At 54.4% G+C, this 140,949-nt stretch overlaps 2 protein-coding genes and 1 pseudogene across 4 annotated transcripts; 1 reads left to right on the top strand and 2 right to left on the bottom strand.

Annotated features, from left to right (window-relative positions):
• Positions 1–10,869: 10,869 nt before the first annotated feature.
• Positions 10,870–70,318, top strand: CRISPLD2 (cysteine rich secretory protein LCCL domain containing 2). Its single transcript, XM_075536878.1, has 15 exons — positions 10,870–10,972; positions 30,093–30,379; positions 31,516–31,634; positions 34,343–34,475; positions 35,456–35,571; positions 38,397–38,497; positions 41,033–41,170; positions 41,774–41,834; positions 42,737–42,803; positions 43,255–43,385; positions 45,523–45,566; positions 46,634–46,706; positions 51,043–51,118; positions 55,557–55,690; positions 69,992–70,318. The coding sequence occupies exons 2-15, from the start codon at positions 30,140–30,142 to the stop codon at positions 70,044–70,046; spliced, it is 1,488 nt and encodes a 495-aa protein (XP_075392993.1). The 5' UTR covers positions 10,870–10,972; positions 30,093–30,139; the 3' UTR covers positions 70,047–70,318.
• Positions 70,319–101,433: 31,115 nt separating this feature from the next.
• On the bottom strand, positions 101,434–101,585 carry LOC142431798 (mitochondrial import receptor subunit TOM5 homolog; annotated as a pseudogene).
• Positions 101,586–110,219: 8,634 nt separating this feature from the next.
• ZDHHC7 (zDHHC palmitoyltransferase 7) lies at positions 110,220–134,048 on the bottom strand. 3 transcript variants are annotated; one of them, XM_075536422.1, is made up of 9 exons: positions 133,830–134,048; positions 131,648–131,767; positions 121,701–121,786; positions 119,482–119,816; positions 116,155–116,279; positions 113,791–113,887; positions 113,353–113,434; positions 112,378–112,508; positions 110,220–111,870 (listed from the first exon to the last, which is right to left on the bottom strand). In XM_075536422.1, the coding sequence occupies exons 4-9, from the start codon at positions 119,797–119,799 to the stop codon at positions 111,694–111,696; spliced, it is 930 nt and encodes a 309-aa protein (XP_075392537.1). In that variant the 5' UTR covers positions 119,800–119,816; positions 121,701–121,786; positions 131,648–131,767; positions 133,830–134,048; the 3' UTR covers positions 110,220–111,693. The 3 variants fall into 3 exon arrangements, with proteins under 3 accessions (XP_075392537.1, XP_075392535.1, XP_075392536.1); XM_075536420.1 differs by lacking the exon at positions 131,648–131,767; XM_075536421.1 differs by lacking the exons at positions 131,648–131,767; positions 133,830–134,048 and adding an exon at positions 133,440–133,678.
• Between the last annotated feature and the right edge of the window lie 6,901 nt (positions 134,049–140,949).

The raw sequence follows: 140,949 nt of genomic DNA on the forward strand, positions 1-140,949 counted from the left end.
CCCGGGCCCTTTCTCACTGGCACTGACTCCGCAGGCTTTTATGTTCCGACCCGGAAGGTGAGTCATCTTCTGTGAGGTCTACCGCTCTGCTGCCCCACCCTGCACCCCAGGCACCAACCTTGTTCTCCAGGGCTTGGGGGGTGGGGGTGGGATAGTGCCGCTACTCTGAGGTCCAGCCCTTCAGTTCCATGCTTCAGGTCCCCTCCCCGAGAACACCTCCCTAGCATCTCAGTCGGTCCCCATGCAGTGAGGCTTTCTGTGCCACTCTGGGCAGCAGGCACCGGTACCCTTGCCCGGGTCCCCAGGTCAGAACACCCGTTGGGACTTGCTCTCTCAGGAACTGGCCCTCCTGACTCACCCAGCCTCCCACCCAGCAGGAGAGTGAGCCAGCCAACATCGGCCCACACCCTGTTACCACCTATCGCCCAGTAACGATGCCGTTATTCCTTCCTCCACCAATCATGCAGCTGCTGTTCACCTGGGCAATAAGGGACCTTGGTTTCGGTCCTAATGGAGGTGGGGCTTCCTACATGTTCAAGCCCTTAGATTTCATTGACCCAGTGTTTCCTTCAAAACGCTGCCCCCAAACTACCTTAAACTGATTTGGTGGGGCAGGGACAATGCGAAGAGTCCTGGTGGGTATATGTACATTGGGCTACTCACCGCAAGGTCTCCAGTTCAAAACCATCATACAGTGGGAAGAAGACAACGCTTTCTACTGCGGTAAAGAGTGCCAGTCTCGGACCCCCTCAGGGGCATATCTACCTGTCCTGCAGGGTTTCTGTGCATCAGTCACGGTGGATTTGGGGCAGTGAGTTTTGGTTTTTTTGAGATTACCCCTCTGACAATGGTTGGCCGTGACAGCCCTTCCAGAGGACAGGAGTGAGGCCGACCAGGAGAGGAGAGTGGGAGAAGAGCCCTTTTGAATACAATGTTTTCCAGGGGCCCCGTCACCACAGAGAAATCAGGCTGCTTGAGCCTGGAAGGCCGAGGGCCAGGACTTCATCCCAGTCAGCATGGGTGGGAGGCCTCCTCCCAGCAGAGGGCAGGGGTCTGCTGAGTCCCTGCTGATGGCTGAAGGGTGGGCTGTAGGAGGGGTCCAGGCCCATGAACTCGGAGGCCAAGGATACTCCTTCCCCCCACAGAGGAACCACAGCACCCAGGCTGGCACAGTGAGGGAGCGTCCAGAATCCCACATCCTTTCCTGGTTGTCCTCGGGGAAGGAGTACAGCCAGCCACCAGGCAGCACTTCCCTTTGGAATTTCCACGGGTGCTGGGCACGGTCTGACTCCCGTGAATATATCTGGATGCCGGCTGATGAGGGCGCAGACCCTGGTGTGCCTCAGGTCCAGGGCTGGACTACCGTGGGGCTGCTGATTACCACACGGCAACAGCCAGGGGTCGGCACCACAATCGTGAAACCAGCCTTTCCGACTTCTGTGCAGATGCCACCCTTCCTCTCCCAGGCCGTTCCCTTCCAAGGAGTGGGTGCCAGCTGGCGGCCTCCCAGGAGGAAAACTCAGGACCGGTCCTACTTTACAGATGCTCTCGTTCTGGCATCGCTCGTGGCCATCCTACAGGAGAGGGCGGAACAAGCCCCTGTGGGTTTCTGAGAAAGTGAAAAATCACTTAAAAACACAGGAGTGGAAGGCCTCATCTTTCTCCCACAGAAAGGCTGGTGGTTTTGAACTTGGTGCTAAGCTTCTGGTTAGTGGGCCACATGCGTAACCACTACTCAAGACTGTTGACTAAGAATTCTCAAGTTTACCAGAACTAGATGGTGCCCGGCCACCACTGTGGGACACTCTGAAAGGGATCTCAGTTAGATGTCCTAGACAGATGCTGTGGGCGGGAGGGGGGTGATGTGAACACACCAAGAGCAGGCTGACTAGTCTGATAGAATTGGTGGAACCTTTGAGACTGTGGCCCTTAGTCAGGCTTCAGGCCTGTAAGTGAGCTCATCCCTGTGTGCTCATCAGCAGACAGGCCAATTCCGTGAACAGTAACGCCAGGGAAGCACGTACGCCCTGCAGACAGCCAGCATGCACTCAGAAGGCCAGGATGACAAGTGCCCAGGGGTGCAGCGGAGAAGGACAGGCCGGAAGGAGCAGGAAAGAAGAACTAAAGGGAATCATAGGAAACGTGAGAGAAGAGGGCCCGGTGCTGTGCCACGTGGGGACGGCAGTCCGTGTGCTCTCTGAGCCTTCATCCACAGTGCAGGGAAAACACACATGCATGCACACCCACCACACACATATACACACCCACCACACATGCACACACAATACACATAACACATGCATGCACACACAGATACCGATACACATACATATATACCATACACATGCACACACGCACATACAAATACATGTACACACACAGCATGCACACACATATGCACAATATACACACACAACACACACATATGCATACACACAACAAACATACATACACACAATGCACATGCACACATACCTACAATAAATGCATACACACGACCGTATTGTTACAAAATCATGAGCACCTTCACTCAGCAGAAACATCAGAACATGTCGCAATGTGCCCTCCCCTAGGGGGTGTCATGACAGTGGGATTTCTTCCTCGAACCCTCCTCCCAAGAACCCCCTGCCCTTTGATGGGTACCGAGTGATCTTGAATGTACAAATGCACATACACAAGTCTAACATGACCAGTGAGGTAGGCTGCATATGGACTATCATAGTAGGGGGAGGACATCGTGAAGGACTAGAGGATGGTTCTGTGGTCCATAAGTGCCCCACTGCACCCATGAGGCCCTGTGAAGAGGGACTGTCCAGTTGGCCCTCGGGTCTCCACTGCATCCAGTCCAATTCCCTGCATATCAGTTTGGATGTGTGCCAGCCAGACATTCTGTCGCTGAGAGTGTGGATAACTTGACCACTGAGTCCTGTCTAATAAATGTCCCCTTGGCTGCCAAGGAAGGCCTGGCGAGGGCGCCCTTGGCTCAAGACCAGAAGAAAAAATATTTCGTCCCCAATCTTATAAGGAAGACTCCCTGAATATTCCAGGAATTTTTCACCAAAGAATCTAATAGGATGCCACCCACCTGCTCCTTCGGGTCCCCTGGTCACTCCACAGGTATCCCTCAGGGAAGCCCCCAATCACTGCTCTGTACTGACTCCATTCCAGAAGAGAGAGATCCGCAAGACCCCTTAACACCAAAAGGACCCATCACACTGCTGTTCGCCCCCCAGGGAGGCCTGGCTGCACAGCTCCTGGATGGGTCATCGGGGCAAGTTGCTGAAGGCGCCTCATTTTCTTCTCATTCAAACGGGGGCCCTTCGGGGGTGACATAGAGGGTCCTTGCATGGTGCAATTGATGGAGTACCTGGTTTCTGCCCTCCTCATGTGACTGCAGCCAGCAGGGGGTGTGCTGGAAGTACACGCTGGCCTGCACCCTCCGGTCAGCTCCTCCTGCTGGGTGCTTCTGACCCGGGTGTGAGGGATGGGAGCCCCGAGGTTTTCCAAACAGGCAGCCTCTTTGCTCAGTGCAAGGCCCAGAGGAAGGAGATGGATGAGGGAAGCCGAGAGCACAGGAAGCAGATCAGGGGTGTCTTATGAAGCCAGCGTCTGTGAGCCACTGTAGGTTCCCACTGGGACCCGGTGCAGAGATGATACCCCAGGATCATCCCAGCCAAGGATAGTGATCCCCAGCTCTGCCAGTCATTAGTCAGGGCTGTCCCAGAGGTCATTCGAGCCTGGGCCTTTGGGACCACATGCTCTGGGGGGGACAGTTAAGTAACCACTCTCACAAAGATCTCAGGGCCTCTCACTGCCCCCCAAGAGCTGCCAGTCAGCAGATGGTGTGAAGCCCACCCTAGTGCTTAGCCAATCTCAACAAGGCCAGGGAGAATCCAACAAGGGACCCCTGTCCATGCAGAGGGGTGACGGTCTTGTCTGTGTGCCCTTCCTACCCCAGTTCCTCCTCTGAAGCCAGGCATGTAACCAAGTGGTGGCCAGCGGTTCCTGGACGTGGGCCTTTCCTGGTTCTCATGTGAACTGAGGGCCCAGGATGCCCTGCCACCGCCGCCACTGCTTCTGGGCGGTGAGGTGGGGCGAAGCTGAAACTCCATGACTGTGGTGTTGATGTCCGGCTCCAGATTTCAGTGAAAATACCGATGGACAAAAAGGGATGAGAAGACCAAAGCTGTTTTCCTTTGGCACCCACGTAAGATACTCTCTGCCACAGAGTCCAGCCTTCCTGCAGGACAGGGTAGAGCTGCTCCTGGGGCTTCACAAGGCTGTGGCTCTTTTTTTTTAAATTATTGGGAGCTCTTACATCTCTCTCTCTCTCTTTTATTCTGTTCACATTTAAATATTACAAGTTATCTAAATGTGTTTTTAAAATCATTTTATTGGGGGCACATACAGCTCTTATCACAATCCATACATACATCCGTTATGTCGAGCACATTCGTACATTTGTTGTCGTCATATCATCATTCTCAAAACATTTGCTCTCTTCTTGAGCCCTTGATATCAGCTCCTCATTATCCCTCCCTCCCCACCCCTCTCCTCATGAACCCTTGATAACTCATAAATTATTATTATTTTGTCATGTCTTACACTGTCCGATGTCTCCCTTCACCCACTTTTCTGTTGTCCACCCCCAGGGAAGGGGTTATATGTAGATCCTTGTAATCAGTTCCCCTTTTCTCCCCCCTTTCCCTCCACCCTCCAGGTATCTCCACTCTCAGCACTGGTCCTGAGGGGTTTATCTGTCCCAGATTCCCTGTGTTTCCAGTTCCTATCTGTACCAGTGTACATACTGTGGTCTAACCGGATTTGTAAGGTAGAATTGGGATCATGATAGTGGGGGGTGGGTTGGGAGAAAGCATTGAAGAACCAGAGGAAAGTTGCATGTTTCATCGTTGCTACACTGCACCCTGACTGGCTCATCTCCTTCCCACGACCCTTCTGTAACGGGATGTCTAGTTGCCTACAGATGGGCTTTAGGTCCCCAATATGCACCCCCCCATTCACAATGATACGATTTTTTTGTTCTTTGATGCCTGATCCCTTTGACACCTTGTAATCATACAGGCTGGTGTGCTTCTTCCATGTGGGCTTTGTTGCTTCTGAGCTAGATTGCTGCTTGTTTACCTTCAAGCCTTTAAGAACCCAGACACTATATCTTTTGATAGCTGGGTACCATCAGCTTTCTTCACCACATTTACTTATGCACCCATTTGTCTTCAGTGATCGTGCCGGGAAGGTGAGCATCATGGAATGCCAGGTTAATAGAACAAAGTGTTTTTGCATTGAGGAAGTATTTAAGTGGAGGCCCAATGTCCATCTGCTACCTTAATACTAAACCTATAAATATATGTATGTAGTTCTATTTCCCCATCCTCATATATAAATATATTTACATATGTACATGCCTGTATTTAGACCTCTATAAATGCCCTTTGCCTCCTAGTTCTTTCCTCTATTTCCTTTTTCTTTCCTCATGCTCAGTCTTCATTTGGGTTTCAGTAATTCCTCTCAGTTACATTGCCCTCAATCAAGCCCTACCAGGCTCTTACACCCTCCTCACCACTGATTTTAGATCACTTGTTCCCTTGTCCCTGGGTTGGTTAACACCACTTCCTTTCCTCCCCCGCCCCTCTCCCATGTCCCCTTGGAACCGTTGGCCCTGTTGTTTTCTCCTCCAGATTGTTTATCCAGCCTATATTATCTAGATAAACCTGCAGACATAATAATATGCACAAAAACAAGACAGAGAAAATAAAAGCAACCAAAGAAAACAGCAACAACAAAACCAAGGACAAAAAACCAAAAGCCTGTAAATAGTTCAAGGTCTGTTTGTTGACCTTTAGCAGTGTTTTCCAGTTGAGTCTGATGGGGTGCCACGCCCTGGCCCCAAAGTCTATTTTGGTATTCCCTCCGGACTTCCTTGCTGTGCTCCCCTTGCTGTTCTGCTGCACGCCCTTAGTATTTTGCCTCGGTGTGGTGGGGTCAGATCGGGCGCAATTCCTACACTGTGTCTCCAGTGTTGTCCCCGTACAGCTATGGGTCAGTGAGGGATGTCGTGTCTTGTAGTGGAGCCGGCCATATGGTCCTCTCTGTGCATTGGCTGCTCTGAGTAGGAATATCATCCTCCAGGTCTGATGGGCCAGGATGTGCTCCATTCTCTCTCTCTCCCTTTTCATTTGCTCCTGTGTGCTCTGATCAAACATGCCCCTTTCCCTGAGCTGTAGCTTCAGTGCTGTTCCTCTGAAGTGAATTCTTCTGCGATGAGGGTGGCTGTCCACATTGTTGGGATTGGGGTTGGCCCCTCAGACATCTCTACTAGTTCCCTGCTTCATGCTGGTATGTTGCAGTCACATCTTGGAGCACCGGGGACTGTGGCTCTTTACAGGAGTAGAAAGCCTCATCTTTCTCCCAAGAAGCGACTGGTGGTTTGGAACTGCCGGCCTTGAGGTTTGCAGCCCAGCGTATTAAAGACCAACCTTGGGCTTTGCACAGAACTCAACACCTAGAGCCACTGGGTCCCTTCCCGCCCCTGTGTAGACCCAAGAGTGACCCTCCTGTCAACCCACTTTGACTTCCAGCCTGGGAGGGCCGAGGCTGGAGCTTTTGCAATGGTCTCATGTGGCCTGCAGATCCTTTTTTCCCAGGCTGGCATTCCTTATGGCAGGATTTTCCCTTTGTCTCAGACACTCCATGTCTTAACCCCCTGCCTGAGTCTCAACCTTCACTGGGTCTTCCAAGAGCATCATGTCAGCATCATGTGAGACACTCTCTACCAGGAGTCTGTTCTGACTCACAGCGTCCCTGCAGGACAGGGTAGAGCTGCCCCTGTGGGTTTCTGAGGCTGTCACTCTTTCAGGGAGTAAAAAGCCCCCTCTTTCTCCCTCAGAGGGGCTGGTGGTTTTGAACCGCCGACCTTGTGGTGAGCAGCCCAGCCCATAACCACTTTCTGTGTTAGCTTCTTTAGTGCTCTCAGCAGTTCCCAGTGTCATGATCCTGGCCCCTTGGAAGCTGAAGACAGAGGCATCGAGCAACTTGTTCATAGAGCCAGGAGCTTAGAAAGGGAGGAGCTGGGATTTGAATGCTGACTGGCTCCAGACAAGGGCACCGGCCAGTGAACTGAGGGCTCTGCCTGCCTATCAGGGGGTCCAGCCTGGGGGAATCGTCATTGCTCAGAGAGGTGGAGTGACATGACATGATCAAGGAAGCACGGCTGGGGCAGGCAGCTGGCAGTCAGGATTCAGGTTGCACAAAAGGCCCCGCCTGGCCCCTATGGAGGAGGAGGGACTGCTTTTCCTGAGCGTTTGCTCAGATCCAGGCACTATTTTTACTTCTCTTATCTCCTGTGGGGGTGTGGGGGTGTAGGGGTGTTGGGTGTGGGGGTGTTGGGGGGGGGGGAGGGGTTCCCAACCTACCCACAGGGCCTGAGTCTTTTCTCCCTGAGGCCTGGGTGGGCTCAGACATGGGCTCACACTGGGGCAGGGCCTTGGAGTGTGTCTCTCCCTTGGTTGTACATCAGGTCCCTGTGCGTCAGAATGGCCTCGAGAGCATCTCTCAACACAGAGATGATGTTCAGATTAGTGGAGTCTTGACCACTCCCTAATGGCTGCAGAAGGAAGGGCCGGGAGGACGGAGGGGGAGGAAGCGGGAGAGAGGTAGACGCTGGAGCCTCCACAGTTCTGGAAGAACCAGGAAGATATCCATGGGACAACCAGATTCTGAGTGGTCCCCCTTTTTAGGGTGTGGGGGACCCAGCTGATTCCTACCCCCTCACCCCTGTGCAATGACAGCTGTGGACTCTCAATTTCTCCCCTTAGGAGCTGTGTGGCTTTGGGTAAAATGCGTGTGTTCTCTGCGCCCAGCTTCTCAGTTGAAACACGGGGGACCAAGGACAGCGGCACCAGCCTCAGAGGTGCTCAGCAAGACCCGCTGCTCACAGTGAGCCTATGGGACAGAGGCACCCCCCCCACACACACACACACACCACCCCTTGCTTCTGATGCTGCCAAGCCTTACAGAGGCCTAAGGCCAAGTCTGTCTCCCTCAGCACGGCTGGTAGCTTGAACTGCCAACCTTTTGGGTGAGATCCCATCCCCCAACTCACTGTGCCACCAGGGCGCCTTAGTCCCTAAGAGGTGATTTAATACAGGCCCTTCCTCCCTGTTGTTCCAGAATATTCTCTCAACCACCTTGGGTCCCCAGATACTCCTCCTAGATGCTGGTCTTCTCAGCTGATACCTCAAAGAATAAATGAATGATTAGAAGTGTGTGTGTGGGTAGGGGGCAGGTGGAAGAAGATGCCCAAGGGGTCTGCATTATTGCTGACCTGTGTTTGAGCTGCCCCAAGCCCTAAGCAAGGGCTTGAATCAATGTCACACATGCTTGGCAGGTCAGGGAGCTGCTCTTCTGTGGTGGCCCGTCCCCTGCCATCCTTGTTTCCCAAGCACCCCACCCCACACTCCCTGCACCACCACCACTTGGCTACCCCAGACTGAGATCCCCAGGTGAGGGTGGGGTCATTTTTGTTCCCAGCCTCCAAGGCCCAGCACAGAGACTAGTGAAGAGGACTCACAGGGTCTGGTGGAGGGACAAGGTAGAATGACTCACTTTTGGTTGTCTGAACATAGTAGGCCTACGTTGGTGAGTGATTTGGGAGTGTGGGGAGCCCCTATGTTTCTCTAACCCCTGTCTCCCCAACTATCAACAAAGAAGACCAGGGTTTCAAGATTTAGAGGTGGTTTCTTCTGGCTTCCAGCAGCTCTACCTGGGGGACCCACAGAGGTGTGGAGTTGATGAGTAACAGCAGGAAACCTTGCCCCGCCCGTTCTGTGCTAGCCTCACAACAGTTTGAGGTTTGAGGCCATTCTTGTAGCTATCGTGTCAGTCCAGCTCTTCAAGGGTCCCCCTGGGCTTCTTAACAACCTCGAGGTCAACCTTCCAGCCACTGGTCTTTGCAATGGATGGACATGTCGAAAGTCAGCAGGAGCAAGCGTTAGCATCCTTGCTTCTAAGGGGCAAGCATCCTGGTTGTAATTCTTCTAAGTGGCCTGGCTCCTTCCTCTGACCATCCTACTGTTCAAGTGTATCGGTTCTTCTCCTGCCTTCTTAATTCACTGTCCAGTTTTCACCCGGGAGAAAGATGAGGCCGTCTGGTCCTGTAGAGTGACCGTCTGGGAAACCCACCGGGGCAGTTCTCCCCTGTCCCGTAGGGTCACTGTGAGTTGGCATCAACCCCATGGCAGTGAGTTTTTATATGAATATATGCAAGGAGACATCAGAAAACTTGTGTGGGGGGGGAGGGAAATGGAATTAGGAGATAATGGGTTTTTGTCTGTGGAGTTTCTGAAGGCCTTCTTATACACACACACAAACAAATATTTACTGTCCAAGGGAACTTAAGAAAGATTGTGAACAATGGAAAGTAAACATAATGGAATATTTCCACGATATTTTTGAAGCCCCTCATGTAATCATATTGGTGATGTGTGTATTTATAGCAGGATCCCTGGTGCACCAGTGGTTAATCAGCTTGGGCTGCTCACCACAACGTCAGCCGTTTGAAACCACCCCCTGATATAAGGGAGAAAGACGAGGCTGTCTGCTCCCAAAAAGAGTGGCAGCCTTGGAGTCCCCCGGGGCAGTTCTACCCTGTGCCATAGGGCCCCTATTGGTCAGGATGGTCTCTGTGGTAGTGAGTTTGGGTTTTTTAGATTTTAGCCGTCACACGCACATGAGGTAATTAAAGGATTGTGACATCAATTTGAGGACTTGGTCCTCAAAGTGACATGTTCTGTTGTAGTCGAGTGGCCCAGGGCAATACACAGTTGTTTGATTAGTTACTTGATTCCGTGACGCTGCTTCCTGGGTGTTGATTGTGGATCCAAGTGGAATGAGATCACTGACAGCTGTAGTCTCCCTGACCCCAGCCCCACCCCCCTACCCCTAGCCCTCAAGCATACCCAAGTTGCATCTGGGCACCTTCACAAGTTTTTAAAAAATAAATGTTATTATTATTTCTTCCCACTCAAGTCCCAGAGAAAGCTGTGGTCTTTGACCTTCACCAGCAAGTGCCTCCATTCCTCTTCATTTGGGGGCAAGTGAGACAGTGACGCATAAGAGGTTGTCAAGGTTCCCTGCCAGTCCTGAGGGGCGACTGGCAAATAGGTCCCCTACTTGGAGACCTATTTGTACAGTATACCAAAACCCAAAACAAACTCACTGCCACAGGGTTGATGCCGACTTCTAGGGACCCTACAGAACAGGGTCGAACTGCTCCTGTGGGTTTCTGAGCCCTGTAAGTCTTCGGGAGTAGAACGCCTCATTTTTCTCTCACAGAGAGCCTGCTGTGTTCGAAATGATGACCTTGCGTTTCGTGACCCAACGGGTAATCACTGTGCCACCAAAGCTCCTGTTCAGAGCTCAGACGGCAAAAATAGTGTGTGCGAGCTTGCAAGAGCGTGTGGGTGTCCGAAAGACCCCGAGAGTGGCGGGTCCTGCCCAGGTGCAGGGGGTGAGAGTGACTTTAGTAGGTGGGTTACCCCCTATTCCCGGTCCCGCCCTTCTCGAGCTTCTTGGTAGCCTCCCAGGGAGTCACCTCCCCTTTCCAGTTGGGACGCAGAGCGCTGGGGTTTCAAGAGTTTGCAAACCTTCCATGGATAGCGCTTGGCCCCGCTGAGTGACCACTGCGCTGTCGGGGTCACCGCAGGCAACCGAGCGCGCTCCTGGCGCGCCCACAGCCGGGGGCGGGGCCTGGGCAGGGCAGCGCCGGTGCGGGCCTATCAGCGCCGTCGGCCGTTCGGGGGTGTGGTCAGCGGGCCCCGCCAGTGCAGCCTACAAAAAGCAGCGCGCTGCGCGCCCCAGCCACTCGCATCGAGGGCGTCCCTGTCCCGCCGTCGCTCGGCTCGTTGTGCCTGTCGCTGCGCTGGTGCGAGGTGGTGAGCGGAGCTCCGCGGCGGAGGTAAGTACGACCTCGCTCCCTTCTCTGGACCAGCCGTGACCCTGTAACCCTTTGCGGAGCCTCTGGGGGTATGCAGGCGAGATGCCAGCTCCGAGCGTCTCTGAGTGAGGAGGGCTTTCTTTACCTGCAACGCCGGACCACAGGAGCCCTTTTACCGATGAGGAAACCGAGGCTCAGAGAGGATCCATCATTTGCACCTGACCCCACAGCAGGGCAGCAGAGGACCCGGCGAGCACAGCCTTGCTCCATGCGGCTGTACCTCTTGGCCGCCTCGTGCACGGTGGGCTTCGGGGCGGGGAGACGCCAAGGGAGAGGAGGTGCCAGGCTTTACGATGGATGCTTCCTAACCACGTGCAAGCGGCTCACCTGTGCGCCAGGCCACACCCCTTCACGGTCTCCTGTGCCACCGACCTGGCAAGGTGGTCTTCCTCTTCTCCTATTTCAGACAAATGAACGAATGAACCGAGGTTCAGGGCGGAGCGCAGCTCTGGATAGAAGTGTCCCGGCACAGAGGCAAGCCCGCGGGCTGAGGAAGCCAGGCTCCCCGGACTGCAGGCTGGGAGCCTAGGAGAAGGGTCTGCCCCAGGTGGAGGGATCGGGCCCAGCCTCCTTTACCAGGGGCTGGGTCGGTGGGCCAGCCAGGAAGGGCTGGGCTGGTGTCTGAGCACAAATGGCAGTGGGTCCTCTCGATCCAAAGAGGAGACCCTTGGGCACCCTCGCCCTGGTGGGACAGCCGAGCCTGCCAACTGGAGCTGGGCAGCGGCAGCCAGGAATGGGTGTCTGCCAGTGGGAGGGAGGCCAGGGTGTGCAGAGCAAGGCGAGGGGCATGTATGTGGGCAGGTGGGTGGAGAGGGGACGCACCTCCTGCATCTGACATGCTTCTCCCCTGACCCTGACCTCTCTGCCTCCACACGGGAGGCAGTGCCAGTCATATCCCTGCCCTGGCAGGTTAATATCATGATCAGTGGTCACGTACTTCACCTGCACTGTCATCCCTTCTGTACACCTGGGCAGTAGGGCTCTAACCACGCCCCCCTCCTTTCCCAGGTGAGGCTCAGAGAGGTGAAGTGATGTCTCAGGGTCACACAGCAGTTAAACCCCACCCTACACCTGCCCCAGCCCTGCCTCCTGTAAGATATCCCCTGTCTACTGCCAGCTCCGCCCCAGAGCCTCTCACTAGGCATTTTTAACCCAAAGGGCCAGTATGGGTAAAGGAGACTCAGGGGAGTGGAGTCAGGTTTGATCCTGGCAGAGGTTGGGGAACTGTGGGAGCAGGTGCAGGCACAATAGCATTGATAACCAGCCAGAGTGCCCATGTGCCCACACTCAACCAGTCGGTTGGGGAAAGCTCAGGGTTCCAATTGCCGATCTTCCCATTGGCAGCCCGGTGCCTCACCCACGGTGCCGCCACGGTGCCTTGGGTGTTGTGTGCACACAGTCCTTGATTCTCTGTGGGGTGGGTCAGATGGGCCAGGGCACTGCCCTCTGATTAGCAAGGAGTAGGCTGAGGTCCCTGTGGCCAGGCAGTATGCTCCAGACAACAGCCAGAGTAGCAGAGCTGCCCACCAGGCAGGGCCTGCCCAGACTCTGGACAGAGGTGGCCAGCTGGTGACTGCCCACAGGCCTGTCTCAGCCGAACTGGTGACTGGCCAAGCTCCCCACGAGCGGTGTTGGCAAGAGTCTCCAGGACTACTTGGAGAGTTAGCACTGAGATGGAGCTTGGGCTCAGCTCCAGCCACAGGCACCCAGCCGCCAAGTCCACTGGGTCAGCCCTGACTCCCCTGGGAACCCTGCCCAAGCCTGGGGAGCATAGGTGGCCAGGGCGGGCCCAGAGCCGCTAGAGGGGAGAATGTGAGATCTTTGAAACAGCACCCCTCAGAGACCCCAGTTTGAACATCTGGCCCTGCTAAGCATTTGGGGAGGGGGGCAGATCCCAGTGCTGAGTTCTCTGGCCCCTGGGAGCTGGACGAGCCCTTGCTCGGTCACCAGTGTAATTTGCTGTGTACTTGAGGTGCCTCTCTGTCTGCCTGCTCCCCGCCAGGAGACTTGCTGCTTTCTTTCTCTCTTTTTCTTTTTTGTGAACACACTGGACTTTGATCAGTCCCAGATGTGATGGCTCCTCAGGAGAGACTACCACTCACTCCACCATCATGGGCGCCTTTTCATTCCACCCCGCCCCGTTCGCTGAGCAAGACAGATGCTCACACCTAGTGGGGCAGGAGTGGAGGAGCACTCTGTGAAGGCCTGAGAGAGCAGGCAGGGGGTGCAGACTGGGTCGGGGGCCAGAGGGCCCCCACCCCCACTATGTCCTCTTTTCTTGATTTTTTCTCTGGGGATGGGGGCAAGAGTTTATGTCAGTGAACTATCCAGAAACCTAAAGTTAACCATGCACCCATTCTGAAGAGAAAATGTCAGTGGGCTCTTTAACATTCACAGTAGTGTGAAATCCACAGCACAGCTGAATCCCAGGTTTCCATCAGCCCAAACGCTCAGACCCACTGCCATCAAGTCGATTTCCACTCACCATGACCCCACAGGACAGAGGGCACTGCCCCGAGGGTTTCTGGGGCTGTCATCTTGATGAGGACAGGCAGCCTTATCTTTCCTCCCATGGAGCGGCTGGTGGGTCCAAGCTGCTGACCCTGTGCAGTCCAATGCATAACCCAGCACGGCCTCCTATTCCTTTTCCTGCCCTTTCCACCACCCCAAGCCTCTGCCAGCCACTCATCTACCCGCCGCCTCTATGGGTTTGGCTATTCTTGGCATTTTGTAAAGGAAATTGAACACTGGGAGGCCTTTTCAGCCTGGCCTCTTTCATTCTGGGGCATGATTTTTGAGGTCCGTCCATGCTCCAGCATGTGATTAGGACTCCAATAATTTTTTATGGCTGTGTAATATTCCTATGTAGGGCCGACCTACCACCTTTAAAAAAAAACCAAAAGACTTTTCATTGTGAATTAGGTGGAGTTTATATTTCAGATAATCATTTTTGTATTCAGCAATTTAAATAAGTTGTCAACCCCTCGAATAGCCTTCCCTCCCTCCCCCACCCTTTTCTCTCTTCTCCCTCAAATAGACTACCATCCCCCTGCATCACCTAATTTAACACCTGGCTACCCTCTAACCTGCTGCTCCACTTCACCCCTTCCCCTTCAACCTCTGGTCACCATTCAAGTTTGTTTCTTTTCTTTCTGGTATGAAAATCATTATTTTGATTTCTTTTTCACTTACAACAGTGGTCTCATATAAGATTTGTCCTTTTGTAATGGGATCACTTCACTCAACAACATGTCCTCCAACTCCATCCAGGTAATGAAGTGGCCCTCGGTTTTACCATGATGTGTTACTCTTTAGAAAATAAGAGGTCTGTTTATTTCCAGCCCTCTTTGCCAGGACACACTGCACACATCGCCCCCATGCCCACCCTGTCCAGTAGCTCAGCCTCATCATTACATAACGATGTGTGGAATCCCGCTGCTTGTATGTGCCAGTTTGCCTCTCCATTCTTCCATGGAATGAGATTTCACTTCTTTCCATTTTCTTGGTGTTCTGAATGGGCTGGGATGAACTTGGGCAGCATCTACCTGCTCATGCTCTCCCACCTGTTTCCGTGGGGTATGTACGGGGGTCGGGGTGGCTGGGGCTTTTGCTATTTCTAGCCGTCTGAGACAGCGCCATGCTGCCTCCCACCATGAACCACTGGTTCCACAACTCCAGGCCCACACTTTGCTTGCTCAACCCTCCATTGATGGTGTTTGGATGGTGTCTGCCCTCTGCCTGCCGTGCGTGGTGAGGCTGTGACCATCTGGGTCAGGTTGCTGTCTCACACCTGTTGTCATGTGTCCTGGGCATACAGATCGAGGTGTGGGTTTACTGGGACATTTACCAACTGAAGGACACAGCTTGTCTTTTCTTGACCTCCTTTTTGAAGAAGCAGCCAAAGGAGTCAAGGTCCCTCTCCTTGAGCACAGGACCGTGCAGGCAACTGGGTCAGTCCCAGCAGTTCCTGGCAGGTGTTTCTGCCGGGACTCTGCCCTGGGGAAGGTCTGCATGTGTCCCAAGATGTACAGTTTGTTCTAGTCTCACTCCGGTATGCAACCCCCCTCCGATCCCCTCCCACCCCCCCACCACACACACGCTCAGAAAGCAAAGAGGCTGCTGGGACAGGCAGTGCCTCGTGGTCCAACCCAAGGGATATTTATTTATCTTCTTTGATTGTCCCATCAGCTGCGACCCAAACCACAGATCCGGGGTGGGGCATTCTGGGAGGGTTGTGCAACTTTGGGACCATCTTTAGGAAAGAAAAGTATTATGAATGATGAAATCTCACATGCTCAGTTCCCCTTTCTGGAACGTCTCCTCACGGCCTGCTGATGGCCCCGCCCCAGAAGGAAGAGGCAGGCCAAGGACCAGGCTGCTCCATCTTGCCTGCACCCCCCTCCCCCCAGTGGCCCTGGATCTGCCCCGACCCAGACCCGAATTTGGAAAATGTCCATTCAAGTTCTTTGTGGTGGCGTGGTGTCATCCTCAGGGACTGGCATGCGAAGACTTTAGGAACTTTCTGGAAGGAAGGGTGACTGAGTGGGTGGGGCTTGCCAAGGGAGGGGCCATATACTCAAGTAAGAAGAGGCCTACAGGTGGGAAGGGCCAGGGACCCTTGTGGAAGTTTGGGGTGAAGGACCCCGAGGGTCTGGGAGGGACAGGGGTGAGTTGAACTGAGTTGCAGTGCTTCTCACTAAGACCACCAGGCTGTTGCCGAGACAGGACAGTGTAGGGTAACGCAAACCTGCACGGCCATCGAGGTGATGCCAATCACGGTGACCCGACAGGACAGGGTAGAGCTGCCCCTGTGGGTTTCTGAGACAGTCACTCTTTCTGGGAGCAGACAGCCCCCACTGGTTTTCTCCCTTGGAGCCGCTGGTGCTTTCCAGCAGACCTTGTGGACCCCAGTCCCATGTGTAACCACTAGGCCACCGGGGCTCCCTGTGGGGCAAGCCCAGGTGCCCGCAGCAGGACTGAGCATAGACTGGCAGCAAAGTCCTCTTCGAGGCTGGTCCCGAATTTGGTCCTGATTCCTTTTAAAATTCCATTAACCCGTTGGTTCCTGAACTCACATAGCCTACTGCCTCCTTTTCATAAAAATAAAAAAAAATAATAGTAAAAAGGCTTAATGCCCTTCTCTGGCAAAGGTAATTATATTCTCAGCCCATCACCCCGGAAACAGTACCGGACCTGTTTTGGCAGTCCGACACGTGCCCCCCACCCCTCCCCCCTGTCCCGGATCATTCTAGCAGCTCCCCTCAGGGGGCACTGTTGTCCACCTTGGGAAGCACTGCTTTAAATAGAAAAAAAGAAGCTGGCTGGCCTGCTTAAATGACAGCAGGGGCGTGGCTCGCCCAGGTACATGTGGACAGGTACGCAGGTAGGGAGGCACTGGAGAAGGGTGGGGGCGGGGTCAAGGGGTTGAGGTGTAGCAAACTGTCTGAGACAGTGGGGAGATTTGAGAGGTGGTTCTCAAAGTGGGGTCCCCTGCCCAGAAGCAGCAGCCATGTGGCCCCTGTGCCCCCACCCCGCAAGCCCATTAGGAATGATGGTTCTCAGGTCCCAGGCCCCAGCCTTAGGAGTTGGGGTCCTGCAGTTTGTTCTCACTCTCACCCTAGAGGTGAGACCCTCTTCAATAGAGGGCCGAGGAAGGCTTACTGCCCCTGCTGGACACATAGCCTCATGGGGGGGGCAAAGGGGGGAGGGATGTCATGTGACCAGAGAAGTCAGCTGGCAGAGAGAGTGGGAGACGGCTAGGAGCTGCAGTGACCCCCTCCCCGCCAACCAAAAGGCTGCTGAGAGCGAGTCTTTTGCATGAGTCCTTTGACGGATGCTCTGCTTGCTGGCTAGCGTTGACCGCACTCAGCAGCTGGGGGCACATGTCCAGAAGGTTCTGGCACCTTCCATCAGTATGTGCCCAAGAGCCTGCTGGGGCAGCTGGGGCAGGTGTCTGGCATCTCCCCTCAGCGTGTGCTCAGGAACCTTCTAGGATTCTAGGTGCAGCGACTTAGAGCCCCCGTGAGCCCCTCTCAAAGAATGGATTGTTTCCTGAACTGCAATTAAAAATACGAGTGTATGTCACCTCCAGCCGTCTCCTCCCTCCCGCCCAAACGGGCGCTCCCAACACAGCCCATCTGTTCTCCCCCGTGAGGAAGCCTCTGCTGCTGAAAACACTGTTTATTCCGGGCTCCCCAAGGTTGGGCTTCCCCAGGACGGAGGTGGTATTTTCGGATGGTCCCGGGCCTTGCTGCACAAAGTGTTCTCTCAGCTGTGGATGAACTGATCCCTGTCTGAGGACCACAGAGGGAAGACGGGGTCCAGGAGGGGGGTGCAGCTGCTGGCACAGCCCAGTCTGCGCTCCAACAGGCTCCACTTCCAGGCCCCTTTGAAGAGTACCCGAGCCCAGGCCGGACTGGCTTAGCTTCCAGACTCCTGAGGAAGCTCCCCTGGGCTTCCATCTCGGGAATTGGCATTTCCATTTGCATCCATTCTGCCCTTCAAGCAGAAGTTGGTGCAATTCCAAACTTGTTATTCACTTTTTCATGGAAACGGAGTGTGCTAGGAAAAAGTGCACCCCATTAGTGGCTGGGAGAGGAGTTCCCCCAGAAGACACACATATCTTCCAGAGTCCCCTCTCCCGGTGGCCCCCACCCCAGCCAAAGATACCCTTCCCAGACTTCTAAGGCCCGTGTGGGCTTTGCCTGGTTTCGAGCCACGTAAGTGCAATGTCAGCGGAATGTGGAATGTGTCATCGTTGTAGCCTGGCTCCTCGTGCTCAGTATTGTGTCAGGGATGCTGATCTGGGCTGCCGGGAGCCACAGGATGGTCCACATCACCTGCTTCCAGCATCCTCCTCAGGTCCTTTGCTACACCTTCTAGGCCCCAGCCACCTGGCCTTGCCTCCCTCTGTGACTGCCTGGGTCAGCCAAAGACCAAGCATCTCTGAGCCATCCTCATTGCTGTTCCTACTGTGTGCAGTCCTTCTTTGTGGACTCAGCGGGACCTTTCATGTCCTACCCTAGCCGGAGCGGTTCCCCCCCCCCCCCCTTCCCGTCCCTGGCCTGTTTTCTGAGACACATCCCTGGTGGTTAAGTCAGCCTGGCAGCAGTATCTGCTATGTCTTGATAGTTCCCTGGGGTGGACTGCTTGCCTTGTCCCCTGGGGGTCCTTATGACTCTGTGACCCCCCCCACCCCAGGTCTGACCCTGGGGTGTTCACTGGGGTCAGACTGGAAGTTCTGTAGCTCAGAGCTGCCTTGAATACTGGACTGTGAGTCTTTGCTGAGTTGTGAGTCTCTGCTGGACCCTGTGTCTTTGTTCTTGCTTCAAAAGCTGTGGCCACGTGACTCAGCCTTGCCAACGCTACCACAGGCAATGAGTCACCCGCTTCAGGCAGGGAGGCCACTTGGGTCAGGTATGTGTGGCAGCCCCGAGGGCTTGGATAGAAGTGACCTACGACATCCTGAATGGGCTAAGAGGGAAAGAGAGGGGACATTCTGCAGACTCAAGTCCCCAGGACTGTGCCCAGCCCTTTGTAAATAGTCCAGTAGTCTTCACAAACTAGAGCTGTGCCCCCGCCATCCCTGCCCTGGCACAGCCTGGCTGACCCAGCATTTCCAAGGGTGTCGTCCTGACTGAAGCGACTGCCACATCTTGTTCCTGGCAGAGTGGCTTGGGGCTTGGGGGTGGGGTCGAACCTCTAACCAAAGCCTCCTGCTCCCAGGCTCCTGCTCCCAGCCAGGCAGAAACCCAGGCTCTTGCCCTCATCGTTGTACAGATGCGAGCATTCTATAGGATGGCAGTGGGTTTCAAACCCAGACCCGGCCCCCAGTCCAAGACACTTCCCCTCCACAGTCTCCTGGCCATTGGCCATTTTTCATCCCTTGAGACTGATGCGCCTGATATGTATCTCATGCTTAATGGGCCACCGCTTCCAGGACACATCCCAACATCTGCAAGCAGGGAGTGGCCCCAGGAGCACAGGGCCGGGCGTCCTCAGAACAGAGTCATTTGTCGTCCCATCTCGTGAGAGGGCCTTTGCGCATCCATTGTCATGGCCTGCAATGGCGGCATCTCGTGGTCAGTTCATTTCCGCAACCCCCCCTCCCCCCGCACCAAGTCACTGCTTTCTACTGAGTCCATGCTGACTCGTAGTGACCCTGAAGAGCAGGGTAGAGCTGCCGCTGTGGACTCCTGAGACGGTGAGTCTCTGAGAGAGTAGAAAGCCTTGTCCTTCACCCTTGCAGTCAGTGGTTTCAAACTGCCCATCTTGTGGTTAGCAGCCCAACACGTAAAACCACCACCAGGACGCCAGGACGCCTCTCTTTTGCCCAAGGTAAATGAGTGTTCGTCGGCCAGGCTTCCTTCTCTTTTTGTCCCTATGGAATACACGCGATGGCCTGGACAGGCAGGTCTCTGGAAAAGCATCCAGCAGTATTGGCTCCATCCGTCCGTCCGTCCATCCATCCATCCCTTAAGAAGGCACATTTTATCGAGAGGACCGATGGGAAGAAGGTGGCATGGGGGCCGGTGGTTCTGGCAAGCTTAGTGGACCCGGAGCCCAGGCTGGGGCAGAGCCAGAAGCCAGGCGCCCGCCTGGGTCCTCCCATGTCTTGGCCCTAATCCTGTTTAGGAGAAGTGAGTAGGCCTTTGCGGGAGGGGCGGTGGGCCCCCCCGCTGTCTGGGGTTTACCAGATGGTCTGAGCGGGAGGCTCTGCTGGCTGCTCCTCCCCCAGCCATGGCCTCATTCCTGGAATTCTGGGTGGTTTGTGGTTCGACTCTGGTCAGTGCCTGGGCTCTCACTCAATTTCTGAGTTCCCGATTGTACTTCTGAGCAAGGGGAGGGGCTGGGGAAGCCTCCGGCCCTTTGTGGGGAGCTTTGATGACGTGGGTGGTGAACCTTGGTGGATCAGGCTGGGCCCGTGGAGCCTCAGCAGGGCAATGCTCACTCCGTGGAGGGCATGCCAGAGGAGGTGAGGGCGTGCAGCAGGCAGTCCTGGTGGTGCTGTGTATGAGTGCCCAGCTGCTGCTCGGAAACTTGGCAATTGGAACCCACTGTAGCTGCTCCATGGGACAGAGCTGTGGCAGTCTGCTCGCGTGAAAATCCACAGCCTTGGAAGTCCTCTGCTCTGTCCTGTCCTGTAGGAAGGCTATGAGTCAGAATTGCCCTGACCATAGTGAGGGTGTGTGTGTGTGTGTGTGTGTGTGTGTGTTCTCAAACCCACCTGCCCACCCCTTCACGCATCAAGCGTGGCTAGGTTGTCTGTTCCCTGGGCTGAGTGGGACGTGAGGCCAGCCTGTGGGTGGCAGCTGATGGTTAAGTGATCAGCAATGATGCGAGCTGGCTAAACATTCCCTCGTCACACACAGTACCAAAGGTGATGAAACAAGTTGAACTAGAAGTAAAGGTTATACTCCAAACAGACAGGTCACCCCACCTCATGTCCGTGCCCCGTGTGTCAGAAGGGACTGTGTTCTGTAGGGTGTGGGGGCCGGGACTTTTTTCTGAGACACCTCTGGGTGGGCTAGAACCTCCAGGCTTTCCTTTAGCAGCAAGCAGGTTCCTCATCTCTCCCACGCAGGTGTCCACTCAGAACTTTACAGCTCCAGATGAGCCCACACAACCCTCATGGGGTCACCTCAGTGACAAGGTCAGCAGTTCAAATCTACAAAGCTGTTCCTTGGGAGAAAGGCGGGGCTTTCTGCTCCTGTCACTTGTGCCATCTTGGAAACTCGAGGGTCTGCTTCACCCTGTCCTATCAGTCTCTACCACGCATCGGCATCACCTCGATGGCAGGGAGGTTTTGAACATGATTTCAGTGACGGATCCCTGGTGGCATTGCGGGCTGTGAGCTGGGCTATTAACCACAAAGTCAGTGGTTCGGACCCACCAGCTGCTCCGTGGGAGAAAGATGAGGCTGTCTACTCTGGTCAAGCTCCTAAGTCTCAGACACCCCCTGGGGCAGTTTCTGCCCTGTCCGATGGGCTGCTTAGAGCCGACCTCCACTCCATGGCAGGGAGAGTGAGCTCTGTAAGCTATGTCAGTATCGTTTACCAGCCTCTCTGCTCCGAATCCGTCTACTATCTCCATTTGCCGGTAACACGTGATAAGAAGTGTGCTGCCGGGAGCCCTGGTGGCATGGTAGGCTGTGCTTGGCACTGCTAACTGCAGGGTCAGCAGTTCCAAGCCACCAGTTGCTCTGCTGGGAAGAGAGGAGGCTTTCCGCTCCCGTGAAGAGTGGAGACCACTGGGGAAGTTCCCCTCTGACTTTTAGGGCTGTTATGGGTCACAATTGACCAGATGGCACTGGTGGAGACGCTGGATCTCGTCTCAGAAGCCCCATGTTCCAAGGGTCTTGTGTTGGCAGCTTGACACTGACCTCAATGGGGGCATTTACATCACAAAGAGTGGCAGCCTCCACAGGCAGAGGCTGGGGCTCTCTGTGGCTGCCTTGTTTGTTGGCTGTCAGACGGTGACCAGCACGCTGCAGCCCTCGAGACGTGGATGGCCCAGCAGGAGAGAGAGCAGGAGCTGACAGAGGCCGGTTGACGAGCTCTGGGCCTGAAGAGCCCCAATACAGCTGTTCTTACTGATCACACTCAGCCCTGGGACCGGGGTATTGGGAAGGGACACAGAGCTTCAGGACAGAAACAGCCTCGGAACTCGGTGATGGTCAATCAATAGAAGCGAATTGCCAAACGCATCCATGTGGGTGTCTCCTGGTCTGACGGGTGGCAGGCACGAGCCTTCCAGGCCTTATTAGTGACATCCTGATATGACTTCAGAAGCTGCAGAGACAGCTAGGGTTGAGGGATGGCGGGGAAGAGGGGCAGGGAACACCCGGTCCAGATCACAAGATCAAGGCACAGACTGAGTTCACGTGTGTCTCAAAGTTGGTAGAGGAATTCCCCCTTCTCCCCCCGCTACCACATAACAGACACTCAAATGTTATCTTGTTTTTGTTGGATTTTGTCTCAAGGCGGAGGTGGGGCTTTGAAATCACGCAACCAAGAGGCAACCGGCTTGTCACTTAAGTACCCAAGCTGCATCTCAGCCCCTAAAGTTCTATCACACACTGTGTTTGTGTACAAGGCTCCTCCAGCACCCCAAGAGCTAGCACTGGGTTGCCATCTTGTCTGTCCCTCCCTGTCGCAGGTCCTGGGGTCCCCCTCTACCCCACAGGTGTGGGAATGGGGGCTCAGAGGAGCTCAGGGCTGTGCCCAGGGCCACTTGGGCTGGTGAGGGACAGAGTCAGAAATCAAACCCTTCCCCCTCCTCCCACACTCCCTCACCCCCCAGAGCCTTCACCAGTGAGGAGAAGCTGATCTAAGACTCAGTCCTTAGAAGGAAAGGAGCCAGACACTCATGCCCTGCTCATCTGCCTGAGAAGACAAGTCAGCGGCTGGCCGGTCCGGCCCGCAACACCTTCAGGTCTGCAGGCATGGTTCAGCTCAGGGAGGCTTCCAGGAAGTGGTGCATCTGCCTGCCCTGAGCCGGGAGGGGTGGGAGCGGAGCAGGGTCAGGGATGAGCTGTGAGAACAGCATGTACAGAAACCGGCACTTGGCTCGGGCTGAGGCTCGGGCTCGGGCTGAGCTCTGGGATTCATCTTTCTGGCAGATCTTCCTAAACACAGGCAGATGCAGCACGGGCAAGATGGCGCAGCATGCTTAAAACTGGATGTGCATTTGATGGCAGCCTGACCTGAGTTCGCCAACCAGGACCCCCGAATGTCCACAGAGCCCCGGCCGGGCAGTAGGGCCGGTAGGTAGAGTACTGAGATGGCAGCAGGAGAACGTTGAACAATCTGTACTCAATTCTTAATGAGTGTGTACCCGCATCTTAAAATGGCATGCAGATAAAATTCTAAATTCCAGGGACTTCCCAGATTTACATTTGGAGGCTCTTTTTAAAAAGAGCTTATCAAGTACCATAATCTTCAAATGTTGAGAAGCTGTTACGTCACAATTTAGTGTCGCACACACAGCACATCCAAAAGCTCAGCCCTTCACAGCACAGCACAAAGGGATCGGGGAAACTGGACTGTCACGACCACAGGTGTGTCGGAACACATGCAGTTCTGACAAGAGAGCCATGCGGCAGAATGGTTTTCAGACACCATTCTATTAAAACCAAGTGATGTGGAAACAAGATTTTAAATATTTAAGTCACACAAATGCACGGCAAGTTGCTATTAAGTTTGTTTTGTATTAGGGGTACATAAACCCCATTCCCCCACCCCCATCCCATGGACTGTTATGTTGACACCAAAAACAGTCACACCATTCCACAATTCGACATCCCACTATGCACTGATTGTACCAAAAAATAAACAACCAGTACATGATTTCACATCTTAAAAAAAAAGCATCTACATTTTAAAAAATGGGATGAAGTGGGATCTCCTCCTACCAAAAAGCTTGCACGTACAAGATGGTTGATAAAATCCTTCCTATGGGTTATGTGAGGTGGAAGATAACAGCCTCTGATAAGACGCGGTACGCAAACGCTCGCCAGACTGGCTGTGTCTCCTCCTGCTTCAGCACGGGCCAGGGCTGGTCTCTCCCCGTCCCTGCAGCTCTGGCAGGGGAACATTCCTGAGTTTCATGGTGAGCGGCATCTGCCTGTTTTCCCTCTGCTCTCCTGTTCCCTCTCTCTTGCACCTTTTTGTCCGAAGATGTCCTTCCTGCTGCTTTTTTTGGCCCCAGCTCCACTTTCACAGGCACAGGTTTTGCCAACAACCGTGCCCATCTCCTCTTGGGCTCCTCTTTCGCTGCCCCTTGGCCGAGCTGACCTTCCTTTCGGTCATCTTGGCTGGGGGAGGGGGGGACTGTTGCCAGATGCCTGCAGACCACGGGGCACCAAGAGCTTTCTCGAAGCTGGGTTTCCTGGCTGTTGTCGTCTTTGGGTGTTCTCCCTCCATCTTTACACCCAAGCCCATCCCTGTCAACCTCCCAGCCCACGGCTTCATCCTCCTTCCCAGGTCCTCCCTCCTTGGGACCTCCAGAGTCTGTTCCCCATGCGGCAGGCGCCTCTTTGTCTCGGTGTCTATCCTGATAGCTGTGGTTTCCGACAAGGCTTGTCCTTTTGTGATTGGCTGACTTCCCTCAGCATCATGGTCCCTAGGTCCGCCCGTGTTGCCAGGGGCTTCGTGGTCTCCTCATTTTTCAGTGATGCGTGTTATTCCATTGTGTCTGCGGACCAACGGTCCTTCATTCAGTCTCCACTGACGGCCATGTGAGCCCTCTCCACCTCTTTGCCACGGTGAACAGCGCTGTGTGAACGTGGGCCTGTGTGTATCTGCTCGTGTGGCAGCTCTTACTCCTTGAGGGCACATGCCCGGTGTGGGGAGCGTGGGCCCAGATGGAACGTCTGTTCCCAGGTGTTGGAGGGAGCACTACCATGGTTGGGTGGTCTCAGTTCCACTCTCTGTGAAATGGGGCTGCCAGCAGCTCCTCACAGGCCGAGTCTTAACACAGGAGAGTTCTGGAAGATGCAGCAGAAGTTTGACGCCCATGACTTGGGTTTGCCAGGCAGGGTGCTCTTGCCTATGACCTTGGGGCCAGCGAGCTTCATGCTTCCTCCCCTCCCCACTGGAGGCCAGGGTCTGGCACACCATTCTCATGAGACGTCGGGCTGTTATCTCATGAGAACTCAGGCAGTGGTCATGGGGGCTTAGGTTTGAAACGTCCCAGCAGCTGGGAAGCACTCTAACCCGAGCACCAGCAAACAGAGGCTGTCTGGGTGCCTGCTGATGACGTAAGCATGTTTGGTGGCATGTCCCCTGCTCCACAAGGGTGCCTGTGGTTTGTCAAGCCCATAGGGGACCCCACTCCTCTAAAAGGCAGGACTTTACAACTTCTGCTTCCTGGCCGGTGATTTTGGACAGGCTCCTGAAACTGTGCCTCAGTCTTCTCATCTGGGAAGTGGGAGGACTGAATTCCAAACCTCAGGGAACCAGGAGGTGACAAGAGAAGATGGAGGGCTGGGAGTTCCCCCCACAGTAGCCAGCACACTGTGGCTCTCCCTGGTGACACCCTTCTCACACACTGTCCCAGCCAGGGCATGCTTTGTACTGGCCAGTCCCGGGCAGCCTTGGACAGAGTATGGCACGTCTCAGTAGGGAAGAGCATGTCTGTCTTGTAAATGGAAAAGGGGAGGAGGTATCCCGGCCCTAGTTCTGAGTGCTTCAGTCCTGGGGACAGAGTGGTCAGCTAGGGCCATGCTACTGGGCTTGACCCAGGGCAGTGGACTTAGCCAGTTGGCTTGCCTGGTGATACAGTGTCAGTCTGTGTCCGGCTCCTCCTTATCCTCCTTCCCTGTGGTGCCTACTGCAAGACATCCGGGCTCACTGTCCTGTCCACCCATTTTCAGTCTGGCCTAAGCTGCCCCTGGGGACATGACCACCAGTGAGCCACTGTTTCTGGTCTTTTATTTCTGTAATAGTCTCCAAGCTCCAACTCAGAGCCACCGAGACCTGGGCCTCATCCCCTCCTCAGCTTCATGCCACCAGCGGCCATAGCCAAACTGTGCTGAGCCCCAGTGGTGCCCCGCACATGCCCTTCACACTAGGCATCTCCACCAAGGCAGGTCTGGGGTCCCTCTCCTCCATCCTGAGTCACATGTGGTGGCTGGTCTGTGTCTGCCTGGCCCAAAGTTCCACCGGTGACTCTGTGAATCCCTGCTGGGACCTTCTAAGAAGGACTGGGCTGTAAGCCAGGCCTGCAAGGGCCCTTGAGCATGCAGGATGAAGGCAGCTTGCCAAAACTTCAGGAAGGACATAATGCTCACTCGTTCCAGGGATGCGTTGGCGTGGGTTTGCATCCTTTCAGAGTTTGTCAGACTCTCCTTTCATGCTTCCCATTTTGTTTTGCTCATGCCGATGTGAGAGACAGGCACACAAGAGGATATCCGCCCACCACCTAAAGCCCAAAGCTGCTGGGCTCCCTTCCAGCAAGTCTGTTGTCAACCGGCTCTGACGGAGGTCCCATAATTCCTTTCTTTCTTCGGCGCGTGTGTGTGTGTGCGTGGGTGCGTGCGCCTCTCGGCGTCCACTGTGACTGCCTTTGCTGACCAGTGTCTTTATCACGACTTGTCTTTGGGGCTTGGGAGTGTCGTGTCTACACTTACACAGATGACCATGTCGGCAGAGTACGTGTCCCACGTGTGTAGCATGTTAACAGCCATACAGTGTAACAAGTCAAGCCAAAGCAGATCACTGAGAGTGCTGCTCCCTCCCATGACTCCAGCATGTCCTCAATTGGGGACGACTCATAGGAAGAGGAAGGCCCCTCAGAGCCCCTCCTCAGTCCCACCCCAGAGTCAGACTGCGCCATGAACTGGATCTATATTCCGTCCTGGTTCTCACAATCCGCTGCATACAGGACTTTAACTCGCTGCCATTCAGTCGCTGCTGACTCAGGGCGCCCCTGCGGGCTTCCAAGGCTCTCACTCTTTCACCCAAGGAGCACGTGGTGGTTTTGAAGAGGAACCCAAGGCAAAACCCACCCATCCCGAGGGCTCCTCACTGCACCCAAAGGAGCTCAGGCCGCCCACAGACAGAAATTGCCAGACGTGGGCTTTTCCCTCCGACTGTGCGTGTGTTACGGACTCTGGTGATGTCAGCCCCCATTATCAAACCTCAGCCAACGTCAGCGACTTTGGATGAGCTTCTCTGACTCGGCCTGTGCAGCTGCAAGATGCTCTTAAAAGGCGTTGCATGACAAACACAGAACAGGAATCGAGGGTCGGGTTCCCAGAAGGCCAGTGAGATACGAAAGGGCTCCTCACCGTCCCCAGGGCTCCTACCCCAGGGAACTAGCAGCGCAGGCTCACAGTGAGAGAGCCAGCTCCTACGCTCTTGCCCAGGCTATTTTAATCTCAAAGGCTATCCAGGTCAGGACCCTGGACAGTTGCCAGGGGGTGGGAATGGGAACCAGCTCCTTCCCAAAGCTTGCTGGCTCACCACTCTGTGTCCAGTGCCAGTTCTCCACTCCCTGCCTTCTGCCTCCTGGGATGCCCACCCTAAGGGCCAGTGTGCGAGTCTGGGTCGATTAGAGAAACAAATCCATAGATTCTCATGTGTGTGAGAGAGTTTTATATAAAGGGTAATTGTACATTAAGAAAGCATACTAGCCCAGTCCAGATCAAGTCCATAAGTCTGATATTAGCCCATATGTCATATACCAGTCTATAAAGTCCTCTTCAGACTCATGAAGCACATGCAATGACGCCGAATGCAGTAGGATCACAGGTCAGTGAGTGGGAAGTCTTGTGGATCCAGTGGCATTGTCAGCATCTCAGCGCTGTAAGCATCCAGCTCCAGAGGTCTGGTTACATCAGGGTAGGTCCATGTGGCTTCTCCAGCTCAGGACACTAGTGTAGTTCCATGTGTCTTGTCAGCTGCGATGTCTCCCAGGGAGTAAGCAGAGAGAGAAAATGCCTTCTGCCTCCAAGGAGGAAATACCAGGAATTCCCAGAATTCTCAGGAGAAGGCCACGCCCACACCAAGGCCTCATTGGCTAGGAACTAATTGACAGACTAGACTCCACCCTTTCAATCTTAATCCCCTCGAGTCCCAAATTGACACCAGATTATGTAACAACCACAGCCGGTCATGCCAGTCAGGGACTAGTTAATCCACCAGGCCCGTGATGTCAGCTCATTGTCACACTGTCAGAACAAAAACAAAACAAAGCAAGACCGAAACCCTGCCAGGCCCTGCACCGTCCTGAGCCCATTGTGAAAGTCACTGTGTCCATCCTTCCCGTTGGGGGCCGTCCTCTTTTCTGCTGCCACTCCACTTTACCAAGCGTAATGTCCTTCCCCAGGGAGGGGTCTCTCCTGACAACACGTTCAAAGTGTCCGAGACAGAGTCTCACCTCCCTCGAGCTCCTCAGGAGCATCTGCCTGAACTTCTTGCAAATAGATCCCTTTGTTCTTCTGACAGCCCAAGGTAAACTCCGTACTCCTCGCCATCAATCCTTCCGTCTTCTGTCTTCAGCATCCGAGCTTCACACGCTGAGCAGGGTGATTGTAAAGTCCATGACTTGGGTCAGGTGCACCTTAATACATTACCAAGACCTTCTTGTTGTTGTTGTTCCCTGGATCTTGACAATCAGGTGCCGTGTGTCCAATGAGGCGGGTCTCCAGCAGGTCTCGGGGGTGGGGTGGGGTGTTGCCTGAAGCTCCACCCCTCTGCTGTGATATTAAAGTTCTGTCCCACTGGCCCAGTTCATGTCCGCCCGGTGTGCGACACCCAAGACTTCTTTCTGCCCAGTACTGCTCACCCACCCACAGAGGCTGCTCAGCCCATGGCAGCAGGACAGGCACTCAGTCAGCATCCAGAGGACCATCCCCAAGTGTGGAGCCTGCAGCTTCCACCACAGAACCTGAGGCAAGCCCTGCCCCAAGGGTTCAGCCCTGGACATTGTCCTGCAAGGTCTGAATGTGCCCACTGCCATCTCATTGCTGCCCCTAGGCACTGCAGTCGGTTTCATCAACCAAAGGTGTTTGGCCATTCTCTGGTAGGTGGTGCGCTCGGCTTCTGGCTGCAAGGTTAGCGGTTTGAAACCACCAGCCGCTCCAGGGGAGAAAGACTAGGCTTTCTACTCCCATGAAATGCTACAGTCCTCGAAACTCACAGGGGGCAGTTCTGCCCTGTCCTACAGGGTCACTGCAAGCTGGAAGAGACTCGATGGCCAAGGGCGAGGTTTTGGGGTTTTTCCAGCAGGTGACCTAACACTTGCTGCCCACAGCCCACCTTGGGTCACCGCTGCTGAGATGGACACCAGCTCTCATGACCCTGATGGGCCACCAGTGGGTCACACCCAGCAGGGTGTAGTGGGCTTATGGCTGAGGGACAGAGGCTACGGGCTTGGGTGACTTGGGGGCTTGCCCAGCAGGGACAGCGGGTAAGAGGATAGACGAGCAGCCCTTGGTGTCCTGTCCCTTCTTCGGCTGTGAGTTTCACCATGGATCGAGCCTGTGAGCGCGAGCTCCCTGTGGGGTGCGTGGCTAAGCTCTGGACCGATGTTGTCCTGGCTGTTGTCTCTAGCGACTAGTGAGTCAGTCTGATTCATGGTAAGCCCGGGGACAACAGACGGCAATGCTGGCTGGAGCTGCACTCGCCCAGTGACAAGAATGCAGGTGGGATGTTTGACCGGGGCTTCCAGTGGCTGGTTCCATAAGTAGACTGCTGGGCTTTTCTTCCGACTCTGTCTCCATCCGATGTCTTCATCTGGAGCCTGTTTGACATCATAGGCACCTCCAGGTTCCCCGGACACACGGGAGGTACCTGTGCCTGAGGTTTGCTGGCCGGAAGAGAGCCAGGCTCGGGTCTCCTGTGTTGCTGTTTGTTAGCCGGTGCTGTTGAGTCGGTTTTGACTCCCAGCAACCTCTGCACCACAAGACAGAACACCGCCCGTCCTCACAGTGGCTGCTCTCTCTGAGCCCATGGTTGCAGCCACTTTGTTAATAATCCATCTTGTTGACGGTCTTCCGCTCTCATGCTGCCCCTCTACTTTACCAAGCACGCTGTCCTTCTCCAGGAACTAGCCTCTCCTGATAATGTGTTGCAGGTGTGACAAACCCACAGACAGTGCCGGCAGCGGGGTGGGACAGGAAGATGTGTGTCTGGCTCGATGGGCCAGGTGTCTGTGGGCGACCGTGCGTAAATGGAGTTTCCCTCGGCCGGGGCTGCACAGTCTGCTGCTAGCTGTGCTTCTGGGATGTGAAATGACTATGCGTGTCTTTACCGGGGCGTGACACATACCAGCACCCGGGCCCACTTCCCACCTGTGCCTGGAATAAGCAGGCCTGCTGGCCCAGAAGGGGCAGCATCAGACACAAGAGAAACTGGGGTCTGGGCCAGACTGGGCCTGTGTGTCCCTGTCCCACTTGGGGTCTGGCAGGCAGCTTGTCCTCTGGAATCCTGGGCCCCCCTTCATGCATGAAGATGTCACTTCTGGCAACCTCCAAGGCCACATCTTTCAGAGTGGGGAGACTCCTGCCCTCCACCCTTGTGGCCCCAGCCGACTCAGAAGCTCCATTCCTGCTGACACTCCCACCTCCTCTTTTCAGAGCCCCAAGGTGTACCCCTGTTGCTGTCGACAATTCTGCGTGCAGTCATGAGTCTTGCCCCGTGCCGTGTTATCCCGTGGGGGCTGGTGCTGCTGGTGTGTGGAGCCCAAGGCTTTCTGCTGCCTAATGCCACCCAGCTGGAGAGGCTGCTCAGCAGATACCAGCAGGACGGGCACTCGGCTCGCGTGCGGCGGTCCATCCCCAGGGCGGACAAGGAGGAGATCCTCATGCTGCACAACAAGTTCCGGGGGCAGGTTAGCCCTGAAGCCTCCAACATGGAGTACATGGTAAGCCCAAACTCAGCCTGGGCCCCACCAAGATCCCCTGCCAAGACCCGCCTTGGCCAACCCAAGGGCAGAGCCTTACAGTCCTCCTGTCTGGCCCCTCAGGCACAGCAGGGCTCTGGAGGGTTGAATTCGGGCCCTGCCTCTCTCTCTCTGTCGGGTTACCACCAGCTGAGCTTCGGGAAAAGAAGGGGCTGTGTGCTCCCATGAAGATTCACAGCCTGGGAACCCAAAGAGGCACCTCTGCTCTGCCTGACCTGTGGGGGCGCTCAGAGTCCAGGCCAGGGTCAGGGTTGACTCAGTGGCTGGCAGCAGGTGTGGGGTTTTGCCTGAGCCCACATGCAGTCCCAGGAGTTCCCAGGTGGTGTAGATGGTTAACAGAATCCAGTACTAACTGCACGGGCGGTGGTTCAGGCTCACAGGAGCGCTGCGGAAGAACAACCTGGTGCTCTTGTTTGGAAACATCAGCCATCAAAGACCCTGTGGAGCTTAGTTCTCTGACACACCAGGGATGGCCAGGAGTCAGAATGCTGACAGAGCAACGGGTTGTGTGTGTACATGTTTGCATATGTATATGCGTATTTGCATTTATTTTGTGTCTCTTATGTGCTCATATATACTTGTGTATGTCTATTTGTGTGTATGCATGTATTTGTGTGTTAATATATATAGATGCTTGTGCACATATGCGTATATGCATGTGTGCACGTGCACACGTGTAGCCATGTGTGTATGTGCATAGGCATGTGCATGCACGTGTGTATGTGCACACGTGAACATTCATGTGTGTATGTATGCATGTGTGCATATATGTGTATCTGTAGATGCATGTATGTGTGTGTGTGCATGTGTATGTGTGCAGGGCCAGATTGATGAACAAAGAGTCTGATCTGTGCACTGAGCCATGTGGGCTCTCAGGACTGGGAGGGGCGGATAATACCAGGCAGCCTAGTGAAGTGGGGAGAGAGCCAGGGACTGTGGGATGACCAGGCACCCTGCAGCCCACTGCCAAGTCCAGGGCTCCTGCAGTGAGTGCACAGGGATGCAGCATCTGGGAACTGGCCTGCAGGTACACCTGTGCTCTGTTCTCCCACCCTCTATCCCTGGCCCTGATCTGACTCTTTCTCTCCCCTCCGCAGAGCTGGGATGAGGACCTGGAGAGGTCGGCGGCAGCCTGGGCCCAGCAGTGCCTCTGGGAGCATGGGCCCACCAACCTGCTGGTGTCCATTGGCCAGAACCTGGCCATCCACTGGGGCAGGTAAGAGCTGAGGTTCCCCACTGAGCTCCTCTTCTGTGCCCGGCTGGATGCCCATATCTGACACCACATATCATCATCTGCGGGGGCTGTTGTGACAAAGGACCTCTGTTGGGAGGTGCCCAGGAGCAGAATAGATGGCCTCGCAGTCCTGGGTGTCTACCTGCCCTCACTGTGGGCTCTGTGGGAAGGACTTCCTGGTCTCAGGCAGCTCTGAGGACCTGGGCATGTCTCGGCCTTGGAGGCAGGCCCCCGCCTAGCTCCCCTTCTTTAGAAGACATCACCTCCTCTGACCAAAGGCAATCCTCCATCCCCCCCAAACCAGGGCACGGTCACCAGAACCCAGGCTGAGACAACATGTCATTCTGGGGGACACCATTTAGCTTGTAACTGCACCTACCCCATTGACACGTGGGGTGCCTCACAGGACTGGGGCCCGAGCCTGGCCACCTGCCTCCAGAAACAGCCACAGAGACCCTCGAAGGGGGTTTGCGAATCCCTGACTCCACTCCTGAGATCCAGTCCTCTTTTTGTTTTTATCCTCTGGGCTTCTTGGTGGTGTTTGGCTGTGGCCCCAGATGCTTTCACTTAGTTGTAACATCGTTGTCTGTCCACGGAGCCCTGAGGGTTACACGTAGGGCTGAGATCCAGAGGGTCAGCAGTTCAAAGCCACCAGCCGCTCCATTTTCTGCTCCCATAAAGAGTGACCGCCCTGGAATCCCATCAGGGCAGTTCTACCCTGCCTCGTGGAGTCACTGTGAGTCCATTGTTTGTTTTGGTAGTGCGGTGCTGCAGTGGTTATACGTCGGGCTGCTAACCGCAAGGTCAGCAGTGGGAAACCACCAGCTGGCTGCTTGTCGGGAGACAGTCGAGGCCGGCTACTCTTGAAAAGAGTTGGTCTGGACAGGGCAGTTCCACCCTTCCCACAGAGTCTCCGGAAGTTGGTGTTGACTCTGTAGTAGTGAGTTTAGTAATGCATCCATGGCAACCTCCACTTCCTCTCCCCATTATCAGTGTGTTACATAGTTGCCACAAAGCCCCATCGTCTGTGAAGGCTGATACAATGTAGCCACTGCCCCTACAGCCTGGCAGGTTCGTTCCTTGGCTGCAGAGTGAAGGGACCAGAGGGCACCAGGGTTTCCCTCCTCCTGACGTGTGCAGGACTCCTGGGTGTGCAGACAGTGGAAAGTCCCTTGGAAGAAAGGCCTGCCCTTTGACCTCTGACACATGGGCACATGGAACCCGCTCCCCCAGGCAGTTCTGCGTGGACACATGTAGGATCGGTTTCCCCCACCCCACGCATGCTTGCCGCCCACCATGGCACCTGCACTGAGGACGTCCAGCGTCCTTTTGTGGGGAAGCTCCGAGCCCTGTCCGTTGCTTTCCCACGCTGGCCGCAGGGAGGCATGGCCTTCCTCTGGGCACGCTGTTGACCACCAGTGCCACCCACACATCGAGACAGTAATTGCTGCGCCGACCACATCTCTCCTCGCTGTGGTCCGGGCGCCTTTCTGGAAACCGTGCTGCCTGTGCCCGCTGGTGCCAGCACCGCGACCCTGTGTTTGCAAGCAGTCTGTTTCCTTCTCCTTAAAACAGCAGGAGCAATAGATGCTGCCGGTCTGGCAGAGGCAGCCAGAGTGAGGGTGGTGGGCAGCGCTGCCCAGTGACCTCACTGCGGGAAGGGAGGACCGTGTAGAAGGCCGCCTGATCCTCCTCCCTCCCTCCAGAGGACAAGATCCTAATAAAACCCGAAGGAAACAAGAACAGTCCGAAACTGCTAGCCGCCTTCTCCAGCAGACAAGGCGCTCATCCCGCCGTGGGCAGGGTGGGGGCTGGCTGCCTCATCTTTCTCCATCAGGGCCGCATTTGGACTCCCCATCCACTGCATCACCACGACCCCCTTCCAGATTCTTGTCCCCAAACCAAACCCACCGCACCCTCGACTCACAGGGACCCTACAGGACAGAGTAGAACTGCCCCGTGGGCTTCTGAGGCTGCAGCTCTGGACAGGAGTAGACAGCCTCATGTTTCTCCTGAGAAGCGGCTGTGGGGCTCTAACTCCTGACCTTGTGGTTAGCAGCCTGATGCATAACCTGCTCAGCCACCAGGACCCCTTCTAGATGAATTGGACTCCGTTGATGTTTTGTTTCAGGGAGGTTTCCTGGTATAATGATTAGCCAGCGAGAGTCATGAGAGCGCTTTCTCCCGCCCGGACTGCAGCTTTGGGCATCGCTGCGGGTTCTGGGTCGAGTTGTCTGCTTGGTGTGTGGGTCTCTGGACCCCAAGCCACCTGGGATAGAAACCATGATCACCACAGAGAAAGGCGAGGATGCCGCCGCCCCCACCTAGGGCGCAGGAGCCCCCTGCCCTGTCCTGCACAGCAGTGGTTTCCCCATGCCCAGACCCCCTCAAATGCTCCACGTCCTCCCTGCAGGCCACTTGTCCATTTGTCCGAAAAGTTCGCTCTGAGCCCTTTCAACTCACCCTTGACTTAGTCCAGCTATGTCTTTTCCAAATGGTTCTCGTGCTGTCTGGGCCCCCTGGGCTGCGGGAGGGGGTGCTTCAAATGCCCAGGGGGAGGACAGACACCGGGCAGCGAGTGGCGGCCATTCCTGGGGGTGAGTGCCCCCATGAGGGGTGCTCTGCCCCTCCCAACACACACACACACACGCGTGCGTGCGCACGCACGCTGACCCTGACTCTGCCCACAGGTACCGCTCGCCGGGCTTCCACGTGCAGGCCTGGTACGATGAGGTGAAGGACTACACCTACCCCTACCCCCAAGAGTGCAACCCCTGGTGTCCCGAGAGGTGCTCCGGGGCCATGTGCACCCACTACACGCAGGTAATGCCCAGCACCCGCACCCACACCCAGCCTCCCACCCTCTGTGGCCCTCCGACTCCTGGAGCCCTGGGCTGCTGTCTCCTCCCACTGGGGGCTGCTCAAAGTATGGCTCCTCCCTGTGCTCCCCAGATCCTCCTCCTCTGCCCTCTTCTTGCCTCTCCCCACTCTACCTCCTCTCCCCTCTTTCTCCCTCCTCCCCTCCCCCTATGGTTTCCCCCTCTCCCCTCCCTCTTATCTCTCCCCCCTCCTACCAGCTCCTCCTTCTCCCCTGCCCTCTCCACCCTCCTCCTCCTGACCTGCCCTCCCCTTGCCCTTCTCTCTTCTCTCCCCCTTACTCTCCTCTCCTCCTCCCTCCTCCCCCTTCTTCTTTTCCCTCCCCCACCCCACCCCTGTCCTGTCCTCCTCACCCTCTCCCCTTTCCTTCCCCCTGCTCACCTCTCCACTCCTCTCTCCCTCCTCCTCCTACTTCCCTAGCTGACCCTGGACATACCCACCTGGGCCAGGAGTCAGTCATGGCCTTATTGACACCCCCAGCCCCTGTGAGATCGCTTGAGGGACAATGGGACCGAGGTCCCTGGAAGCCAAGTATGAGCAAAAGCCCACACCCAAGAAAGGCAGAGACCCCGGCCCAGAGGAAAGGATAGAGGTGGAGAAGACCCCAGTGGTGGACGTCTGGGAGTGGGCTGGGATGTGGCAGTGCGTGGAGACCTTCAAGGACATGCTTTTCTCAGCTCCAGGGGGCCCCACATTGTCCTCTCAGCACAGTGAGTCTGCAGAGAAGCCAGGTCTGAAGTTGGAGCCCGCCTGCCACTCAGCTCGGCTGACCCCGACCGAAGGGGCTGGGAGAGCTCTGGCCACCAGAGACAGAGCTGGGAGGACAAGGAGAGAGGACATGCCTCTACAGCGCTAGCATCTTGTGGAATGAGGCCAGGTGATGTTGTGCCCTCGCCCCAACTCTGACTCCCGTGATGTCTTTTCAGATAGTGTGGGCCACCACCACCCGAGTCGGCTGCGCCGTGCACACCTGCCCGCAGATTAACGTCTGGGGGAACCTCTGGGAGAATGCTGTCTATCTGGTCTGCAACTACTCCCCCAAGTAAGAATGACTGAGAGGTGGGCGGCGGGTGCCTCTGCCCAGGGCCATTTGGATATTTAGCTTTGTTCTCAGGCTGTTATCCACTTAAAAATCAGCCTGCCAGAGGAGCCCTGGAGCAGAGTGCTTACGGGTTGGGTTTCTAACCCCAAGGCCAGCAGTTCTACACCACTAGCCCCTCCGAGGGAGAAAGAGGAGGCTTTCTACTCCCTTAACGAGTTTCAGCCCTGCAAACCCACAGAGGCAGTCCTACTCTGTGCTCCCGGGCTCCTGTGAGTCAGAGTTGACTCCATGGCGCTGAATTGGTCGGTTTGTTGGGTGGTGGTGGCCGTGGTGTCAATTGTTTTCCTGTGGTGGCTGGGACCGTTTCTCTCAGGTGAGGCATGTGATGTCAGCTGGCATGATGCCTTCTCGGGCCTTGGATGGCTGTAGGCTGGATGTCTCCACCCCTGCTTTAGAGGGTTAGGTCGGCTTCTCCTTGTGGCTGCAGAGCCTCAGACGTCCTGTCTTCTGTCTCCAGCTGGGTTCTCCTAAGAGGGAAAACCAGTGAGGTGTGTCCAGTGGGTGAATACATTTCAAAGAGTTAGTGGGACATTTTCATGACTATTTTTCCACAAATGTTTTGAAGCCTCTTTGTGTGTGTGTGTGTGTGTGTGTGTGTGAGAGAGAGAGAGAGAGAGAGAGAGAGAGAGAGAGAGAGAGAGAGAGAAAGAGAGAGAGAGAGAGAGAGAGAAAGAATTTATCTTAAGGAAATGGCTCACCACATATTTGTGTAGACAGGCAAGTGGGTCAGACGTTAGGCTGCGGGCTCCTCCTGGCTCATGTAGTCCCAGGGGCAGACAAACATCCTGCCATCAAGTCGATTCCAACTCACAGTGACCCTGTAGGACAGGGTAGAACTGCCTCTGGGGGTTTCCCAGACTATAAATCTTTACAGGTGCAGAAAGCCTCATCTTCCCCCCATGGCACAGCCAGTGGGTTCAAACAGCTGGCCTTGACATTTGTAGCTCCCTTCCTTACCCACTGTGAAACCTGGACTCCTTGGTGGCAGGGGCAGACACATCCAAAATTCCCAGGCTCAAGGGGCTGTGGAAGGAGGAGCCTGCCTCAGCTGTCACCTTCTGAGGGAGGCCAGCCACGCTGGAATTTGTTCTGGCGACTCTAGTTCCTTCCATGTATGGCAGGGACCATGGATGGCAGGGGCCACAAAGCCCTTCTACCCTCACAGGAGGGCTGATGGATGTGGTACCCACATGTGCAGGGCTGGCCCAGGGTTCACCATCAGCCTATGCCCACAGGCCCTCCTGGCTCCATGGCTCCTGGATAGGATGGATGGCAACAAACTCACACATTTTGTTTGGTCAGAAGTGGCCGCATGGGGTGAGGTTGGGAGGGAAACAGAGGTTCTCAATGTCAGGATAGGATGACATCATGGCCAGGGAGGGGCCCCATGGAAGGCTCTGAATGAGGATGGCGAGGTTCCTGGCAGGGTGGGCGGAGGAGTGACTAGGTCCGACTCTTGATACCCAAACCTGTACTGGTTTTTGTGCCCCCCCTTCTTTACCCACACCCCTTTTCTTAGGGGTTTTATATGTCTGTAAAACACTTTACTCACAAGTGTCTGGCTGACACATTGTCACATACAACCTGCCCCCCCCCCCCCCCCCCCCGCCAAACTCACTGCCATTGAGTTGATTCTGACTCACAGCAACTCCATAGAAGAGAGTAGAACTGCTCTGTGGGTTTCCAATTACTACCACTCTTTACCGAAGTAGACAGCTTCATCTTTCTCCCATGGAGCTGCTGGTGGGTTTGCACTCCTGACCTTGTGGTTGGCAGCGCATTGTATAACTTGCTGCACCCCCTTGCTCGAGCGCCTCTCATACAGGCAGTACTTGTTCAGCCACACCTGCCTTGATAGCGTGATGCAGATACTGCGCTATTTTTTATGAGTTGGAGGTTTGTGACCAGCCCGCCCCCAGCCTGTCATTCTCCAGCCAGCTGGTTGGTTGGTGCTCCCGTGGTTTCTCAGGGTCCCAACATTCTAAACCTTTCCACCATGAGATGGCATGCTTCACCGACGGGGGCTAGAATGTGAATGTGACTTTTCTATGCACTGGGCGGCCAGAGGAGCCCTGGTGGTATAGTGGCTACATGGGACTGCAACCCTCAAGTTCGGCAGTTCAAAACCACCAGCCACTCCTCTTGAGAAAGATGGGGCTTTCTACTCCTGTAGAGAATTATAGTCTCAGAAACTCACTGGGACGGTTCTGCCCAGTCCTATAGGGTGTCTGATTCAGCATCTACTTGATAGCAGTGAGCTCTAAATTTTTTGTGTGTAGGGGGGGGGAGGGGAAACCAAAAGATGTGTGTGACCCCCTTGATGGCCATTTGCCTCAGGGCATTGGTTGTGTGTCCGTGAACAAGTTGTTCACCCTCTCTGGGCCTCAGTGTCCTCCCTGAGTGAACCTGCAGTGTGTAGTCAGCTTGCCTCTCCCAGGGCCCCCAGCCGCTGTGTGGACACCGGGTCACATGCATGCAGATGCCACTTCTTGGAGAAGTAGCTCAAAGAAGGGTGGGAAAAGGGGAATCTTGTCCACTTTGGTGCAAAGGCTCTGGGGTCGGAGGGGGCGGAGGCGTGACCTTCAAGTGGGAGTGTCATCAGCAGGTGAGGTACCAGTGGTGTCCATGCTCGAGACGGCAGAACTGCATGGTGGCAGTGCCCATGGTTTTCCAGAAACTACTAGAGTTTTCCCAATGATGAGCACAGATCCAGCTGGGTGTGGAGGGGCTGGCCGCTGCTGACTGTGTCTCTGGTCTGTCTCCAGGGGCAACTGGATCGGAGAAGCCCCCTACAAGTATGGCCGACCCTGCTCCGAGTGCCCACCGAGCTACGGAGGCAGCTGCAAGGACAACCTGTGTTACCGAGGTGGGGTGCGCCTCCCTTAACTTCTGTCCACGTTTGACCTTTTATTGCGACACAGCCAACCGGGTCCCCTGCTACCCCCTGCACTTGCTGCTTGGTAGTCTTGGCTGTGGTCCATTTCCCTCCCTCGGGCAGGGCAGATTAAGTCTAAGGAAATGTGCCTCCCTGGGGCTCACCTTGGTCTCAGGCCTCTAGTTCAACTGCAAGTTGAGCCTCAGGCATGGGTTCAGCTCCTGGCCCGAGTCCTCCCCTCCCCGCCCCACCCCTCAGTCTGGGATGGAGGATCCCGAGGCTCTGGGAGGTCTAACAGGGGAGTCAGAATTTCGGGAAGGAAGAACAGTATGTATACCAGCCTGGAGGCATGGTGACAGGTGTGGATCACAAAAATCCCTCACAGGTGTGCAGGCCCGCCTGTGGGGCCTCCTGCCTCCTGATTCTGACACGGAGCTCCCTGCCCCACGGGGCCTCTGCCTCACCTCCCACGTGGCTCTCCACGCCCCATCTTGGAGGCAGTCTGTCTGCGTGCCCTGCCCCCTCTGATTCCTGGGCTCCAGGAGCAAGCAGGCAGAAGGGCGGCTCACACTGTAGGCACACTCTGACTGTGGAGCCCCGGCAGCCCCTCCATCCCCCAAACCCCAGTCGTCCCATCTGAAACCAGGGCTGAATATTGGATCTCCTACTCAGGCAGGGGTCCTGATGACTGATTGGGGGGTGGGGGGTTACACGGAGGGGCCCTGGCTGCTGGGCTGGACATGAGCGAGGGGCAGTGCCCTTGGGAGGACCCAGGGCTCTGTGTCCTGACCCAGTCTCGTCACTCAGCCGTGCTCCAGCTGTACCGGACAGGCATCTGGTGGAGGCCAGGGGCCTGAGTAACCGTGGGGCTGTCCCTGTCGCTTCCTGCTCAGGCACACCGCTGCCCACTTTGAGCCTCACTTTTCCCATCTGTCCTCACCATGGGCCATGTGCCAGGAGGTACAGAGCCTTTGCACAGAGCCTTGCGAGAAGCCAGGGGAACCCTCACCTGGTGGGGAACACTGTCCACCTCCCACACTGGGGGGATCTCATCCAGCCCCAGTCCTGTCAGAGGGTGGCCCCTACTAGGCAGCTCCTCACTCCACCTCCAGGGGGCCCTTCCTGCCTTACAAACCCAGAGCCCCACCTTCTGGGGGCCCTCCCTGCCTTACAGACACAGAGCCCCACCTCCAGTTCCCTGCCTTACAGAGAGCTTCACTTCCTGCCCCCGCACTGTCCTTGAGCCAAGCCTCCTGGGTCCCCTCCGAGGCCTTCAACCCGCAGTTGGAGTGCCTGAGTGGCCAGGGCCCCCACGCCACAAAAAAGCCCTGTACACTTTCATTTTGGTGGAAAACACCCAGTGACTTTTGCCAGCTTCCTGCTTCTCTTAGCTAGCTGAATGTGTCCCCCAAGGCGACTTATCTGCAGGAACTACTTCCTATGTTTAGGGAGGGAGGCTATCCAGGGAGGCTGTGGCCCTGAATGGAGAAGCAGGGGCAAGGCAGAAGAAGAGATGTCCGCTTGCCTCCAATCTGCCCTGGGGGGGCATGTAACGTGCGGCTGCCCTCGTGTAGAGCTGGGGCAAGTGTGGGGGCCGTGGCCAGCATCCTGTTAGGATGTCCCTGCTGGCTCGTGGCCACGCCACGTAGGACAGAGCCAAGCATACCACAATCACCGCCAGGATCCTGCTTTCCCTCAATGACGCAGCCTGGACGGGGCCCCGTGGGGCTCCGAGGTTCCTGGGCACTGGGCCCCCACACTGAGAAAGGAACCAAACCCAAACCCAAGTGTACCACCACTGAGTCGATTCTGACTCCTGGTGACCCTACAGGACAGAGTAGAACTGTCCCTCCGGGCTTCTGAGATGGTAGCTTTTTATGGTAGTAGAAAGCCTCATCTTTCTCCTTTGGAGCGGCCGGTGGTCTCAAACTGCTGACCGTGTGGTTAGCAGCCCAGCGCCCAAACCACTCCCCTGAGAGGAACTGTCTTGGCTAGCTGCGTCTAGCTCTCCAGGTTGGAGAAGAGGTGGGTACTGCTTGTGGGCCCCCCACAGGGAACAACAACGAGGCATCTTTGTAAGCCTGCTTCTGGGGGCAGGGTGGTGGGATAGGAAAAGGGCACCATCACCCAGGTGGGGGCTGACCTCGCCCTGGCAGTTCAGCAACTCTGGAGTCCAGAGTAAGCATTTTGAGTGGAGCCAACCCAGGGCTCCTCCTGGTGGTAGAATCCCCCCTCCACCCCATCCCCACCCCTCCCCCTGGCCGGCGGCATGGCCTCTCCTGGCAACAGAAGTGAAATGATTCTTCGTGAAGCCAAACCTCACATGAGTTTCCTTCTCACCGCTTACTCCTTTCTTTTTAAAGTGCGTTTCCATGAACTCCCCTGGTGGGTGTGTGTGTCTCTCTCTCTTAAAAAAAATCACTTTCTTGGGGGGCTCTTACAGCTCTAATAACATCCCACACATCCCTCGTATCAAGCATGTTTGTACATCTGTTGCCATCGTCACTTTCCCTCTTCCTAATGCAGAGGAGAGCTACAGCCCAACGCCAGAAACGGATGACATGAATGAGGTGGAGACAGCGCCTCTTCCCGAGGAGACGTGGGTCCAGCCGAGGGTGGTCAGGCCCACCAAGCCCAGCTACACCTACGTGGTCAGATACATGGGTGGGTGCCTGCCTTGCCCTTGGGGTGCCCTTGAGCCAGCTCCGGGGATGGGGACAGGGGAGGCACTGGGCCTAGAAATCTCCAAGTCCATCAGCAGTGGAGAATTAGGTGGGGTGTGGCTTGTAAAAAGCCATAATTCTAAAACAAAACAAAAAAAATTTTTTTGGGGGGGATGATGTTTTTAAGTCATCTTTAAAGGCAAGTGCTAGAGGAGCCACACCTGGGTGGCATTCCTGCCCGGGCCCAGGCAGGTCTTTTTAGGCTAGGCCTTCCCTAAGTCTCTTCAGGGCACTGGGTTGAAATTGTGCTCCTCTTGGCAATGCTGCCACCCCCCGCCCTCCAAGGAAGAGTGAGCCTGGCTGCCTTCCAGTTGAGTTTAACTCATGGCGACCCTACAGGACAGAGTAGAACCTCCCCTGTGGGTTTCGGAGACTGTCACCCTTTAGGGCAATAGAAAGCCTCATCTCTCTATCGAGGAGCAGCTGGTGGCTTTGAACTGCTGACCTTACAGATGGCAGCCCAGTGTATCACCACTAGGCCACCAGGGCTCCCCGACCCTGTGGGGGTCCTGTGCTGACACATCTCTGCACATGCTTCTCCTAGCCCAGGTCGTGCGCTGCGACACCAAGATGAAGGACAAGTGCAAGGGGTCCACGTGCAACAGGTGAGTCTCAGGGTGGCCTCCAGGGGCTCTGCCGGTCTGCTCCACTGCAAGCTGGGGAGGGCAGCACTTGTTCGTGGCTTGGGGCACAGAAGGCGTCCTGCTTTTGCCTTTCCAAGTCCCCAAGTGGCCCTCCTGTGGCAGCGTCAGTCTCTACAGTCTCAGCTCTGCCCACATAGTGGGGGTAGATCACCCTTGGGGGATCGTGGGGTCCCCTGTGCACTGTAGGATATACAGCAACATCCCTGGCCTCTACTGGCTAGATCCACCAGGTGGCAACCCAAAGTGTAGTCAGTTGTCCTCTCAGGGGGTAAAGTCACCCCTAGTCAGGACAGCTGACCTAGAGGGTCCAGCCAGCTTCTGGGTGTCCACTCCCAATCTCACATGTGTCTGCTGGTTAAAGGCTTCACCCCTACACCACCCACCCGTCTAGCACCTTCAGGCCTATCCGGGTCCAAGGGACCCTGTTGGTTGGACCGAGTAGAGCTGTCCCACAGGTCCCCAGGCTCTCATCCCCATTAGGGGGGCTGCTGGTCTCGCCACATCAGTAGTGACTTGGTCTCACCAGGGACCCTGGACATGTCATCAGGAGGGACCAGGCTCTGGAGAAGGAAATCATGCCGAGGGGCAGCAAAAAGCAGGCAGGGTGTCAAGGAGAGGCAGGGTGGCCCTTGTGGCTGCAACACTGGGCTCAGACCTCACGGCACCAGGGAGGCAGCCCCAGACCGGGCAGTGCTCTTTCTCTTGTGCACGAGGCTGCGGTGAGTCAACTTGGGTCAGAGCGGCAGCACGGAGTGCACAGGTGCATGACGTGTGCAGCCGGACTAAACAAGAGCCACCGATGGCTAGAGCCCCCAGTTCCTCGTGAGCTTACCTCTGCCCTCGCTACCTCTCTCCTCCCCCAGGTATCAGTGCCCCGCAGGATGCTTGAACAACAAGGCCAAGATTTTCGGGACCCTCTTTTACGAGAGTGTAAGTGGGGCCGGCTTTTGTTTGTCTTTTAAACTCTGTTTTGCAGCCGGGCTGGGGGCTTTGTAGGACAAGCATTTCCTGTCCCTCTGGAGGTAGGCCCGGCGTTCTCATGACTGACCCTGCACGGCTCTCGGCAGCTGGGGCTGACCCAGGCAGAGAGCTGTCTCCACCTGGGCACAGGTGTTATATGCTCCACTGGCAGGGGAGAAAGGGCTGCTTGTCAGCCGTCTTAGTCCCTAAAGCAGCTCCCAGGAGCTTTCTGAGATAAGCGGCCCCACGGACAAAGACTTGTTATGGAGAAAGGGACGGCCAGGTGGGGGAGCCTGTCTCTTTGGTTTCCAGCGGGGCGCGGTCGGACACCGAAGGAGTTTCTGGCAGCCGAGAACGGGCAATTCAGGATGTCCTTGTGGTCTTGTCCCCCACTCTGCCCCCGCCCCACCCCGTCATGCAGGCATCCAGCATCTGCCGCGCCGCCATCCACTATGGAGTCATCGACAACAGCGGGGGCCTGGTGGACATCACCAGGAACGGTCAGGTCCCCTTCTTCGTGAAGTCTGAGAGGAACGGTGTGCAGTCTCTGAGGTGAGGATGCTCCGTGTGTCCGGGCAGCCCTGGACAACCCATGGGTTTCCCAAGCCTCGGTGGTTCAGGTCAGATCACCAGGCCTTTCTTCCAAGACACTTCTGAGCGAGCAGACTCAAATGGCCCGCCTTTCAGTTAGCAGCGGTGCCAGTCATGTTTTTCTAGGGTGCCAGAGACCCCAATCTCAAACAGGATCTAAGGCAGCGGTTCTCAGCTTTCCTAATGCCGCGACCCTTTCATACAGGTCCTCATGTGGTGGTGACCTCCAACCATAAAATTATTTTTGTTGCTACTTCATCACTGTCATTTTGCTACTGTGATGCATTGGGCGACCCCTGTGAAAGGGTTGTTCGACACACCCCCCAGGGGTCGTGACCCACAGGTTGAGAACCACTGATCTAAGGAGACCGTTTATTAAGTCTTAGGGAACAAAGATACAGACACGTCACCAGATGAGGGAGGCCATTGGCACGCGGTCAAAATGGCATCCGAGGACTCACAGTGGGGTGCTCGTTACATAAGGCGAGGGACAAAGGGGGCTGTCAGCAACCCAGGAGCAGGGGCCCACCAGTGCGTCACCGTTGCAGGTGGGGCGGCAGAAGCAGGGGCAGGACCGCTGTTGGGACACAGACGTAAATCTTAGAAGAGCTCACAAGATTGGTCCAGGGCCTTCTGGGCCAAGGCAGGCAGGGCTCGGCGGATAGGCATGACTGGTGACTGAGTGTGTGGGAACCCTGGTGGCAGGGATTCCGTGTTGGGCTGTGATCTGAAAGCTAGACAGTTGGAAACCACCAGCCGCTCCTCCGGGACAAAGACAGTTCGAGCCTCCTGTAAACAGCTCAGCAAAGGGGCAGCTCTAGCTTGTCCTGCAGGGTTCCCGTGAATCGGCATCAATCCCATGGCAGTGTTTGGTTCTTGCATGATGATGGGGCTCCCTCCCCTGTCCTGCCCCCCTTCACCGGTCCCAAGAGTAGTGAGCCTCATCAAGGACACACCCACTCAACCTCCTACAAGAGCCTGCCCCTGGAGAGCTGGCTAGAGGTGGGGGGTGGTAATCTGCTTTCCCCGTGTTCTGAGGGCGAGATGATCTATATCCTTCGTGAATGGTCAGAAAGAAGTCAGTGGACCTTGATCTCTGTGGGGACTCTGCAGATTGACCTTGGACTCTCACGGTCAACCACAGCCTAATGCAAACCAGGGTGCTCAGAATTCCTCCTCTAACACAACCTATTAACCATAATCACCAGCCAGGGACTTCCAGTTCCACCTGCTCTGGAACCCCAAAGCCCACTGCCAGCAAGTCAATTCCCAACTCATGGTGACCTCACTGGACAGAGCAGAACTGCCCCATAGGGGCACCGAGGCCAGAAAGTGCCACGGAAGCAGCAGCCCATAGAGCAGCTGGTGGGTTGGAACAGTTCTCTCTTTCTCTCTCTCAGTCCTACCCTTAACCCTTAGTACCACTAGGGCTTCTCCCCCTGTGACCCCAACTCCAGCTCCAAATGCAACCTGATAGGACAAGATAGCGCTTCTGAGACCTTAACTCCTTACAGGAGTTGATAGCCTCGTCTTTCTCCCTCGGAGTGACTGGTGGTTTCGAACTGCCGACCTCACAGTTAGCAGCTCGACGCAGAACCACTGCACCGCCAACACAGAAAGAAAGCTGCTGTCCTCTCACTGAGAAGCAGCCCCTCCTTCCATCGTGCATGCTGTCCCTCCCCACCGCCCGCCCAACCAGAGTGCTGAGTCCAGGTGCTGCAGATGTTTCCACACAGGTGTAGGTTCTACGCGCCCCTCACGTTGGCTGCTACTTGTGGCAAAACCAAAGAAGGGTGGGACACAGACCTCCATCAGACCCCGAAGATGACTTAGTGTTCTGAAACTGGTTCTCTTTGTCATCTTCTGAATGTATTCTACCCACAGTCAAGCCATGATTCTGAGGAGGGGGATCCCGTGTGCTGGTGGAGGGGCCCGAGCACTAAGGAAGAGTAAACAGCCCCGGTCCTGAGGGTTCTGGGAGCTCCTCAGGCTGCGGGGTGACGCCCAGGGACACGTAGGGCCCAGGCTGTCAGTCAGTGGGTGCGGGAGCCGGCATGTGCATGGAGAAGCTGACCACCTCCTGTGCTTTCTTCTGCAGCAAGTACAAAGCTTCCAGCTCATTCACAGTCTCCAAGGTGAAAGGTAAGCCACTGGTCTGTTCCGTGACCTTGGGTTACCATGGGATGTTCTGGCTTGATGATGGGCTTAATGGTTAGCGCACCTGAGAACTCTGCCCCTCGCAGCCTGTGTGCCCACCACCTGTTTGGTCAATAAAGTTTTACTGCAGCACAGCGAGGCTCATTCACGAGCACGCAGCTTCTTTCCTGCTGCAGCAGCAGAGTAGTAGCTACCGGGGCTTCCCACTGGCTCACCTGGTCGTGTAAACAAGGTCTGGTTTCATAGTAACCAAAGCCACTGCCTGAGGCATTTTGATGAGTGGAAACACACACACACACACACACACACACCACACCCCCCCCCACACCCCCCACCCCCGAGCTGGAGAGCCGGGTGTCCCGACAGTGATCCCATGTCCCACATCAGAAATGAACATCTCACTGCCATTGAGTCAGTTCTGACGCATAGTTCAGAACTGTGCCTGTGGGTTTCTGAGGCTGTCAGTCCCTATGGCAGCAGAAAGCCTCATCTTTCTCCTGTGGTGCCTCTGGTGGGTTCGAACTGCTGACCTTTCAATGAGTAGTTCAGCATACAACCCACAGACTCCCGGAGGAGGAAGATGAGGCTTTCTGCTCCCGCTGTTTCCTACTTTTATTAACATACCACAGGCAACAGGCTGGGGGGTGGGGGCAGGGGTGGTGGGAAATGAAGAACAGATGCCCGTGTTCTCGCAGTGATGGACGATGGGACTGCGGTAGTGCAGCTGCCTGGACAGAGCATTGACCCGGGACTCCCACCACAGCCTCTCACCCGGACAGGCTCTCTCAGCTTCACTGAGACTTGGCTCTCACAGATGTGTGCTTTGAGGACCTGCTGTCATCCTGGCTGTGTGGGACAGAGCAGGGGCAGGCCTTGGGAAAGCCCTGCTGGGAGGAGGAGGACCTCTGGCCGCTGGGGAGCTCCCGAGCACACTCCGGCCCTGCCCAAGTGACCCTATGGGGCCCCACTAGCTCACTCTTCAGGCCGGCAGCCAAGGTGATGGCAAGCTCTCCAGGCGGGCCTGACCCTTCCCCATGTCTTCCTGTTCTTAGTGCAAGATGTGGACTGCTACGCCACTGTGGCACAACTCTGCCCATTTGAGAAGCCGGCCACTCACTGCCCAAGGTGAGGCAAGGGGAGAAAGGGGCAGGGGGTGGTGGCACTCAGGGGGTGAGGGTCTCTGCAACAGGGGCTTTGCTTTCCTCCTCTGAGGCTTGATGTGGCGACTTCCATGCAGGGTGGGGGTCTCCTTTCCCTGCAGGAAACTCACATGTCCAAGCCCTGACCCTGACACACACCCGCCCTGGCAGACAGCCCCTCATGCTCAGGGCCTGGCTCTCAGCCTTGGCTGCATGCCAGGACCCTCAGGAACAGTAAATAATCTGTGGATCAATCCAACCCCCATCTCTGGGGTGGGCCCAGGCAGCAAGGACAGGCCGACCTCAGAGATACGGTGGACCACCGCCACAGAGCAAACGTGGCGATCAGGGAGAACCACGCACATTTCCAGGTTTCCCACACTGGTGGCCTCACAAGCTGTGTGTCCAACCACAAGGTCAGCTGTTCAACCCCCACCAGTTGTTCAGTGGGAGAAAGAGGAGGCTTTCTATTCCCGTGAAGATGAAGTCTCAGAAACAAAAAAAGAAAAAGAGAGCATGACCTACCTGCAGGGTCTGCCCTGTAGGACCACTGTGAGTCAGAGGCAACCAACGCCGGGGAGTCTTGAGTCCTGTGACTCTGGTAGCCGAGTGGGCTAGGAGTTGGGCTGCTACCCAGAGGTCAGCAGTTTGAAACCACCAGCCTGCTCCAAGGGAGAAAGATGAGGCTGTCTGCTCCTGTGAGGATCTACACTAGAGGCTGCTGTGAGTCGGGATGCACAGTGAATACCGTGCTCTGACACGTGTGCGGGGAGTGTGAATACCGTGATCTGACACACGTGCAGAGATCTTGCTGCGGTCAGGTGCCATCAAGTCCATGCGATCCTTAGCGACCTTATCCTGCACAATGGAAGGAAACACCGCCTGGTCTGGTGCATCCGCACGCCGTGCCTGTGCCTGAGCCCGAGCCCGTTGGTGCCGCCCCTGTGTTGATCCGTGAGGTTTCTCAGGTGGGACCTCGGTTCTTGGCTTCGCACGGGAAAGGATTCACGCTGAAGTCTGCTTTGTGGTCCAAGTGGGTTTTTATAAAGGACTGAGGAAGTTTCAGGTTTTACAGTCGCTGAACACGGGTAACCTCGTGAGACTGCACACCCACACGTGGCGGCCTGTGGCTGGGGAGATTGCTGCACGGCTGAGTGGGCACGGGGCAGGAGGTGAATGGTGACGAAGGGGAAAAATGAGGTGGGGGTGTCTCACAGTCAAGTATGTGAGGCCTCTGGCTGGGAGGCATGGTCAAAGGTATTGGTTGACCCTATTGGCTGAATTAAACCCACCTGGGCCTAGTTTGGGCCGCCTAGGTATGCTGCCCACCTGGCTTGGATTTTACTTGACGCATGCCCACTAAGTCTTTGTGGCTGGCTCAGGGCTCGCCTGATTCTCTTCCAGCCTCCTGTAGGGAACCTTCAGGTATGTGGAGGGACAACCCCCGTCCCTCTCCTGCTACCTAACAAATCCATCTCCTTGAGGCCCTTCCTCGTTTTCACTGCCCCTCCACTTTACCAAGCATGATGTCCTTCTCCAGGGACCGGTCTCTCCAGGCAGTGTGTCCCCCATCCCTAGCCGCAGCCTCTCGTCTTTGGCCGCATGACATGAACAGAGGCTTGATGACAGGGGTTGGGGTGTGGAAGGGCCCGCAGGGGACACAGAGACAGGAAACCAGCACGTGCTAGTGGGGAAAGGGCGTTGGTAGGCTCGCTCTCCACAGGGCCCTCTCGGACCTTGCTATGTTGTTGTTACACACAGGCCCCGGTGGTGTGAGAACTTCCTAGAGGACTCCATGGTACACCCAGTCTCCCAGAAGCTTCCGGGAAGCTGTCTCTGCTGCTCCCTGGAGAGGTTACCCTCGTCTGCCCCTGGGCTCTTCTCTCCCTAGCCAGACCTCGGGGTCTGCCCTGTTTGGTCCCCTGAATCTGCTTCGGAAACACTGAAAGCGGCCACCACTCCTCCCCTAGAGATGAGCTCCCTGTCCCTCACACTTGCCCGGGCAGTGTAGTCAGTGGCCACTCTCCAGGAGCGTGACCGAGGTCTAATCCCGCAGGGCATCCGTCGCTGCAAGGATGCAATTTCATGTGTAGGGACAGCGGCCGCCAGGTCCCCATCCACCTCCATTCCCCCAACTCAAAGAGGCAGTGGAATATGCCGTGACTTCCTTTAGAGTCACCCGTCAGACACGGAGAGATCTCTCAGCCATCAGGAAATAGACAGTAGAAGCAAAAGTGGCCTTGCAGGGAAGGCTGTGGACTTGCCTCCATCATACAGGCAGAAACGCAGGCAGAGGCCCCTCGGCTGCCTGCCCAGGGGTTTGGGGGGAGGGGAATCTCTGAGGGGCTGGGTGATGCTAGATCTCAAGGCCGGGCTTGGAGACTTCAGGATTCTTGTGGGGACAGACTGATTGTGAAGATAGTGGCTGGAGACCCTGAGATCCCAGCAGGGAGGCTGGAGGGGAGGAGGGCTGGTCAGGGAGAGGAGACCCAGGGGGTCCCTGGCTCATTTCCCTTGGCTCCTGGCCCACCCTTGGGGCTTTATCTCTGCTCCACGGCTCCCCAGTCCAGTGGAGACGCCCCTGAGGAGCTCCAGGGAGGGTGACAGCCTTTTAGTGGATCTCCCTGCATGTGACAGAGAACCACAAGGAAATCAGTTTCAAAAACACAAAACGAAAAAACCCGACAGCGGATCTGACAGAGAAGATGCACACCCAGCCCCAAACCTCCACTTTCCCCAGGGGCACCTCCAGACAACGGGAAAAGAATTGCAAACACACGCACCTACACGCACCCCTCTCAGACTCGGTTTTAAAGTGTGTTTCCAACCATCTCTGTGTTGTGAGTGAGTTAGGTGGGGGCTATCAACAATCTGTATTTTATATTCAACAACCTGAGCGACTCATCAAACGCCCCAGTAGTTGATGCTGCCCCTTTGATTTCAAGTCTCCTCTTATCTGCCGTGCTGGCCCCCACCCTCCTTCCTCCTCCTTCTTCCCAGCCCTGTTACAGTCCCTCTCTCTAGCTTCCTTCCCACCACAAATCCTGCCAGTCTCAGGGCCAATGGCTTCCGGCTGCCATCTTGGATTCTTGGGCCCGGCTCCAGTCCACGGTGTGGGATTCCACATGAACACAAAAGGCCTTTTCTTAGGCACAGTGTGTCTGCTTTCCTGGTTTGGGCCTGGAGGGCCCACCCATTTCCAGGTGAAGGTGCAAGTCTGATCCCCTAGGAGGCCCGCAGGGCAGTGGTGCCTGATGGGACAGGTGACCTAGCCCTTTCTGCCTCAAGTTATCCGCTCCCAGAAAAATGTCCTGACTCACCAAGGTGAGGCGTCGCCACCCTCTTCCTTCCCAGCACGGGGAAGCAGCCTCAAGGCAGGAACTCAGCAACTAGTGATTATGATCTCCATGATGCATTCTCGCACAAACCAGCCCCAGCCCAAAGGGGGGCTCACAAGTGCAGAATCCACCCCCTTTCACATTTCTCTGTGTGTGTCTGTCTGTTTCCATCTGTCTGGGCAGGGTATGGAGGGGAGATGACACCTTCGCCTTTGCTGACTAGGAGGCATTATGTTTGTTTTTCCTTTTTTTTAATGTGCGTGATCACCAATAATTAGTTATTTTTAATGGGTCCTGTATCAAAATCCCTTCTTTCCCTCCCTCTCCCCCTACAGGGGCTTCCCACAGCCTTCAAAGTCTGCTCTTTTCGGTGTGAATTTCAGTTGTGCTGATTTTTTTCCTGTGTAGGATTTGGCTTTGATGGAAGGACTAGCTTTGCTGGGCATGTTGTCTTAGAGATCCACCCATATCCTGAGGAGGTTGCCTGTTCCAGGGTGGTTACTTATAAACACATCACACTCCATTGTGTGTGTGTGTCTGTGGGGGTGTTGTCTGTGTGTATATTTGTGGTGTGTATGTGTGTTTGTATATGTGTTGTCTGTGTATGTGTTGTGTGCATGTGTATGTGTCTGTGGGGTGTGTGTGTCTCTCTGTGTGTGTATTTGTGGCATGTCTCTGGTGTGCGTGTGTGTGTGTGTGTGTGTGTGTGTGTGTGTGTGTGTGTGTGTGTGTGTGTCCTGGAGCTCGGTTAGCCATCCCTCCACAGAAAACACTTGGGTGGCTTTCATCATTGTGTTATTGTAGGCGTGAGGGGATGAGCATGGGTGTGCAGCTCCCCCACCCCCAAAAGACTGAAATGGTGTGATTGGCTCCTTCCCGCCATGGAAACCAAAGGTCTGATACTCAAACAGAGAGAGCCTGCTCCCTCTCAAGGGTGTCCATGCACCCGGAGGTAACCAAGAGGCCAATTCTTCTCCTTGACAGGGTCCGCTGTCCAGCACACTGCAAAGACCAGCCGTCCTACTGGGCGCCCGTGTTTGGAAGCAACGTCTACACTGACGTGAGTACATGCATGGCCTTCCCAAGGGGCCCCTCTCAGGGACAGAGAGGAAACTTCACCCCAAGGTCTGGATAGCAGACACCTGTGTGCCCTTTCCTGTGGCTGTCCTAACCCATCACTACAAACCAGTGCCTGAAAACAGCAGGGATTCACCCACAGACTGTTCTAGAGGCCAGAAGTCCAGGACCAGGGTGGCGGGGGGCTGGGCTCCTGTCAATCACACTGCAAAAGGGCCATTCCTTCCCTCCCCACACGCGTGAGGGCTGCCAGCCGCTGGCATCTCTTGGCTCTGGCTGTATCTGATCAGCCTCTACCTGAGAGGCCATGTGGGCTTGTCTGTCTCCCTGGCCCTTGCCTGGCACTGCTCTGAATTTAGGGCCACCCTCACCCTGAAGGAGCCCTGGGTGTTGCTCGTCAGGCTGCTCACTGCAAGGCCAGCAGTTCAAAGCCACAAGCTGTTGCAGGGGAGAGAGAGGAGGGGTTCTACCCTGTACAGAGTTACAGTCTCGGAAACCCACAGAGGCAGTTCTCCCCGATGCCTGACCATCTCCCCGGTTCTCCTCACCCGCTCCTGGGCACTGCCCCCTGCACTCACTCTGGGGTATACACAGGCCACTTAGAGCTCACCCCTACCTGCAGCCATTTGGAGCAGACTCTGAGTCAGCATGCCCAGGGCTCTATGCAGAGATAAAGGGAAATCACTGGCACTGAGTGGATGCTGCACCATAGCGAGTTGGACAGTGGAACTGCCCCTGTGGCATCTGAGACTGTGACCCTAGATGGGAGCAGACAGCCTCATCTTTCTCCCTCGGAGCTGCTGGTGGTTTTGAACTGCTGACCTTTTGGCTACCAGTCCAGTGCCTAACTCACTGTGCCACCAGGGCTCCCTCAGGCAGCAAATAGCAAGTGCAAACACAAAGCAGAGAGCAGAAACAGACCCACAGGAAGGCGAGGGTAACTGGATGAAAACCTAATTGTCAGAGGCTGCCTCTCATTCAACACCTCCTGTGTAATCAGGACTCCCCTCACAGTGACCCCATAGTACAGGGGAGGGCTGCCCCTGTGGGTTTCCAAGGCCATGACTTTTTGTAGGCGTAGAAAGCCTCATCTTTCTCCCTCGGAGCGGTTGGTGGTTTTGAACTGCTGACCTGGCGATTAGCAGCCCAACATGCCACTGCTCCACCACCAGGGCTCCTTCTTACATTGTGGGAGGTTCTTTAAAAGCAGCATCTCAGGGCCTTGTTCTCCTAGAGGAGGAAACTGAGGCTCTGAACAACCTGCCCCGGTTCTCAGCTGGAGCGCTGCAGTGATGAGAGTCAGGGAAGTGGGTGGGGCTGTGCCCTTCTCTGCAGCGCCCACCTTGCTCACATTGGTGTGTGAGCACCCTCGTCCCTTGGGTCTGAGGTTTTTGAAGTCTTGGCTCAGGGCAGGGCTCAGCACCGAGTGCCATTTGATTGGTGCTTCTTGAAAGACAGACTGTGGAAGCAGTACCTTTAAAGAGAAGATGGAGGAGGAGGAGGAGGAGGAGAAGCAGGGGAGAGGAATGAATAGGCAGAAGAAGTGGAGGAGGAGGAGGAGGAGGAGAAGCAGGGGAGAGGAAGGAATAGGCAGAAGAAGTGGAGGAAGAGGGCTGGTGACTGCTTCATTTCGGGAGCCCCTCTCTGGCCGATGTTTTAAGGTCACTTTACTCCGGGCGATGGAAAGGCTTCTGGAAAATGTCTTGCTGAGTTATTTTGGGAGAGTTGTCTCCAGACTTCGAAGGGCCTACTAGTAGTGCCCACAGAGCTGCCTGTTCCCCAGGTACCAAGGCCTTGGCACACCCCTCACTTTGAGGGGAGATCAGGGATCACCCCCCATCCCCCACAACAGACAAAAGCAGCCAGCAGTGGCTGAAGGAGCAAAGCCTGGCCCGCAGTCCTGGGTCTCCGCGTCCTGGCCACTCTGCCCCTCGCTTGTGGGGTGCCAGCCAGTCCTTTCCCCACTGTCATCTCAGGTCTCTTACCTATCCAGCAGGTGTTGCAGCTGGGTTGGCCCAGCCCAGCATTCCTGAGTCAGTGGGTCTGGGGAGGGGTTCCCTGGAGATGGGGTTGCAGATCCAGGACACACACTTTGAGGGCCACTGGGTTAGAGATGGAAGTCCCTTTGCACATGGTGTCGACGGTGATGGCAGGGATGTTTGCCCATGAGCTAGCGTTTATTGAGCAATGACCCTGTGCCAGCCCCCCGTGAAGCCCGTTAGCATATTCCGTCTTTCTGGTGTCCCTTGGAGGGAGTACTGGGCATGTAGGTCAGCAGTTTGAAACCACCAGCTGCAGGAGGAAGATGAGGCTTTCTGCTCCATAAAGCACTACAGTCAGGGTGTCCCTCAGGGCCAGTGCTACTGTGCCCTATCAGGTCGCTATGGGTGGGTATTGAATCAGTGGCAGTGAGTTAGGTTTCGAGGTTGATATCTGCGCATGGGAAGCACTGAGGACGGGGTCTCTACATCCAGTGCTCAGATATTCCCAAGATCATCCCCGCTCAGGACTGAGAGCGCAGGGTCAGGCTCAAATTAAGTCACCGGCAGCCGATACTTGATGGAGACACACCTGGCTCACCTGTCAAGCCCCAGCACTGCTTGGCTGACCTGGAGGCTAGTAAGCTTCCAGGAGACACCTTGTACCTGGTACAGAAGTCTGGTGAGAGGCAGGTGGTAAATGGAAGGAAGGGAGGAAGAGAAGCGGGGGCCGCCCAGCACCAAGGTGTACAGGTATGCAGGTGTGCGGTGTGTGCATTGGTAAGTGGTGCTATCTTGTGAGAAAGATCTGGCCCAGGTGAGATTTCAGGCTCGCAGTGTCCACAGCATGATGTTGTCTCTGAAATTCCTGCTGCACTGGCCCCCAGGGTCCCGGTGCTAAGAAAGATGAGGTCTGAGCAGAACCCGCAGATGCACGTACCAGCCCCGGACCCAAGTCCAAGGGTCCCCTCCCTCCTTGTCCTCGCCCAGCATGCTGTCCATGTACCAGTGGAGCAAGCCCCTGGGACTCCATTTCCTGTAGCACAGCGGTTCTCAACCTGTGGGTCATGACCCCTTCAGGGGTCAAACAACCCTTTCACAGGGGTCGCCCAATTCATAACAGTAGCAAAATGACAGTGATGAAGTAGCAGTGAAAATAATGTCATGGTTGGGGGGGTCACCACCCCAGGAGGAAGTGCATGAAAGGGTCGCGGCGTCAGGAGGTTGCACCATCTCAAGGAACTCCCTTTGCCTTTGAGCTGCCACGGACCAGGGCCTCCCAGAGACTCAGGGCAGGGTTCTCTTGTCTTCTGTTTAAGTTTTTTATTTTTGTTTCTTAATTGTTTTATTGGGAGTTCTCAGAGTAGGGTTTTCAACAGCGGGTTTTTGCGTGTTTACTGTGTGTTTGTGATCTGGGTGGAAGTTTACAAAGGGCATGACATTCCCTGTCAACGATTCCTGCTGCTCGTGTCCTCTGAGGCCGCCTGTCTACTTGAGCATCCCTCTTCCCACCTCTTCCCGGAGTTTCCTAACCCCCGTTCCTTCTTTCCTTCCCTTTCCTGCCTTCTGAGCTGGGAAGATGCCAACTTCCTGACATGGTCTCCTCATCTAGCCCATCGTTCGATCCATGTCTGATTCTTTTTACAGCGGTTGCCAGTCCTTTCTTCCTGGTGCCTCTGCATGAACTAGAACTCCCAGCCTTTGGCTCAGCAGTCAGGCAGGTTAACAGTTTACAGAACCATCAAACTTGTTTTGCTTTCTTTTTTAAAAAATTGGACTTTTTATGGTGGTTTGGTCAAACGTTAACAGAGTGAATGGGTTTTCCCTGCAGCCATTTGTACGCATTTTGTTTCCTGATAGTGGCTGCAGCCTCCCACCCCCACCCTAAATAACAGCATGTGGGCACCCCACTTCCTCTTGGAGCTCTTGCGTCCTTGTCCCTCTCTCCAGCACCCCAATCAAACTGCAGGACTGAGCCCATCAGATGGCTCTAGTCTCTGCTTCCACATCACATCGAAGAGCAGGGTTCCCAAGGTCTGATTCTTTGGAAGGTGATCACCAGGCCTTACTTCCAAGGCACCCAGCCTTTCTAGGAGCTCCCATCAAGCATAGACTTCACTTGGCCTCCATCTCTGCCTGCCCCCCCCATCTTCACATGGCCTTTGCCTGTGGGTCTCCTCTTAGCCCTCCCTGCCCTCCTCTCGTAGACTGACCCCTGCTGTGGGGTGAAACCCTGCCCATCCAGGAAGGTCTCACATGGAGACCTTCACCTTAACCATGTCTACAAAGATCCTTTCTGTAATACGAGCAGGGCTACAGTCTCCGGGGCTTGGGAATGTGGTCGCGTCTGTGTGGAGGACACAGCCCTTCCACCGCAGGGGCCAGCGAGGCCCATTCCCAGCTCCCCAGGCTGACACTGACCCCAGCTCCCTCTGTCCTCAGTCCTCCAGCATCTGCCGGACAGCGGTGCATGCAGGCGTCATCAGGGACGACCGCGGGGGCTATGTGGACCTGATGCCCGTTGACAAGAAGAGCAACTACGTGGGCTCGCTCAGGAATGGAGTCCAGTCAGAAAGGTAGGGTGGGCTCTGGCTCTGGGCACCCAGGGCAGCCATGGTGGCCGCTCAGGGGACCTGGGGCAAGAGGGGGGTTGTTCCCTTGGGGACACCCAGCATCGGTCTACTTCTTTCTCTCCCCCTCACTGTCTTTCTTCAGAAGGGGGCGTTTTCCCTTTCAACTACGCAGGTGGGCTGTTGTGGAACATTGAGAAATGGTGGGCAGAGCTCAGAGATAACCCTCTGGAACCCATCAGCCAATGGGCCTGCTGACCGATTTGTCCAGCTGTGTGTCCTTTGAGCCAAGGGGCCCTGGTGGCACAGTGGGTTAAGCACTGGGCTGCCTAACTACCAGGTTGATGGTTCAAACCTACCAGCTGCTCGGCAGGAGAACGATGAGGCTGTCTGCTCCCATACGGATTTGTTGTTGTTGTTAAGTGTCATTGGGTCGTTTCTGACCCACAGCAACTCATGCACAACAGAACAAAGCACTGCCAGGTCCCGTGCCGCCCCCACGATGGTTCCTGGGCAGCGCCCACTGTTCCAGCCACTTGAGGGCCTTCCTCACTTCCACGGCCCCTCTACTCCACCAAGTCGGAAGCCCTTCTCCTGGACTGGTCTCTCGGGGCAATACGTTCAAAGGATGCAAGGGGAAGTCTCCTCAGTCTTGCCTTTAAGGAGCGGACTGGCTGTACTTCTTCCAGGACAGGTCGGTGTGTGTTTTCGGCAGTCTGTGAAGAGGTCCAGCCTCAGAAACCATAGGGAGCAGTCTACTCTCCCGTGTGCGGTGGGCTGCGATCCGCAGGGTGGGCAGTTCGAAATCACCAGCAGCTCTGTGGGAGACAGATGGGGCTTTGTTCCCCATAAGCACTGATAGCCTCCGAAGCGCACAGGGGGGTTGTCGTGAGTCGGCATTGACCCGGTGTCAGTGAGCTTGGTTTGGGTGTGTTTATAGCAGGGGTCCTCAAACTTTTAAAACAGGGGGCCAGTTTACTGTCCCTCAGACCCTTTGGAGGGCTAGACTATAGTTGTTTTGTTTTTTTTTTTTTTTAAACTATGAGCAAATTCCTATGCACACTTCACATATCTTATTTTGAAGTTAAACAAACGGGGCAAAAACACCCGGCAGGCCGACTGAATGTCCTCAGCGGGCTGCGTGTGGCCTGCAGGCTGCAGTTTGAGGACGCCTGGTTTATAGGGCCGCTGTTTCAATGGACCAGATTGCTATGGGTTTGGGTTTTGTAAATCCTTCCAGCCCTTTCTGTGTGCGGGTGCTGTTCTATCTCTCTTTTACAAGAACAAAGCAGGTCAAATTATAGTGATAACATCAGTAGGAGCTGAGAGTTGTGAGCTCAACAGACTTGGTCCCTGCCCTCCCCAAGCTTTATAACAGGAGCAGGTTTCCCCAAGCCTCCATTTCCCCCTCTGTGACGTGGGCACACTAGTCTTCCCTAGGGATGGCTGGGCAGCTTTACTGAGATCAGTGCAACCTGGTGAGTGACCGGAGTAAACACCAGGGGCAAAGTGCAGCCGGAATGCTCCTTAGAGGCAGGCTGGGAGCCTGCGTGTCTCGTCCTGTGGTGAGCAGCTCCCACATGACCACAGGGGTGCCGCCGGTGCGGGCCTGGCGGGCGGTGCTTTGTCCTCTTGTTCATCGGATCTCAGTGAGTCAGAACTGACTCCCCTTCACCCGCAAGGACAAATGTTTGTGCCCGGACTCTCTGTTTCCATCACGGCCATGGACATGGCTCCGAAAACCTGTGCTCCTGCGGTTGTCAGCTGGGGTCCCTAGAAGAGAAATCCCAGAGTGGAACACTGTGCCAACTTCTTGGGGTGGGGGTGCCCATCTAGGCTGTTCTTCAGAGGGCTGCCTCTGCACCTTTGCCCCGCATCACTCCTCTTCGCTATTCGAGGGAGCAACCCTCACAAGATACCACATCCCCAGCCCGAGTTCCTCTGTCTGTGAAGCAGGCGAGGGAGAGCCCTCAGCCTTCTGTGAGGGTCCGATTTTGAAGAGGAGGATGAAAGGAAGAAAAACAGGTCCGGGGTCAACCCTGTCCATGAGCATCCAGTCCTGCCCAGGCCTGCATCCTAGCCGGGAGCCCTGACCAGGGCCTCCTGCAGCCCCACCAGACCGCACGTGCACATTTCTCTCCAGCTTCTGCTGCCTTTGTTCAGGAAACGCTCTGGCGAAGGGACATTCTGCCAGTTTCAAGGGGAGGAAAGGAAGCCATGATGGAGTGGTATTTCCTGGCCGGGCTGCCCGGGAGTCCCTGGATGCCCCTTTGGAGAGCACGCTCTGTCATTGGCCCTCCAGGAGAAAGCCTGCTACCTGGGAAGGGCCAGGATTTGTTCCCCATCACCTCAGTCACCCTGCGGGATGAGGGACAGTGGTGTCATTGTGTGGCTTCTCAGGGGGGCTTTGGAGAACCCCCCCCCACACACACACCCAGGGTGGCTTCTCTCTCACTCCCAGCCCCCCACCCCACTCCCACGGGCCTGTCTTGCTCTCTCTTCTGTGGGACCTTGAGTCATTCCTGTTGCTTCTGCAGGTTCCCCTCCCCCAGCCCCCCCACAGGAAGATCAGCAGTACCCATTACCATGGAGACAGCCCCCACTCCGGGAGGCCCCGTATGTCAGAGTAGGACTGGGCTCCTTAGACCTGCCGGTGGCTGCCTTTTCAGAGTGGGTGGATCACCAGGCCTGTCTTTGGCAGCATGCCTGGGTTAGCAGCTGAGTGTGAGCTGCTTACACCCCACAGGGGCGCCCTGTCCCCGATGCTCGCTGCGTCCGGGAGGCCATGTGTCTGTGAGTCTCCACAGCATCTCCTGCAACCCCACCTCCTCTCCCCACCCCCCCTCCCCCGGCACACACCCTCTCGTCATGACTGCTTCTCTTCCTCCTCTGATCCCCATCTTCCTCCATTCTGGGTGAGGACGCTGAGTGTGCCTGGCCAAGTTCATCACCGTGTCTGTATCTGCTTCCTCATCTGTAATGTGGGGCAGTGGTTATGTGTTGGGCCACTAACCGCAAGGTCAGCAGTTCAAAACCACCAGCTGCTCCGGGGTCGGGGTGGGGGAAGAAAGATGAGGCTTTCTCCTCTCTTAGAATTAGTCTTGGGAAGCCACAGAGGCAGTTCTACTCTGTCCTATGGGGTGGCTAGGGGTCAGAATCGACCCGAAAGCAGTGAGTTTGATTTTTGGTGTCTCAGGATAAGTAGCCCTGCTTAAGCACGGTTGGAGGTTCAAACCCACCAGCTGCTCTGTGATCGAAAGACGAGGCTGTCTGCTTCTGTAAAGACTGACAGTCTTGGAAAGCCTAGGGAGCAGCTCTACTCTGTCTATAGGGTCTCTGTGAGTTGGAATTGGCTGAATGGCAGTGGCTAAGGCGGGGGGCACACAGAGCCTGATGGTATCTGGGACCCTGTTCTGCTGTTTGCCAGTGGGGTGATCTTGGACCAGCACAGTGTTTCTGAGGTTCTGCCTCTCTTCTATAAGCGGGTTGCTGTGAGGTTGAAATGGGGCCATGTATGCGAAGCCCTAACCCAGTGACTGGCAGTAAGTGTCTAATAAGGTCTGGGGGCTCTTGTAGCTGGCTGCAAAGCTTCCAAGGTCCACTCTGAACTTAAGGAAGCTGTGGTTCTTTTCCAGTATGGCCAAGTGGCATAGATGCAGTCTCTTTTAGGAAGAAGGACAAGGTGTCTTATAGGAATCCACTTTTTCATCTTTGTACCCATTCTTCAGCCCACACTCATCCATCCATCTTTCTGTCCTCTTATATCTATCTCCATCCATCACTCACCCATGTATCCATCCTCCAGTTCACTCACTCATCAACCTATCTGTCCTTTTCTATCCATCTGCCCATCTATCTCCATGCATCCATCTATCCATCATCTCCACCCATTCATCTACCCACCCATCCATGTAACCATCCATCCATCCATCCATCCATCCACCCATCCATCCATGTATCTATCCATCCATCCAACCATCCATCCCCCATCCGTGCATTTATCCATCTATAAAACCTCTAGCCCACACTTACTCACTCATCCATATCTGTCTTTCTCCCATCCATCCATGTATCCATCCATCCATTCCCCCATCCATGCATCCATCCATCTATAAATCCTCTAGCCCACACTTACTCACCCATCCATATCTGTCTTTCTCCCATCCATCCATGCCTACATTTACTCATCATCCATCTATCCATCTATATGTCCACCAGCATCCACCCACCCCCCATGGCCCATCTTTCCCCATCCTTCCTCCTATCCGACTATCCACCCCATCCATCCATCATACATACAGGTGTGATCAGACAAGCTCCAGACCTGGCAGGAACCCTTCATGAGCCAGACTCTTCTTCATGAGACTGGGCATCCATGAGGACCTATAAAGCAGAGGTCACGGCAGCAGTAGGAGCACACTCCCCAAGCTCAGCCTCCCTGTCGGTGGGGGTGGGGTGGGGTGGTGGTGCTCTAGACGGAGAAGACTCCAGCAGAGTCATACCTGGTAAGGGGGCGCTGCTCCAGAGGGGCTGGAGCACAGCCTTGGCATCCCTCTCAACTGAGAACTTTTCCCCGAGCTTGTTCTCATGAGGAGAGTGTGGGAACAGGGCCCTGGGGTCAGAGGGTGGTTCTGCCCCAAAGGACTTCCCCCAAGGGAGCCGTGGGCACTGGGCTCATGCTGGCTGGTTCCTGGCAAAGTGGGCTTTAAATTTAGGCACTCCTTCAAGCTAACAAACCAACAGGGCTCTGAGGTCAAGGGTTGCTTCTGCTTTCAAAGTGGCTTTGGTTGAGCAAAGTCTTTTTTCCAGAGAGGATTTCCTGAAGGTGTCAAAAGGGGGCTGTACGGAATTAGGACCACAAATGAGGGGGCGTGTCTTCCTCTCTCCTGCCCCAGCCCACACCGAGGACAGCAGAGGAGGGAGAAGGTGCTGGGGGGAGTGGGGAGCCTTCGGGGCTGGGGTCTGTCAGAACCTTCTCAGGAAGAAACAGAGCACCCTTTTGAGCTCAGCCCAGGGAGTTCTCTCCGACCAGCCCCACTTCCTAAAGACAGATTTCGTAAGGACATTGGGAAATGTACTGACAGGGACAGAACATTCTTGACCACTTGCTTAAAAAAAATATACTTAACATACAGATGTGTGTGGGGGCGGGCTTTCCATTCAGCTAACGTTTATAGGACCAAGTGCCGTATGCGGTGCTGCCCTGGGTGCTGGGGACCCACCAGGGAGCAGAAGAGAGAAAAACCTCCTGCCCTCAAGAGGCTTATAGTTGAATGCCCTGTATCCCCTAGAAATCTGAGAGCCACAGACACAGCGTGGAACATTCCAGTCACCGAAGCAAAAGGAAACAGAAAGGAGACTTTTGACTGGATGAGGGGGCTTTAAAGTGGAATGAAAAGTTCCTGGGCTTTCCCCCTCAATCTTGATGAAGTCCGCTCTTACAGCCAACACAGCAGCCTTGCAATATGTCGTCCACTGTGATAGATGTTCATGACAAGCTTGGCTTGTCTCCCCGCCACTCCTCTTTCTTCTTCATCTCAGCCTGTGTCCTAGCACTTGACACTCGCCTCGGCTGGACCAGTCCCATTTTGGGAAGCCACCTGTCGTGGGTGGCTGCCTTGGTGGACTCGCTAGTGAGGGACTCACCAGGGCAGGGATCTGCATGCCTGTCACACTGCTCTTCCTGGCTCCTGTGAGCTAGGTGCCACTCCCAGATGGACAGAGCCCGGCCCTCTGGAACCACTGGTGGAAAAAGTGGTCCCTCCCTCCACCCATCCCCTCTGGTCTAAGATTTGTACACACAGCACCCCTGCTACAGGGACCATCATCTCACATTTTATTGACAAGGAAAGGGAGGCACCAAGAGGTGATGTGACTTGCCCAAGGTTGCCCAGCCAGCCAGCAGGGGTGGGGCAGTTGGGAGCAGGACTTGACCCCTGGCCATCTGCTCCCACTTCTAAACTCAGAGTGGGCCCCCATTGTCCCCCTTACCCCAGACACTGGACTTGGAGCACAGACCCGCCCAAGAGGGACGCAGCGGGAAGCTGACAATAGGAAAGCATGTCGGTTTCCAGCACAAAGAGTGTTTATTATGGGGCAGTGGTTCTCAACCTTCCTAATGTTGGGACCCTTTCACACAGTTCTTCATGTGGTGGTGGCCTCCCCTCCCCCAACAACCATAGAATTATTTTCGTTGCTACTTCATCACTGTCATTTTGCTACTGTTCTGAATCGGGCGACCCCTGTGAAAGGATCGTTCGACCCCCAAAGGGGTCACGCAGGTGGAGAACCGCTGTGATAGGGGAATAGATCTTGCTGTGGTCAGCTGTGGACAACAGAGCAGACAAATGCTGCCTGGTCCTTGGCCATCCTCACAAATGTTCATCTGTCTGAGCTGATGACCACGGTGCCCATCCATCTCCTCTGTCTCACTGCCCCTCTGCTTTACCGAGCACGATGTCCTTCTCCAGGGACCCGGTCTCTCCTGACCACGTGCCATCCTGCTCCTAAGGAGCCTTCTGGGTGCACTTCCTCTAAGACAGATCTGTGGGTCCCTTCGGACTTGCAAAATTCCTCACCATCCTTCAGATGCACCGATTCTTCTTCTTCCGTGTCCCTTAGTTGGTGCCCAGCCTTCCCAGGTGGAAGGAAAGAGCTCTTCCTTGTCTCACACACTGCAGCCCTGGGCTGAGGGCCCCTGGAAGGAGGAAGCATGGACATCCCTGAGCAGGACTGGACTGGGCACCATGCCTGAGGCTACAGACACACTGTCACTCACTCCCAGAGTGTCTTTGTCACACAGCTCAGCACACACAGATCAGAGAGAGGGAACCCCCACTCCCAGGGCCATTCTAGCCCCTCCCCAGGCTACAAGGGAGCTCTTGTGTGAGCTGCTCTCCCTGCCCCCTCCCTCCCCTCTTTCCTTCTCCCTGTAGTCCATCAGAGGAGATACAGCCACCCCCTCCCCACCCTGTCACTTGCTCTCTGTGACCTGCCCATCCTGTGGAGGGAGGGCCTTTGGATCCCAGCTCTCCGGAACCAGCAGGGCAGGGGGAGAACCCCAGCTCTGGGCAGCCTCCCCCGCCCCCCCCCCAGCCGGCTGTGTGTGTCTTGGCTCTTGTCTCCTCTTCGCAGGCCCATCTCGCTGTGCGCTCCCATCTGATACACATTTCCAAAGTTCAGCCCTAGGGTAGCCAAAAGTTCACAGCTGCCCGGGGAAAGGAGAAAACAAGGCCGGGTAGGACTACAGAGTGCAGAGGGTGAGGCCTGGGTGGGACGGGAGGAAGAGCAGAGGCCCGGGCCAGGGAGGCCTGAGTTTACACTACCCCTGGATCTCAGACCTCCCCGGCTGCCCCCAGCCCCCCCCCCCGCCCACCCCACGACACCTGCTGAGAGTAAAAGCCCTATGGTGGAGCCAGCCGCTCTGGCGGCCTGCAGCCTGGTACATCACTGGCAGGCTGTCACTTGGCATCACCTTGATGGAAGACAGCCTGAACGCTGTCACAAACCTGAGTATGTTTGTGCTCTGGTCCAGCGCAGCCACTGGGCATGCACACAGGGGTTGGGAGCCCCCAGGTCAGCCCACCATCTGCCGCACTGTGTGCACAGGCTCAGAGCAACTGAACATCTATCTTGGTCTCCATGGCAACAGTCTTCTGTAGGGAGGAGCCCTGGAGCTGGAGGAGTGGGCTGTGCATCGGGCTGCTGAACGCAAGGTCAGCTGTTCTTTCTGCTCTCGTAGGAGTTAAGGTCTCGGAAACCCACAGGGGCAGCTCTGCTCTGCCCTCCAGGGTCGCCATGAATCAGGGTGACTTCCATGGCAGTGTGTGTGTGTGCGCGCGCGCCCCCCCCCCCTTCCTCAGCAGGAAACCAGTTACAGCACAGGAGTTGTCTGCGTCTCACAGGGCTGGCTTAACAAAGCATCACAAGGGGAGGGTGCTAAAGAACAGGGATTTCTATTCTTACAGTTTCAGAGGGCAGCACCAGGGGGCTCCTTCCCAGGCACCTGCAACCTGAGACAGGGGGCCCTTCTTTCTCTGTCTGTCTGTCTGTCTGTGGGCTTGCTCTCTCGTACAAGCTGCCACTTGGACGAGGTCCAGACTCCACAGACTCCAGGGTGGCCTCCTGTTCCCTGGTGGCATCATTAAAGACCCTGTTTCCAAGCAAGGTCAGGCCCACAGGTTCAGGGGTTAGGACAGCTCCCGACCTGTTTGAGAGACACATTCCATCTGCTGTACAAGTGCGTTCTCATATGTGGGGGCAGTAGGTACAGAGTGTCTGTATGACCTTGGCAGGGGGCAAACGGCTGTGATTGCTCACCCAGGTGTTGAATGCATAACCCTGGGGAGAGCGGAGGAGAGTGTGGCATTTCCACTAGGCCGGCTCCCTCTCTCCCACCCCCCTCAGCCCCATTGGCCAGCACATCCACCAGGGCAGGACATGCTCTGAGCACCAGCAGCTCCCATGGGACAATGCCACCCTTGTGGGCGTCCTCAGAAGCGGTGGCAGCATCTGTGGTGCCCCTTTGGGGAGAGCCAGATGGAGCTGGCCCTCGTGGTGGGTCAGGAGGTTAGTCAGAGATGTCACAGAGAAGGAGAGACTGGGATGGTCCTAGTAGATGGGGTCAAGTCCCCACACCTCCCTGGCGCTCTGGTGTAAGGAGGGACGAGCATGACAATGACCAAAGAGGGAGGACCCACTCATCCCGATTCCGACAACTTGCCATCTTGTGGCAAGTCAGCCCGGTCTGACTCCCAGCTGCCCCGTGTACAGCAGAATGAACACCGCCGGGTCCCGCGCCATCCTCACCACTGTCGCTGTGCCCGGGCCCATGGTTCAGCCACAGTGTCCAGACCCGGGACTTTGTCGAGCCTAATGATCTTTTCCAGGGACTGGTCTCTCCCGGTCACATGCCAAAGAATGTGAAGGAAGGCTTACATTCTTTCTACCCAGGAGCATGCTGGTGGTATTGCTTCCTAAACAGATTTTTTTTTTTCTGGCAGTCTGTGGTATATCCAGCATTCTTTGCCAACCTCATAATTCAATTCTTCAACCGTTCCTTCTGGGGTCTCCCTATTCTTCTCCAGCTTTCCCAGGCCGTGGGGGGTGGGGGGGTGGGGTTTGAAAGACCTTGGCTTGGGTCCATGTGCACCTCGGCCCGCCAAGTGACACTTTATTGTTTTCACCCTTTGAGAAGGTCTTTTGCAGTAGATTTGTCCCATCCCAACACAACACATTGTTTTGTTTTTTTAATCATTTTATTGGGAACTCGTACACTTCTTATCATGATCCATCCATCCATCCATTGTGTCAAGCACATTTGTACATTTGTTGCCCTCAGAATTCTCACAACATTTTCTTTCTACTGGAGCCCTTAGTGCCAGCTCCTTATTTTTCCCTCCCTCCCCCACAAACCCTTGATAATTTAGAAATTATTCTTATTTTTTCATGTCTTACACTGATCAATGTCTCCCATCACCCACTTTTCTGTTGTCCGCCCCCCTGGGAGGGGGTTATATGTAGATCCTTGTGATCGGTTTCCTTACCCACGACCTTCCCCTCAGCCCCCTGGTATCGCTACTCTCAATATCATTCCTGAGGGGTGTTTGGGTTCTTGACTTCTGCTTCCAGAGGAGTGGACTGTGGATCCAAGTAAAATGCTACCCTTGACCACATTACCTCTGTTGACCATAATGCGACGTCGGATCAGTCTTATAGAAGTCAATGTCAGATTGACATTGGTGGAGTTGTGAGGATTATTGTTTCCTTTCCCTTGAAGTGTGAGCCACATGAGAGACTATGGCCTTTGGTCTTCGTCGATAAGCACTTCAACTCCTTCCCTTTCAGCAAGCAAGGTTTCTTCACCTTCAGTTAGCAGGTTGTTGCCGAGCCGTCCTCCCATCCCGACGCCAACTTCTTCTTCACATAATGCAGCTTCTCGGATGATTTGCTCAGAATCGAGACTGAGTCAATATGGTGAGAAGATGGAAGCCCGGTACCTACCTCTCCTGATTTTAAACCATGTAGGACTGACTCCCTTCTCCTGTTTAAGCACCTGTCTCTGGGTCTAGGCACAGGTTCTTCATGAGCACAGTAAGAGTTCTGGAATTCCCATTCTTTACAACGTCCCCATCATTTGTTATGGTCCACCATCAAACACACACACAAGCATCTTGCTGGCATTCTCTGCTGTCAGCCCAGATCCATCTGACATCAGCTGCGAGACCCCCCTTTCCACACCTCCTTCTGATCCTGCTTGACTGTCTAGAGGTTGATGTACTGCAGCGACCATTTTTAAAATTTCTTCAAAGTTTGACTCCCATGGGATATTGGCGATATTGTTCCATGAGGTCTGCCCTCTGTCGGATGACCTTTCTTTGGAAGAGGAGCGAATATGGTGCTCTTCCCAGTGACTGGCGTGGACGAGTGAGCCCTGGCAGAGTTGCATCTGTGGATTGAAACCTCTCACCCGACCGCTATCCACTAAGCCCCAGAGCTGGTTGTTCACCACGGCTTTCAGCATAGCTTGTACTTCTTCGATCAGCACCATTGGTTCTTGATTGCAGGCTCTTCCCAAAATGGTTGAGCATCGGTCAATTCCTTTCAGTCCGTGACTCTGTATTTTTCCATCAGCGCCGTTTGGTGCTTCCGAGCCATTCCATATTATGGCCATAGAATCCTTCGATATTCCAACTCAGGTCTTGAGGTTTTCTTGCATCTTGGGGAAAAAATGCCAAGCATGAATTCTCTTCATATTGAACTCATGGTCGTTCAGTATAATATTTTGCTTTGTCTCCTCAAGCCATCATTTGAAATATTTTGCTCAGCATCTACTTCACCATTTCTTCTACTTGCTGGAGCAACTCCAAGTTCAAGAGCAAGTTTCAGAGTCTCTTATATGATCTAGTTTGGTTATTTCTTTCTTCCTTGTGTTTTGATGATGTTTTGCTTTCTTCATCAGATGGTTATTTTGATGTTGTCCCATGATTTGTTGATATTTGCCAGTGCTGTGTCTAATACAGTGGTCTGCAGTCCTTTATGCTCCATGCATCAAATTTATTCTAGAGATGGTCTCTAAATTCCAGTGGGATGCACTCAAGTTCACACTTTGGCTTACTAGGCTTACTATGAAGCTACAGTAGTCAAGACTGACTAAAAGATGGGCATATAGATCCATGAAACATTTGGAGAATCCAGAAATAAGCCTTCATATTTCTAGTCAATTGATCTCTGATGAAAGTTCAACTCATCACAGAGAGACCCGTCATTTCAACATAGAGTGTGAGACAGCTGGCTCTCTGCATGCAGAGTGAAGCTGGGTCCTACCTCACTCCATCTACAAAGAGGAACTCAAAATGGATCCAAAGCCTAAATGCAAGAGCTGAAACGATAAATTTCTTAGAAGGAAGAGTGTAGAAATTGTCATGATCTTGGATTAAAATAATAGTTTCTTAGACATGACATCAAAAGCACCATTTATGAAGGGAAAAGGGTGATATCTTAGACTTCATTAAAATGTAAAAGCTTTGGTCTTCAAAGACACCAGTAAGAAATTAAAAAGGTCACTCGTTAATTCTATAGCTGATAGAAGGCCTTAAGAAGTTTGTGGGGAAATGGTATTAAAAGATCATGGATTTTTTTTCCTCCCACAAACTTTCTAAAGATATATATATATATCCTCTTACAACTCAATAGTAATAAGAAAAGCAACCTAGTTAATAACTAGGACTATGATTTGAATAGACACTTCGCCAGTGAAGATCAACAAAGGGCTAATAAGCACGTGGGAGATGCTCAGTGTGACTAGTCATTAGAAAACTTGAGTCATTAAAACTTTTAGAATTGTTTAATGACTGGTTACAATGAGCATCTTTACATGTGCTTATGAGCCATTTGTCTATCTTCATTGGTGAAATGTCTACTCAAATCATTGTCCTAGTTCTTAACTAGGTTATTAGAGAAACGCAGATTCAAGTCACAGTGAGATTCCACATCACACTGAGTAGGTGGGGCTGGGACAGACCAGGACCAATGTTGAGAGAGGGTGTGGAGACACTGGGACCCCCAGACATCGCTGGGTGGGTGGGTAGGGAGTAGGGGGATGGATGATCTCAAAGGTGCAGATATTTGCCTTAAGGTTTGGTGGTTTTATCCAAAAGCTTTGCATAGTAGGCGGCTTCAAAGAGTCTGGGAGAATAACAAGACAATGGCGCTTTCCCACAAAGCTCCTGAAGCCCCTTCATACACCCCAGAAATCCCGTTCCTTGGTGCTGATCCAAGAGCACCTATCCACACAGGAAACTGTGCTCCTGAAGGCCCATAGCAGCTTTTCTGTGTCATCGCCCTGAAGCAGATTGAGCCTGCTGTCCCATTGATTGATAAATGAATGGCTGACGGGAGTCCTGCTCAGTCCTAACACCGGCAGAGCATCCACACTTGGGACAGCCTGATGCCGCTCAATATTGAGATGCTGAGTGAAAGGAGCCAGAGACAAAAGCTCCCCGGGCTGCAAGGATCCCGTGGATGGAGGCTCAGAGTAGACAGGCACACACAGAGTGGAGGAAGTAGAGAAGTTGGTGGGGGCGGGGCGGGGTGGAGGTCCACTGTACACGGAGGAGCGCGAGGGATCTTTGGGGGATGATGGAGCAGTCTGAAACTCCACGTGGAGGTGAGCACTCAGCCCTATAAAACTGTTTTAAATCATTGGCTTGGCCTATTCATGGTAAGTCACCTCTCAGTAAGGAGCCCGCAGTCAGTGCCAACAGTGCAGACACTGGACTGTCCACCAAAAGGGTGGAGATTGGAGGCCGCCCAGAGAACCCTCAGAAGAAAGACCTGGAGATCAACTGCTGAGAAACCAGCCTTTGAAAATCTGACTGCCCTACTCATGCCCCCACGGGGCTGCCATGAGTCAGAATCAACTTAATGGCAGCTGGTTATAGACCCCAGTGACCCACCCACTGCCACCAGGTGGGTATCCGAGGCTGCAAATCTTTACAGGAGCAGATAAGCCTTAGCTTTCAACCTCCGAGCGGCCGGTAGGCTTGAAGTGTCGACCTTGTGGTTCGTGGTCCGATGCCTCCCTAACAGCACATACCTCCCTGAACCTCTGCTACCGAATCCATCCCAACTCATCGCAACCCTCTAGGACAGGGTAGAACTACCTCTGTGGATTTGAGACTAACTCTCTACAGGAGTAGAAAGCCTCATCTGTCTCCTGCGGGGTGGCTGATGGTCTCAAACTGCAGACTTTGTGATTAGCAGCCCAATGTGTAACTCACTCTGCCACTAGGGCATCTCAAAAAAACCAAACGCACTGCCATCGAGTTAATTCTGAGTCACCCCTCAATAAAGCCACTGCTTTTCCAAGTCTTGGGTTCCCTGAAGGAGGTCACTTCCATCAGGAGCTCCTCTGCGCTCTGAGGCCCAGGACGAATCCCTGAATTTCTCTCGGCCTCCGTTTATGTTAACTGGGGTCTTAGTGGATTCCACGCTGGGCTGCTAACCAGATAGTCGGCAGTTTGAAACCGAGGGAAAGATGAGACTTTCTACTCCCATGAACGTTACCGCCTCAGAACCTCCCTGGGGCTGGTCCACCCTGTCCTCTGGGGTGGCGGTGAGTCGGTGTGGACTCGGTGGCCGTGAGTTTGGAGTTTGGAAGACAGTAGCAGAGCCTTCAGGAGCAGGAGCAAATGCACAGGAAGCCCTCAGCAGGAAGCCATGAGCGCTATCCTCACAACCCCCTGCTGCCATCAGGTCCATTCCAACTCACAGGGACCCGTGGGACAGCTGGAACTGCCCCTGTGGCTTTTCCAAGGAAGCAGATGGCCTTGTGTCTCTCTGAGGAGCAGCCCTGTGGGTTCAAACCGGCCATCCAACCACCGGTTAGCAGGCCAGCACTTAACCCCTGTGCCACTGGGCCTCCTTATGATCACTTACAACACCACCCTCTTAATGGGTCTGCCAGATGGCCGCCCTTGGGGCTGACAGGTGGTATCCAAGAGCGAGCGGAGAGAAGTCTGCCAGTGAGGCAAATCCAGACAGTCCGGGGCCAGTCAATCCCGGAGCTAAAAGAAAATAATTTAACAACCTTGACCTAGATTTAGTCCGAGGCCTGTTTACGCAGAAGGTGACATTTGCCAGCTGCTCCAAGCTCAGCCTGGGTGCTGCTTCCAGCAGCCTCTCGAAGCGCCCTCGGGGGTGGGGGTGGGGGCACCGGCTTCCCCCTCCCAGCCCGTGTTGGGCATGGGGTCCCTGGAGGCGGCTTTCCAGATCTCTCGGTCTCACCAAGCCCTCTTTGTCTTACAGCTTGAGAACCCCTCGTGATGGGAAGGCCTTCCGGATCTTTGCGGTCAGGCAGTAGACCTCCAGCGCCAGGGGACCAGGACACCCTCTGGAAGGCTTCGGGAGTTTTGCTTTTTATGTTGTCACTTGGGGGTGGGGGGTGGGGCAGAGAGCAGGGAAGCTCCCTTTGTGTCATGTGGGCATGCCTCTCTGTGACCTCTGGCGGGGTGGTACCTCGCCTCAAGGAACCAGCATCCTGGGGGCAGGTGGAACATCGGGGGATGAGCCCTGCCAAGGTCCGGTCCTCCCCACCTTCCGGATGCCCAATCTCTTAAAGGAGCAGTCACCTGAGGCAGCCCTTCCCTCTTGTGGTTCTTTGGTGGGCTGGGAGGGGAGAGTCCAAACTTTCCCAGAGGACCAAAAGGTTTTGGAGACCCCAACATTTGAGGGCCTTCATGGGGTGCGTGGTGGGAATTCAGGGAGCAACTAGGAAGGTGGTGCCAAACAACAGAACTTTCTGTCCCGACCCCTGTTTGCTGGTCAGACACAGGGCAGGATCAGGAAGACGGGGCAGCGAGACCTGGCTGGGAGCCTGCAGGTCAGCGAGCCAGTCAGCAGAGTTAGTTCAGGCTCAGCAGCACCTCGGAGGATTTATTTCATCCTTGCCAGCTCCAACGTGCGCCGAGGCCCCATTTGAGCTGCCGTAACTTTTGGTCCCATGGAGGGCCAAGGAACTAGGACCCTTCCTTACCCCCTCTCTATTGTGGCTCCCACCCCACCCTACAGATTTGCGGAGCGCATGTGTGTGTGTATATATGTGTGTGTGTGCGTGTCCTCTTTCCCACCAGGGCCTGGCTTTGTGAGTGACACCTTCCAAAGCCTCCTTTGCCTCTGGTGTAGTGGTAACACATCAGTCTCATCTCTACTCCCTTAAAGACTTACAGTCTTGGAAACTCACGGGAGCAGTTCTACCCCATCCTTTGGGTTGGCATCGACTCGATGGCAGGGAGCTTGGTTTGGGTCTGGGTTGTTTTCCTCTCCTGCGGGCTTCCTGGAGAGTCCTGGTAGCTTAGTGCTTGTCTGCCTGGCTACAAACCCCAAGAGGAGGCTTTCCACTCCTTGAAGACTTACAGCCTGGGAAACCCACGGGGTGGTGCTACCCCTTCTGTTAGGGTCGCTGTGAGTGAGTTGGAACCAACTCGAGGGCAGTGAGTCTGGAGCTTCTGACCGGTCTGATGGGGCTTTGGAGAGTGGCCGGAGTGGGTGGTGCTTTCTTGCTGTCTCTCATCCATGACAGTGATCCATGCCAGCTGTCCTTACGGGCAGCAACTTGACCTGGACCTGGGCAGTGGGAGCAATGGGCTCCCTGGAGCCTTCCTCAGCAAGGTTAGCGGCTCCGGGAGGTGCAGCAGCTGTGGTTATGGAAGCGTCCGCGGCCACTGGAGCGACCAGCATGCCCCTCAGACGCCTCTTCCTGTTTCTGTGGGGCAGCTGTGGCCAAGTGGTCCCAGCCCCAGGGGAGTGAGCCGCAGGCTGGCTCCCAACACCTTATACATGTCCTCGCTGGCACAGACGGAAAGCCCGCAGAGAAATGAAATACTCTTTTGTCAACAGTATGCCCAGGCAGAGGGTAAAATTCCACCAGGTTGGCCCCTCTGTCGCTTTGGGGTTTCCTTTCTTATCCACACAGTTCTAACGCCAGGGATCTGGCAGAAAGCCAGACTCCAGTGGTCTGGACGAGGCCCTGTGCCTGGGGTCGGGGTCTGGGTGGGGGCTCAGGTGAGGGCTCGTTCACCGTGTTCCTAAGGAAGACATAATCTGGAGGCAAATTTCTTTTGTGTGCATGTGTGTGAGGGGCACTGAGATTCTTTGCTTCGAAGAAGCTAAAACCAGCAGGTCTGTGTTTTGCTCTGTCCAGTTCACATGAAATGGAAACCTTGGAAGCATCAAGGGGCAGGGACGTGGGGGCTTGGCAGGGGCTGCCCTGGTGTACCAGAGCCTGGGGCAGACAACAGCTTCTGGAAGTCAGGTGCTGTGCTGCAGACCTACTGAGTCCTCACGTGTGGATCGTGGCTGAATTGAGCTAACAGAGTAAATCGGATTCCCCAGCTGGGAGTTGTAGAATTAGTGATCAGATCCCAGGGGCAAGGCTTTCTGTGGGAGGCACTGCACCAGAGGAAGCTCTGGAAGCCACCACCGTAAGCTTGCCCCCTCCCCACACCCATGATTTGCACATAAAGCTCCCAATCCCATTTGCCGGGGCCTCCCCAGGACCTCTTGGTCCCAGAGCAGAACTGCTCCACTGGGATTTCCGGGGTAGATTTTTCTGAAGTTGATTGCCAGGGCTTTTCTTCTGAGGTGTCTCGGGAAGGGCTGACCCTTCCAGCCTTTCAGTGTGTCAGCCATTGGCCCCTAGAGCCTCCTCAGGTTTCCCAGTGCATCCTGAGCCTGCCCCACCGGCTACAGTCAGGCCTCAGGTAGAACAGGGGTCTTGTCACTTTGCAATAAGGCACGCTTTCCTTCTTGTGAGCGGCCTCTTAAAACAGACACAAGGGTGCAAACGATCAATCAGCCCCTTGGCATGGAGAGCACCCAGCAGCTTTGTGCTGGGCAGGTCCGTTGCTTGACCAGCAGATCATGGCATTCCTGGGGTGGTTCACCAAGAAACGGGGCCCTGGGTCTCCCACCCACACACAGGGATGCCATCCCACCGTCTGCTTTGTCCCGTGGCCAAACCCGTGCTGAGTGTCCACACCATCTGTTGGCTAATGTAGCCCTCAGTTCACCTGTGTGCTTTTTTTCTATGAAAAACAATGATTTTTTACTCTTTCCTAGGCACCAACGTTTATTGTAAATGTTTTCATGTATGTGTGTGCACGCGTGTGTGTGTGCTGGGTGTGAGGAGGGGCCACGTTGTTTAAATAAAATATGGTTTGATTTCTAAAACGCCTCTGGACCGTGTATTTGTGATGGGCACACCTGAATGGTTTGTGAGATGGGACAGGTAAGACCTTGTCACGCTCTCCCCATGACTTTCTTGACTCCACTTTTACCCCAGGAGCCAAGGAGTCCTGGAGGGGTGATATGTGGGGCTGCTAATCCCAAGGTCAGCTGATCAAAACTACTCACTGCTCCAAGGGAGAAAGACGGCGTTTTTTGCTCCTGTAAAGGTTTACAGCCTCAGAAATCCACGGGGGCAGTTCTCCACTGTCCAATAGAGTCACTGCGAGTCCGAATGGACACGGAGGCAGCGAGTGTGATGCTACCAGGTGAGCTGTATCTGTCAGGTATGCTAATCACCAGGCTATGTTAGAGGTACCATCTCAAGACAAGCCAAGGAAACCCCTGTAGAGGGTCTCTATGAGAGGGAACTGGCCCAGTGGCAGCAGGCTTGGTAGGGTGGGCCCTAAGACAAGAGGAAACACTGTAAGCAGCCTTTGAGATGGGACCCCACTCCCCGCAGGTTGAAAGCTACCGGTGTGACCAGTGGCAGGTTGGACTGGTTATGATCCGTGGGCTTTTTTCTTCGGTTGATGTTCAGAAGTAGAGCGCCAGGTCTTTCTTCCTCATCTATCTCAGAAACCCATCCAGTGTTGCAGCAACATACATGCCTCCGTTGGCAGCTGGGCAAGTGACTGTGTGAGGGGCCATGGCTGGGAATGCAGCTGGGGTCTCCCACAGGAAAGCCAGCCCCCTGCCACCCAGTCAGTTCTGACTCACAGCGACCCCCATTGGGTTTCCAAGGCTATCTATCTCGACAGAAGCAGACAGCCTCGTCTTTCTCCCATGGAGCAGCTGGTGGGTTTGAACCACCGGCCTTGGGGATACCAGGCGAGCACTTTAAGTACTGGGCCGCCAGACTCCCGAGAACACCCATAGCGTCTGCCCCAGAGAGTGGGGAGAAGGAGAAAAGAGACTCAGTGCCGCACGCAGCCCCCCTCTCAGCCTTGTGTTTTGTTGCCCTCATTCCAACGGGAGAAAGACGAGGCTGCCCATCCCGTGACGTCTCCTGCTCTCGGATTCCCACAAGGCTGTTCTCCTGGTCCTCCAGGTCCCTGTGAGTCGGAATAGACTTGATGGTGGTGGCGGATTTGGGGTTTTGTTTTTAATTCCAATGAGTGTGTGTCATGAAGAGACACATTCCCACCAGGCAGACAGAGCTTCCTAACTGGGAGAACCGTCCAAAGACAAGACGGCCCCCCCCACAAAGAGCAGGGGTGAGCTGCCCGTCATGGGGAGAATGCAAAGGAAAGGTGGAGAAGCATCTGGACACTGACACAGCAGATGTGCCCTCAGCTTGACCTAGTTTGGGTTAGGTTGCCTTTTAGACCCCTTCCCTGGTTAGTGCTCCCAGCTTCGACCCCCCAGTACCCTGCAGAGCTCCTCCCCATGGGTCCTCCTCCCCGTGGGTACCCATGGGTCCCACAGCAGCGTCATCCTAGAAAAGAACAATTCAACCACTCGGTAGCAGCCCAGGTGCTCCTGCCACAGAGGCGTTTCATTCGGCTGTTTGGTTTGGTTTTTGTTAACCCACCTCCTTTCACCTTTTTTTGCTTTTTTTTAATACCAAACCAAAGCCTGCTGTGTCAGTCCAGGTTGACTAGAGAAGCAAATTCATAGACACTCGTGTGTATAAGAAAGAGCTTTATATATAAGAGAAGTTGAATATTGAGAAAACATCCCAGTCTAGATCAAGTCCATAAGTCTGGTTTTAGCCCTTATGTCCCATAGCAACCTATAAAGTCCTCTACACTCATGCAACACATGCAATGATGCTGAATGCAGGAGGATCACAGACCAGTGGGTTGGAAGTCTTGTGGATCCAGTGGTGGTGTAAGCATCTCAGTGCTGGCAGGGGTCTCTCTGTGCCTTCTCCAGCTCCAGAGGTCTGGTTGCATCAGTGTAGGTCCATGTGGCGTCTCCAGCTCCCAGGGTGCAGTCTCTCCTGCCTCCAAGGAGCAAAATTAGGATTTCCCAGAATTCTCAGGAGAAGGCCATGCACACACAGAGACCTCATTGGCTATGATCAGATTGACAGAGCAGATTCTACCCTTTCAATCTTAATCCTATCAAGTCCCAAACTGACACCAGATTAAGTAACTACTACACCTGCCCTGGACTGCCATCCTCTCAAGAAACCAAACTCAGTGCCACCGAGTCAATTCTGACTCACAGTGACTCTGCAGGACAGGGTAGGACTGCTTCTGAGGGTGTCTGAGACGTGAATTGGGATGGGAGTAGAAAGCCGAGTCTTTCTCCTGAGGAGCGGCTGGTGGGTTCCAACCTCTGACCTTGCAGCTGACAGCCCTACACATAACCTACCGCGCCACCAGGGGTCCTGTCAAGGCATCCTTTGTTGCCAGGTGCCGTGGGGTTGGTTCTGACCCATAGAGACCCTATGTACGATCCAGTGAGACACTGCTCGGTCTGGGCCATCCTCATAGTTTCCCCCATGGTCGCGCCCATCGTTGCAGCCACTAAGTCAGTCCATCTTGTCGAGGGGTCCCTCGTTTTCACAGCCACTCCGCTTCACCAAGCCGGATGTCCGTCTCTGGGGACTGGTGTCCCCTGACAGGATGTCCTGAGTTTGTAAGACAAAGTCTCGCCACCCTTGCCTCTTTTAGACCCAGAAAAATAGTCATCCATTTGGGGCAGAAGGCAGGCGTACTGAGTGCATACCTGCCAGCCTCCTTGTGACCCTCCATCTCAGCGAGCTGGACTAGTGGTGGGCTTCACCTGACAGCCAGAGAGACAGGTCTCTAAACCAGTTCCCTCGGGCAACAGCTGGCCAGTGCCCCAGGCTCGGCCACGCTGAAGGAGCAGGGCAGACGTTAGCCAGAGGGTGCCCGGCTGACCTGCTTCCACCTTCGCACACCAGTGGTGGCTATGGTCCAAAGGATGCCTCTGGAGTAGGTCCGTTGCCACCGCTACCCAATTCAGGAACGGAGTGAAGGCGTGCGCTGTGCCAGTACCCGGTGCATGCCAGGAGCTGCGGAGGAGGCCAGCACACGCTCTCTCCTCTTGATGGGCACAGGTCTTGTCCAATTACCTGCAGGGCTCAGATTCTAATTGGAGCATCACAGAGCCTCAGATTCTAATATTTGTCCAAGTGTTAGGGATGCATTTGGCTGCATCTAACAGAAACCCAGTCTCAACGGTTCTTTTGAAAGCCATGGTTAATTGTAATGTGGGTGGGGGTCGACAGGTCAGATCATCAGCGTTGTATTCAAGCATCCACACCAGTAAATAAACCCTCTGGTCGTCCACGGTGGCTCCTTTTTCTGGCACAAAAAGTTCAAGGCAGGCAGTCCAGAGGCACCGGGACCACCCTCAGCATGTAGCATTTGTCCCCACAGTCCCAGGATGCTGCTTTGCCTCCGGCACATCCCTTCGGCTCCAGGAAGGAACAAGGGGTGATGGCAAGGACGTGAAGCGTAGGCTGCATTTCGCACATGAACCAATCTCTGAGCAATCATTTTGCACATGAACCGGGGCTTTGAACAGACCTCTCATCCCAGAGGGCTTTCGAGCGCCCAGCAAGCACTTCCAAAGATGCTCAGATTGGCCACCAGGGAGACGCGCATCAAATCACCAAGACATGCCACCTCACCCCATGACAATGGTGGGAGTTTGCAACAGGAAAACAATAGGTGCTGGAAAGGATGAGAATTGTGTGCCGATTCTCCTGAACGCAATGTGGGTTTGTTTGTTTTTTTTTTCCGCAATGTGGGTTTTATCTTGAGGTCTTTCAACTCATCCCATCGGCAAAGGCCCTGCTTCCAGCGAAGGTGGACAGGAATTTGGAGGATTCAACCCTGACAACCGGGAGACACGTATTCTGTCCGTAGAGCAGCGAGCTTAGCTTTGCGGCTTTCCCACAGGACGCCCCGCCTCCCACACGCTGGGCTTGGGAGCGAGTCACTCCGGGCCCTGTGCCTCTCCTCCAGCAGGGCTGTGCCTCAGAGTGTCTGCGGGCCTTGCGCTATAGTCAGCCCTTCTCCGTTTGAACTTCTGAAATCTTCCCAAGAAGACGCACTCTGGTGGGGAGGAGGGGTGGACAGGACAGGCGCCTTTATCCAAATCCATACCCGGCTCCTCCACTTATTACGTGAGGCCTTGGGCAAGTTATTTAGCCTCTCTCTGCCTCGGTTTTCTGATACGTAAAATGGGAAGGCCACGGGATCTACTCTGGAGGGTGTTTAGAAGAATCTCACTCACGGCCACCGAGTCCCTGCCGACTCATAATGACCCTGTAGGACAGAGACCGTCACTCTCTATGGGAGCAGGAAGCCTCTCTTTCTCCTGCAGAGCGCCTGGTGGTTTTGAACTGCTCGCTCAGTGGTTAGCGGGGCAACATGTCATCACTACGCAGCCAGGGCTTTGTTAGGATGGCACCAGCTAACCCGGGGTGTGGGGAGCTTCTGGGAAACCCCCTCGTGTAATGAATGCTATCTCCATGCAAGTGCCTGTGGGTCCACAAAGACCCAAACAAGCAAACCCATAGCCAGCAAGGCCATTCCAGCTCATAGCCGCCCTGTAGGACAGGGCAGGACCGCCCCTGTGGGCTTCCGAGGCTGTAAACCCTATGGTCGTGAAAGTCTCGTCTTCCTCCCGAAGATCAGCTGGTGGGTTCAAACTGCTGACCTTGGGGTTAACCCAGCAGCCCAGCCCCTAACCCACTTCGCCGCCAGGGCTCAGACTCTAGGATCAGTATTTTCACGAGTGTCGTCTGCGTGCCAAGGACTTTTCTTGCTCCTCTACAGCCCTTCCCCAGTTATTCCAAAAGGAAAGCCAAGCCTCGGATAGCAGAAGCAGGGTGTGCGTGTGTGTGTGTGTGTCCACTCCAGCCTTTGATTTCTAACCGGACTTAAAAAGCCAAACCAAAAGCCCCAACACCTTTTAGCTTAATCACCATGTCAGACTTGCATACAAGTTGCAGGGATAGTACAGAGACCCTCCCCGCCCCCCCACCCCATCCACCTCCTACCCGGAGACCAACATTCCACCCACGTTGATATTATCAGATCCTCCCTCTCTCTCTCTTCTAGATGATTTTAGAGTGAATCACACATGAGAGACCCCTTTATCTCTCAGCCCCACAGCGTGGGCTCCCCACGGACAAGGACATCCTCCCAGGAAGAACAAGACATCTCCTTACAGGACCCAGGCACCCTCGTCTAGGCTGGGAAATGAATGCTATGCCACCTTTTATCTCAGCCACAGCCTTGACTCTGATGTCACCGATAAGCCGAGCGAAAAACTTCATGGCCAAAAAAATTCCCTGGGTCGGGGACTGCATTCCACCCCCACGGCCCCGTAGTTCCCTCTGATGGGGACCAGTGCCTCACCTTATCTCTGCCTCTAATGGTTCTGGCCTCCGACTAGACCCGTGGTTAGGCAGGTAGCTCCTCGGGCGTCCCTCCTTCAAGTGAGTTTGTCCAGTGTCTGTAGCACGTTCTCGCTGCCGTATGGGTGAGCTCATCAGAGGGTCTTCGAAACAAAAGGAGGTCCAGTCACCACGGTGGTTTCTGGGAGGGACTTTGCCAGGTTGGTTCACCTCAAGGCACAAATATCCGCTTCGACGGTCATAGCAATGATTTTGGGGACTCCAGAGGGGTCATCCCACTAGATCTTCTGGAGGGGCACAGGAGGATTATGGGTGCTTGTTGCGAAGAAGTTTCCATGAAATAGAAAAAACTGCGCCGGCGAGGAAAAGGTTTTGCCCACCGTGGCAATGCACGTTAATGTTCTTTGAGGCCAGGTAGATCCTGCTGGGATTTCACTGGGAAACTGACTCCGTCCAGCCCTGGTCTCCCTCCTTCAGATTCTTCCTGCTCCCCGAACTCCAGGGACATTTTAGGGTAGCACAGTTAGAATCCCTTGAGGATGCGCAATGTGGTTTTTAGATGGGGTGTGCACGGAGGAACACAGACATCTTTGGGGGGAAGGGTCAGAGAGGGAAACGTCGCCTCCAGAAGTCTGATGATCTAGATGGCAGGTGTGTCGAGAAACAGCCGATGTTTCAGTTTGATATCCGTGCTTAAGAAAGCTCGCTACGAGCTTGTAGGCACCGTGGATGGCTTGCCCTTGTCTGCGCGCGCTATGTCAATGCGGGCAGGCGGATGCGCACAGGTGTGGGTGTTTTCACTCTCGGTTTATACATTACGCTACAATGTTATTCATTCAGATGCTCCAATTGCCCCATCCTTGGTCGGAGAGAGCTCCTTCCAGCTGGCTCATGTCCCTCGGCTCTGGCCCCTTCCCTCTTTGAAGACATCCTTACTTTCCAGCACAACAGGATGTTCCCAGCTCGTCCTGTACTTTCCTTATCCTGGCTCCGGGATCGGCCATTTCTCCAAGACCTCCTGGTTCCTTTCCATAGACATTGGCATCTAAGTGGACTTATAAAACTCCCTGGCATCCTTCCTTCCATCCATCATCCTTCTGATATTGATTCAGCAGGCTGTGTTGTTGGGCACAGTCGTGTCGGATCAGTTCTGACCCATAGCAACCCCGCAAGGGGTGCTAAGGGACCCCACCTGGCCTGGAGCTGATGGGAGTGTGGGCTCTTCTGGGAGGAAGTTGAATTGATGCAAAGGGAGAAGAAGAGGTAGGGAAGGAGGACACAGAGGGACCTGCTAGACAGCCAGTCTCAGAGGAAAGCCCCTTCACCCATCTTACTAGGAAACTGAGGCTCCGCGTGGGCAGGGACTGTGTTTATGCTGAGGTGCCAGTGTGCCCCTTCTTGAAGAAAGCACTACGATGTGCCAGAGACTGGAACCCACACATGCCCATTGGGATGTCAGGTCCTGGACCCCACCCTTCACCTGATCTCTCAGCTTCAAAATCTCCTACCTACCAGGGCTGCCTGCCGGGTATCCTGGGAAGCAGGGAGCTGCAGGTGTTGACTTGCAGGTGAAGAATCTAGCTGTGGGTCAGGCCCAGCCTTCTGCTCCTGAGCCCTGAATCCTAGAGTTGTCCTGTCTCTAAGCCAGGGAGGGATGGGGACACAGAGTGCTGGCTCGGAGCTGGCAAGGCTGCAGCCACCACGGCGATGCTGACCACAGTGATGATTGAGATGCTGAGTCCTCCTCCCCACTCACAGCCCAGCTGCCAAGGGCTCAGCCGGCTCCTTCCCTTCCAGACACGTGGGTTCGTTTTCCTCTGGCTGCTTGGCCAAAAGTGAGAGTCACAAACCCCAGCACCTGCCACTCTGTCTGCCAGAGGAGAGTTATTATCTTGACCAAGAGGAAGCGGATGATGGCAGGTGTCAGCAGAGACGGATCCCAGCGGGCAGGGGCTTGGTGGCCTCTCTGGGGTCATCTCTGTACTCTCCCGGGCTCTGTGACTTCACCCCAAAGATGGTCAAGGGAAGGGAGTTTTGAGACTGGCTCTTGGAGTGGAGGGTAGGAGGCAGGTTCAGGTAGTGTCTCCGGGCTAGCCCTGGGGCCCAAACATCATCTTACCTACTTTGGACACGTTGTCAGGAGAGCCCCGTCCCTGGAGAAGATCATGCTTGGCGACATGGAAGGGAAGCATAAAAGAAGGAGACCTTCTATGAGATGGACGGACACAGTGGCTTCGGCCAGGGGCTCAAGTAGAGGGACAGTGGCGAGGACAGCAGAGGACCGGGCAGGCCTTCTTCTTGTGCACAGGGTCCCCCAGGGGTCTTCAGAGGGGAGCCCTGTCTCTGGTTTCTGCGGAGCTATTATTCCCCCAGTTGGGGGGGGGGCATCTCCTTCCCAGCCTCCCAAGGAGAGAACAGTATTCTCTCCTGTTTCATTCCTGGCCCCCAAAGTTGGGATTTGGTGGAAGAGAACACACTGTGAAGAAGCTGCCACGAATCCGCTCTGTTTGCCTGGCGGAAAGCCTTTTCAAGGGGCAGCAGGCCAGGCTGGGCAGGCCCTATGACACTCAGGCATTGGGAAGAATGCACCCAAGGGAGATAAACAAGGCTGCGGATGGCTTGACTCGTGCCTTCGGGGCTTTACCCAGAGGAGGTGTATCGTGGGTCTCTGCTCCATCACCCCAGAGCTAAGGCGGGGGGAGATGAAGGAGCTTGGAAGAACACAGCTCCTCTCCCACCGGACCACCAGGCAGAGAGGTCGCCAGGCAGTGACCGTCGTCGTGGTTGTGATGGGCGCAGTAGGAGCAGTCCCAGTAGCAGCAGCAGCAGCAACAGCAGCAGCAGAGACAGTGTAGCCACGGCAACAGCGGCAGCGATGCTGGGAACCACAACGGCAGTCCTCCAGGCCGTCTGAGCATCGTGGCTGTCGGAGCAGGGCCAGCAGGAGGAGCAGTCCTGAGGATAGGAACAGTAATCACTGCTGTGCGGCAGTCACAGTGGGAGGACTGACAGCAGAGGCAATCGGCGAACAGGAACCACAGCAGGAATCACTGCCGCAGGAGTGGCGATCTGTGGTAGCAAAAGCAGTCCTACGGGTAGTAGGACAGTCATAAGAACGCTAGTCGTCATAGCTGTAGTAGTAACCATAGTAATAATAAGAGTCATTCACTCTCGGCCATGAGTCGAGGCCGGCGCACAGGGGCCCTGCAGGGCAGGGCAGAACGCCCCCTGTGAGTTCTGAGGCGCTAAACTCGTCACGGGGGTAGAAAGCCTCATCTTCCCCCCATGATCGCAGTAGCGGTTGCAGCAGCAGCCGTGGTAATAACAGCAAGGGGCGCAGCAGCAGTAACGATGGCAGTGATAGCAGTAACCATCGTGGTCTTGACGACAGCAACAGGCCTAGTAATACAAGGGCTAGCAGCAGCAGCAGCAGTGGGGATAATAGAGCAGCAGCAGCAGTAATTGCCAAGTGATGCTCAGAATATGGAGAGCCTACTGCGTGCTGGGCCCTGTGCTCAGCGCTGCGGGTGACTCAGCAAGCCATGTGCCCTCACAGACCCAGAGCCCCAAAGGGAAGCACTCTGAGGGGGGCAGTTGGGAACCTCATGCCAAGACCCCCACCGCATGCCAGTTTGTGGCACGCTCAGTTAGTTCTCGGCTCTGAAGCCAACCCATCCCCCCATCTTCCCCTCTGAACTGGTTACATAAGTGTTCTCTGCGGCCTTCCACACGGCCCTGCGGCCCGCCCGCCAGCTGTTCCTGGGATGTCCTGCCTGGCCACTTCCCTGGGCCCCGGAATTCCCAGTGCAGCCAGACACAGAGCAGCTGCTGGGACTTGGGGATGGCCAAGCGTGCTGCCGGAACCCCAACAAAGGCCTGTGTGTGTTCTTGGCACCTCCCCCGAGCCAGCTGGGCCCAGAGGGAAGGGTGGGCCCGGGTCCCTATGACCCAAACATCTGGACCCGACACAGGCCAGCTTTCTTTCTGCTTGAGGATTCCTTGGGGTCCTGCCCCTCAGACAGAGCCAGGGTCCTCTCCCCAGTTCCCTGCTGGCTAGACTCTGTTCTCTGAACTTTGCGAGTCTCCACCTGCCCCTCCCCCATCCTCAGGCCACAGTCACACCCACTGCCCCCTGCCTGGAAAGCTTTTTGAGAACTGCAAGGTCACCGCACAGCCTGGACTCAGCCTGAGAGCTGCACTTGGACAAGGTGTGGCGCGGGGTTCAGGTTGGGCTTCCTCAAGCCACCTGCAGAGACCTGAGCTGTTCAGGCCTGAGCTCTGAGCGTCTCCGCCAAAAAGACCCCCAGACCCTTCAGGCATGGAGCCCCAGGCCGTGCCCACAGCCCAGCAAGGCCTTCCCCATCCACATGGACTCTCTGCTTGGAAGCAGACTTTCTGGGGTAAGCACCGAATGGGCTCCGCGCCCTCGGGCGGGACCTCCTCTCCGGGCCGCTGCCAACACCGTCCCTTCTTGGTCCCAAGTTTCAGACTCCTGGCACTGCCACTACCCGCACATCAGGAAGGTCATGGACCCCCGAGCTCTGTGGCCTTGGGTGTAAACAAAGGACAACTGAGTCCATGGCCCTGCGGACTGCAGTAAACCCCCAGGGCAGCAGAGGGCTCCTCAAGAGGCAGCTCTTGGAAACTGGAGCGAAGCCCGAGAAGGTGGAAGGTGGATCCTCAAGGGGGCTTGTGGGTAGAGAGCAAACCCTCCCACGAGGTAGGAAGCAGCACCCAGGCCCAAGCCCTTGTCAAAGGTCAACATGTGGTCCTGAACAGGACAGAGGCCAATACATGGCCACAAACCCCACAGAGGCCAGCACATGGTCATAGGTCTCTTCCAGTGACCCTCCTTTTCCTGCCCCAGGCAGGAAACTAAGCCGAGGGCCTGCCTGTCTTTCAGTAATGAGCTTTGGAGTGTTGATGGAGCAAGGGCTTGAATGCAACTCTTACTGATGCTAGCAGTTCGTCCCAGGAGCATGACCGGAGAGCGGGAAAGAGAAGGAATTTGGCATCAGGGCCCGGGAGCCACCTCACTCGGGAGCGCAGTGCTGTGGCTGGGTGTCATCAAGCCAAGGCGAACGCACAGTGATCCCGCTGACGGTGAAACTGTTCCTGCCCAGGCTTCCAGCTGAAGGGAGCCGACCGCCTGGGCTGGCTTCTGTGGAGTTGCTGGGTGTGTTCGAACCGCCTCCCTTGGGGTTGGCAGTCAAGTGTTGCCTTTTCTGCTACCAGGGCTGATTCATGGAGCACATGGTGTGCTCTTGAGTTGATTCCAGCTCACAGCGACCATACAGGACAGAGGAGAACTGCCCTTTTGGGTTTCCCAAACTGTAAGTCATTTGGGAGCAGACAGCCTCCTCATTCTCCAGTCAAGTGGCTGGTGGCTTTGAACTTCTGACCTCTCTGTTAATAGCTCCACGTGTAGCCTTCGAGCCACTAGGGCCCCTTCTCTCAAAGCAAACAGGACTGAATTGCCCACCACTAGGGGGCAGCAGAGCACCAGGGACCAATTTATAACTATCAATTGAGGGGCCACCATACTGGGAAGTAGTAATTCACCGTCAATACTGAATTCATCATTAACACATAACTAATAGTTGAAAGCCCTGGTGATGTTGTGGGTCCATGTTGGGCTATTGTCCTCAAGATCAGCAGTTCGAAATCACCAGCTGCTCCTCAGGAGAAAGATGGGACTTTCTACTCCGTCAAGAGTACACCCACAGGGGCACTTCTACTCTGCGGGGGAACGTGGTGGAGCGGTCACAAAGCTGAAAGAAGAAGAGGGGCTGTCCTGGCGGGGTCAGGGAGGGTTCCTTGTTTATCCAGGTATTCCTGAAAACAAGACCCCAAACCCACTGTTGCCGCATTGATCCCGATGAATCACAGCCACCCCACAGGACAGAGTGGAGCTTCTCCCGTGAGTTTCCAAGACTGTCGATCCTGGAGCGGGCAGAGCCTCATCTCTCTCCATGAGAGGTGCTGGGAAAATGTGAGCCACCGACCTTGGTTAGCCCCCTATGCCACCAGGGCAGACCTGTTCATCCTGCTTTGAGGGGGAGGAAAAGGGTCCTTCTAGCAGGCTATGTGATTCTGTAGAGGAGCCGAGGTTCCCTGGTGGTGAAGTGGGCTACACATCGGGCTGCTTACCACAAGGTCAGCAGTTTGAAACCACCAGCTACTCTGGGAGACAGAGGAGGCTGTCTGCTCCCCTAAAGAGTTAATCTCAGAAACCCATGTTCCCCTATCTTCTAACAGGTCTCTATGGATCGAAACCATCTCGACAGCAGTGTGTTTGGCTATAAGCCATCTGGTCCTCGACCTTGTCCAGGGTTCAAGAGCTGCACCAGTGAAGGGACAAAATGTGTGTGTGTGGGGTGTGTGTGTGTTGGGGGGGGGCATTCCTAGTGCCTCTGCAGCTGTACACCAGCCCCAGGAGGGACCTCACCCCATCAAGTCTGCCTCATCCAGCCAGGGCGAGGGACCCCACCTTCTGCCCCCCACTGTGCTTTGTAGGCAGCACCTGCAGGATTCCAGAAACGGTCAACAGAATCATCTAGCCACCGTGCTGAGCACACCAGCAGCCTTCCAGTAGCATTGGAAGTTGGTGCCGACTCACACTGACCCTGCACAGGGTAGGGCTAGAACTGACCCTGTGGGTTTCTGAGACTGTAACTCTTGGTGGGAATAGAAAGCCTCATCTTTCTCCTGCTGAGTGACTGCTGGTTTTGAACTGCTCACCTTGCACTTACAGCCCAATGTGTCACTACTACGCCACCAGGGCCCCTCCCTGAAACACGACTTGCCCTGAATCCTGGCCTCAGTCTCTGTGTCCAGGGCTCCAGGGCTGATGTTGAGGCTGGGGGCCCAAGCCACCCTTCCAATTGCTCCTGACTTGTGTGATGGGGGGAGAGTTCTATGTGCAGGCCAGGCTGAGTTGAAGGCCACATGACAGCAAAGCCAGAGCCACAGTGTGCATCCATAGACACTGTCCTCCCAGCCGCCTGCCCGCCTGCCTGCCCTGGCTCCTTGTGACCCAGCCAAGGCTGAGTAGCCCATGTCCTCAGGTGGTGGCCAGAGCCCAAGTCACTGCTGGGAATCCTTGGGCTGGGGACAGGCTCAGCCGCTGTTGGGCCTCGCCAGGCCTGGTCAGCATCCTGGTGCTGACCCTGGACCTCAGCCGGCCCCGGGCGGCTTGGTGTGGAGCCCAGGTGGTTATTGGTCTTCTGGCCTGGACTGCACTGACCCTGCGTTCCTGTCTCTGGCTTATGCCATGCATGCTGACCTCGAGCCGATTCCTTGGCGGCCAGCCCCTGGCTTGCTCTTCCTAGGGCCACGGGTGCCCAGAGCAGTGGCTGGGGCCAGACAAGCTACTGTGGCATCCCTGAGCCAGACAGACAGGGCCCTGGCGGTGTGGTGCACAGTGGTGATGTTCTACTCACATTGCAGCCAAGGGAGATGGCGGTCCCTGGAGCACAGTCCAGAGAGCCCCACATCCACTGCTCCTGAAGGCAGCCAGGGACCTCCAGTCATCTGCAACCCCCTCCCCACATGTGCCCCCAAATGCAAGCCCTCCAGGTACACCCTGGAGGTGCAGGGTGGGGCTGCAGGACACCTGAGCTCACTCATGCCCTGCTTTCAGGAGCCTTGCCCAACACCTGGGTTCTGTGCCCCACCCCCACCTGTCCTTAACAGTGGCTCATAGTTCAGGACTCATCTATGAACAGAAAGTCTCGCTACCTGAACTCACCAGAGGTTCCAGGGGAGAAAGGCCTAGAAATCCCGTCCCAGGAAGGTCACAGCCCAGAACACCTCACGGGCAGCTCCACTGCATTGCCGGGAGTCCCTACACCGTAACCGACTCCATGGCGTCTGACAACATAAGGATCGTGGCTCATGGGAGCATTCTTTTTGTCCTCCGGTAGCTTTACAAACTGGTGAAATAATGGGACATCCCTCACAGAGGGGTCACAGGGAAGGGATGAGTCAACCAGGGTGCAGTATAGCACCGAGGAAACACACGATATTCCTCTGGTTCCTTGAGGCTTCCTCAACCCCACTATCATGACCCCAGTCCTGCCTTTCACTGCGGCCCAGACCGGAGCATGTGCACAGGTACAGATAAGAGATAAGAGTTCATGACACTCGGAATCCAGGAACAGGAGTGGAAATAGCAATATCAGAAGCGGAGGAGGAAGATTGGGGGGTGGGGGGAGACAGAAATACCGATCAAAGTGATCGACACATAACCACACCCTCCCACCCCTTCAGGGGAATGAACAACAGACACCATGGGGGAAGGGAGACAGCAGTCAGTGTAGGACATGAAAATAATAATGATTTATAATTTATCAAGGGGTCATAGGGAGCGGGGAGGAAGGGTTAAAAAGAGGAGCTGATACCATGGGCTTAATAACAAGTAAATGTCTAGCAAAGAATGATGGCAACATATGTACAAACATGCTTGATACAATGGATGTGTGAAATGTTATAAGAAGTGTAAGCCTTCAATAAAATGTTCTTTTTTGTAAAAAATAAAAAAGATTTTTTTTTTACATTTCAGTCATTGTCACAAATGAATAACACTGTCTTGGAAGAAGTAGAGCCAGGATGCTCTTTGGAATCAAGGGTGCTCATGGGTCCTGGACACGTCGCCTGGACAAACCAGGCCCTGGAGAAGGACGTCATGCTGGGTGAAATAGAGGAGCAGCGACAGAGAGGAAGGCCCTCGACGGGCCGGCAGGCCGGACACTGGGCTGCAATGACAGGCTCAGGCCCGACATCACCTGTGAGAGTGACGCAGGGCCTGGTGTGGCTCGTTCTGTTGTCCACGGGTCCCTGAGTCTGACGGGACATCACGGTCCCAAACAGCAACAGCCTTAGATCAAAGCTTCACTGTGGGGGACTGCAAACCACGCTTCTCTCCTTTGGGAGGAAAAGACTCTTTTCGGCTCAAAACAGAACTTTGCCTTCCTTGCTGGCCTGGGAGAGTCATTTGTCTGGGTAGTCCTCCAACCAAGCTGCGACCTGATCGACAGGCTAAACTCCGCCCCTTCACCGTTCATCCCTTCAAGTTGGCATGAGATCATGTGACAACCACAAAGTCCTAATACCCTTAGCGATGAGGGTACCTCTGCATGGGACTGGGATTTTTCTCTGAAAATGTCATCAAGCAAGCCGCCAAGGGTGGTGTTACTAGGCAACCTGGAGTGGACTCACAGAGACCCCTGGAATGGCACCAGGAATCACGACTCTGGTCCCATGCCACCACCACACACAAGAGGTAACTCAAAACACACCACCATGGAGTTGATGCTAGCTCGTAGCGACCCTGTATGACAGCATAGAACTTGCCCCCATGGATCCCCAAGACTCACTCTATGGGAGTAGAGGGCCCCGTCTTCCTCCTTCACAGCAGCTGGTGGTTTTGAACTGTTGACCTTGCGGATCGCAGCCCGGTGCATAACCACTCTGTCACAGGGCTCCTGCACCAGAGGAGGATGGGCCCTAATCCTTTCCGAGGGGCGTCTGTCCAGGAGAGCAGTCCCACAGGACACAGGGAGTTCTGGCTGCAGGCTGAGAAAGGTCAAGGCTTCCAGAGCCGGGAGAGAGGAAAAGCCACTCCCCACCTTGAGAGACTACAGAGCGCAGCCCAGCTGGCCCACACCGGCTTCCCGAGCTGCGAGGCCAGACATTTCCGCTCTTTAAAGAAACTCACCGTGGGCCAGACTGGGCAGCCGCCAGGAGAGCAGAGACACATGCCCCGTCCCAGCTGATCCTTACCAGATCCCTGTGCCATGACCAACAAGTAGCCCCGTGTGATCTATGAGGAAACGGTTTGCGGGATGCTCCAAGCCCCCACAGCCCCCCGCGGTTGGTTTCAACCCCTATTGTTGTTAGGTGCCGTTAAGTTGGTACTGACTCATAGCAAAATAGGACCGTGCCCGGTCCTGTGCCCTCTCGTGCAATGGCTGTTGGGTTTGAGCCCCTTGTTGTACCTCACTCACTGCTGTCAGGGCAATTCCGACTACTCCCAGTGACCCTATGGGGTAGAAGTGGCCCCATGCGTTCCCAAGACAGCAACTCTTTCTCCGGAGGGGCCGCTGGTGACTTCTAACTACTGACTTTGGGGTCAGCAGCCCAAGCTGTTCCCTAGGACGCCACCAGGGCTCCCCCATCGTGCAGCGTGACCGTCTTTAAGGGTTACCAAGGCTGCCAGCCCTTACGGGAGCAGACAGCCCAATCGTTCTCCTGCGGAGCTGCTAGTGGGTTTGAACCACAGTCTAATGCTGGCCGCACGGTGCCATCAGGGCTCCTCCCAAGACACAGAGCATGGCTCAGAGGCGGCCCTGGCAGGGTGGGAGGTGGCCCAGAAACTCTCTCCGGAGGGTTTGAGGGATTGTGGAGGGAGGGCTCGCCTCTTGTTTCACACTGTGCCTTGTAGTTTCCCCAAATCAAAACCAGTTGTTTCAGATTGGGAGCCGTCTGGCTCGGCTCTCCCCAAGGTGGGGGAAGGAGCCCCTCTCCAGGATAAACAGACACCCCGACACTGCACAGGCCAGGCTGACGCCCCCACCCCACCCCCTACCCGGCGGCAGGGGGAGGACTGCGTGGAGCCCTGTAGGCCGCTGGGTCCGGCTCCACAATTGATTCCAGCCCTTTGCAAACACTCGGCCCCTCTTTTTTCCGCGTGTGTTTTCCTTGTGCAAATTTTCCAGACCTGGTTTTTGGAGAGGCTGCCGATGAATCACTGTGCGGCGGCCTCGGTGCCAGCGAGGGCCACCCTTCCTCACAGTTGTGCAGCCAGTTGGCTTCCCTCCGGCAGCCCTGCGCCCAGCGGTGAAAGCCCTCAGCTGCTAATGGAGGGCTCGAGGTTCTAACCCGCCGATTCGAGCAGGCAGTCGGCTCCTGTGAAGATGCACAGCCTTGGAGGCTTCTAGGGGCAGCTCTGCTCCAGGGTGTTCCCAGTCAGACTGCCCATGGCAGTGGGTTTGGGCTTGCTGGGGAGAGGGGAGGGGAGTGTTGCCCAAGTGGCCCGCAGCTCACTAGGGCTCCCAACATCATGCCCCTCCCGTAATGTGGCCACAGGCCTGTCCACCAGCCCTAGCCCACCTAAGCCTTACCCATCAGCGTCCCCACTCCAGACCCCCTGAACTGGACTTCCAGGGCCCCGGCGCAGGAATCTGCTTGGGGACGCGCCTCCCACCCTCTGCCCCTGTTTTAGATCTCCTGCTCACCGACGGGAAGCCTCCTCACCCCCTGTGAGTTCACTCCGACCCACAGCAACTGCCATGCCAGTGGATGCAGTAGAACGGTCCCATGGGGTATCCGAGGCTGTTGACCTTAGTGGAAGCCAACGACCTCCTCTTTTGCCCACAGAGTGGCTGGGGAGGTTGGAACCATTGGCCTTCCAGGGAGCAGCCGAGTGCTTAACCAGCTGTGCTATCGGGGCTCCTGGTGGAAGGAATCCTGAGCAGTCAGGGTGGGGACAACTGGGGGTGCCAGGGTAGTTCATTGACCGGAGAGAAACGCTCTTCTGTGGGAGTCAGGCTCCGGCGCAGCATGGGCCAGCCTGGCCCTTTGGACCACTCTGCTTAGGCCTGCGTGCACGGTTCTGTAGGCTGCAGAGCAGCTGCAGAGCTGAGCCATGAATAGTAACGTGTGGCACGTCACTTACTTCCTTCCCTCCAGCCCCCAACATCGGCTGAGCCTCTATGGGAAGTTAGACGTCTCTGATGGAGGAGAAAGGTCTGGAGGACAGTCTTCTCTCACTGTTTTCCCAAATACCCCTGTGCTTATTTGGCAGCCCCTAAGGTGCTTCCTCCACACCTGAGGCCTGTGCATGAGCAAGAGCATCCCTGCCACTCCCAGTAAGAGAAGCCCAGGAGGGGCCCTGGCCTCATTTAGGGATGTGGTGGGTGGTGAGTTCAGGGGCTGGGGCCAGGACCCCACAGAGAAGACTCTATGGTAGGAAGGGATCTGATGCCTCCGAAAGAAATGTAGCACACACAAAAATGTAGCCTGTCAATATGGCCCACCACACAGAAGGTTCCAGAAAACGCCTTGCCCCATGAGACTGCTCTTCACCATTCTCTCGAGTTCTAGCCTCCCCTCAGGTGGGACCCAATCAAGATTGAACTTTTAGGGATCCTAGACCCCACCGAGCTGGGCCCTTACTGTGTGCCCGCCGGGCCCTGCTGGCAGGGCCTAGCCTCTCCTCTGCACAGTCAGCACCCGTGGGCCCCGTCGGCCAAGGGCAACATTCCCACCGGCCAGACAGCCGTCAGAGGGATTGGGAAATGCGTAACTTTTTCCAGATGGCGACAGCATTTTCAGGCCGGGCCTCGGAGAGGGACTGTTTGGTTGAAGTTTACAAACAGCAGGATCAGGTTCTGCTCCTGGGGGGCGGCTGGGGCCTCAGGGGATCTCACATGGCTGGTGAGGCCCCAGGGTACAGGGCGGGGGGTGCTTCAGCATCTCTGTTATCCTCCATACAAGCTGCCCGCACCCCATCCTCATCTCCAACCCTCATGAACACAGGCCTGAAGATGGGGGGGGGGAGTTCAGATACCTTGCTAAGCTACACCTTCCCTGTGTCCTTCCATCTCCCACTCATTACTCTGGGGAACAGCCTCAGAGACCAGGCTGCCCTCTGCCTGGGTCTTCTCAGTGGGAAGCATCAGCCCAAGGAAGAGGGGGCATGGATGAGAGATAGACAGAATAAGCTCAAATCAGAACAGCCCGTTATGCTGGTGTGGATTCTGCCTCAGGGAGTCCTGTCTCCCTCCCGCCCCCCATGTGACACAGTAGAACTGCCCACGGGCTCCCTTTGACCACGGTCTTTGGCGGTGGTGTTGGGGGCAGTTTAGTCAGTTCTGATCCATAGAGACTCGATGCACAACAGAACAGAGCACTCCCAGGTCCAGCGCCATCCGCACAATTGCTCCTGTGCCTGAGCCCATTGTTGTGGCCACTGTGTCCGTCCATCCATCCATCCACCCACCCACCCATCCATCCATCCATCTTGAAGTTCGCCACTCCTCCACGCTACGGAAAGCATGACGTCCTTCAGGGACTGACCTCTCTTGAACACGAGTCCAAAGTACCTGAGACAACGAGCGTCTCGCCAGCCTCGCCTCTAAGCAGCGTTCTGGCAGTACGTCTGCCCAGACAGAGCTGCCTGCTCGTTTAGCCGCCCAGGATATTTTCACTCTTCTTGGCCAACACCTTCCCCATTCAGCGTCCTGCATAGGAGGAGATTGAAATACTCTGGCTTGGGTTGGGTGCACCTTAGTCCTCAAAGGAACCTCCTGCTTTTCAATACTTTAAAGAAGCCCTTAGGCAACAACTTTCGCCCATGCAAAGCATCTGCATCCCTTGATGGCTTGACTGCTGCTTCCGTGGGACTGATTGCAGATCCAAGCAAGATGAAATCCTCACCACATCACCTCTTCCCCACTTGCCATGGTGTTCCTGCTGACCCAGGTGTGAAGGCTTTGCCCCCCATGATCTTTAGAAGCACGGACCTGCAGTCCTTTCTTCAACAGCCCTGGGCTGAATCCAAACTACCAACCTTTAGGTTCACTGCTGACCCTCGAACCTCTAAAGGAGACGAACCCAAACCAAACCTGCTACTGTGGGGTCGGTTACGAATCATTGTAACCCGACAGGACAGAGCAAAACTGCTCCTTAGGGTTTCTGAGAGAGTACATCCTTCTGGAAGCAGACAGCCTCATTTTTCTCCCAAAGAGCAGCTGGTGGGTTTGAACCTTCAAGCTTGCAGCTAGTGACCCAAATGCCTGACCCATAGCACCACCAGTGGGCAGTTGTTTGTTTGTTTATTCCCCACTCCCCTCCCTGTGGGATCTGTCATTTGCAGGGCTCAGGCCCTCTCAGCACCACCTTACAGCTGTACCCTGTTCCTGTCCTGATCCTGATGGCTTCCACTGCCACCCAGGGAGCCCCTTCCCATGTGTGTGTAAAAAGCTGGTTTATTAAACTCCCCCTAGATGGTCCTCCAAGGATGTCTGGTGATGTAGTGGTTACACTTCAAAGTCAGCAGTTCAAAACCCGTAACCAATCTTTGGGAGAAAACAAGGCTTTCTACACCTGTGAAGGGTTATCATCTGGGAAGTCCACAGGGGCAGTTCGACCCTGTCCTATAGGGTCACTTTGAGTTCAATCTATGCAGGGCCACCTCGTGCCCTCAGGGAGGCCTGTGCTCCCCAGGGACCCCAAGGCTTCCCAGAAACAGATGACCAGCCGAAACCGATCCCACTGGCATCTCAAGTTGATCCCGACTCATAGCGACCCTACAGGACATGGTAGAACCGGCCAGGTGGGTTTTCAAGGCTGTAAAATAAATCTTTATGGGAGCAGACAGCCTCATCTTCCTCCCACAGGGCAGTTGGTGAGTTTGAAACAATGACCTTGCAGTTCACTGCCCAAGGAGTAACCCACTATGTCAAGAGCGGAGGGAGGTCTTATGTGTGCACTGCTTAGTTTCCCTGAGCTATTTCGCCTCTGGGGATTGTTTTCTGGGCTAAGTCCCCAAGCCCCGTGGCCATTCTAAGTAAGATTTGTTTCTGCAAGGTAGGTCACAGGGGCCGAGTTTGTAATAATGAGAAGTCAGGCTGACCCAATCCCATTCCTAGTCACCGGTCAAGTGAACCTCTCTCTCCCCTCATAAAATGGGAGAGTCACTGTTCTCCCAGAGGGTGGGTGCGGGTGGGGTGGGGGTGGGGTCAGCCGGAGTGCAGCTGACGCCACATGGGCATCACACTCATTGTGAAAATGGCCACAGCCTGTCACCAGATGACCTTATTAGGCAGGTACTGCTGTGACCACATTTGACAGCAGGGGGGATGGGCCCGATGGCAGTGGGTTGGGGTACGATGTTGCCACATCTGATGTGGCACTGACTGGGAGGGCCGGTGCTAAACATCCTGTCACACTCAGGCTAATCCCAGGTGTCCTGGAGGACAGGGGGCTGTGCCTCCTGAAACGTCCGCAGCGCCTGCTGCTGAGGCCCCTGTCATCTCCCCTGGTGGCAGGGTGGTTACGAGTTGGGCTGCTATCTGAAAGGTTAGCAGTTCACAACCACCAGCTGCTCCAAGGGAGAAAGATGGGGCTTTCTACTCCTGCAAACTGTTAGCATCTCATAAATGCACAGGGGCAGTTCTCCCCTGCCCGACGGGGTTGCTGTGAGTCGGCATCGATTCCATGGCAGTGGGTGAACTGGACGAGGCCAGGGGGCACACACGCAAAGCTAGAGGGTAGTGGCACACTCCGATCCTCCCAGTCTCAGCCGCATACCCAGGATGCTTTCCTCTGCAGGCACATGTGGACGGTACCCAGTGTGCCCAGAGCTGGAGCCATTAACCGATACCAGCAGAGTGGGGTGCAGCTGCACATCCAACTGTGTCTCTAGGCACATGCCCAGGGGAGGAGGAGGAGGAGGAGGAGGAGGAGGAAGAGGAAGCTGGCTCTGGGACAGTGAAAGCTCTCATCACTTGCTACTTGGAGCTGAGTGTGCCATCGCAACATTCCTGGCCCACGGTTGGCCGGAGGGGCGGGGGGTTTGCTATGTAGGAAAATCCCATTGTTGTATTCCAATTCCCAGAACTTTCTTGAAGCCCTCAGGGCCATCTCCTCAGGCTATCTCCTCCTTGACCGAAGCCGATAGGCCTCTCTGGGCCTTCTCCAGCTGGCTATGAATTCCTGATGCCTTGTAGGGCTTGGCCTCTGAGCCCAGCCGGGCGGAGGCTGCCTGAGGCCACTGGCCAGGAAACCGCGGAGCCCGTCTCTTTGACCCTTGTTGTCTTCTCCCAGATGGGCAGTCCCACTGAGAAGGCACTGTCCAGCCCCAGGAGCCTAAACGTCCTGCCCACTGCTGACTCAGTTGTGACCTGGGCAGGGCCACATTGGCTCCTCTGAGGCCACCGGGCTGCTGCTCCCTGAGTCGGGGCCTGGCCTGCAGCCTCTGGCCCACTTGCCCTCTGTAAGTGATTTTGCAGCCCACAGCATGGCACCCTCTCCTCTCCTTCACAGGGAGTGGGTGGAGATTGAGGGAAGACTGAGGGCAGCTCTTGGGAGGGACCAGAAGTGCTGGGTTGCAGGAAGGAGGGCCTGGCAGAAGGCTTGAACTTTGTCCCCCTGCTGCTTTTTGAATCCACCTCACCCCTCCCTTGCTGCAGAAGGAACCTGGCTCGCTTCACCCTGTTGACGGGACCCAAAACCACCCTGGAGAAGGCTGATTCCACGGGAGCCTGTGCTGGGCCTGCACTGATGGCTGCAGGGGTCCCACACCCTCACACCCTGCCGGAGAACCCGCAGAGCGGGCCTCAAACATGGACAGTCTAAAACAAACAGGGCAGGAGCGAGTTGGAGCAAGGGGCCTCTCAGGGATGATGCTAGTGGGGACTAGGACTCAGAAGACCATCACCAAGACATGTTTCTTGCTCATTTGGCTGTCCACTGCAGATGGTGACCACAGCGACGGGCTCTCACCTGGCCCCCAAAGCACATCTCTTCTGTTCACAACACATTGGCCAAACCTGGACACCGGTTCCCAGGGAAGCAGGGAGTAAGTACGATCCTACCAGGTGCCAGGGGAGAGAGACCCAGAAACATTCGGGGACCGGCACCCGTCAGCAGTGAGCAAGTCGGATTTCAGTGCCAACAGTCTAGCTGGACAGAAACGGGGTGGCTGAGTTGTGGCAGAAGTTGAGCTTTGCACCTGCAGAGAGTGCTGGTGCAGTAGAGTGCTGGGACTGGGGCATCAGCTGGGGTGATGGAGCCCATCCAAGCTACCCCTGAGGAAGGACTGGGATTCTTTCAGGCAAAGATGGTGGGAGGGCCTTCTAAGAAAGCACAAAGAACATGTCAAAATCCCCATAGACACAGGAAGACTCGCTTGACCAGGAGCTGAGACCACCAGCATGGAACACAGCTGCAAGAAAGTTCAGCAGCCAGAACTTTAGGGTCCTGCACAGGCTGAGGACCCTCATCCTGAGCCACTGAAGGGTCTCAGCTCAGCAGTGCCATGGGTCTGTTCAGCTCCCTCTGGTGGTTGTTTGAGGAATGTCATCCTTCGGATGCACCAGGACCTGGTGCCCGGCTTGTCTCTAAGCCTTCCTGCCGTCGCTGTAGCTTTGGCTCTTCAGAGACTGCCCTGTCCATCCTACTGGGTAGACACAGCTCCTACCTAAGACAGTAACAAAGTTTCCAGCCTGCTTCAGACGTCTGGAGAGGACTGCCACCAAGCCACGCGCTCCAAGAAACGCTAAGCCAGCAGACGCAGACAGCCAGCGGCCTGGCCAGCCTGGGATTTCTCCAACAGTTGCCCAGATCAGGCCCAACTTCAGAAGTCAAGGTGGTGGAGCGGGCCCTGGCTACCTGCCTTTCACCATTGGGAGGCTGGGGAGGGGACTCTAATCCCAGGGAAACGACTAGGTTTACCGGACAGACAGCCTGACAGTCCACCTATTCTTTATTTCAGAATGGAGATAACCGCCCCCACATCGGTGAATATATATATTCATAAATGTCCTGGTTTGTCTAGAGAACCCTGCTTAACACAGTGGTTCCCAACCTTCCTAGTGCCACAACCCTTAAATACAGTGCCTCATGTGGTGGTGACCCCCAACAGCAAGATTTTTTTCATTGCTACTTCATCACTGTAATTTTGCTACTGTTATGAATTGGGCAATGCCTGTGAAAGGGTCTGGGGGTCGCGACCCACAGGTTGAGAACTGCTGACGTAGATGATCATGAGATTGATCAGTACCTTTGCTCAGGCACCCCACCCTACTCCACCACTCCAGTTAAAATCAGGCCACACACACACACACACACACAAACAAGACTTATTGTTCAGGGAAGAGGAGAACTGATACAAAGGGACCAACAGACAGCTCTGAGGTTATCACAATGCCCCGAGGTTTGGGGAACATTAACACAACCTCCCGAAGTTCTGTGGGGCCTAGGAAGACACATTTTCAAGAAGAGGAAGCATATCACTTCTCAGCCTTTTGGCTAAGATCAAGTGAAGAAGAGGAAACATTCCAACTTCCAGAGCTGGCACTTCCTCAAGAGCTCCGGGCTTACCTTAGCATGAACCACAGAGAGGACAAAGAGGCACCACGCAGCGGAGGGAGGAAAGCCAGGCTCCAGCCCTGCATCCCTCCAGGTAGGGAGATGGGAGTGCCAGCACTCCAGGGAGGGCAGGGACCAGCAGGAGGACTTTCTTTTTTCCCTCTCCCCCCCCCTGAATAAAAGTACATATGAATCTCCAGCACTATTGTGGGGGGAAATAGAGAGTTTGGGTTTCCGTTAATTCCACGTACCCTTTCCAACTTATCTGAGGACACTTCAAGAAATTCATGGAAAATTTTCCTCATAATTTCATTCATTTTTTCCTGATTTTTAGGGTGTGTGTGCAAGTCTCTATCTCTCTGAGTATGCATGTCCTGATTTATTTGTTTACTTTTATACACCACCACCCTGCTTTCTTTCTCCACTTCCTCCAGCTTCCCTGTAGCCTTTGAAGTTTTGCTTTCTTTGGTGTGGATTTTTTTGTGATTTCTCCCTCCCTCCTCTAACAGTGGTCTTATACAGTATTTGTCTTTATGAGATTGACTAACTTCACTGAGCCTAACACTTTTCCAGATTCGTCCACGCCATGAGGTGTTTGACAGCTTCATCCTCGTCTTCAGGGCTTCCTAAGAGTCCCTGCTATGTGTGGACCCGAGTGTATTTCTCCATCCCTTCATAGATGGGCATTTTGATTACTTCTGTCTTTTTGGCTATTTCAGATGGTGCTGCGATAAGCATGGATGTGCATCTATCTGTGTCTTGTCCTTCAACTTCTTTGGGGCATACACCGAGGAGAAAGCTTGTGGTATTTCTGTTGTCATCTGTTCACGGAAAACAGAACCGGCCTGTTTTCCGTAGTGGCTGTAACAATTCTGCAATCCCACCAGCAGCATTGAGTGTTCAAATCTCTCCACACAGCAGGAGGCATTTCTTCACACCCCACCCCTAGGCCAGCAGAGACCCTCACTGTGGTCTCCGGGCCCTGCTGGGAACAGGAACTAGGCGGAATGTGTGGTAGTAATATAATCGTTTGTCAATATGAGCATTAAGAGTGCAGGGGTGAAGTCTGGCCTGTCAATCATATCATAGCCAATGAGGCCCTCTGTGTGGGCATGGCTTTCTCCTGAGGACTCTGGGAAATCTTGCATTTCCTCCTTGGAGGTGCAAGACACACTTCTCTCTCTGCTGACTTCCTGTGAGACATCCCTGAGAAGCCATATGGACCTACCTTGATGCAGCCAGAACCCTGGACCTGGAGAAGCCCCGTGGAGACCCCTGCCAGCGCTGAGATGCTTACAGTGACACTGGATTCAAAGACTTTCTACCCACTGGCCTGTGATCGTCCTGCATTCGGCATCATTGCATGTGTTTCATGAGTCTGAAGAGGACTTTATAGTTTGGTATATGGGCTAATATCGGACTGAAGGGTTTGGACTGGACTGGGCTGGGATGCTTTCTTAATGTACAATTGCCCTTTATATAAAAATCTCTCTTATACACCTGAGTTTCTATGGATTTGTTTCTCTGGTCTACCCGGACTAACACAGAGTGCTTCCAACAGAGTGAATGGAAATGCAAGGAGGTCACAGGGCCCCAGACCGGTCGAAACAGAATGATCATGTAGCTCTGAGTTCAGCAACCAACAGCAGAGGTTTCTTCCGATTCTGGAACCAAAGAGATGACACAAGGGGTGCAGCACTGGCCGTGGGAGTTGGGTCCCTCTGCCGCAGGAGCCCAGGCCATAGGGAGCTGCCACAAGTGCTGCCCTGCCACTGGGTTTCGCTGGGCTGCTACTGGCCCTGGGGAGCACAGTCCTTGAAGAAGGGCTGGAGCCAGGCTCCGTGGAGGCCGGGGACAGCACGTGAATTCCAGCCTAAGGATGGTTGGAATGGGATCTGGCAGGGTGCTTGCAGCTAGTTAGAGAAGTCCCAGATGATGGGTTTCCACCATGCGGAAGGGTGTCTCTCGTGGATAAAACATCCACATGCGGGGCAATCCTCCAGACAGGCACTGCCCTGTGATTCTTGGGATCCACTCTCTCTTGGGGGTTGGCTGCTTCTTCCGATGGGTTACATGATGGCAGCAAACCCATCCAGACGCCGGCAGGAGCGCGGGAACCGCTCCCCCAGGGCCCCAGCAGGCTCCCCTCACGTCCATTGGCTGGAGCTGGGTCATATGACCCAAGCTGGTCCTCCCATTGGCTGGAGCTGGGCCACGTGGCCATCTTTAAGCCAATCACAAGCAAAAGCTCTGATTCCAAGTGGAGTGTGGCCTGTCTCAGGCCCTGCTGCTGTTGCTGGAGGCAGGATGCATGGAGGGCAGAAGAAAGGACGTTGTTAGGTGCCGTCAGTGCCCGCTGCCACCTTGGAGCCGCAAAGTGTGTGGAGAGTGTCGTGTGGACGACACAAGTGGAAGCTGGTAAGAGACGCGTCAGCCCTCGACAAGTGGTGGGCTGGGGTGGTGGGGGTATGTGTGGTGGGGAGTGGCTATTTGAGGGAAGAAAGGAGGGGTTTGGGTGAGGGGCTGGGAGGATGGGAGACCATCCCAGAGATCAGCGGGGAGGCCACGGGATGAGGGGGCGGGGCACACAAGGTCCACGTGGCACGTAGACGTCTCAGAAGTCTTAAGTGGCTGGCGGGGTGTGTGTGATGGGCGCTTCTCAGAACACCTTGTTAGACACGCCAGTGCTGCGACGTCTTTCTCCCCAAAGGTTCCATTTAAAGGTCTGGTGGGACCCTATGGGACACCCCGCCCCCAACCCACTTGGGCTCCCCAGCCCCTGCAATCAGCCCTGCTGGTACACGTCCCCGCTTGGGGACCTGAGGAGGTCGCACCTGTGGAGTACTGCGTGTAGGCCTCACAGGAAGCACCTGTCTAGGCACACAGGTTGCTCTCAGGCCTCCTCCTCCTCCTTCCTGGGAGGGCCGGTGCCCTTCCCAGCCAGCATCGAGTTGACTGAGTGAGCTTCACTACCAGAGGTTCCATGAATGAAGGAATAGGGAGAGGGAGTGTTGCTGCCACTGGCTGGAAAGAATTAAAGGTCAGAAGACCCCAGTTCTGACACTACTTGTTGACCAAAAGGGGCAAGATGAACCTCTCCCACCCGCAGTTTCATTATCAGGAAATTCTGACATCAGAATTGTTGCGAGAACTCTTAGAAACCCATTTAGAAAGCAGTTGCTCCCCCACCCCCACCCCCCAGGGCAAGGCATCAATCAGACTGAGCCCAATGGAAAACGCTGACTTTTGGGTGATTCCAAGACAAAGGCCGCCGGGGATTAGGGGAATGGAACATGTGTCTGTGCTGTACTCGCATAAAACACGCTTCCTGTGCGTGTGTAGTGCCTGAGCGCCAGCTTGGAGGCAATGGGGACAAGCCCTGGAGGAATTTAAGCCGGGGTGGCATTCAAAGAGGAGGTCCTTTTCGAGACAAGCTCTTAAAAACCCTTTCCAAGTAGATAGTGGTGTCCTAAGCTGGGTTCACGCTGCTCATGTACAAGTCTGCCCTAATCCTCTTGAGTTTGGAGAGGGGGAAAAACAAACAAAACAAAATAAAATAAACATCAAACAAGCACCACTCTGTTCCAGAAGTGCTCGAAGTCTGATGGGCTTTCGTGCAAGAAGCCCGGCTCGGTTTTGGGTTTCCAGTAGGCTTTGGGGAGAAGAGAAGGTCCGGTCCCGTGGAAATTTCCTAGTAGGGTTTATTTTGAAGCAAAAGTTTGCCAGGCTCAGCCTCATCTCTTTGGCTAGACAGTGCCTCTTTGAAGAGAGTCAAGCACGATGGAGAGATGGGAAAGGGTGCATGAATGAGCTGGTTTTAGTGGGGTCTTCTCAAAAGATCAGTTCAGGCAACATTTGCTCTTATGGAATCCAACTCAACTCACCTGCAGTTGGTTGGCACAGTGCCTGCCACCCCCTACCATCAAGATGGCCGTGGCTCGGCTCCTGGAACCTAGGGAGATGCCACCTGGCATGCAGTGGGGGTTAAGGTGAAGGCTCTTGAGAGCGGAGAGGGTCCTGGACTATCCACGCAGTCTCCGGAGAATCACCGGGGTCCTTCTCAGCAGAAAGACTTCCCAGCCCGGTCAGAAAGACATTAGGAGGACAGAGGGTCAGAGAGATGGCAACACAAGAAGGCTCCGCCCGCCTGCTTCTTCTGACACTGAAGATGGAGGAGGAAGTGGCTATGAGCCAAGCAATGATAGAAACCTCTAGAATCTAAAAAGGCAGAAAAATGAATTCTGCTCTGGAACCTCTAGAAAGGAGCGGGCCCTGCCACCACATTGTCTCCAGCCCAGGAGACCCACAGGGGATGTGTGACCTCCCAAGCTGTGAGTCACTGTGTGGGCTGAGCCCCTCAATTGGGGGTTCTGTGTTACGGCTGCAAGAGGAAGCAGATGGACTGCATTTCTCTCCCGAGCTCCTCCTTTGCCTCTATAAAGTCCTGGGCCACCGTGAGATCAGTGGATAAAGAGCTTAAAACAAAATGGTTTTTTGTATGTGTGAAAGTTTCTGGAGCAAGTGAGCATGCCCCTTGATCGTTTCTTTTTTTCCCACGTGGATACATTTATTAAAATAATAAGTCGTGGCTCTATTGTGTGATCATTGTGGTTTGGTGCTGACTTCCAGAAAACTGTTGCCCACTCTTCACAACTACATTCTGGGCTGAAAGAAAAAGGTCCATAGAGATGATGGCCAAGACAGAACTACTGCAGGCACCTGTGATGAATACCTGCTGGAAAAGGAAGTTGGACTTTATTTACAATGATATCAGCAGTCACAGAGGCCGAGTATCAGAGACAAAAGGGTGCAATGTCACCACAAGAAATCCTTTCGCATTGCCCAGTTAATTTTATAGTCAGTCATCAGAAAAACAAACAAACTTGTTCTTAACAAGCAGAATTTTTAAGCCCATTCCATCAAAGAGGCTGGTATCTCTTTCTGGGTCTATTCATGTGCAGATCGGAGCAGGAGACTGGAACCAGGTTTTTCCCAGCATGCATTTTCACGCAATGCCGTATGTTCATCTGCTGTCCAATTTCTTTAGGATAAATGGAGTGACTTGCAGCAGGGCCACAAAGTAAGGTTCCGAATGGAGGAGATCACATCCTCATACACCTTCCGTTTCATTTCCTCAGGGCCCAGTGCTGGCCCGTGGCCCTTGATCTGAAACATCGTGGCCGGGCATCAGCGACTCCTGCTTGGGGGCGGTCTAAGTGCTTCTTGGATTGTCGCCTTGCACCTGGATTCTCCCCCTCCCCCACTTGATCATTTCTATACAGATTGTGCGCAACATTTGTTAGATTCCCCAGAGTGTCAGCGTTCTTTTTTTGGGGGGGTTCCGTTTCCAGAGCCCTAGTTTCCCCCACCCCCTTGCTTCCCCATCTCTGCTCCCAAGTCACTGCTGACCTTTTGGTCTCAACACCCTTGAGAGAACCTTGACTTTGTGGGGGCTCTGTTACTTCGTTCAGAGGGGGCCGGGGTTGTTTTGGTTCAAGCTTTAAAGAGCACCTCAGGCTGTGGATAAAGGGTTTTGTGGACCAGCTTGGAAGCTGGAACTTTCTTCTGTTGGCAGTATGGAAACGGGCAAGGCCTGAGCCCGAGTCTGTGTGAACGTGCTCCCCACTCTGGGTCACGCACCAGAAGCTGACACCCAGCGGGCACTTTGCATCGAGGGCTTCTCCATCATGCAGTGTCTCTGGCCAGACCGTAGAGCGCCTCTTGAGCCGCATTTCCTGTGCCTCTCACCAAAGACCAGGCGCTCCTCACTGTATCTCCAGTTCATGTCACGTACCCATTCGTTGTCTGTGAGGTTGGCTATTCCCTAAATCTTATTTCTCATCCACAAATCAGTACCCGTGGTGCTCTCACGGTCCTTTGCGGTGACCTAATTAGAGTCCCCAGTGTGTATGTTCTCAGCTGAGGTCAACAAGATGACGACAAGATGTCATCATCTTGTTTCAGCTCATCCTGTAAGCAGGGGCTTTTAGCGATCTGTTCCAGGTCACATTTGCTTCCCTCTCCCCTTTGTTAGTGCATTTTGTTGGTACGTAATTTTATGGTCTAGAGTGCCCCTCGCCCCCACTCATGGGGCTAGTGTGCAGTGTGGTGTGCCTGTCAGATACCAGTGTGGGGTCACCTCCATCTGGGCTTGAGTGATAGTGCTATTGCCCGTGATTCCATGTGAATAAACCAACAATTCCGTGAGTGTTTAGCAGGCAGGAGACTGTTGGGGTCTGCAGGGAGTGCTTGGATGCCTGGGTCTGACAAACTTCTTCAAGTGTCCCATCTGTCAAAGAGCTGAAGTTGAACCAGAACAAACCATCGAGAGCAACATCCCGTGAGACGCTGCCCCCACATCGAACTGTGCAGAAGCTCCGCATGGGCTGAGACCAGCAGTGCCCTGGGAAGAGTATGCTCTGTTTTCCCAAGGGTATTTGATCCTGAAAACATCTAGTCCCACCAATCCATTAATTCCCCCACAGAACCCACTATGAGAAGGTTAAACTAGAACAATCACTAAGGGCCCCTCTGGATAGAAAATTCGATGACTCGATGACTTGGAAGTCAAACCAGAAAAGCAATAACTCATTTCTACTGAGTCGATTCTAAACTGACTCAGAGCGACCCTAAAGGACAGGACAGAATTGCCCCTGTAGGTTTCCAAGACCAACTGATGGCAGGAATAGAAAGCCTCATCTTTCTCCCACGGAGCAGCCAGTCATTTCAAACAGCTGGCTTAGAGCCCTACTCTTGGTCTACCATGCTGCCAGAGATAAAAACAAACAGACTCATATTATTAGATCTGTTGTATAATTAACTAAATTGTATTTTATATAATTCATACGTGTGTTTATATCATTTGTGTTTTTAGCAGTCACAGTGCCTTTCTGTTTGGGGGAAGCCAGATCAGTTCAAGGAGGTCCAACTGCCATTGTGGGTCAGTCAGCATTGACCTGCATTACCCACTGGGCACTTGACAGGGAGAAACAGCCTGTCACTCAGGGTTCCTTCCTCAGTCCACGCTCCGAGTCATAAGGATGCAGAGTCAAAGGCCTCGCCTTCTCACGTTCCTGGATTTCTTTCCAAGTTGCCCACCAGAATGTTGTACAGCGTGAGACCCCCCTTACAGAAGACCAGCAGAGCCCATGTCCCCATCATGCCCCCACACTCCAGGCTCGCTGCCTTGGGGTGCCTGGAGTCAATTCTGACCCAGAGCAACCCTGCAGGGCAGGCTGGAGCTGCCTGTGGTTTCCCAGACTGTAACTCTACAGGAGTAGAAGGTCTCATCCCCAGCAGAGCGGCTGGTGGTTTCAGACCCACGGCACCGTCACGGCCCATCCATCCATGCCTGCACTGCCTGTTATCATTTTGTACATCTCTAAGTGACTGTTTGTTTTTATTTTTTTCCTTTTTTACATCAAAGGTTGGTAATAGTTTTATTGAGTTATCTGAGTTTCCATTACATTGTGCCTGGAGCAGTGTTACCACTTGCCCATGTCTGCCAGCTGAAGGCTCTGCCCATGGCCGGGCCAGACTTTTCCAAGGAAGTAAAGGGCAAACCTCGCTCAACTTCCGCCTGACAGTGAAACGTTGGCAGAGAGACGATTCAGTGCCAGGGGAGCTTTCCAGGGGGAAAAGCTGGATGGAGAAGAGAGGCTGGAGTTTGGAGTGAGGACAACCAGCCAGTCCCCTTTCCTACCTCAGTGACGGTGTTAAGCTCTACTGTCTATAGAAACAAACCAGGGACCCTCACCTATGTGCAAGAAAGAACTTTACATCAAGACATCAGCCCAATCCAACTCAAGCCCATGGGTCTGATGCTAGGGCACCCTCTTCAGACTCTGCTGATACAGACAGGTGAAGCTGGAGTCAGGGAGATCACAGTTTGGTGGGTGCAGAGTTGTAAGGACACAGGCTCGGTGAGAACATGGAGGGCACCGACAGCTCGTGGGTGACTCTCAGGGCCAGCAGCCCATGTCAGGCAGCCCCTGGAGGCAGACAGTGCCCAGCAAGCAGGCAGGGTCAAGGGCCAGAGAGAGGGGTTCTCACTGGCTCGATTAAAAAAAAGGACTCACCTGCAAGGAACTATCATCAGGCTGTGACCTGATTGATAGGTTGGACTCCACCCCTACTCTCTCACACAGGCTCAACCATCACATCTAACCATCAGTGACCTTGGGAACTAGCTTGTTCCATTGTTCAACTTCTATTGTGAATTGGGGGTAGGTTTGCAGACAAATCTAAAGTCTTCTCCTCCACAATTCATGTAATTGTTTCATCTCCACAGTCCCTTCCATGTAATAGCATTCTATGCCCAGCCCCACCCCTGCCATTGCTCGGGGGTTTCTGTTTCCATCCTCCCCCATCCTTTTGTCAGGGCCGCCCTTTTGGATCTCAAATGGTGGACTGCTCTCAGGTGCTTTGTATTTTCCTAGTGCGATTGTCCCTCTTGTAGACCTGTGTACTGGTTGTGTGGTTGAAAATTGAGCCATGGGGGTGAATCTGTTTCCAGACTTGAAGGGTGACTACGGGGTATAGTCTTGGGGGTTCGCCCAGTTTCTCTCCACCCACTAAGCCTGGTTTCTGTTTGGTGCTCTTGAGTCTTGCTCCACCTTTTCCTCCCACTCCAACCAGGACCTTCTAATGTGACTCCTTTCTGAGCAGTTGGTTGTGGTGTGTGGGCACCATCTGGTTCTTCGGGTCTCGGGTTGCTCGGGGATAGATTATTAATGGGCACGACAGATCTTACTGGTGGGATGGAAGTGTTCTAAAGCTGGATTCTAGGGATGGCTGTAAGCAACACTGAAGCACAGGCACTATCCCTCAATAGAGTTGTTGGAACAAGGTGGGCACATTAGGCATTGACCCAAGCCTCTAGGCCTGTACAGTAGCACGGACCCTAGGGTACACGAGGGGCTTTAGTTCATGATTCTATAGTGGTCACTGTTGTCCTGCTGGCACTGATTGTGTCAGCATTGGACGACTAACCACAAGGGTGCAGTTCGAGCCCCGCAGCGTCTCCACAGAAAGGTGAGGTTGTCTGCTCTGCTAAAGACAGCCGCAGAATAGACTCGATGGCGTGGGTTTGGTTTGTTTCTTGGAATACGAGTCGATTGTTGTAACAAACATGTCATACAAATGCAGGACTTGAGGTACACACACACACACGTGTGTGTGTACCCACATTTGGGCACTATCTGTTCTGTTCAATTTCTCCGTAAACCTAAAAATGCTCTAAAATAGAGTGTATTCTAAAAGTTGTCCAGATCCTGAAAAGCACAGCCTGAGGGTGTGTCTGATAGGAGAGGTAGGGACAGGGTCAGGATGGTTAAGTGCCATGTGGGCTCCTGAGCAGACCAGGAAAAGGAGGAATTTGTAGATATTGCATCAGTGCTACTATTGGGGGATCTGGGTAATGGATAAGGAGCCCTGGTGGTGCCATAGATTAAGCATCGGACCACTAACTGAGAGGTCGAGTTCAAATCCATCCACGGCTCTGCAGGAACAGTGTTCTACAGTGTGGGAAGCCCATGGGTAGTTCTGCTCTGCCCTCCAGGGTCGCCGTTTGGGTCAAGTGTCAGCTTTGGGGCCAGCACTGCCCGGAAGGACCACTGCTGTGAGCTAGACAAAGCCACCTGCACCCACCCTCACAGGTGACAAATGGGAGACAGGTAAACAGGGAAGCATTGTCAGGAGTGTGCTAGGAGGGCAGGAGGTGGGTGGGCCGGAGACTGAGCAGAGGCCTGAGAGACATGGCCGGCCTACAGCTTTGTGGGAAGGACATGACCAGCAGGGGGTTGTAAGGAGCAGTCAAGAGACCCAGTAGCTGAGGAGGTGGGGTGCTGAGAGGGAGGGAGGCAGGGGGCTGGCCCCTTAGGGGATATACTGCGAAGTTACGGGGTAGAAGTGGTCGGAAGGGGGCAGAGGCGGTGGTGGCCTGATGTACTAGATGCTGCTGAGGTTCACTTTGAAACGGGGAGCTCTGCTACGTGAATGCCACACCAGCCTCTGCCCAGCTGCCCCCTTGGCACAGACGCCATGAGGCACAGATGGAAAAATACCTTCAGCTATAGTGAGATGGCAAGGGCCACAAAGCCTGGTGGTTGAGGCCCGGGCCGCAGCCTTCTGACCCCAGGGTGCCAATGTTTGCCCTGGTGTGACTTACACGTGGACTCGGGTTTGGTTTAGTTGTTTGAGTTTTTATTTGGTTTGTAAAAAAAAGCCCACGACTCCCTTAGCTGAGAACACTGTGTCAGTTCAGAAAACCCAGGACAAGGTAAACAAGAGGGACAAGGCACCCGCCCGGCTGCTCACAGTGGGCTGTGTCTGCTGGGGGTGTGGCTCCGCTCCAAGGTCAGCTCCAAGGAACTGTGATGAGGTGCTTGGTTTATAGACACGCAGGTGGAGGCGCAAGGAGGTACAAGTGGCTCGGCCAGTGGGGACTGCAGTCACCTGGGGTCCTTTGAACCCAGTACCCTGACTGCTCAGACAGTCATGCCTGCATGCAGGAGAGAGACGCTGCCACCCAGCTTTCTGGGGCACCGGGTACTAACCCACTGGTGTTGCAGTGGTTAGCAGTCAGGTGCCAGCTGAAAGACCAGCAGTTCAAACCCACCATCCTCTTTAGGAGTCAAGACCTGGTGACATGTCTGCTTTAGCAAAGATGAAACCACCCACCACCAGTTCGGGTTCTGCTCTCAGCCACCTTGCAGCGCAGGGCAGGGCAAAACAGCCGCTGTGGGTTTCTGAGTCGGCAACTCTTTACAGGAGACTGGTGGCTTTGAGCTGTTCACCCAGCACGTACCCACTTTGTCACCAGGGATCCTCCTAGGACACAATGGAGAAGTTCTATTCCATCACCTAGGAAGCCACTCGATGGCAAAGGGATGGTTGTTCATCATCCAGCCACATTGGGAGGCAGTGTTAGCTGTCACGGCCTGGAGGGCTGCCCCTGCCTCTCTGGTGGGGGCCCAGGGTGCTGTTCTACACCCCTAGTCCCCAGGGCTTCCTCCACCAGAGGCTGGGCTCAAGGAGCCCTGTTTGGGGGCAGAAGTCTTTCTGGGGTGTGCTGGAGGGCTCTCAGCTTAATGCTACCCCAGGCCCTACTCCGCTGATGTGGAACCCCCATTTCTGCGGGCTGTGGCTGAGTGTCTGGGTTCTGATGAAATCCAAGGGAGGCAGGGCTGTGCCCTTTGAAACACAGGGCTCCAGAGAATCTGAGGGACCTCCCAAGTATCTCTGCCTGGAATTCCAGAATCTTCGTGCTTCCTGGCTGGTCCCAGGGGTGGCCCCGCAGGTCCCTAGAGGGCATGACTATCCTCTTGGAGGGGCACCTCCCTCATGAGGGAAGAAGAGAGCCTGCAAGCAGGGGCAGGGACCAAGGAGTGGCGCTAAAGTTCAGACCAGCATAGTGCTGCCCTGGGGTGGGCATAGGGGACAGCCTTGGTGGCGTGCTGGGGGAGTGGAGATGCAGAGGAAGGACCCAGGCTTGCATCTAAGAGCGAGAGAGCACATGGCAGCCAGGGCCCTGCATTCTCGGTGCGGCCACTCGTGCTGTTACCATTGGACCCTGGGAGGCCCTGAGAGGCTAATGGCGGCTCCAGTCACAGTGGTGAGCATGACACCCACCAGGAGCAGCAGGGGTACCTCCTCCAGGTGTCCCTCTCCCTGCACACCCTATGACCTGCAACAGAGCTTCTCACCCAAGCGCCCCTTCCCAGCCTCAGGTTCTGGGGTGGAGATGGGCTTCAAGAATGTCATTGCCAGCAAGTCCTGAGTGATGAAGATACTGCCACTCACGGGGAGGGGCACACACCAAGGGCAGACTGGTCCCACAGCTCAGGTCTCAGGAGAGCACTCCTGGGGCCCACCCACCATGTGTGGGAAATGGCAGGCAGGAGGGTCAGGCCACTTCACCGTGGCTGCATGCTGAACACTCCTCTCTGAGGCCCTTGGGGTTGGAGCCGCCCTGTTTTAAGGTGCTTCAAATGAAAACCTTGGACAAGGTGTTTTGTCTCCTGGGAGCCTACCCCGAACCCTGTGCTTCTTGGGGTGATGCCCAGATGGGCAGGATCAGGGCACTTCCCCGAGCTGCAGCACTGGGGACTGGGGGTCCTGGAGGTCTCCCATGTTGGGCCACCTAGTCAGCATGGATGGTGGGTCTCATCCAGACACAAGAGGAAGGTCACTACAGACCCCTTGGCCTCTCGTTCCTTACTGCCAGCATGCTCACCTCGAGACCCACGCAGGAGAGAATATCTTCTCCGGATCGAGAGCGCCCTGATGGTGCAGTGGGTTATGTGTGGGGCTGCTAGCTGCGAGGTCAGCAGTTCAAACCCACCAGCTGATCCACGGGAGAGTTCTTCAAGGACCCACAGGGCAGGTCTCTTGTCCTACAAGGAATGGACTCAATGGCTGGGAGTGTGAACGTGGGAGTGTTATGTGCTCGGCCTGCTATGACGGCACACTGACGGGGTGCATACTGAGCCCCAGCCTGCCTCGGAGCCTTTGCCTGGGCTGCTGCCCCAACACTCCAGGTCCCTCCATGGCTGCTGCCCTTGGCTCCTATAGCACCTGCCACACTGTTTATTAGGAGTGGTGGTGGGTGGGGAGGCTGTGTGTGTCCTGCCGGCACGCAGTAGCTGTGCTGTGTGTGTATCATGAGTGGATGGGTGAGCCTGTGGGGAACAGGCCTGGCCTGTTGGTTGGGCAAGCTGTGGCATTTGCGGTCTCAGGGCGCCCTCTGGTGGCACCTCACAGATGCCAAGCTGAGGGGCCAACCTTTTTTTGAGGAACTGGTCCCAGCCCTGCCTGCTGCCACCAAGGCCACCATCAGTGAGGCGCCCTGCAGGGTCAGGTGAGCTGAGGGTGGTCCTGCCACTTAAAAGCCACTTGTGTCCTAAGAAGGAGGTGACTGTTCCTGCAGGGGGACGCTGACTAGCACTGGTTCACATGATGGCCCGGCTCTTGTTGGCACTGAGTGGAGACATGGAGGCTCACCCTGTTGAGCGGGGGCACCCTGCAGCAGTGCAGCTCAGGAGGGCCGCCTTCAGCTCTCCAAGGTGAGTGCCCTTCCTTACCTTGCAGCTAGAACCAGCTTACAAGCTGATGTTGCTTTGCAGGTCTGCCCCCGCCTCCACCCCCACACAGGTGACTGCTGACTCTTGTCAGCCCCACCCCTGCCCTACTGGCCAGTCCCAGCTGCCTGCAGACTTCAGGAAGGTCATAAATGACTGTAGCAGGGGGGGTCTTGTGGCTCTGTAGGCCCCTTAAACAGACGTGGTTGGGAGAGGTTCCTGAGGACCACCTCACGGGTTGCTGGAAAGGGTTAGCACCACACAGCAGCTGGCAGTGGTGGTGGGGTGATGACAGTGGGGATGGCATCCCAAGGCGTTACTTTACTTGCCAGAATGGACCTCAGGTGACTCTGCACACCTGAGCATCTTCCCTTTCTCGAGCAGAGTAAGCAGGAGGCACATGAGTTGGTGGAAGACGCCAAGATGTGGGGGCAGGTGCTGGATGGTAGTGATTCTGTGCACACGTTGCCTGACTTCCCTGTGGGCTGGGGAAGGAGCCATGGTCAGGGCCGTGCATTGGCATTGCCCTGCTGACTGCACTCAGTGGTTCAGGGGCATAGCTGCTCCACAGCTTTGTGTGTGTGTTGGGGTGTGTGTGTGCAGTGAACTGGTAGAATGACATCACGCTGTTCGGGACAAACCTGAGGAACTGATGCCCAATGGGTTCAGCTTGCTGGCTCAGGAAACCCGGTAAGGGCAGCACAGGCCACTGGAGACACACTTGTCTGCGCATGGTCAGCCGGATACTTTATTTCATAGAAAAGTTACATTGAAAGAAGAGGCTGAAAAGGCAAGTACACCAGACCCGCATGCACTTGCCCGCTCCTCCCCTGGTCTGTTTCCTGACAAACAGGACCCTGTGCATACCCACCCAAAAAAGCACATATGCAAGTGGATGTGCAGGCGGCCTCTGCCCACCTCAGACCCAGTGCAGTCTGTTCACTTGGCTCTGGGGCTGCATCAAGTCGGTCCCATGGTGATTTTGCATCAACAGTGGTATAAACCCTGATTAGGATGGGGTACAGTTTCATTTTTAAAAATAATGAACAGTCCACAGACAGGCAGGGCGGGAGACACACGCACAGGGAGAGACGGTGCAGCCCTGCAGTCACAGCATGGCCCCGAGGCAACGTCACAAGTTGTGCAGTTGGTGGCCACACAGCAAGGGCCCTGTCAGTGCTTGTGAGCTGGGCACACGCCAGTGTCCCAACACCAAGATCAGCGGACTCCTGCCACCGGTCCAGTGTCTTCACCCCCTTCCCCACTGTCACCTGCAACCAAGGCACGAAGTCACCCCTGCTTAGGGCAAGTGGCCTGCTGTCGTCAGGCAGATACCTTGCTTCCTGTGGTGCTTCGGTGCTGCCCCCTCACCCACCCCACAATGCACCACGACAGCACAGCGAGGGCCCACTGTGAGTGTGCGCTACCTGCACTTCTAGTTTGGGGGGGTCCATCCCAGAGCCCTCATGCACTCACGATTTGAAGAAACCAAGAACAGGAGACAGCACAGGATGGCCCAGGGACAGGTGGTTCTTTGGTCAAGACGTCCTCTGACCTGCAGCACCGTGGCAGTCTGCCCTCTTCCCTGAATGGCCCGTGTCTAAAAAGCAGCTTTTTCTGTTTGCAGCCATGCAGTATTCTATACTGTCTCAACACCACCGCTGGTTTCAAAACACACGTGCACGCACACACACTCTCTCTCACAAAGGATGTCCTGGAAGGGTTGAATGCCTGGCGGGACATACAACTTTTGGAACTTAGGTGCAGCATAAATGTCTGAGATGAGTGTGTCCGTGCCATCGGTGGCCAGGGAGCACTGAGGAAGCCCAGGTCAGTGGGGACTTCCCAGGCAGATTTCTTCATGATCTAAAACTGCAGCTCCTCCCCAGGGTGGTACCAAGCCATGTGGTTTTCCACACAGTTGCTTAGAAAATGCAAAGTAGTCTTAACAAAAACCTGACCACTGCAGGAAGGTGGTGGCCCTGGGCCTTGTGGAGTGGCCACACCCCGCACACCAGGTGAAGACCAGTCATAGCATCTTCCTGCTCCAGGTTTGGAGACACTGCATCTGTGACTATAAATATAGAAAACTCTGCTTGCTGCAAGCAATTGGTTGGCGTAGGTTCCATTTGCCCTACTGGTCCCAGACAAGCTTCAGAGAGCCGATTGGAGTCTATGAGCAACTGCTGGCCCGGGGCCCAGCCTCAGACAGAGAACTCCGGGCCCCCTCTCCTGCTTCTTGCCTGCAGCTGCCTGAAGCGGAACCCCACGAAAGGGTTCATCCAGAGCAGGGAGGGAGGACCCCCAAAGACGGACTTCATCCCCTCCCAACGCAGCCTGCGCTCCCACGTGGGCTTCTCGCTCTTCAGTCTCTCGATCTCCTGGAGGCAGAGGGAGAGCAAGAGGTGGGAGACACCTGGTAGACGCAGCAGCACAAACTGCAGCTGACTCCCCAGCCAAAGAGCAAGCTCCTGCCAGGCCCCCAGCCAAGCCCCCACGGCACTGTCTCAGCATAGCAGATGACAGGACAGGCCTGGGGTCAGGAAGGCCATGTGAGACACCAGCTGGAGGGACAACCCAATGACAACAGTCACAGGCAGAAGGAGGGGTAACCAGCCTCTGTCCACCACTCCATACAGGCACTCACAGATGTCTGCTCGAACCTGGAGGTCAAGGGCAGAAGCAGACTCACCCATTGGAAGGGCTGGGCCTCGTGGACATCAGAGCAACTGCCTAAGCAAGCTGATTCTTACACTGTGCTCAGTCCATAAAACCGGTCAAGATAAACAGTGGACTGGTCTAAGCTCTCAAGGCTGTTCCATTAGCCGCCTGTGTCCATTCAGACACTGGGCCCTGCCCACTTACTTGGACCCGGGAAGGAAGCATACCGTTTCATCGTTGCATATGGAGTGGATCTGGGTTCCAAACATAACTGCAGTGAACGTGAAAAACAGGAGGCCCTCAAGGCACAAGAATATCAGCAGGATTACAGTTACTGGTGGTGAAAAGTCACTGCACTCTGTGGACCAGAGAAAGGGGTCAGAGTGAATGGCGGCATCGTGATCAATGCACACCCACCCTTGGGGCGCCCAGCCCACTGGCCAGCTCTGATGGAAGAATGTGCTCCTGTGAAAAGCAGACGCCTGCTGAAGACCGCCACCTCCAGAAAACAAACGACCACCATTTCCTGGTCAGCGGTCCCCAAACACACCTCACCGTTGCAGATTTCTCTTGAACATCAGGGAAGCAGCTGTAAGAGCCTACAACTGTGTGGGACCTTTGCCAGGGCACAGGTGGGAGCCCTCCCCCGCCAGCTGGGGGAAGCAACGGGAAGACAGTCTTGGCACCGTGGTTAGCAAGCTAGCCAAAAGTCAGATTCAAGGTCTGGTGGGAAGAAACTTGATTTCCCAGTGGTCTCAAAATCCACAAGATGCAAATGAAATTGCTTACTAGAAATTACAAGGCGCCCTGGTGGCACTGTGGTTCCACGCTTGACTGCTAACGAGAGCTGGCGGCTGGAACCCACCAGCTGTTCCACTGGAGAACGGATGAGGCAGCCCGCCTTCGGGAGGGGGCAGCGGGTGCCTATCCTGTCCTAGAACAGCTCTGAGTCAGGACAGACACGAGGGCGATCGTAGCACGCACGAATGCGTTCACTGGATTAAAAACGAGGCTTGTGTCACAGCACCACTGTACGAGCAAAATCGCTCGGCAGGTTACGACTTGACCTTATTCTTTTCTAACAAGAATTTCATGAACTCTTGAAGCAACGACAAGGGCCTCCTTGAAACCTGAGAGTGGGAAATCACTCCTTCCTTAAAGCTATTCCCTCTTCCCCAACAACACACAAAGCATCCACTTACCTGTCCACTGCCCCCGGACACAGGAGATGAACTGGAACCCACAGAGGATGAGCGCGTGGGCTGAGGACAGAGCTGTGTACATCTAGGAGGAGGCGGAGAGGCATCGGTGAGCAGCTTTCAGCAGTGGAGGAGCTGGCTCCTCCAGAAGCCAAGCGTGCCCAGTGTTACGTTGCCTTGGGTTTCACTTGACTGCAGCAGTGGTCATACCCACCTACAGACCCCAGACCATGGAGACACCCACTCACTCAGCTGGAGGGAAGGTACCAGGCCCTGCAGCAAGAAACTCTCACTGGAGAGAGAAATGGCCACGCAGACACCTGAAATGCTGGAACCTCCTTTGGGCAATCCAGCCTGGGCTGGGCTAGACGGCAGAATGGAGTTGCTGCCTGCAGGAGTCTGCTCCAGCTCCCAACTGAACCCAAAGATGCTGATACTCACAGTGAAGAGCACAAAGAACCTCTGATTCTTCTCGCCCACACAGTTGTTCACCCACGGGCAGTGGTGGTCCATTTTCCGGATGCATCTCTTGCAAATACTGGAGGAGAGGTGTGGGTATTAGCGTCCTGGACATGTGTCCTAGCGTACTGGGTCTGTGCAGACAGCCACACGGATTTGGTGGGACTCCGACTGATTTCAAAGTTGGGCTACTATCCCCACCACCTGCTTTTTAGAAATTTAAAGCAGAAAGTTTTATTGGCGGTTCAACTGCTTGCACTGGGGATCGGCAGAGCCTGCAGTGCTCTCTGAGGGGTGACAGCACCCACCAGCCTGGGAAGGTGAATTGGGGCCAACAGCCGCCTCTTCCATCCTCCGAGAGAACAGAGCAGGGCCCTGCAGGGGACTGGTGCTCAAGGAGGCTCACTGGCCTCAATTCACCACAGGGGGGAGGGGGGCAGGTCCTCCAGGGACCCGACAGCCTCACTGAGCCTTTACAGAGATGGCATGAGTTTACAGAACAAAAGGCTATCCCAGGGAGAGAGAAGTGGAGTCTGGGCAGCAGTGAAGAGGGATTGAGGAAGAGGAGGAGGAGGAAGTGGGGCATGGTGGGAGGGCTGTCTTCTGCCTTTTTGTAAATTAATATACTTTAAAAAAACCATTTTATTGTAAATTAGGTGGGTGTTACATTCAAATCATCAACTTTGTATTCAACAGTTTAATCACCTCTCTCACCTGGGCTACCATCTCCCCATTCACTCAGGCTCACCCCTGCCAGCAGTCTAGCCTGTCTCTCTCCCTCCTTTGCCCGCCCCCATACTCCAGCGGCACAGCAGGTGCAGGGCTGCACAGCAGGTGCAGGGCTGCAATGCTGCACTGAACCCCAAATCCCCTGCAAGCAGGGACTGCACACAGAGCATACTGCCTCCTATCTCAGTCCAGACCTGAGATTGTAAACCACTACCTTGCTAGCTGTTAGCTTTCACAAAGAGCTTGCACCTTGAACTACGAGCAGACAGCGGATCTCCCACACCCAGGGAAGTCTGGTGTGGGCAGCCCTTGGGCTTGCTGGCACACATACCTTCACTGGGACACAATCGGTGACTTTGCAGATGTCTGCTGTAGTTACCCTAGTAAGTTATTTTTTATCCTTGTAAGTTTGTAAACTTGCCCGCTTTACCTTTTTTGAAGTGCGCTAAATCCCACCACTTTACACACACATTCCGTGGCTGTTAATCCAACATCAGAGCTATGTACCTACCAGCGCTGCCAACTGCCTGGGATACAGCAGCCCCTCCCACCACCCCACCCCACCCCACCCCACCAAGCCATCCTGGGCCCAGCACAGCTGAGGTTAGCAGCCTCAGTTGACTCCTAGGCTCCCGTCCATCTGCTCAGCAGTTCTCAACCTGCGGGTAGCGACCCCTTTGGGGGTTGAACAACCCTTTCACAGGGGTCGCCTGATTCATAACAGTAGCAAAATTACAGTGATGAAGTAGCAATGAAACGAATTTTATGGGTGGGGTCACCACCACATGAGGGACTGCAGGAAGGTGGATAAGCACTGCCCCAGCTCATCTTTCAGACCTTCTGGTCAAACCGTACAAATGGAACTTGGAGAACCTCTCCAGCCATCAGCTCGATGAAAGTCCCTTGGTTTTTTCCACCAAATGACACAACTTCTGGCTCATTGTCACACGTCATCCTGAAGATGACACCTTTGACCTCTGCACCCTTGCTGGGAGCCCAGGAGCAAGCGCTCCATTCCCAGGACTCCTGGACTTGACTGCAGGGCTGGGAGGGCCCAGCTGGACTGTCAGACAGCACTATCTCAGACACACCACAGCCCAGATGTTAGGGCACAGACTGAGCACCAGGGGCTGGCAGAGAGGGGAGGCCAACAAGGTTCCACAGAGACCTGCAGGGCACACAGGGAGGAGGGCTAGAACTCCAAGGGCACATGTGTAACCCTAGGCCATGTGTAGCTGCCTTAAAAAAACCAACTCTAATATGTCAGAGTGTTTTCACATGTACATGTAGGTAATATTTGGGATTACCCTCACACCTGCATGGCAGGGTCCCATAGGGTTGGCAAAAGTGAACACCCCAATCCTAAGACCTGGCTGGGAGATGCCAGTGCAGGTCAGTGGCCATGGGGAAGACAAAGAGGCTGTGTTCCTACTGGAGTCCTTGCAGGACGTGGACGCCAACCCACGGTGACGGTCAGCCAAACCGAAGTGGCTTTCCATCACGCCCCAGGGCTGCATGGCTGAGAACTGCTGGCATGCTCTGGCCCGGGGACTGAGCTCTCGGTGATGGAAAAGCCACTTAGGCTGTTGCCCAGAGCCCAGGCCCCGGTGCAGGTACCTGCAGTGGTGGGCGCGCTCGGGCTTGATGCAGCAGCACTTGGGGCACTTGTAGATGACCTCGCCGGGCTTCAGCTGCAGGCTCTCCATGTACTCCTTCGTGGCGTTCCCTTTGGGCACCGCTCCCTACAGGTTAATCAGAATGCGTGTCAATAACAAGTTTATCTGCAGGCACGGAAAGAAGGGGCTCCGGAAAGTCTGAGGACAATTCCACTATCTTTTAACTCTATCTGTCCAGGAACGTTTTGACCCCCTTTCTCCTGCACCTGTGTGTTAAAATATTCCCACTCATTTGTCAGTGTGGCTAGATTCCAAAGTTCAGATCATTATTTAAAAAATGGAAGTTACATAGAAGTAGAGGGTGACCACATGGTTCATTGCATAACTGTCAAGTCACAGAGAACCACGCCACAGCCACTGTGCATGAAGCTGGCACTGCCGGGAACTCCTTGTGAATGTACAAGTAGAAAGTGGGGTTGTGTTTTGTTCCACCATGGTCACAAATGAAACACATCAAGAGCACACTAGCTGATAGCAGTGGGTGTGTGTGTGTGCCAGTCACAGTAGTTAACTGAAAGCTCAGCGGTTCAAAGCCCCCAGTCGCTCTGGGTTAAAAGTCCAGCTTGCTGCCGTGTACAGCTTACAGTCAGAGAGAGAGCGCAAGCGAGCGAGGGAGCGGCTCTGCTCTGTAGGGTTGCGGTGAGTCAGAATATGTGTGTGTAATATATGTGTTTATAAGGCATACACATACACACACATTATAAAATCACTCCCAATGCTGTCAAATTACAGCAGACACTATGGATAAAACAAATTAAAACCTGGCACTCCTACAGAAGCAGTTTTATGTTCCACTTAAAACACACTAAAACAACATCTACAAACACCTTATTGGCTGGCCTTCAAGCATTGCCAAGTGGCTCAGGTCTGTGCTCACGGAAGGCAGGGCACACCAATATTGCCCACACCAGTCTGCCCAGCCCTGCCAGCTCTAAGGGGAGCGGCATTTCTGCCTCCCCCTCTGTCGGAGCCTGGAACAGAACCACCTGTAAAAGCCCTGTATCCACATTATGTAACACACCTGTGCCCCTCGGCAGCTGGACTGATGCATTCGCACACACCTGAGATAGGTTGTTGACACGGGACTGGCAAGCCGGGGAAGGTACGCTAGGAATAGGATTCGGGAGGCCGAGTGCCAGGACAGTAGAAGCAGCCTGGCTAATCACAGAAGTGAGGGGCGGGGCATCTCTGAGGTGGGACCATGCAAGTAAGGTACACGGATCCCTGCCATGGGGCTGCCAGGCTCCACCGTGTCCTCTCAAAGGAGGAGGAGGGATCTAGACCCTCACAGATGGCCAGGAGCATGGCTCAGACCTGAGGGGCCAGCACTGCTATTCTTCCACCCAAGTCCAGCAGGACCCTTCAGGAGACAGCATGTCTAGCCACTGGGCTAGGGCCCCTGAGGGAGCTGCCTTATTGACCAAAGAAGTCAGGCCATAAACCAAGTCTCACAATCTGGTCAAGACAGGCTATGTGCCATAGTCTTGCTCCCCTACATACGGTCCCCAGCTGTCCGATGGACTGGTCTACAACTGTCATATTCCCAGGGAGTGTGCAGCTTAACCTCTGCTGGGCAGACAAAGGGCCAGCATGTAGCCCAAGGTCACTGGATGAGTTCAGGCACCAGCCCGTCTGCCACATTCCATGGGCCAGCCAAATGGAGATGCCAGCTCCAATCTTGTGCATAAAAACAGGACCGACAAAGCCCTGGTCCAGTGCCACCTTTAGAGAAAGTTTGGAAACGACAAGAGTCCAGGCAGTTTGAAGTAGACAGATGCTGAGGCGTCCCCGAGGCAAAGAGCTTCCAGATAGAGGCCTTGGGGATGCTGATCCCGGACCAAGTGCCTGCAGGGCACCCCCAACTCAGGGGCCTCCCTCTGTCTGTGGGAAATCCTCCGCAAGGCAGACTGGGACTTATCCTCTGTCCTTGGAGCTCGGGGCCAGCAGGAAACAAGCATCCAGCGTGGCAGCACTGTGAGAATGCTCCCTGGCCAGGCACATGCAGACACCCAGGCTGGGCGGTCACAACACCAGGAACACCTGCTGGGAGGGCTGGCCAAGCCCTGCTCCTGGTCTAAGGGCACCCGCTCCAAAAGTGGCCCCAAGCCTCCTGAGGCCACCGCGTGGAGCTCCATGAGGCTCCCCCAAAGCAAAAGCCCACAGCTGGTGGCACCTTGCTCGCTAGGTCCCTAGTGCCTTTCACAAGGCTGGGCTTTGCCCTTTGCCAGCTGAGAGGGCTGTGCATTGTAGACTGAAGCAGAGATGTTCAAAAGGTCCCCGTTCAGCTGCCTACCTCTTAGCCTGGCGCAAACATACACAGCGGCACCCATGAGGAGTGTGCTCCGTTAAGCCATCAAGCAAACCACAGGAGGCCAGCCAGTCAGTGTTCACCCAGAAGCATGGGGAGCTGAACTCGGGGCAGGCGAGGTGGGAAAGGGGATTGCGACAAATGTCACCAAACTATCTGGGTGTCAGCTTCAAGCTGCGGTGCTGTGTACTTTCACCACAAGGACAACCCTATCAGCTAACTAAGTGAAATGAGAGAGCCACCAAGAACAAAGATGGGATCAGACCTCTGACCCAAAGAGCTTGACTTGGCTGCTTCTGATCAAAACCAAAAACCAAACTCACTGCCATCGAGTTGGTGCTGACTCACAGTGACTATACAGGACAGGAACTGCCCCTGTGGGTTCCCGAGACTGTAACTGTTCACGGGAGTAGAAAGCCTCGTCTTTCTCCCCTCAGATTGCAGCCTGAAGCACAATGAATGAGTCACCAGACAACTCAAAAGTTAGATCAGGAATGTATGGATGTGCTTTATACAATTGATGTATGTATATGTATGGATTGTGGTAAGAGTTGTATGAGTCCCTAATAAAACGTAAAAGAAGAAAAGAGAAAAAAATGATTAGGGCAAAGACTGTACAGATGTGCTTTATACAATTGATGTATGTATATGTATGAACTGTGAAAAGAATTGTATGAGCCCCAATAAATTGTTAAAAAAAAAAAAAAGTTAGATCAGCCAGTGAAGTCCAACTAAGGCCCCCTGGCTGACAGCCCAGCTCAGAAGGACACTGGAGAGAAGAGACCTTAGAGGTGATCACATACGAGCTCATCCCTGGCACAACAGCCCCGAGAAGGGCAAACTCTTCCTTGAAGATGCCATGACGTCCTTTCTAGTTGAGCTGCGCTGACTCCAGGGGAGACATGGGCAAGCTCCCAGCCTGTGGCCAGGGGCTGCGCAGACAAAGGCTACTCTACTCACAGGGTCGGTGAGCATGGTCCTCAGGTGCGATGACAGGGCCAGAACAGCCAAGCAGTTGAAGATGACCCCGTTGATCATCGAGTACCAGAAGTCTTGGGAAGGCAGCAGCATGACGAAGGTCACCACAAAGTCAGCATAGACGACCAGGAGCCAGGTCATGACGGCGCACACCATGCCGCAGCCATCCCGGATGAACCACACCCTGTCTGCCGCGTCCGCCTCAGAGGACGATGATGACGACGAGGAATCATAGTTGTCATTCTCAGACAGGAGAGGATGGTGTTCGACATCTCGGAGCCTGTGTCCTGATGACTGCATGGTTTCCCTGATGCACCCTGCGGAGGGGAGGGACCGCAGGGGCTCAGGCCCACAGGAGACCTGCGCACACACAAACACTCTCGGAGGGGGGCCTTCAAGAAGTCTGTGGGGAAAGGGCATCATCTTTTAGTTCTACTTTTCCACAAACTTGTTGGTGCCCCCCTTCACATATGCACATCCATACAGGCACGCGTGCGCGCGCGCACACACACACACACACACACACACACACACACACAGTAAACAGACATGCACATATACGCACACAGCACCTGAAGCAGGACTAGTCATCCCTGTCCTCAGCCGCCTGATCATCTCAATGAACACACCAGGAAAGGACACAAAACATAACTAGCCGAGATCTGAATTTGTGAATCTTTACCTTCTTGAGTTCCAACACTATGAATCCCACAGTGCATGCAGTTCAGGCCCGTCTCTCTACAAAGCCAGTCAGTAAGGCTAGCTACGGTCACCCATGAGGAAGGACCGGCCAGAACACACCACCTGCGACAGTGTAGTTCCCAGCTCTCCCGCAGGGGTCGAGGTGGCTTCATGTACCCCGCTCCCGCCCACTCCACTCAGACCCCGGAGGCCCATCCTCTGCATGTCCATCAGCAGCTGTGCTTGGGACTGGACTCAAGGCTCAACAGGTATCAGCCTGCAGTACAGAGAACAGGGCTCATGAGCCGCTGGGCCACCGTACAGCCATTTGCCAGGACCCCATGAGGTGAAGGGCAACCACACGAGTCCAGGCTCCTCTGAGCCTTGCAGTGTACTGAGCCCTCCTCTGATCAAAGCACCTTGCTTTGTGGAGCAAGGCCCATCCCCTGAGAAAGACAACCCACTGAGGAACCACAGGTCAGACAGGTTAGCTCTTTTCAGGGTCCATGGCATGGCAGCACAAGGTCTACCCGGAAAGCAAACCCCAAGAAGGTATACGACGAGCCAAACGCCAGGGCCACTTGGTTCAGGGGTTGTGGTGGAATGTCTATACCTGGGGATCCGGAGGCAGGTGCCATGGGAGGGAAGAGCTCACACAAAAAGACACAGAATGCTGAGGGTGAAAGGACATTCCTGGATGGCCACCGGGAGCAGGCAGGCGAGGACAAGGGATAGGCAGAACACTTACAGGATCTCCCAAAGTCACTGTGTTCAGGAGAGCCATCACTGAGCCCGGCTGGGTTCCACACAACAACTCCCTCCCAGGACAGAGTGGAACTGCCCCTGCGGGTCTCCAAAGCTGCCCACCAGCTCTCTGGCAGAGTTCAGTCATCTGAGGTCAGCAGACCGGCTGGCTTTCTGCTGATCCACGGTATGACACTTTGCTAAAGTCACAGGAAGGGCGGGGAGGAAATGGAGAAACAATCCCTTGCCATTGGCTGAGATCTGAAAGTACGCAGGATGATAGGACAACTAGGCCCGGTGACTGACTTGGGAGGCAAACGGAAACGGACACCTGCTCTCAAAGGCCAGGGGCCCGCAAGACTCTGTGCTGGGGGAGGGGGGCAAGAGCCGGTGATTCCTGTCCGAAGACAACTGACAGACATCCTCCTGTTCCTGAACTGACGTTAAGTAGAGCCCATTTCCCAGGACGCTGAGAGCGCCCCAAGGGGCTCCATCACTTACGGGTCCACGGCTGGAGCAGAAACCTCCACCAATTCCCATGGCATGGGTACCAAGTTGGTGTGCCCACCACCCTCTTCCAACGACCTCCCTGCTCTCAGGAGTCGGGGTTCGCCAGCCAAATACAAGGGGTGAAGGGCGAGACCAGACCGAGTTGCTTCTGTCACTGTGTGTGTGTGTATTTCACCACAAGCCGGTGCTTCCTCCTCGACCGGACCCAGGCTGAGGGCGGCGGCCAGAAGGAGAAGGGTGACTGCCCTGAGTCATCGTGCTCTCACCTCAGAGATGGTTTCTCAGCGTCACTTGCACATTTTGCGCCTTTTCTTCAGCAGCTTAAGGTGCATGCTGTCCGATGTGACCGGATCTAAGAAGGAACGCAAATGGGATAGGAACAGATGTCACTGATGTTGTGCAGGGAAAGCATGCGCTACTTCCTACAGCAGGTGTCACCTGCAGAGCTGGGAGCCACTGAGGCATTTTCTGCATGACTCGAGTGCTATCCGTCAGAATCGAGGCCCGGTCCACATGCATGACATCACTGCTCGGTCTGCATTACTCACACCCCAATGGCAGGCCTGTCTGAGTTTCAGCCCATGTGGTAAACGCAAACCGAGAAAGCACCCCGAAGAATCCAGACCAAAGCTGGCCAGTGCACACTGAACATCTGCAAAGGCGCCAACAAGAAGACAGGAGGGGTGTAGGGGGTGGGTTCCTTTCTCTGAAACACTAGCATGTCGCAGGAGAAAAGGCCTAATGACACCAGGGTGCAGGGAAGTCACAGAAAGGCCAGGCTCACCGCCAGCCTTCCCTGAGACACAGGCAGGGGACACACTGCCCGTGGCCCGAGGTCCAGCTGTGGCTCTGAGTCAGTCCCTCTTACCAAGACATGGACACCCAGGGAGATGTTTGGAAGACACAGCCCCAGAAGAGCACGGGGACGGGACTCAAAGATTCGGGTGTGTAAGCAGAGAGCAGGACCCGGGGAGGGAGAGTGTGCCGATACCCGAGTCCAGACCGTTCCTGGGCAGGGAGGGAGGGGCGGTCCGAGACCTCCTGACTATGGTATGGAAACATTTGAATGCTGCTGTGATGTTTTTATTTATCAGCAAGAGTGGACGACGGCACTGACGGAGGCCATCGCCCATGAGGGAGAACTGGTGGGCAGAGAGAACCAAGCGAGCAAGCAAGCGACTGGCCCAAGACCCCGGGATCCGCATGGCATGTGGTCGCCTGACAAAACACTGCCCTGGTCTATAGGTATGAGTGGCATAGAAGTAAAGGGCACCGATGTGCAAGGCCAATGTGGCAAGTTCTGACACTCACTTGTGAATGTACTAGCACCAGCGAGATGACCTGCGCTCAAGTATGCTCCGTGCCCCACGACCTGTGGAGGTGGACCCCACAAAACACGAGGTGCTGGTACATCTGGATTGGGTGGCTGAGGGTTTCTGTCTCCCTTCTTGAAAAAACAAACCAGTCGCAGGGAGTGGTGGGAGCGTGGGGGGGGGGGGTGTTTCAGAGTGTTACTGTTCAAATAACAAAAGATAAGAACCAGACTTTCTAGCCTGGAAAAAGAACTGCTTACAGATTGCTTAATATATTAGGCAGGGAAGTATAAATAATTTTATAGTCAAGACAGATGTACAGTCAATCCGTGTTCCTCATCTTGACCCTAAATTAACAGTCCCTTGTTAAGAGGTTTACATGGTATTTCTGCTCATTTCCGTTGCAAATTTGTAACTGGACGGAAAGGCAAACTGGCTACAAACCTTGACTGTAACAAAGAATCAAGCCTGTAACTGGCTAGCCTAACACTCAGGCAGTTCACCAAGTCCCTCCTCCCTCCTAGCCTGGCAGGCTGCTTGAATCCAAGGCCTCCATTCAGGGGCCGGGTTCTGCCTGGCTCTGTTCACCCAGCACTTCTCTGGTGGGGTCTGCCTGCACTGCGGGGTGCTGCAGCAGTCCTGAATAGGGGGTGGCTCTGTCATGGTTGATAGACAGCCAGGCCGTGCAGGTCTTTGTATGGCCCTGCGCTTGCATTTCTCTGGGTAAGATGGGGGTCCACCTAACTTTTTGCTTTTAAGTACAAGCCTGCTCTCCAAGGTGGGTGTATCACCTACACTCCCAGGGGGTAGTACTGGGATCACAGTGAAACACTACTTCCTCTGCCCAGGCCCAGGCCTCAAACACATGCTGGTGGTGGTGGAGCCTAAGGGGTCTGTTCTTACCCAGAAAGTCTAAAACAGAAATACTCAACCACTTTGATAGATTAAAAATAAATAAACAACCAACACAACAACAGCACGGTAAAGTGGCCTGGCACCTTCTCACCAGTTAAGTTGCCCTGTGACTCAACCAGTCTACCTCCAGGTATCTAAGAAAAACAGCTCCAACACAAAGACCTGACCCAGGATGCTCGTGGCAGTGTTATTCCTAATGGATGCAAGCCCCATCCACAGAGACGACCAAATTGTGGTCTGTCCATACAATGGTACACTGCTCAGCTGAAAAAGGGAGGGGTGGTGGTAGACTGAGGAAGCTACTGACCCCTGAAACAACATGGTATTCCCATGCACATTCTTTAAGGTCAAAGCAGCTAGTTGTGAAAGAGTGGATTTGGTGTGGAACCTGTTTACACACTGACAATCACACACCTGAGCGTCTATAGTGGCCAACTTCAGAGCCGGGACTAGGCGCAGGATGACTGAGAAGAGGCCCAAGATGACTTTCTGAAGTGGCGGAAGTGCCCTCTACCTTGACAGGGAATTGAGTTACACAGGTGTACATGTGTCAAAACAAAACAACAAACTGTACACTTACAAAACAGGGCTTCAAAAATTCATGGAAAGATTCCATGATCATTTAACTCCACTGTCCCACAAACTTATAGCATGTCTGTCTCCTTGCGGCCTAATGACTGGCCTGATGACTGGACAGTACCAAGTGCGGGAGGGTGCAGCCTGGGGCAGTGTTTCCTTCTGGGGAACAAAGGGTTGCCAGTAGGGCTGACTGCAGCACCTGGCAACACCACCACTCCCGGCCTTTTGCATTTACCAGTATGTTAAAAAATAACAAAAACCCTACTTTCTGACCATGCTGTGCATGGATCTCGGTGGCAGGCATGGTAGCAAAGGCTGCAGTGACCGCCCCCTCCCTTGAGGAGGGTCTCCAAACAGTCCTGTGTCCCACACCCCCTCCTGCCAGCAGGGGCAGCCAGTCCAGCCCACCTGTGACTCCCACCAGATCTCTGGGTAGACCTGGAAGACCATCCCCCAGAGAGAAGTGGGCCTAAAGCCTCCACCCTATGGGCCATGTGTGTGGCCAAGCTCCTGGTGCCCTCACCCTGCCCCACCCTGCAGGCAACCCTATCTCTGTGGAAAGGCCCCAGGCCAGGGCACAGCCACTTTGGGATCAAGTACCCAGGACTCCTGGGACCACTGAGCGATGCTGCCTGAGGAAGAGCTGTGGGAGCCGAATGAGGGCTGGGCCAGGTGAGCAACAGTGCCCGGCCAAGAGGCAACATTGGTGCCTGCAGCAATGGCCAAGAGAAGGGGCAGTGGTGATGACCAGAAAAAAGCGGGGGGTGCTTCTGCTCCAAGGACTGCACTGGCAGTGAGTCGTTCTGCTCCGAGGACTACCCCTGAGCCTCCTGCTTCAGGGGTCTTTCTGGACTCATTAGCATCTCTCTTTCTGATGCTGATTCTGAGTTGTAGTCTGTTAATTCTATTTTCTACCCTGTGGCGACCCAAATAAACCACAGAACTGTAAAAAGAAAGAACTCATGCCTGCAGGGTGAAGCGGAGCCTGGAGGTGGCTCTCAAAGCTCTAACCTGGCATGGGAGGGAGGTAAAGGGGCTAAGCATGGGCCCTGTAGTCACACGCCTGCCTCTCGGCAGTGATGGGTCTCCTGAGCCTGCAGGATGAGCCACACTGGGCCCACACAGTGGTAAGCACTGCAGTCAATCTTAGCTGCTACTGTTATTTTTCTTATGATCATTTCATATGTTCTAAAATGTAAAAATCGGACAAATGGATTGTCTGAAAACCGCTCACTTAACATCAGTGTTCACACGAAGACCTGGTCTTTAGAATCTAACCTCGTACCAAAGCGAGAGCGGGGTATAAAAATTATACCTCAATAAAAAATAGGGAAAGACCCCACACAAAAACAGATACATTAGGCAGGTGTGAGGTCCCATCCCAGAGAGCTGCTGGACAGCTTGCTTCAACAGCATCGGCGTTGATGAGCCCCGACCCCGGCGTATGTCTGTCTCAGGTCCACTTTCACCTGCAGCTTCGGGCAAGTTCCAGAATCACTTCTGCTCCTCTTTGCTGGGTTACAAACAGAAAAGGGATTTCTCCTGAACAAATTTTATTTTTTTAAAAAAAGGCTTTGGTCTTCTTAGGTGATTAGCTACAACCCAACAGTCACTCTAGAGTCACACAACGGATCACGAGAGCTCAGCCACATCTGACTGACTGCATGCACTCAGAAATTCCCAGGGCGACCAGGTGCAGCCCACGTCTCTTGTACACAGAGAACATGGGCTGTTAGGTGCATGGTACATCTGTAAACGTGTAATACACCTACGTTCCTGGCTTACGCATATATGGTATTTTCTGTCTCAAAAGTCTATCGTGTCAAAGTGTGCGTTGTGGCAGGTGCATTCTGACAGGTGCAGCATGCAAGCTGGCGTGGCCGTCACCTCTGCTAAACTGCGCCATGCTCCAAACAGCAAAAGCGGTAGCCAGAGGCAAAGGAGAGGCGCCATTTTGGAAGCACAGCTCTATGGTCATTAAACAACACAAAGGTGCAAACTGGGGCTAAATCCTAAAATTCTCTGAGCCGTTACAAGATTAGGCTCAGGAAAACTCAAGAGGGTCCTGAATCAGAAAAGGGAAAGTGGTTAATGATTCCGTCAGTCTGTGGGCAATTGCCCTTCAAGATGGAAGCGTGTTCCCCAGTGCTTAGAGCAGACACAGGACCAAGCAGACGGTTGCACGGCTGCATATGACTGCCCTGTCCAGTTGGGCTGGGGCACCCCTGTACATGGCAGTTGTGTAAAGTGCCTTCACGCTCTTATGCCGGCCAATGGCCCAGGAAAGAGAAGCCTGTGAGAGGAACTCTAGCCCTACCATGGCGGGAGGGGAGGGGGATGGGACGGACCCCCAGGCATCACACTGTGTGTGTGGCCCGAGACTGGCACACCAGATGTCACCAGCTCTGTCCACACAGCCCAGGGCAGCCGGGTGAGAACCAGCCTGGTGAGTAATGTGATAAGTGTTGTCTCTGAGGGGAGAAGGAAGGTGTGATGGAGGGGGTGAGGTGGTTGCTGCTGCTAATTCTGTCAGAGGAAGCAGGACGTGTCAGCAGAAAAGGCAGCACCTGAGGGGCCTGGACCAACCGGCAGTGTGCGGATGGGACAAGGGCTGAAGCAGCAGGGGGCCTGCCAGAGGGCCCAGCCAGGGATAAGGAGACAAGACCGATCTGTTTGGGAAGAGCTTCGAAGGCCAAGCTAAGGAGACCAGGATTCTGGAATCAGCTGGCTGAACTGGAAAGCACCTGATGTATGTAAGGAGTCCCAGGTGGCCCAGACAGTTAAGGCTTGACAACTAGCAGAAAGGCCTGGCCACCCCACCTGTGCAAGGTAGGACGGCTCATGGGGCTTCAAGGCTGTGACCTTTCAGAGCAACTGCCAGCCTTCCTTCCGAGGCCCCTCAGGATGGATTCACACCGCCAACCTTCACTCCATCATCCAGGGAGTCTGAACTAGGTGGTAGTTCAGAAGTGAGACAGAGGCAGAGGATGCACTGGGAAAGCACAGTCACCCTAGAGGGGCAGAGACGCAGAGAGAACGACCAGCAGTCGCCAGAGCAAAGAGCCAGGAGGTGGGGCTGGGGCTTCAGAAAGTGGAGACAGGGCAGGGAAGGTGGCTGAAAAGCAGCCAGGGCCAAGCCAGCACTGGAAATCCTGTTCCTCTTCGGCCCAGAAACCCAGGACCCCTTTATCCCGCAGTCCACGCTCCGTGGTACTCCGGAGGTTCACTCAGGGCTGGTGACCAGTAAGCTATCATGTGGAGGGCGGGGCCTGAGCGGAGAGAATAGACCCAGGGGGTCCAAGCTGGGGGGAAGTGGGGTGATAAGCTAGGGGCAAGAGATGTATCAGGTGGGATGGGGAGGTGGGGAGAAGGCAGGTGGTGCCCATAGGCCTTGCTGAAGGGCTGGGTGTGGGGGGTGAGGTGAGACTGGCTAACCAGAACCCAGAGGAGTGGGAGGCTCTTCCGAATGACAGGACCGGCACATGGCCCTGTGTGGAGGGACCTGCCCAGCACTTTGTGCCAGGGATGTTTGTCCTAACCTGGTGATGAGGTGGGCAGGGTGGGGCCAACTACTGAGCTAGAATCCTGGGTGACTGGAGAAAAGCTGTCTTGGGCAGACAGCGCAGTGGGGGCCGCTCACAAGGCAATTATGTTCTTATTAATGCAATTCCTGGCCATTTGCAACCATGAAATATTGAATGTCCTCTCAAAGTCTACCAGCAATTCGTACTCTACGAAAGCACGCATTTTCCTCTCAAATTACTAAATCTAGAGAACAGGATCCTAGCAATGAAGGGGAAAAACCAGCCGAACCTGGCTACAGACGGACCTCGGGATCACGAGGGCTCAGTCAACGGGCACCTCCCAGGCCCTTTCAGAAGATCTTTTCTCCAAAACACCAAGTCAGGCTAACAGCATGTGGGCTTCCTGAGGAGGGTGGCAGGGTGAGATGGGGCCCAAGAGCTGGAAAGCCATTCAGGAAGAGAGACCACTTGGAGTCCTCTCTTCCCTCCACCCAACCCCCACACTAGCCACACCTCAGAAGAGATAAGGGGGTTCTGCCACAGGCTTTTGAAGCCCCCTGGTTGTCAACAGCCCCACTGTAAAGGGGTCACAGCAGAATGCTCACTCCCCTGCCAAACTGGCACCCCACACTGGTCCCCACCTCAGTCACTGGCTCTTCAAGTAACAGGACTCCCAGACTCACCTCACCCCCCCACACCCAGCCCTTAAGCAAGGCCTATGGGCACCACCTGCCTTCTCCCCACCTCCCCATCCCACCTGATACATCTCCCAGCCAGGCCTGTGTTCCTACAGGATTGCCTCACCCCGACTCCACTTAGCCATCTTTCCAACACAGGAGCCAGGCCAGGTGACTCTCTGCTTGCAGGACCCTTGACCTGCCATGTCAGTTAGGTTACAATGATACCTGAAGGCCTTCCCTGACCCCTGACCCACTGCTTGCTGCCCTGTGTGTGTCTGTCTGTCTGTCACTCTCTGGTTCATTTGTTTCCTTTGTCATCATCTTATTAGAATGCTCCTACCCTTAAGGGACAAACCCCACACCCGCTCACCCAGCACCAAGCCCACTCAGTGATTCCACCAGAGGGGGCGCCTGGGACAGGAGAAAGTAGCCAGGAGATCCATGGGAATGTGAAAGGAAACAAGAGAACCCTGGGCAGACAAGGGAAGAATTCTGCAGGCCCAAGGGGGGGCCAGGAGGGACCCTTCAGGAGCACTGGTGGCACAGCAAGTTCAACAAGCACTGGGCAGCTAACCTCAAGGATCAGTGGGTATAACCCCCCAGCTGCTCTGTGTGGGGAAAGATGAAGTTTATCTGCTCCCATAAAGAGCTGTACCCTCTGGCCCACCAACTAAACCTCACTCAACACCTGTTTGGCTTAATAAAGTTTTATTAGAATGAACAAACTAAAAGATCTATAGTCTCAGAAGTCCCTAAGCACCTGTCTTATGACAGTGGGCTAAGGGACCCTTGGAGAAAAGGAGGGCAAGAAATAAAAATGGGACAGAGCTAAGGAAGGGATGCCATACTTTTGAGGGCTCTAAAACCCCAAACTCAACACCAACGCGCCAAGGCAGCCAAGAGCTGCCCTGTGAGTTCCCAAGTCTGTTATTCTTTATGGGAGTAGGAAGTCCTGTCTTTCTCCCAAGGAGCAGATGGTGGTTTTGAACTGCTGGCCTTGAGGTTAGCAGCCCAACTGGTTAATTTCGGGTCCAGAAAATACAACCAGGGTACTTCCTCTGGAACATGACTGTATGGCCTAGGAGACAACTAGGAATGTTGATGTGCTCCGCCTACCTGAAAGCTTCGCCTTATCCTTGTCCTGGGGCCACAACCTCGATGCTAAAGTCAAAGAGCCAAGTGACAGTAAATGGTCATTCACAGTATGACTCAACCTGGCTTGCTGACAGTGAGGAGAACTTGAGCGCTGACCGATGAAGATCAAGGAGTGCAGCCTTCTGTATGGATCACAACTCAGTGTAAAGGACTGTGAACTCCTCACAACTGCACCCATAACATGATCAATGGAGGAAAGATGGAGGTGATCAAGGAGTTCATTTTGGTTGGATCTATAATCAATGCTCATGGAAGCAGCGGAGATCAAACAATGCACTACATTTGAGTAAATCTGCTGCACAGACTTCTTTAAGGCATGGAAAAGTAAGGCTGTGGTTACTTTGAGGACCAAGGCGCACCTGACCCATGCTGTGCTGTTTTCCATCGCCTTCTGTGCATGTGAGAGCCGGACACTGAGTAAGGAAGACAAAAGGAGAATCGATACTTTTGAACTACGGTGCTGTTAAAGACTATTTAAAGTACCACGGAATGCCAAAAACACCAACAGAGCGGTCTTGGAAAAAGGACAGCCAGATAGCTGCTCCTTAGAGGGAAGGATGGTGAGACTTCACCTCAGGTACTTTAGACAAGTTGTCAGGAGAGGCCAGGGCCTGGAGAAGGACATCATGCTCGGTAAAGTGGAGGGGCAGCGAAAAAGAGAAAGGCCCTCAGGCTGGATGGACAGTGGCTGCAACAATGGACTCAGACATCAGGACAGCTGTGAGGATGGTGCAGGACCAGGTGGTGGGTCATTCTGTTATACACAGGTCGCTGGGAGTCGGAAGTGACTGGATGGCCCCTAACAACAGGCGTCCAAAGCAGGACAGGAGTAAACGGTGAGGTAAGGGGAAGAAAAAGACAAGACAGATGCCTACTTGTTTTGACTGTTAGGGAGTTTAAGTAGCCTGTGGGTTCTGACTACTTAGAAATGTATCGACTCAAGTAAGGCTTGGGGATTCTCTCTTCCCTGTGGTCTAGAAGGGACAGTGATGGTGGGAGGACGAAGCTACGTGACCATGTGCAGGCACACCTCCCAGACGCTGTGTTTTACATGCTGAACGTTTGTGGCGGGCAACCACAGGCCCAGCAGGTCCACCAACGCCATTTTCCCAGCAGCACATGCTCACTTCATGTCTCTTTGTCCCGTCTTGCTCATCCTCAAGGAATATTTCACACTCTGTCTTTGTACCATGTACCCTTAGCAGACAACACAACTCTGATATGCCCTGGAGAGCCAAGCTCACGTGGCTCATTTGAGGGCTTTTTCTGCCTTACTGCGGTGCCCTGGAACAACCCCGAGTTCTCCACACAGTTGGCCAGTTAAAAAGGCGGTCCCTGGAGGTGTTCACACTGGCCCTGGGGGCTGGCTTAAGGGCAAGTGGGTGTGAGGGTGCGCGCATGGTTTGAAGTTTACTCTGTGCTCTGTTCCCGTTTTGAATTGTCCGTTTGGACCTTTCACTCAGCAGTCACATGTCTAATCACTGAGCACCAGGGCCCCGCCAAGAAAGCGCACCCAAAGTACCACACAAACGCTGCTTTAAGGAAATGTGGGCCAGAGAACCTCTGAGTGGCGATTGGCAGAGGCCTGGGCGCAGCAGGCAAATGGCTTCTTGCGTCACCCCAAGCATCACCTGTGTGTGTGAAGTGAGTTCTAGCCCCAAACACACTGCCATCAAATTGATTCTGAATCCACCCAAAAGGGGAGCACTGAACTACCCCTGCGGGTTTCTGGGAGGGAGTAGAGAGCCTCATCTCTCTCCCGCAGCGCAGCGCGGCTGGTGGTTTCAAGCTGCTGACCTTGTGGTTAGCAGCCCAACGGGTGACCGACTATGCCACCAGTTTTTAATACTTCTAGAGCCAGACTCCACACCGACAGGCACTTGTGTCAGTGCGAATGTAAATACATGCTCATTTAATCAAGTGCGCATCCAGGCTGTTCCTGAATGAATGAATCAATCAATCTCTCACTGGTCTGTTAACAAGCATCTGCCAAGTCCAGGCCAGACACTGGGTCACTGGTAGCAGACTCCATCTTCACCCACTTTACCTTGCAATAAGGAGCCAGGGTGGCACAGTGGTTACACTCTGGGCAGCTACCCACAGGGTCAGCGGTTGGAAACTGTCAGCTGCTTCGAAGGAGCTAGAAGCCAGAGGATTTCTCTTCTTCCTGTAAAGAGTTAGAGCCTCTGGAAACCCACAGGGTCAGTTCTACCTGCCCTACAGGGTCACTGTGCATTGGAATCGACTTGACAGCAGGGGGGTTGGGTTTTTGGTTACCCTGAAATGGAACATCTGCTGAAAGAATTCAACTGTTGCTCAAGGAGTCCTTTCAAACATGACCTTTCAGAGGGCCTGGTTCTGCCCCATCCCTCAACGCAGAGGTCAGTGTGACCGCCATGTACAAAGTCCAAGGAACTTGAATGGCCTCTCCCTCCTATTCTTCAAAAGGTCTGAGAAATGCCATTTAGCCAGTCCTCCAGGCTCCATCCTCCTGGTCAAACGTGCTGAGAGCCTTCCACGCTGACCATGTTCTGGCTCCCTTACGAGCATACTTCACAAGATGACTTTTCAAGCGACATCACATAAGCAAACGCTGTAAAGCATCATTGAAAAGGGGGAAGCCCATCATCTGGGAGGTGCACAGCTCGGGAGAAGTGGATGGCGACCTAGGTTTCTGGGCCCCCATGCCTGAAGCCCTCACCGAGAAACCAATGACAGTATCAGGGACCTGATACAACCAGATCCTGGGGCAGCACAGATACAACTCATGGGAGCTCTGGTGCAGCAGTGGGTTATGCACTGAGCTGCTAACCACGAGATCTGAGGTGTGAACCCAACAAGGTGCTGTGAGGCTGTCTGCTCTGTACAGATTTAAAGTCTCAAAAAACAAGAGAGTTCTACCCTGTCCTACAGGGCCACTATGAATAGGAATCAAGTTCATGGCAGTGAGTTTGTGGGTTTTGTTTGTTTGTTTTTTGTTTGGGGTAGGGGATGTTAGAGCATACAACTAACTCGAAGTCTAGGGGTGCAGTGGGTTATGCTGCTAGCCCTAGGGTCAGCAATGCAAACCCACCAGCAACTCTGGGGGAGAAAGATGAGGCTGTCTGCCCCTTTACAGGCTCGGGATCCATCCATAGGAGCTATATGTTGTGCTTTGGGTGAAGGGTCCAGGTAGGTTTGGGTTTAGTCTACAACCCAAACTCAAGCTACAAGACTACTGGACCCACAGCGATTCAGGACCAAATGGAAGTGGTCGCCCAGCACCTAGCAAAGCACCTCCACCCAACAGCGTAGAGGGACTGGCTCTCAGTAGGTGGGGCCTCTCAAGAAAGGTGCAGCAGGGCATAGGCCTTGCCAGGAAGGCTGCCCTGACTGTTCCTGTCGCCGTTAATCCCTCACCCTGCCCCCAAGGGCAGCTGATCAGGAGGTGAGAAGAGGGGCTATGAAGGAAAGGGGGCGAAGAATAAAAGTTACAGTGATTAAAGGAAGAGACAGAAAACGGCCCCAGGCATCCACACACCAGGTGGGAGCCGCCCATTGTCCCCACGCCTATTAAAAAGCCTTTATAGCCCGCTTTCTGCCGGCAACCCCGTTATTAGTCGCCAAAGCCTCTCCCTGGGCTCCGTTTCTCCCCGGAGAGAAGCCTGGCTCGGAGGGCTGGGTGTCACGCCCAAGGTCAGGCGGGAGTGGGGCTGCAGCCCAGGCAGCGGTGGGGCACCTGGGCGGGGTGGGTGCGGCACAGGTGCCCCGGCCGGCAGGAGTCGGAAGGCCCGCGCGGGCCGGGAGACAGCGGGGGCGGCGGCCCAGCCCCCGGCCCCTAGCCCCCGAGCTGCACTCACCCGAGGCCCGGGCGGGGTCGCCCGGCGCTGCGGCTCCTCCCGGCCGGCGGCGACGGCGACGGCGGCGACTGCAGCGGCCGAAGCAGCGACGCATCATGCGGCCGCGCGCATGGCCGGGCCGGAGCGGGCCCCGCAGCTTGGCTCGGTCCCCCCCCCCGGGCCGGTCGGAGGGAGGCGGCCGCCGAGCAGACACCGGAGCCTGGAGCCCAGCCTGGGGAGCCCGGCGGCGCGACCCCCGGAAGTGAACCCACGAGGTCAGCGGGACCGCGCCTGCGCAGAGCAGACGGCGCTGCTCCGGGACTCCGGAGAAAGCGGGGTCGGGGGTTCAAGTTCAGTTAGGAGTACGCGGTGGCCAGGAGCCGCTTGGGGCGGGACGACTGAAAGACTTACAGTTCCCGGAGGAAACGCAGCTGGTGGGCACGGGCCCCCCTCGCCACAGTAGACGTCCGCGCAGAGAGGAGGTCAGGAAGAGAACAGGCTGGGGTACGGGCTGCCGCAGGGTTCAAGCCGCGCCGTCTGGTCATCCACCAGGTCCAGAAGTCGTCCTCAGGCGGAGGTGGTCGGAACCCGCGGCAGCGATTCAAGGCCAGTTTTAGGCGTGGCCTGGGTGTTGTGCAAGAGGATAGCTAGCGCGGGTGGGGGGGGGGGGAATTTCGGGGCGGGAGTGGCCTTCTGGGCCGGAAGGCACGTGAAGGAAAGGGAAGCCCCTGAATTGAAAGTCTGGCCCTGGGGTGCACAGAGCCCCCGCCCTACCCCCAACACCTGCATTGTCGGACTGCAGAGGGTCCGGAGAACCTGTCGCCGTTGTCAAAAACAGACTGGGTGGATGCCAGAATTCTAAGTTTTATTCGTGGGTGCTTGCACAAGGAAAAGAAGCCAGTTTTCTCCTCTGATCTGTTTTAGAGCTCAGACCCCACACGTTAATATACAATATGTTTGTGCTTTAAAAAAAACAATGATTACAGGGAGAGGTTAGCAGGTTTGTTTTTTCAATGTCACAGGATGCAGTAGAAACTCTTTAAGAATGCAAGTTTTTGCAAAGACCTTATCTATGCCTTCATTTCTCCAGGAGCCATTAGAAATGCACCCCCCAACCCCCACCCCAGCTTCAGCTTCTTGTGCTCTTGTCTGCCCTTCCCAAGCCAGGACATTCCTGCTGATAAAACTTAAAAGAAGTTGACCCCAGCAGGGTGGGATGGGCTGTGTGCGCTACATTTCTAGTATTGACTTTCCCTATATCACATCTAGATAACACACTAAGTTAATTTTCGGTGCCATTGAGTTGAGTCTGATTCACAGTGATGCTGTAGGTCAGGATAGAACTGCCCCTGTGGACTCCCAAGACAACCTTTACTGGAGCTGGTAGCCACCTCTTCTCCCCCTGGGGCTCCGAGGTAAACACGGGCTTTTTATTTCTTTGGAGACCCCCCTATTATTGGCTACAGTTTTGCCTGGATGCTCAGTTAGTGTTTGTGTTTAATCTGGAGGATACTGGGTTTAAGGCTGATGGTAACTAAGGGATCAGAGAGAGAGGAGCCCTAGAAGTTTCGAAGCCACCGGCCACTCCACTGGAGAAAGACTATGCTTTCTTCTCCCACGAGGAGTCACAGCCTTGGAAATCCACAGGGGCAGTCCTATAGGGTTGAAAGAGTATGGTTGTTTTAAGGCAGTGGTTCTCACCCTTCCTAATGCCTTGACCCTTTCATACAGTTCCTCATGTGGTGGTGACCCTGAACCATAAAATTATGTTCGTTGCTACTTCATCACTGTCATTTTGCTACTGTTATGAATTGGGTGACCCCAGTGAAAGGGCCGTTCGACCCCCAAAGGGGTTGCGACCCCCAGGTTGAGATCTGATGTTTTAACGGATCAGAGAAAGGCACCCTGTGCTCTACTATTCCAACTGTTCTGACCCATCAGCAGCTCAGTGGGAGAAACCCAGCGACCCGATCCTGTAAAGATGGAGTCCTCGGAACCCAGTGGGAGAGTCCCACTATCGTGAGGCCCCTATGAACTGAAAAATCAACTGGATGGCCTCTAGCACCAAGATGTCAGAAACATACTTCTGCAAGTCACCATCACACTCGTTTCCGCTAAACTTTTGGGAGTGTATTAGAGCTTAAATTTTGAGCACCTGGTTTTCAGAGGGCTGTGGATGACTGTGAAAGCTCAAATCCATTTGCCAAATCCCCCAGTGGATTAAGCCTCTGCAGAATTCCTTCTGAGTGTTAACCAGGGATATGAATAGTCTTGTCTTCAGGCAGAGTGTATTGGAAAGTGGATTAACCTACACCCTGGTCCAGCCAGCCCTGGGTGGGAGAGAGAGAGTGTGTGTGAGAGGGTGGGGTGGGCAGTTTCCCTTAGGGTCTTGCCTGAATGTGTTGTTAATGGCTATCACCTTGAGGGGGGTTTGTGAATAGTCCTGAGTCATGCCTTTTGAGTCATGCCCTGACTGCCATGGGAGGGAGACTCTGGATAAATTGTATAAACGCTAACATGATGTATGTACCCCAGTCATGATTCTGTTCCCATTTCTGTAGTCCCACCTATCACGATGATATTTTGATCTGCCAGCAGTCATGAATTTCTGGCAGTTTCCTCTGCCTTCCCATGTCCTTTGTAGTGTTCTGACTCTCAGGAAATCCTTGGCTGCCATTCTGACCACCCACCTACTCATGGTCTCTCATCCAGATGATCAGTCTTTGTCTTTTTCCTGTTTAAAACTGTGTTTTTATGTGTATAAGAAAGAGCTTTATATAAAAGGGCAATTGTATATTGAGAAATCAGCCCAGTCCCAATCAAGTCCCTAAGTCCCATGTTATCCAATATGTCTGTACCAATCTATAAATTCCTCTTCAGACCCACAAAACACATGCAATGACACCAAATGCAGGAAGATCACAGGCGGGGGGGGGGGGGGGAGGCTGTCTTGTGAATCCAGTGGCAGTGGAAGCATCTCTGTGCGGGCAGCGGTCTCTATGGGGCGTAGCAAGATGTGTTTTGTCAGCAGGAATGTCTCCGAGGGAGTGAGGGTGTGTCCTGCCTCCAGTGAGCTATTTATCTCCTTAGCACCTCCAGATGAGGTTATTGACAGGCTAAACAGCACTGCTTCCCTCTTAATAGTCTCAAATTGACAACAGATTATGTAACTACCACAAAAACTTAATGTTTTCCTTAAATTATATTTGAGATTAGGTGTCTCTTTTGTACCCTACACTAGAAGGGTCAGACCAAATTAATCCTCAGAATCCCACATTCAAGGTCGTACTCATTTTGTACATACCCATCCTGGTGATAGGCATTCTGTCAAGATTCCTTGGGACTTCCACCTCCTGCTCTATTTCAGAATTTGGTTTAACAAGAGAGAAGTGAGAGCTATATTCCCTGCTCAATTCTTTTGACTTCACCTGAAAGGTGATTATCTTTGCATAACACCACGATTGCAAATGGTCACACTCTGTGCTATTGTATCAGAGCTTACATTTTCTTTCTATCTTTTTTTTTTTAGAGCTTACATTTTCAGGCATTAAGTCTAGAGAAGGCTGTAGTGTACAGTGGAAGCCCTAAATCTATGTATGAGTCGCCACAGAAATTCAGCCTGCATTGAATTCTTTTTGACCATTTTATCAACTGTGTGTATGCCCTTGCCCTCAAGCAGAGTGCAGTAGAAAATGGAATACTACCACTCCCCTAGCCAGTCAGGGAGAGGTGGCCCAGCCTGGGCAAATTGAGGTGCTAGGATCATCTCGTCACGAGTCACACCCCAGCTCCTTGGGTCAAAGGCTCTGAACCAATCATGGAAGCCCTTCTGTCTAACATAATAATGTATGCATCCCAATCGTGGTCCCAATCCTGCTTCTCTACCCTCTGTCTGCTACTGTGATGCATGATCAGCCACCAATCCTGCTTTGGTAAGTGTCCTTTGCCTTCCATGTCCAGCTTAAGCAGACATGTCTCTGGCACGACCCATGCCCAGTTGTTTCCTTCATCTGGGTGATGGGTCTTTGCCTTGGCTTTGTCCTATTTAAAGCTTAATAAATAGTCTCCTTTAAATTATATTTGAGGTTTGTGGTCTCTTTTGTACCCTAAAGCACTAAGAACAGTGTTGATGAATGTAGTTTGTTTTTAAAAAGTTAAACTACTGATGCACGCACAAATACAGTTATGAGCCAAACCAACTGCCATTCCCTGGCGCTCATGGAGAACCCATGTGTAACAGGGCAGAGCTGTGTCATAGGAACTTCTGGGCTGTCATCCTGGAAGCAGACCTACAGGCCCTTCTTTCACAGTACTACTGGGTGGGCTCCCAAGGTCAACTTTTGGTTAGTAGCCCAGAGTGAACCTATGAGGTCTGTAATGGGAACCTTTTGGTGAAGTGAAAATTACTCACCTATGACCATGCAAACATACTGCATGAAACACATATAAAGGGCATTGTTGAGCTCTGCCATTCACAGTGTAGATAAGCATGAGCCATCTCAGGCAGGGAGGGAGAATCCTGTGACATGAAACAAGAGCCACCAGTGCAGCCTTTGGGAGAGCCCTGCCAGAGGTGGTGGAGGCAGCAGAGGTGCCAGACAGAGGCTTGTAGCACCAAGACCATGAGATGGAGCCGAGGAGCCACACTGAGCCCGTGAGACAAAGTAGCAGGCTTCCCAGCCTATGATACAGGCAGAGGCCAAGATTCCACTTTGCGGAGAGGCTGAGGACCAGAGACATGCCTCCCAGCATGATTGAGAAGAGGTGTTTCAGCCCAAAGACGTGCATCCTTAACACAAACCTTATCCTCAGCTAACCTCCCCTAATAAACCCTACAATCTTAAGTATGCCTGTGTGTTCTGTGTGGCCAGTGAGTGGATTAGGGAACCCAGTAGAAAAGAAGAGTGAGTGCCATGGGAGGGATGAGTGGTGTCAGAAAAGGGTAAAGAACCCATTTAAGCAGGGAGTCAACTAAATCCATGTGGAAGAAGCACATCAGCTTGTGTGACCCAACAATGACAACAAAATTCAGATATGACAAAGGGAAAAAAGTAGCAGAGCTAATGTCATGAACACCCAATGGGTAGAAGGCTATGAAGGACAGCGGGAGCCCCAACCCCATCTGCAGAGTAACTAGTTAGGTTAAACACTGACAGACTCCCGCTAGGCCCAGGCAAGGGCCTCTCAAACAGCCTTAATATCAGAAATCATTGCAAAAGGTAGGGAGATTAGGGATAAAGTGGAGCTGGAAGACGCTCTGACTGGTCTTCACAATTCATTTTAAAGGCGCTTTAACCATGGGGACGGGGACTGCTCTAAAACTGATTGTACAATCTTTTTTTTTTTAATGATTTTATTGGCAGCTCGTCAAGCACATTTGGATTGTACAATTCTTGATAATGATTTTAAATGATCGAAGTATTAAGTTGTGTGATAAGTGGATTAGGTGCCAATAAAAATGTAAAAAAACAAAAGAGGAAAAGGGTAAAGAAGGATGGAGGGTGGTTATATTCTCCATCTCCCACCTGAAGCCAGAGGAGGGCAGCGGTGCCCCCCATGCCATTTCCTCTGACCTATGAAATGAACTGAGTCAGAATCACTTCCATGACCAGGAGTTTCATAGAGTGAACACAGGGTTTAATGTGACTTGCTTGTGCCTGAGGGATTTGGTGAGATGCTACAATTGATTCTGAGACAAGTGCAGGGAACGATGGTGAAGATTTGGACAGGGCACATCTCAGGACACCATTTACCCAGAGTTCCTTGCTAGAGAACATCCAGAGAATCCAGCTTCTAGGAACATCTAAATAGATTTCTACTGATAAGACAAGAACCTAATTCCGGTAACAATTCCAATGCTAATAATCCAAGGAGTCATACAAGCAGCCTGGAATGCTGAGATGAATTTTGTTCTGTGGTTGGAATGCTGGCTTTTTCTCTAGTGGAAGGGGGCAATCAATTCAACTTCTACCAAGTAAGACTGCTTTGTCATCTATGGACATTGTAGCCAGCGCTCTGCAATTGACAAGAACTATAAATAGCTTCAAGACATGGGGAGACTCATGGGAGAACAGAAAATCCAGAAGAGTCCATGAGACAATGCCTAGATAGCTGAGTCACAGTGTCGCTATAGGACAGAGGAGAACTTACACAGAACTGTTCCTTAGCGTTCCTAAGACTCTTTGGGAGTCTCTGGGAATGGGCAGCCTCATCGCTCTCCCAGAGTGGCTGCTGGTCTCCAACTATTGACCTTGAGGCCCGCAGCCCAACGCCTGATCCAAGTGCCAGCGGGGCCATGTGTGCAGTGAATCGAAAGCCCAGTTGAGGTCCAGTTGGCTCCAGCCACTAAGAACCCATGTGTGTGAGGCTGTAGAACAGAACTCGATAGGATTTTCAGCGTCTGATTTTTTTAAAGTCATTTTATTGGAGGCTCTGACAGAGCTTATCACAATCCATCCATCCACTGTGTCAAGCACATTTGTACATATGTTGCCATCATCATTCTCAAAACATTTCCTTTCTATGTGAGCCCTTCATATCAGCTCCTTATTTCTTGAGTGTCTGATTTCTTGAGGGATATAATCAGCATTTTGGGAAAAGATGACCAGGGCTTACTTTTGGGGCACTTCCAGGCGGGCTTGAAGCTTTGATCTTTTGTTAGCGGCCAAATATTTTAAAGTTGTCTGGCAATGACATGCAATCGTCTTGTGGATACCTTTCAAAGTCACAAAAAAATGACGGGAGGAGAGCCCTCACCGCATAGTCCTCCTCAGTCTCCATGTGTGTGTTGCGTTTGTTTCTCGTTCTGAGGGTAGCTTGTTTATTGTCACTGTAAAATTGCACACTTGCCAATGGAAACAACACAGTACCATCATTCATGAAGACGTTTAGCAAAGATGGCCCCCAGCTGGCCAAAAAAAACCCCAAACACCCCCAAATGATTCAACTCTTATCAAGCATTTGCCTCTATCTTAACAGAATTGCTCTGTCATCTCCTGCAAGTCAATTCTCCTGCAGGGGTCTTAGCGTTCCTCTCTCTAATCTCGCAAACAGGAGAGCTGACTGCTTTCTAAGGTTTCTTGGTTGCAGATTGTGATTCAACACCTTTTTCCCCCTTGGCCTCACCCTGACTGCACCATGGGCTTAGGAGCAGAAAACATCCAAGTAGTGGAGATTCTTATAGGGATTGAAACTGTAGGACTGGGGTTAATTCCCTTTACCCCTCAGGAAAACACAGAACTTCAGGAACTCTCCTTCCAGCAAAACTTCTAAGAGGAGTCCTGGTGGTGCTGTGGGTTGGGCTGCTAACCAGAAGGTTGGCCGGTCAAACCTGGCAACCTCTCTACTCCCCATAAAGATTTAGTCTCAGAAACCCTAAGAAGCAGCCCTGCTCTCATAGGATAGCTATGAGCAGGCTCTCCATAAGAATGGATTTTGCGGTTCATTCTGGGTACTGCAAATGGTTAGCACTCTCAGCTGCCAACTGAAAGGTTCGAGTCCACCCAAAGGTGAGTTGGAAGAAAGGTCTGGT

This window comes from Tenrec ecaudatus, chromosome 18, assembly GCF_050624435.1.
Source record: "Tenrec ecaudatus isolate mTenEca1 chromosome 18, mTenEca1.hap1, whole genome shotgun sequence".
In the NCBI taxonomy this organism is placed as follows: domain Eukaryota; kingdom Metazoa; phylum Chordata; class Mammalia; order Afrosoricida; family Tenrecidae; genus Tenrec; species Tenrec ecaudatus.

Coding starts and splice junctions, on each gene's coding strand:
- CRISPLD2 (XM_075536878.1), top strand. CDS start 30,140: ATGAGTCTTGCCCCGTGCCGTGTTATCCCGTGGGGGCTGGTGCTGCTG. Junction 31,635..34,342: donor CTGGCCATCCACTGGGGCAG/GTAAGAGCTGAG, acceptor CTCTGCCCACAG/GTACCGCTCGCCGGGCTTCC. Junction 46,707..51,042: donor CCGGCCACTCACTGCCCAAG/GTGAGGCAAGGG, acceptor TCTCCTTGACAG/GGTCCGCTGTCCAGCACACT.
- ZDHHC7 (XM_075536420.1), bottom strand. CDS start 119,799: ATGCAGTCATCAGGACACAGGCTCCGAGATGTCGAACACCATCCTCTC. Junction 113,888..116,154: donor GAGCGCGCCCACCACTGCAG/GTACCTGCACCG, acceptor CCTCTCCTCCAG/TATTTGCAAGAGATGCATCC. Junction 111,871..112,377: donor CCATATGCAACGATGAAACG/GTATGCTTCCTT, acceptor CTCTGCCTCCAG/GAGATCGAGAGACTGAAGAG.